Genomic DNA, 124,919 nt, shown 5'->3' with positions numbered 1-124,919 from the left:
GTTGGATCGAAAATCTCTATGGTTTGGCTGTTATATGCCCAAAATATCCAAAAACAGTGGATAAAAATGCAAAGTCGGGAGGCTCGATTTTCACCGTAGACATATGGTCATATGGTCTTGTGGACTTTTTTGCTCAACCCAATCCCAGGAATCAGAAACGCGAAGGGAAAAATAATATGTTCAAATCGCCCCACCCTAATGTATAGTCCGTTGTTGTTGTTTCTTTTGTATTTCAAACCTAATGCCAGTCACAGCAAGTTTTATTAAAGTGGATTTGAGGTTTGTGGATTATAGTATAGATTAGAATTGGGCATTCTAGTTCCTAGTTCATTGTCCTAGTTCAAAAACGGATGAGTAACATCATACAAACTAACGTGTGATATTACGTATACACAGTTTTTTCACACAAACGATGTGGGCCATTGGAACTGCATAGTGAACTAAATCGTTCAATTGACAAAGACGTATAGCAATAAAGACCCGAACAAATGCATTTTCCAAAAACATATGCTAATAGTTCCACATTTTGGTTACAGATGGCTACACAAGTCACTGGAATTGATAACAGCAATGCCAATCGTTTTTGATTCCCATTTCTCGCGGCAGAAAACATTAACGTCGTGTTTTGTGGCTGAAATTTATTTCTTTTCTTTTTTTATTGTTCATTCAATGAAAAAATCAAAAGCGAATGCCGTCAAACTTGAGTTTTAATGTTTTTCTTGTCAATATTCCAATGACTAACAGTTTTCGTTTAACAGAATGTTGCTATGACATCGTAGCAACAGAGGTTAACTCCCTCTACAGTTAATTTTTAACAATTGACTTTTCCTATCTTGTAATATTTGGTCTGTTCCTTTACTTTTGAAAGTGGTAAAACCGGCAAAAGTAGCAAAAGTTGTAAACTGCTCCCATATGAATTGTATGGTCTATGAAGTAAAGGAACGCTTTTCGAGTAAAAAGTGGTAAAACTTGAAGATTCTTGCACGTAAAGGAACAGAGCTATTGACATCTTTGCAATTGAACTATGTACATTGGCACAACTCTAATAGAGATGAATGAAAACATTTTGCTGATTTCACATCTTCTTATCCATAAATAAATAAATTTCTGAAATACGTTTAAATTAGTACAACGGAACTGCTTTGAAAACATTTTGAAAAATCGAGGGAGCCATGTTATCATGTGCCGTTGGACACCTCTAAACGCATTCTAATGAAGAACAGCACAACACAAATGTTGAAATGTCTTGTGATAGCATTGTGGGCGATAGAAGAAGAACCGGAATACTCGTCATAAGTGCCATAACATTTATCAATGCTCCGTTTTTTCGGTTTGATTTTATCACAACGCAACACAACACTGATTGATTTATTTTTGATTAATTATGAATCAATTTCCAATTAGTAATTAATTTTAAATCCGCACTTGAGATTTTGTGTCTGGTAGCATTGCGTTTTTTTGGTTAAAAAATAAGTTAAATTTTGTTATCATATACATATGTATGCCCTACTGGTGGTGTATACGAATGTTTTTTTGGGCCAAGAGTTTGTAACACAGACAGCCAGGTGTGGATCTGCCGAGGTAGAGTTGGGCACTCCGTTCTCGGAAAGGATCAGACGGTTATAGTGCTGGCTGAGAATATTGATATATCTACGGTCAATGATGACGTCCATACTAGAGTGTCACACTTCGCCAGACATAACCATCGTGTCACCTGGTCTGACAAATGACGTCACCTGGCAACCCGTCGGTATCATTAGCAGACCATCAAACTTCATCACCTAAGAGTGACGCACTTTCATTAATCATTGGAAAGTTAATTGGTCGAGTTTCAGAGAGTTAAATAATCACCGCTTCAGAGATCTGCCCATCCCTACAGAAAGGACGATCCGAGACATCATCACTGCTGCAGCCGCTCGACATGTACCTGCTGGTTGAATATCCGAAGTGAGACCAAACTTCCTAGCAGAGGCGATGGGATTAGTAAATGAGTGTAATGAGCTTCGTCGTGCCAACTCCAGTGACCGCAGAGAGTGGACATTGAAAGTTAACAGGTTGGTCGGTGAGCATAGCGGTACAAGTGGTTAAATCATCTGAAGTGTTGCAACATTGGAGCCGGAATAAGTGAATGGTGGGCAACGGTTAAGTAACTCTCTAACCCTGGAAAGAAGGAAGATAGGACCTCAGCCACGCTTGGCGACGTTACGCTGACTTATCTGAAGAGGTGTGCAAGTTATTTCAATCGACAGTTTGTAGAACACCCAGGCAGTGACAGGGCAAAGGGTAGATTACTACGTCGCATTAGTTATCTTCCTGTCAAGGGAGGAACCACTACAATTTACAATCGAGGATGCTGTCAATACCATCAGTAATATCATCCAAATCATTGGGCCCTGATGAAATTTCCATGGTAATGCTGAAACAGCTGAATGAGCCGGGAATCGAGTATCTCCCATATCGTTTCCAAAGTCTGGAAAATGGACAGAGTGGTGCCGCTACTGAAGCCGGGCAAGAATGCCAGCGAAGGTGAATCGTACAGGCCGATTTCGCTTTTGTCGCCCGTTGCAAAGAGTCTTAAGCTTTACTCCTGTCAGCGTCAGAAATATCTATTCAGTTGCCGATCATACACAACACAGGACAGAACTCAACCAGAGCAAGCCGTGTGATAGAACAGTGATGGTGGCGCACTCCACCAAGCACTCCACCCTGTTTGAGGACATCGAGCAGACAATTATATGTGTGGACGCCAGTGGTACGTGTAATTCAGGAACAAGAATTCCAAGTCCCTTAGAATGAAACAGGGCTCCTTAAAGTGGGGTGATATTTCTTACTTCGAGAACGTTGAGGGTAGATATTGGTAAGTTGAGAACTATAGTTGAAAATGAGAAAGGATAAAACACCCACCGGACGGGTCGAGTGCTTATTCAGATTTTATTTGAAAATATTTTACTTAAGAACTACTTAAACTTATCTAACTTAGCCTAATCTTTGACACTGAAATCAATAGAGCACATGGAGGGTTGTTTTATCCCTAATGGGAGATCTGGCTAAAGTTTGGCTCGGTCGTTCTTTATTCTTTTACCAGATATGATTTAGAATACCACTGATTATATGTCGAGGCCATTATCGAGCCATATCAAGGAAATTTGGTCTAAAACCACATTGGTATGACCCGATTATTCCATTGACGATAGGATTTTGCCGTGTACACAACACACCCTCAACATTTCATATGAGATGGGTAGGAGATTTATGATCTTTTTGTTTCCTTTCTTGTCCACGGAACGTAGCAGACTGAGGTTCCAATCGTTGGGTGACAAAAAATTCATTCATTCATAGGAGACAAAAAATGAAATGCTCCACCCAGATCCCCTTCATCTTGTTTGCAGGAGAATGTGCCTTAAGTCTGGTGTTTTACACTCTGGTAAAATTTTCGGACTTCATTCTGACTCTTGAACATCTCGTGTTCCTCACCCCAACGTTTTTCCTCTTCTTTATTCCAAAAACGTCCTTCCCTCTCACTACTCTTCTTTCGATATTTTTGGCGCTTCGTCTGGCTGCTGCCTGCATGGTTGGTATGCCGCGTTCTTCTCTTCAGCGGAGTAGGCTTGTGCTATCTGTTGTATTTACAGCTTTTCGATATCCAGCTTCCGTCCTGTGTTAGAACGCACTCTTGCCGCAAAATTAACATGATTGTGTACCTTTGCTGTGCTACAAAGAAATTACGTTCGCTCTCCGAATCGACTGAACGAATGAATTTTGCCTATCACATGATGTTCGATCTTGTTTCTGGTTTTTCCTTCTGGGGATATCCGTGTGGCTTTGTGTAAGTCGAGGTATTGGTGATGGAAATATCACAAATAGTTCTCGCTGTTCCCAAAGGTTATTGAAAGAGGGTCGAATTAGTTTAACTTCTTAGCTTACAATTCACTTTATTTCAGTTGGATAAATTACAAGAGAATGAGGGACTACAATAATCAGTGTTATCAAAATTATAAACATGTTAATGATTTGCATACAGCATATGACCAGTGATGATCACTTGCAATTAATTTACTACGTTCGTAGTCACTTTACCATGATATACAATAATAAACAAAAAACGTACCAATATTCATGTTGTTATAAATCATTAAGTGTAACAAACAAATCTTACAATTCCGACAATTGGAACCTGATGCTGCTCACTACCAATCCATCAGTCTCATTCCATTGTCGACTGTTATCTCATTAAGGCTGAACTTGCCGACCGAGGGACCAAAGATATTTTGCCTCTTAATTTTAGCATTAAAATCCGTCTAGAACAATTTTAATATCATGGCCTGGGCAGTCGTTATATGCTACGAGGGATGCACGAAAACTATCTGGCCTAGGCAACACAGGGTGTTGAAAGGCGCAATTTGAAATTGTTTTGGATAGTTTGACAGTTTTTAGCCTATACGTACTCAGTAGTGGAATTCTGTAACTAATTTTTTGAGTTACCGACAAAAATCGGTATCATTAAAACGCAAAATTATGAATGAAAAGTATTAATAAAAGTTGACAACACTATTGCTATCGGTACGACTTAGCGACAGCTTTATTTTGGTTGTTAACTTACCGAATAATTTCGTTAGTTACCGAAATTATAAGCATTCTAATTTTACCGACTTTTGTCGATAAGTCAAAAAATGTGTTACAGAATTCCACTACAGGACAGTTTGTCATACGACCTTGTGTTGTGTTGTTTACAGTAACTTGAAAAAATCACTTTGTAAAAAATATGGAATTTACTTGTGAACATTTTCACCCTATAATTCTTTACAGCTTTCGACGTGGATAATCAGGGCAAAAGTGCATCGATAAAATTAAATCTTTGCGCCATCCTTTAGCACCATTAAAAACTTGTTTAATGAATTAAATCGTGGCCGACACTAGCCAAAAAACGAAAGTCGTGAGGGTCGCCCAAAAACGGCTGTTGTGTCAGAAAAAAAGTAAGCCGAGCGTGAACGGATAATGCAAGATCGCCCTGTTATATACCCAGAGATAGAGGCATACTTGGGCGTTTCTTCCCCCATCTAACATTTGATATTGATATGGATTTTTCTCCTTAGATCCAGCAAAATTGGACAATCGCTCAAAAAGAGGTTATTATGGATTGGTGCAAAGAAATTGTAAATAAAAACGATCGTTGTGCTTCAAACGACGTTTATAAGATCGACACAGAGCCCGAAACAAAACAGGAATCGACCGTTTAGGTCTTCGAAAGCGAGCCAAAATCCAACGAAAGTTGTTCATATAAGAAGCACTTCGAAGCAAATGGTCGCCTGTTTCTTCTGCAAAACTTCAGAAATGTTAGACGGTTATTTCATCATGACAATGCGAGCTCTCACCCATCGATTCAAACCAGCGCCAGTTTGACCGGAAAAAACGTGGAATTGACGGGTCGTCCGCCGTACAGCCCTGACTGGGGATCCAAAGACTTTGATTTCAGCATATCAAGATAAAAGGCGTGGTCAACGATATTCGTAGCTAGAAGATGCTGTAAAAGCATAGTGCAAAACCATGTTTTGGAGGTGTCTAAATCGAAGTGGAAAAAGTTATTCAACAATTGGTTAGAGAGCATGAAAAAGCGTATAAATCATGCTGGAGACTACTTAAGAAAACAATAAAACTATTTTTGATGGTAAATATTCACGTTTTCCTTGTTAGGCCAGATAGTTATCGTTCAGCCCTCGTATCTCTAGACCCTCGTATGATATTTTCTTAGTCTTAATCGTTTGTGATTTTTACGTCTGCTCGCTTCCATCGCACTTCTTGCGGGGTGATAATATTTCTGAAAATAGTAATATTCGAATCATTCCGGAATTTTTAATAATCCTAATAATTGAAGGGGAGTTCAGTCTCTCATGGCCTGTTTCAGTTAGAGGATTCATTTGTTCGTTCGAACTACTATTAAATTCCTGTTGTTGCAGAAAATGTTTTGTTTGATTTAAGCAAAAATGAATTAAATAATTTTCAAAAAAAGAACAGAAGTTTGGTTGTAGTTCGAACGAACAAAAGAATCGTTCCAGCTAGCATTTGGAAGATTTTTTTTTCTTTTCAAAAATCACATTGCGGAGTTTTTTTAGAGTTCTTTTGGTGATCAAAAACTGATTAAGTCGCTTGTATGATCAGAAAGGGACTCAAAAGTGACTCCCTGTAATGATTAAAAAGAGTTCAATTTAAAATACAATAACAAATGTGTAGCAATCACAAATAAATCATTAAGGCGTTTAAAATATGACTATTTTTTCGTTATTTATTGTCAAATTTTGATCATATGAAGAATGAAAAATGCTTAATCAAAGCAGAAAAGAGAACAAAACAAAGGCAAAAAAAAAAAAAAAAAACAAACCAAGAAGAATAAAAAAGAGAATTCTTTCAATTCGTTTAATCAATCGTCTAATACTTACTTACTTAGTTGGCCCATTACAGAACATTTGTTCCATAGACCAAACTAAGAAAAGATCTCCATTCCCCTCTGTTTTTCGCTTGACTTTTTGGAATACCGCTCCTTTTCATTTCTTCATCCACTTTTATGCTCCATAGGAGCTTAGGCCTGTCGATTCTGCGTGCGCCACCATGTGGCATGTATTCATACGCCTTTTTAGCGGGTTCATCATCGCTCATTCTCATAATATGGCCTAGCCAACGCAATCGTTGCATCTCGATACGTTTAACTATATTCATGTCTTTGTATAGTTGATATAGCTCGTGGTTCATACGACGTCGATATTCACCGTCAACGCAAATCGGCCCGTAGATCTTTCGAAGAATTTTCCTCTCAAACACACCAAGCACTGCCTTATCTGCTTTCGCAAGTACCCATGCTTCGGAGCCATACATTCGCACGGGTAGTATCAGCGTTTTGTATAGTGTTATTTTTGTTTGACGGGATGTGGCTTTGTTTTTAAATTGCTTACTTAAACCATAGTAGCATCTGTTGGCTAATATAATTCTACTTCTTATTTCACAACTGATGTTGTTTGTTGTGTTTATGGCAGTGCCGAGGTAGACGAAGTCTTTAAATACCTCAAAATTGTAGGTATCAACTTCCACAGTTGGTTCGAGCTCTATGGACGCTTTGACACCATCAATTTGGTCTTTTCGCCGTTTACCGTCAGACCCACTTTCGCAGATTCTGCTTCTACCTTCCTAAAGGTATCAGTTACTTCCTTTACTGATCTATGATGTCTATGTCATCAGCATAGGCAAGTAACATGTGGCTATTGGTGTAAATTGTGCCATTTCTTTTGACATTTGCATCTCGTATTACTTTTCCAGCAAAATGTTGAATAGGTCACACGAGGGGCTGTCTCCTTGCCTTGAAACATCTTTTGGTACAAAATTCTTCGGAGAGGTTCTTTCGTATTTTAACTGAGGATCTTGTATCAGTTAAAGCCATTTTACAAAGCCGAATGAGCTTTGCGGGGATACAAAGGCTGCTTTGTAATCGACAAAAAGGTGGTAGGTGTCGATGTGCATCTCTTGGATCTTCTCCAGGATTTGCCGCGGGGTAAATATCTGGTCAATGGTGGACTTGCCAGGACTAAAGTCACATTGGTATGGTCCAATTATTTCGTTGACCATTGGCTTTAGTCGTTCGCACAATATCCCTGACACGATCTTGTAGGCAATCGGGAGTAGACTTATGCTCCTATAGTTAGAGCATACAGTCTTATCTCCTTTCTTATGGACGGGGCACAGGATACTCAGGTTCCAATCGTCGGGTACTCGTTCTTCCTTCCAGATGGTGCTAACTAGCTGATGAATACACCTTATCAGCGTGTCGCCTTCGGTTTTGAACAGCTCGGCTGGTAAGCCATCGGCTCCTGCTGCCTTATTATCCTTCAGCCGGTTTTTGCTGTCTTTACCTCATCTTGGCTGGGCGGTATACATTCAATACAATCTTCTGGGATTGGGTCTGTGGTATCTTCGTCGTCTTCGCTGGATACCAACAGGTTTGAAAAATGCTCTTCCCATACCCTGAGCACACTATCTGTATCAGTTAACAAATTATCTTGCTGGTCTCTACAGGGGGAGGTGCCTGTACCAAAGCCATCAGTTTGATGCTTCACTCTTTGGTAAAATTTTCGGACTTCATTCTGGCTCCTGTACATCTCGATTTTTTCACACTCCCGCTTTTCCATTTCTCTCTTTTTCTTGCGGAAAAGACGTTTCTCTTCTCTCCTTTTCTCCCGATATCTCTCGCGTGCGCTACGCGTTGCTACGGATTGTAAAGTAGCCCCATACGCCGCATTTTTCTCTTCGGTAGCAGCACCACACTCCTGATCATACCATGGATTCCTTGGTGGAGGTCTCTGGTATTCAAGTATGGATTTTGCGGCTGTTTGCATGGAGTGGGCAATATTTTGCCATTGCGCTGATATATTATCGGGATGAGGAGTGCTTTGATTAAGCAATTGGGCTAGTTGAGTGGAATATGCTGTGGCTATCTTTTGTGATTGCAGCTTACCGATGTTTAACTTTCCGGGTTGTTTCTATTCGTACTCTGTTTGCTACGTTTAACCGGGTGCGTACCTTTGCTGCAACTAGGTAGAGAGCACATCCAACACGCTCGATGAATGTCTTCCATCTATCACAACGTGATCAATTTTATTTCTTGTTTTCTGATCTGGAGCCAGGTGCCCTTATGGATGTCGAGATGTTTAAATCTGGTGCTGCCAACTACCATGTTTTTTGCCGCTGTGAAGTCTATCAGCCTCATGCCATTGTCAGATGTTTCATTGTGGAGACTAGAATAACCATCATATGTTTCTTCTAGGCGCTCATAAAATATATATTTGGTCTGTTCGTCCTTCTCTTCAGTGGGAGCATGAGCGCAAATAAAGCTGATGTTGAAGAATTTTGCTTTTATTCGAATTGTAGCAAGTCTTTCATTCACGGGTGTGAAGCTGGAGACCAAGTGTTTAAACCTCCGACCAACTACAAGTCCGCAACCAAACTCATGCTTTGTGTCATGGCAGCTATAATACAATGCGTCACCTTTAGGTGTTGTTGTGACGCCTTTCCCGTTCCATCGTATTTCTTGTATGGCAGTAATGTCGGCCTTGTACTTTTCAAGTACATCTGTCAATGCGTAAACTGCACCTTCTCTACCCAGCAAAAAGTTTGCATCCGCGGATGCAGTTGAATCACTACAAGTGTACAGTACATTTGCCGTTGGAGTACATCTTTTCCTATGAATTCTCTTATGAATTTTACAAGAGAGCGCGCAGCTAGGATGCACTCCATTTTGCTTCCACAGCACACAGCTAGGATCGATCAAAATCACAACTTTTTATGTAGTCTTTTGGATTGAATTTAAAGGCACTCTTCTACTATGTTTACATTTACGAAATCCACTCGATTTCAACTGTCAATTCCATTGCTCAAACGTCAAATGAAATCCAATCGATTTCAGATGAGTTTTCATTTGACGTATACACAAAGGAATTGACAGATGAAATCGAGTGGATTTCGTAAATGTAAACCAAGCATTCGGATTGTGTTTTTAATCAATCCAAAGATGCAGTAAAAATGCAAGCCATTGCGAAATATCCCAGAATAAATAAAAAGCATTTATTATTTGTGTAAAACAAGAATACAAAGAACTTTATTACATAAACATATATTAAAAAAAGTTTTCTTTAAATTCAATCACAATTGAGTGTACTTCCTCCGTTCTCCATTTAATCCAAGCACAACTGATTTTGCTTCGTCATCCTAAGGGGTTTTATGTTGCCTTCCCATTACTAGTTCAGCACTCGGGATGGACTGCAGCGATCAACCAGCTGTTTTTGTTTCGGGTAGGGATCAACCAACTGTTTTTGTTTTGTAGGGATCTCTAAAGCAACTGCTTATAAAATGTATCGAACGGAGTGCATTTTTCATAACTCTGTTGGACTACATCGAAATATGTTGTGAAATCATAACTCCAATTGAACAACTGGGTATAAAGTGTGCGAACATTCCAGGTACAGATTCGCAGATCATGGTCCTTAAAACGTTTGCGGGGGTCGTCAACTTTAGAGCGATTTGTTTTTCTTTTCTTTTGTTTTTTCATAGACGGCTGCTTTTTCTTGGGGAGGGTTACTAACCCGGCGCCCAAACCCAAGTTTTTAACGTTCCTATGGCTGAACGCGCGGCACATATTACCTTTAATGGGTGTTAAAGGCAGCTCTCCAGGTGACACCACGGGGAGGTCAGTGTCCGCTTGAGATGAGAGAGTGACCAAGATAAATCCTGGACTTTGCCATGTTAAAGCCGTTCAGGACCGTTCCTTGGTATCTCTCATCCCCTACGTCACCCAATTCTCATATACACTTTCAACAAAACTTTGATATAAATATCACGTACAATAGTAGCTCTGTTCCTTTACGTGTAAGAATCTTCAAGTTTTACAACTTTTTACTCGAAAAGCGTTCCTTTACTTCATACACCATACAATTCATATGGGAGCAGTTTACAACTTTTGCTACTTTTGCCGGTTTTAACACTTTCAAAAGTAAAGGAACAGACCAATTATGAATATTGATAAAGACAACACATGTCCAGGTTTTGCCAAGTGAATGAAGAAGTAGTGTACTAAAGGGATAATTAAAAGTCACAACAAAGCAGAAAAGAAAACAATACAAAGGAAAGAAACAAAAAACAAAGAAGAATAGAATAAAGAATTCTTGTAATTTTTTTGTCTGATAAAAAGACTCATAAATGACTCACTAAAGACTCATAAACGATTATAAGCATGGCTCAAAAAAGACTCGAAAAAGAGTCACAAATTAATCAACAAATCACCAATAAATGATGACTCGAAACTAATGCAGAGGAAGACTCATTTGTGATTTGTTTAGAAGAGTCGGCTGAGCTTACGTTTTCTTCCCGACATAGCAGTCATTTATGATCAGAAAATGTCCTCATATTCCAGCTTTTTAATCGTGCAGTCGGATGAAAAAAGTCTCCAATTTGATAAAAAATTTCAAAAAATGCTGCCTGGGGTCTTACTGAAATAGGCCACTGGAGGTCTTATCCATTTAATTTCACTTTTTCCCATAAAAAAGTTTTGAGAAGACAATTTCAAAACTATTCACAATTATCGTTACACCGAGTAGAGTGCTATGAAGGAAAACTGCTTTCGACCCCAGAAGATAAACGAACAAATCAATTATGTTGTTGTCTTTTGCACTTGGCTTGGGATTTCCTACACTATCTGCTTAATGGGTCATTAGTCAATTATTTTTCTATTAAAAATATCAAAAAATTATTTGATAAAAAATGTTCATATTATCAGCCGTGCGGCGACTGCTTGACAAGTTGACCAGCGTTTGATGGATAATTGGTACCATTACAAGAAATCAGTTGGCTTTCAGTAGCTCAACGGAAAGGGTCATATTTTTTGCAAGAAAAAAGGGAAATATTATTTATTTGAAAACGGGGTGTAAGTTCGTAAAAGTTTTAAAGAAAAATCCTGGAGAAAATAATATTTTCTATCAATTCTAGTCTAAATAAGAAAGCATCAAAATGGGGGACATGTTTCGCAGTGAGAAAATGTCCTTGTGCCAGGTTTTCCTGCAACCGGAAGCGGCATATGAGACAATTGCCCAGTTTGGTGAAGAAGGATGTGTACAGTTTCGTGATGTAAGTTGGCAATTGGTTTCCGTATTGGCTCCAGCTGATGTAATTTTTTCTCCCTTCCCTCTTTCCTTTCCTAGATGAACGATGGCCTAACCTCCTATCAACGCAAATATGTTGCCGAAGTTAGACGTTGCGATGAAATGGAACGAAAAATCCGTTTCATTGAAAGTGAAATTAAAAAAGATGACATACCCATACCCGAGCTGGAGCCTGAGGCCATACCACCAGCCCCCAAACCCCGTGAAATGATCGACTTGGAGGGCCAATTGGAAAAGACCGAAAAAGAAATCATTGAATTGGCCCAAAACGATGTCAATTTGAAATCGAACTTTTTGGAATTGACCGAAATGCTGAGAGTATTGGAAAAGACCCAGGGTTTCTTTGAGGAACAACAGGTGGTCAATATGGAATTGAGTAAAAATGCCGAAGATCATCACAATCAGGGTGGTGGTCATTTGGGTTTTGTGGCCGGTGTTGTGAGCCGTGATAGAGAATTTGCCTTTGAGCGCATGTTGTGGCGTGTGGCCCGTGGCAATGTCTATGTAAAGCGTTCCCAACTGGAAGAGTCCCTGAAGGATCCCAAGACGGGTAATGTTATGTACAAAACCGTATTTGTGGTCTTCTTCCAAGGTGAACAGCTGAGATCAAGGGTTAAGAAAATTTGTACCGGCTTCCATGCCTCTATGTATCCCTGTCCCGAAGACCATTCAGAGCGCAATGAAATGATTAAGAGTTTGAGAACACGTTTGGATGATTTGAATGTGGTATTGAAACAAACGGAGGATCAACGTAAATGTGTGCTCACCGCTGTGTGCAATCAACTCTCCAAATGGGCTGTTATGGTGCAAAAAATGAAGGCTGTCTATCATACCATGAATTTGCTCAATCAGGATGTTACCAGCAAGTGTTTGATTGGTGAATGCTGGGTACCGAATCGTGATTTGCCTGCAGTGCAATTTGCTCTTGCCGAAGGTTCCAAGGCTGCTGGCAGCCATGTTCCCTCATTCTTAAATGTTGTGGAAACTAATGACACCCCTCCAACATATTATCGCACCAATAAATTTACTCGAGGTTTCCAGAATTTGATTGATGCCTACGGTGTGGCCACCTATCGTGAAGCCAATCCTGGTCTCTACACCTGCATCACCTTCCCTTTCCTGTTCGCTGTGATGTTTGGTGATATGGGTCACGGTTTTATTCTTTTCCTCTTCGGTTTGTGGATGGTTGTGGATGAAAAGCGTTTGGGTCGTAAACGTGGTGGTGAAATTTGGAACATCTTCTTTGCCGGTCGTTATATTATTTTGTTGATGGGTCTTTTTGCCATATACACCGGTTTCCATTACAATGACATGTTCTCGAAATCGATAAATGTGTTCGGCACCACATGGAAAGTGAGGTATAATCGTACCACCGTCTTGACAAATGCTGCTGGCCTTACCCTAGATCCCCGTTATTCCTCGGATGGAGTTTATGTCATGGGTATGGATCCCATATGGCAATTTGCCGACAATAAAATTATCTTCTTGAATACCTATAAGATGAAGCTGTCCATTATCTTCGGTGTGCTGCATATGGTATTTGGTGTCTGCATGTCAGTGGTTAATTTTGTCTATTTCAAACGTTATGCCAGTATCCTGTTGGAATTCTTGCCACAAATGATCTTCCTGTTGTTGCTGTTCGGTTACATGGTTTTCATGATGTTCTACAAGTGGGTTAAGTATTCGCCCAAATCAGATGTTTTGGCAGATACACCTGGTTGTGCCCCCTCCGTTCTGATTATGTTCATTAACATGGTCCTCTTTAAGTCTTCGGAAGTTTCACCCGGCTGTGATGAGAATATGTTTGCCGGTCAAACTAAATTGGAAATGATATTTGTTATTGTTGCTGTCATTTGTATTCCATGGATGTTGATTGGCAAGCCATTGTATATTAAGTATACACGCAAGCATAAACCTCAGGTAAGTGTTGAAGAAGAGTGTAGTGTAAGCTTTGATAGTGTGTGTTAATGAAATTGAAAGATATCTATGTGGCAATAGTTTGGGATGATAGGTTGATGGTCTTCGGAAAATAGTAATATTCGAATTCAACGGAATCTTTATGGTTCACCTTCGCAGAAAGGATTGTTTTATAACTGATTACCTCGTAATAATTTACGATTATACGAGGGACACTAGAAAAGTTTGCGGTCTAGGCAACACGCAGTGTCGCCAGGCGTAATTTTACATTTTTTTGGAAAGCTTGACTGTTTTTAGCCTAACTTGGCGTTTACACAAGACAGACTGTCTGCAAATACAACTCTGATTTACTAATACATACAAGCATTTGGCTAGTTGCCTCGGCACTGTCTGGTAATTTTCGTAGACTGTAAACATGGACATTTTTGAACAAATGAAAACAAAACTATTTCAAATAACAAAAAAGACAGCAGGACTGGGTTGCAACAAAACAACAACAAAATATGTATACGGAAAACAAAAAGAAATCGTTGATTTTCATTCATAATTATACAACTGTTTTTGCAGTTGTCTGGACGCCTACATCACACAGGCAAGTTTTGGGTTTTTAACAATCAATACATGTACTCAACCGTCATGTGTAAACGTAGGGTAAGCGTACTCAGAACAGTTTGACATACGACCATGTGTTCGATTGTTTACAGTGGCTTGATTGAGACACCTCCAAAACATGGTTTTTGAACGCTTTACAGCATTTTCTGGCAACGAAAATCGTTAACCACTCCTTTTTTTATGTGCTGGAATAAAATGATGTCATCAATTCCACGTTTTGTTAGGTCAAACAGGCGCTGGTTTGAATCGATGTGTGAGAGCCCATATTGCCATGGTGCAGAATGCGTATCTCTTGTGCGTTTTTCTAATTTCACAGGAGACTTCAGGCAAACAAATTGTAGTGTAACACTCAAAATTAACCGTCCTACATTTCCGAAGCCATATAGTCGCCACATGGTTAGTTTTGCAGAAGAAACAGGCGACCTTTTGCTTCGAAGTGCCTTCTTACATGAACAACTTTCGTTGGATTTGGCACGTTTTCGAAGACCCAAACGGCCAATTTCTGCTTTGTTTCGGGTTCCTAAGCAAAGATCCTAGATTCGTCGTCTCTTACGATCTTATAAACGTCGTTTGAAGCACAGCGATCGATTTTATGCACAATTTCTTTGAACTAATCCACAAAAGCCTTTTTTTTTGAGCGATTGTCCAATTTTGCTGGATCTAACGAGAAAAATCCATTTTTGAGGCCAGGTGTTTACGCAATATCAAATGTAAGTTGGCAGAAGAAATGCCCAAGGATGTCTCTATCCCACAGTATATAACATGGCGATCACGTATTATCTGTTCACGCGCGGCATATTTTTTTCTTGCACAACGTCCGATTTTGGGCGACCCTCACGACCTTCGTTTTCTGGCGAGTGCCGGCCACGATTGAATTCATTAAACCAGTTTTTCATAGATCTATAGGATGGTCCTTTATCGACATACAAAGATTTAATTTGATCGATGCACTCTTGCCGTGATAATCCACGTCGAAAATTGTGAAAAATTATAGTACGAAAATGTTCACAAGTAAATTCCATTTTTTTGCAAAGTGATTTTTTCAAGTCACTGTAAACAACCCAACACATGGTCGTATGTCAAACTGTCCTGAGTACGCTTAGGCTAAAAACAGTCAAGCTTTCCAAAAAAAAAATGTTGAATTCGCATTTAAACGAATTCGTCGGTCACATTTATTCTTGAGCTCGAGTCGTCATAAAATTGGGGAAGAGTTCTTTGTTTCTATACAAAGAACTAAGAGAACTTAAGAGTCCAAGTGGCGTTGGACGAAACTAGTCTTCTCTGCCTCTCCCTAAAGTAAATCAATTTTCACTACACCCACTTTAAAAACTTGTTGTTTTTTAAATTTGAAAACAACAAATATGAGATTTAGCTGGTTTTAAAAATAATAAATAGTCGAATCAATTCTTTAAACATCCACGACTATAGTTCTAAATGTCATTTATGTAGTCCAACCTAAAGATTTTTCTTTTCCTCAGAAAATATAAATATTCGTATCTAATAGATTCTTTAAGGTTCTTAATAATACATCCGCATAGACCTCTATGGCAATAGCTTTGGAAAATAGATTGTCTTCTGAAAATAGTAATATTCGAATCAAACGGAATCTTTATGGTTCGTAATCGCCGACAGGATTGTGTTAGAATTAGTTTTTTTTACAAATATTTTGTAACCCCTTGATTATAGCTGTAAGGGTCTTCGGAGAATTTTTTTTTAAATCCATAACTGTTACAGTGTTTTTAAAACTAAAAAGAATGGATCTCAGCGTGAGGTTGTCCTTGTTTTGGCAGGGGTTGTAAACGTCTTGCATAACATTGATCGTCCGCTCTCAGCACTGATTGCTTCCGGCAATGCTGATTGGATAATCAATATTATTTCCAGTGAGTCTTCAAACATTTGAAAGGTTTTGGGTAGTCATTCAGAGTTGTAGAAAGTTCAGCGCAGAACAATTGACTACTGAACCAATGATCAGGCCATGAGTAAAAAAGGAATTAACAGATTTTACGGGTGTTCCGGGTTTCAGGCATAAGCATAAACGCAAGGAGAGCTAGAATACCATGAGAGTTCTTGTGTGCATGCCAGATGTTTGGGATCTGCTTAAACTTTGCAAATAGGAGCACACTCTTCTAAGTGAAGTGAGGTGGTACAAAAACTTCATGTTGTCTATGCAACAGCCTCTTTCCGTAATCTCGGTTTTATCATTAGTGAAGGCTTTCCTGTAGAAAGAAGTACTCGATTTTGTGATATAATCGACAGCTGGAGCTCTTCTTCCATGGCAAGGCGAATATCGCGATCCAGTACATGATGTTGAACTTTGGTGTGGTGTGACCTTTCTATTCGAACATCTACTGCCACAATTGTTGTATCGGCAACAATCATCACAATTGGTTGATAGAGTTGCTGAACGAATACATCCCGCCGATAAATAGCTGTATTCCAGATTACAGGCCCAACATTAGCCAGCACTTGGAAGGTCACAACTGTCTGGTCTTGGCGGACTTTAATGCCCATCATGAGTTGTGGCATCCGGTCCTCGAAAACGACCAGTAGTGCGATTCTCTAACTCATTTTTTGAGTTACCGACAATTATCGGTAAAATTAAAATGCTTATAATTTCGGTAATTACCGATGTTTTTCGGTAAGTTAGCGACGAATACAAAGCAGCCGTAAAGTTCTACCGATAGCAAGAATGTTGTCAACTTTTATTTGAACTTTTCATTCATAATTTTGCGTTTCAATTTTACCGATTTTTGTCGGTAACTCAAAAAATGAGTTAGAGAATCGCACTACAGAGGGGTATTGTGCTGGCTGCGCTGATTGATAGCTCTACCTTTTGCACGGTCAATGAGGACGCCACTACAATTAGCGGAGAGTGTTACAGACAAAACCATCGTGTCAAAAGGTCTGACAAATGACGTCAACTTTCAACCTGTCATTTCTCTTGGGTCAGACCATCTCCCCATAATTGTCTCCATCAGCAGACCACCCGATTTCATCACCTCTGAACGCCGCACTAAATGGCCGAGATTCAGAGAGTTCACTAATAACCGTATCAGATAACTGGCAAACTCTTCTAATGTTCGGGTAGTAGCAAAGACGTTCCGAGATATAATCACTGATGCAGCCGCTCGCAATATACCTGCTGGTCGAATACCCGAATACCAAAAATTAACGTGATGAGATTTGTCATGCCAACACCAGTTGGCACTGGAAGTGAACAAAAGTGGAACGAGTGGTTAAATCATCTGAAGGGTTGCAACATTGGTGCCGAAATAAGTGAATTGTGGGCAACGGTTATGTAACTCTCGAACCCTGGAAAGAAGAAAGATAGGACCTCAGTCACATTTGGCGACGTTACGCTGAATGACCCGAAAATATGCACAATTTATTTCAGTCGACACTTTATCGACCCCGGCAGTGAGAGGACGAAAAGAAGAGTACTCAGTCACATTAGATCTTTTCCTCCCGAGGATGAACCACTACAATTCACAATGGATGATGTTGCGAATGTCATCAGGAACGGCGAAATCATCCAATGCGTTAGGTTCTGATGGAATCTCCATGATAATGCTGAAACACTGAATGTGCTGGGAGTCGAGTATCTCACTAAAGTTCTCTACATGTCGCTAGTCATTCACATCGTTCTCGAAGTGTGGAAAATAGGCAGGGTGGCCAGGCAAGGATGTCATCAAAGGTGACCGATTTCGCTTTTGTCGCCTGTAGCAAAGACTTTTGAGGCTTTACTTCTCCCAGCGTCAGAAATAGTTATCCATTTGCCGATCATCAACATGTTTCCCATAAGCAGTACACCACGACAACAGTGCTGCACGCCATCTCCACACATATTAGTCCAGGACCCAACCAGAGCAAGCCGTGCGATAGAACAGTGATGGTGGCGCTTGACTTATCCAAAACTTTTGATACTGTCAAGCACACCACTCTGTTTGAGGACATCAACTATATGTGTGGACGCCAGTCGCACGTGGGTGATATTTACGAAACTTTTTAACCTCTACACTTCCTGTATTCCACCCCCTCCAGACAGCATTGAGATACTAACGTAAGCGGATGATTGTACAATATAGGCGTCAGGTACGTTCTCTGATGCCGTTTGTGAAAGTCTGTACTCCTATTTGACTGATCTTACCACCTTTTCCACGCGAGGAATATGCAAATATCCGCCACTAAATCTACGGCCACTCTGTGCACCACATGTACTATAGAGTTGAACACTGAGTTGAATGACATGTCGATGTCAAGATTCTAGATGTTACATTTGACAGCATGTTCACTTCGTCCTCCCATGACACAACTATATGTGACAAGCTGAGTTGTAGGAACAAGGTCGTCAAGTCCCTATGTATAACTCGATAGGTTGGTCTGTGTTAAGCTATGCGGTGCCAGTGTGGTCCGCGAATAGAAGTGCAACACGACGGAAAAATATTTAAACCTGTCAGAATGCCGCCCTGAGTATTGTAACAGGGTGCCTCCTCGTGCAGTCTGTGAACCATATACATGAGGGAACAAAGATTCTTCCAGCACAGCAACACAATGGCATGCTTTCGTTGCAGAACTTGCTCGGGTGATACCGTGAGAGCCATCACAATCATCATATGGTGGATAGGACATCACAGAACATTATCCCTAGATCAGCAAGCCTACACTATGCAACACTGAAAATGCAAACAACTTCTAGTATTAATTTTTTGAAAGTACATATTAGACTACAAAAACCCTAGTTGGGTTTTGTCCTGTCAGATCCAGTTCGGATTTTATGGCCTCATCTAAACCGGGCTAAATCTACACTTTTTTTGCATTTATCAGGCCTTTATCTCAGAAACGAATAGGAATTTGGCTCTGCTGTCTTTAGCAATATTGTAGCCATAAACTAGTAGAACTTAACTTTTGAAGAAACCACATAAGAAAAACTCCATCTAGGGCATCAAAATCTATAAAATATAGAAAATTTTACATAATTGCTGAAATTTTGGTCAGTATCGGCTAAACTATTGGGAGTTGAACCAAGTAACCTTTTGCAAAAATCTTCCAAATAAAGTTCTCAACAATTCTTTAGAACATTCTGAAACTCTAAAATGCTTAGTCCCGGGCCACACTACAGTAATTTCACTGAAATTTTGATATGAAATTATGAGTCTCCAGATCGACATCCATAGTTGAGTAAAATGATAAAATTGCTGTAGTGGGGAATTCGATTTAAGAACACCTAATTTCATGAAATTTTTCAATGAAATTCACGCTAGTATGGACCGGGACTTACTTCATGTTGTTTCAGCGGTATTTTGCATCATATCTTTTACAACAAGTATTTTAAACACAGTTCACACCAACAGTTTATTCTCGCATTTCGGATTTCACTACATTATTGACATTTTTATTAAATCGTCGTTGAGAAATGTACTGAAAACAACGGGACAGAGGCATTTTACAACAATGATATGTTCTGAAGAGTTGTGTATTACATTCCAGGGAATATTAACGGTTTTGGAGATACGGTGCGAAATGTATAAAAATTGTGGTGTTTTTGCATATATTTTGAAATTTGAGGCAATAAATGTAGTTTTTCGAGCTCATTATTTCTCTAAATATTGTTTTCTTGTCCTTATCTACAAATTTGCTTCAGAGGTCAGAAGAAGATTCGCATTGGTTTCAGAGATATAGCCCCGAATTTCTTTAAAAACTCAATATTTAACCATGTTTAGATGGGGCCATAAAATCCGAGCTGGATCTGACACAACAAAACCCAACTAGGATTTCTTGGCGTTTGGGTCTGTACTTTCAAAAAATCTTCAGTTCGAATTGTTTGCACAAGATCACCTTAAAAAATCACCTGCAGTCGTAGATGCCATTAACGACTATCGTGTGAATGCTGTCCTCGGAAAACATCCCCATCTAACAAACAAGGGTAGTTTTGGTTCAACTACGCTGGAGATGGTGCAGCCGTCTAAATTCCTATGGGGCAAGAATCGATGACACCGTGCAAAACATCTGTCCAGCATGAGACACAGGCCATCATAACACACTTCACCTTTTCAATTGCCCTGCAAAACCTACTCAACTAACTCCAGTAGTTTTGTGGATAGAACTATTCGAAGCAGCTTCCTTTTGCTCGTCGATGCTGCATTGTCATCCTCCAAAGGACTATCTGCACTATCAGGTATCTCTGAGCCAAGCGTGGTTGATATCGACACCAGCAAGTTTGCCGCTGGAGTACTCAATGCGGTGCCTTTGCTCTCAATTTGCAGTTTGTAGATGTTCTTCTCCTGTCTGCAGAAAGTGATAGTAATATTCGAATCACGTCGGAATCTTTAAGGTTCCTAATGATAATAAGACAGTGCTACAATTGGACACTTAAAAATTACACACGCTATAATAATAATATATTTATAACCTTGTATTACATGAATAAATCCGATTTGTGGGATGTCTTTAGATCTGCTTGTCTCAGAAATCTCGCAGACATTTCAATTTACAAAGTTTGTAATATTAGCTATCTTTTGAAAATATCCCATTTTTTTTTTAAATTCTTAAAAAATATATTAAAATTCTTAAAAAATATTTCTAGCACCCCGATGACTTCAAATCCACCGATACTTTGGAAATGATTGAAGGTGATACCGCTGTTGTTGTTGAAGTAACAGGAATAAGCAATCGCGATGATGGTGGTCATGGTGGACACGATGATGAACCAATGAGTGAAGTTTGGATTCATCAAGCCATTCACACCATTGAATATGTGCTCAGTACAATTTCTCACACTGCCTCCTATTTGCGTTTGTGGGCCTTGTCATTGGCTCATGCTCGTAAGTTAGTAAACAATATTTTTATTAACTTATAAAGAAAAACCCAATTTCTCTTTCCACAGAATTGTCTGAAGTACTTTGGACCATGGTGCTGTCATTGGCCCTACAAATGAATGGCTATACCGCTTCAATTGCCATATTTTTCATTTTTGCCATTTGGGTATTCTTTACCATGGCCATTATGGTTATGATGGAAGGTTTGTCGGCTTTCTTGCATACTCTGCGTTTGCATTGGTAAGTTGGAGAACTTAAATTATAGTCAAGTATGGGTTTTCAATTTCTAATTTATTTCTTTAATTTCAGGGTCGAATTTATGAGCAAATTTTATGAAGGTGCTGGTGTCATTTTCCAACCTTTCAGCTTTAAGGCCATCTTGCAAGGTGAAGAGGAAGACTAATTGCAAAATATTTATGTAAATAAATTCGCAATTTCATAAATTTATATATGTAATTTTGTTTTTCTTTATACAAATTAATCGATGGACAATGTCCTACCAAAAGGGTTCTAAAGAAAATGTTGTAGCTGTAAAAATTCTCTAGAGGATTGACCGTTATGATTTGTTCATAACGGTAAACCCTACGAAATTATCATAAAGGTCAATCATGTAGAGAATTTTCATAGCTACAAAATTTTCTTTAGACTCATTTTGATAGGGTAATTGAGCCAAAACTACTCTGGTTTGTCGTGGAAGCCGACGCTCTTCAGCTTCAGCGATAGATGTGGGATGTGCTCCGATGACTGCATTCACACAATAGTTGCTTATGGTCTTAGCAACTGTGTCCGTGTGAATGGTGTTCAAACCTGTCTGATATGCCTGTTGATCTAGAGGTTCTCTCCTATACTGTTGACCGTCGTCTCTAGAGCATGAATATCCTTCTTGATATGCCTGGGTGTATCATTGGCCAGCAGATGGTGATTGAGATGGGTCTCACGGTAACACCCGATCAAGTACTGCAACGATAGCATTTCATTATGTTGTCGTACTGGAAGAATGTAGATGGTCCACTGTAGATTTGAGGAGGCACCCTGTTGCTGTTCTCAGGGCGGCGTTCTGACAAATTTGAATCTAATCTCACTGCATGTCACATAAATTCGGGGACCAAACTGGCGCCGCATAGCTTACCACAGACCGACCTATCGTTTTATACGTGGTCAACAAGGTTTCTTTATCTGCACCCCAAGTGCTGCCGGCTAGGGACTTGAGGACCTTGTTCCTACATTTCAGTTTATCGGGGCTTGGATTTCTTGTTCCTGAATTTTACATACGACTGGCGACCACACATATAGTTGATTATCCAACGTTTCAGACTTGTCCGGAGGGTTGTCTGCTCGATGTCCTCTAACAGCGTGGAGTGCTTGACAGTATCAAAGGCTTTTGATAAGTCAAGCGCCACCATCACTGTTCTATCACACGGCCGCTCCTGGTTGAGTCCTCGACAAATATGTGTGGAGATGGCGTGCAGCGCTGTTGTCGTGCTGTGCTGCTTACGGAATCCATGCTGATGATCGGCAACTTGATAGCTATTTCTAATGATGGGGAGGACTAAGGCCTCAACGGTCTTCGCTACAGGTGACAAAAGCGAAATCGGCCTGTACGATTCACCTTTACTGGCATCCTTGCCTGGCTTCAGTAGCCCATTTTCCAGACTTCGGGAACAATAAGGGTGGCTAGAGACAGGTTGAGAACTTTAGTGAGATACTCCACTCCCGGCTCATCTAGCTGTTTCAACATTACCATGGAAATTCCGTCAGGGTCCAACGCTTTGGATGTTTTAGCGTTCCTGATGGCATTCGCAACATCATCCATTGTAAACTGTGGTGGTTCATCCTCGGCAGGTAGAGATCTAATGCGACGTAACACTCTTCTCTTCGCCCTGTCACTCTCGGGGTGCTCGACAAACAATCGATTGAAATAACTTGCACACCTCTTCGGGTCAATCAACGTAACGTCGCCAAACGTGACTGAGGTCCTGTCATCCCTCCTTCCGGGGTACGAGAGTGACTTAACCGTTGTCCACAATTTTCTTATACCGGCTCCAATGTTGCAACTCTTCAGATGATTTAACCACTTGTTCCGATTATGCTCACCGACCAACCTTTTAAATTGCAGTGTCGGCGAAGCTCATTTGCGAATGCCGTCGCCTTTGCTGGGGAATTTGCTTTCACTTCGGGTATTCAACCAGTACGTACATATATGGCGAGCAGCTGCAGCAGTGATGCTGTATCGGAACGGTTTTTCTGCTACCCGAACATCAGAAGGATTGGACAGATATCTGAAGCGGTTATAAAGGAACTCTCTGAAACGTGGCTAATTTGCTGTAACACTCTCATTGACCGTGCAAATAGTAAAGCTATCAATAAACTCAGCCAGCACTATCACCATCTGCTCATTTCCGAGAACCGAATGCCACAACTCATGATGAGCATGAGTCCGTCAAGACCAGTCGGTTATGACCTTCCAAAAGCGGCCGAATGTTGTAAAGCTATTTATCGGCGTATATGTATATATGTATGTATACCTTCAGCAACTCTACCCCGGAAGTTCCAAACCTTACTGCTACCCCCGTACATTCCATGTAGGGGTCATAAGAGTCAGGCCCAGAAGAGATAGGACTGGTGCAATAGTATGATCCTTTTTCCGTTTGTTCTAACCATCATCATTGTGATGATTGTTGCCGATACAGCAAAATGAGAGGCGTTGTAGTTTGACTGCAGCAAATGTTCCAAGAGAAAGGTCATCCCACACCCATATTCAGCATAATTTGCTGGAACGCGTTAACATGGAAGATGAGCTCCATAGATCGACTAAATTACCACAAATCGAGTGCTTCTTTGTGCCGGAATTAATGAACAGTTATGATTACTTAAAAACAACCTTTAGCAATGAGATTAAGGAAACAGACGGCTGCAGAGACGACATGACGTTTCTCTTCCGTCACTTCACTGGGAGGTGTGAGTGATTCCTTTTTTAATGTTTAAGGAGATCCCTGCATTGCACGCTCCTTGGAACTCTCGTGCCATACTAGCTCTTCTCGCATTTATTATGATGTCTGAAACGCGGCACTGGTGTCGTAAAATCTGCTCACTCATTTATTACTAATGGACTAATGGGCTGTTCATCGGTTTAGAAGATTTTGAAGAATTATCTGTAGTTCTAAACGACTTCTCAGAAACCCTCAAATGCTTGAAGAGCATTGATGCTCAAAATAAAAAAGAGAGTAAAGTGGTGAAAGAATCACAAGAAAGTTTGTATCAGCATTCAGTGGTTGCTAGACCTGTGACCAGTAAACATGTGGCGGGTGTGTGCGGTTTCGTTCAGTGTCCCCACTAAAATTATGCCTACATCCATGCATATGTTTACTTGTCGGCTGTTCAACGACGACTGTTTGTTATTCTCATATACGTTAACGTATATGGATGATCTTGACTGTTGAAGAGCCGCTGGAAATGAGATGCTGTGAGCGTGCTAGAGAGAGAACAACCTCTCACTGAGATAAGTCCTCTCCACGTGGAAACATGGAAAAGAGAGAAATGGAAAAGCGAGAGTGTAAAAGCATCGAGTTGTACAGGAGCGAGAACGAAGTCAGAAATCAACTAGTTAGCACCGTCTAGCACGAAGAACGTGTGCATGACTATTGGAACCTAAGCATTCTGTGGCCCGCTCACAGGAAAAAATATGCGGCTTTCGACCTGGCATATACACCATTGACCAGATATTGACCTTGCGGAAAATCCTGGAGAAGACGCAAAGGATGCAGATAGATAACTACCAACTTTTTGTCGATCATAAAGCTGCCTTTGACTGCGCCCTACGTCCAAAGGTATTCCAAGTATCCCCGGTATCGGTTTAGTGATATGATTTTAACTGATACACGGTCCACATTAAAAATAGGAATAAACCTTTTCGCTACCAAAAGCGATTTCAGGCAAGGAGACAGACGGGCATGTTCTGGCATTCACCTCTGCACCTCACGTGTATCGAATACGTAAAGCTGTTCTGCAACACACTTTACACCTAGTTGGGGTGTATTCCTCACACTCTAATTTTGATGGCGAGAGCTGAGTGAATCCTTATTTTTTAAAGAAACTAATTGCAAATTCCTACAAAAAACTGCATAGGACTAAAATTTAATGTGTTTTCTACGAGTATTTAAAAAAATATTTAATTTTCTTAACACAATATGATTTAAAAATGTATTTTTTCTTAAAGTACCCAATTCAACAAGTACGTGCTCTTGTAGAAGTTCGTTTCTTTGTTTACGCCTGTTTCGTAAAGAGCAGTACACATTGTCAGTTTTGAATGTCGATATTTCGCAGTTATCGATAACTGTCCAACGGTCAGAAAGAAATAATACAATATACACCAATACTTGCTTATGCTGACGACATTGACACAATTGGCCGATCAGTAAAATAATAACTTATACCTTTAATAGTACTTTTAGACTATGGTGGATTTAGCAAATCCAGTCAATTTAAGTTGTCATTTTCATACAATATATGTCAAATAAATCGAGATAATGCTCTTAAACATGTTATAAGTGTATAGTCTAACAGGCGTTTAAGAAGGTTAAAGAAGAATCTGCTAAACTGCATCTGGCAGTAAACGACGATAAGACTAAGTTGGTGGTATCGACGCGCAAGTTGCTTCTCCTGTAAACTTGTAATTTTGTTAGTTTCATCTTTTGGCACTTATGGTGACGATATGAGGTTGTTAAAAATTCGTCACCCTAGTAAATATACCTTTAAATATTACGATTCAAGTAATTCATTGCAATGTCCAAAATGTTTCAACTAAAGGCTTCGAACATAAGAATCTTGGCATTCTTGCTTAAGTAATTTCAGATAAAAGAATAAAGAGCGACCGAGCCGAATTCGAACTGCGTTAAGTTTTCCTTTTAGCCTTCTACCTTTACAGACTGCGTGACGAAGTTCGTCGTGTCCACTAGTTTTTAAAGAAAATATAAACCTTTTTCCTTGGCCTACTGAAAGAAAACAGCTCATTTTAATGATAACAATTTTCTATCAAATATTGACAACACAATAGCTGACTTGACGTCCCATATAAACATTTATCAGATAATTCCATTTATAATTACCACTTAGGTTATTTTTAATTTGGCCAATTAATAGCAACCTGAGTGGTCATTAACCAGCAGATAGTGTTTAATATTCCAAGTAAAAGTGGAAAATAAAAAAAAAACATTGAAGAAGTCATATGAAACTGATCCAACAAAAGGTAACCTTATCTATACGAGGGAATAGACAACTTTTATTCTTTGCACCCTGCTAGAGACACGTGATAATACAAAGATTCCGTTATATGTATGAGTTCATATATATCGGACCAAAAAAGGCCTTGTTACAAAGTCAATATTTACATTAGGCAATTTTCCTAGCGGCAAATGTCAGTTTGTAGGTGAGAGAGGGTATTGTCTCACCTCTCTCTCCTTCAAGAAAAATGGCCTAATGTAAATTGGGACTAATGCTTAGTTTACATTTACGAAATCCACTCGATTTCAACTGTCAATTCCTTTGTGCATACGTCAAATGAAAACTCATCTGAAATCCATTCGATTTCATTTGACGTTTAAGCAATGGAATTGACAGTTGAAATCGAGTGGATTTCGTAAATGTAAACCAAGTATTACACCAAGGATTTTACCTGGTTGATCGCGGCCAACGTGTCAAAAGATGTAAAATTCTTCTATGTGGCAATGTTTTTGCCAAATCATGAATGAAAATCACTAGTGTTACCACATGACTTCAAAAATTGCACCTAGAAATTACTAGAGTTGCGTCGTTCATGAACGAACCGGCTCAAAGGAACGATTCCGTGAAAAGAACGAACGGATCCGTATCCAGCACATTCTTTTATATCGTTCATTTAGATCCCCGATGGACGAGTCATTGCTGCTTACAAAATTAGCAGCATTGGTTTTGCAGTCAAACTCTAAACAAACGCTGCGTTAGCGGAAGCAGCACAAATTTCCACACAAAACATACAATGATTCAGAGAGCTACTCTCGCTCAGTAACTCACCTCATTCAGTAGCACATCTCGGTCATATCTTTCTTTTGCATCATTCGTTCATCTGGTTCTTTCATATCAAAACCACCACCACTACGTTCAGAAACAAAACCAACCCCATTAGCACACAAACAAGCAAGAAACACAACAGTTGTGTCATTCGTGAACGAACATTTTCAAAAGAACGACGGAGTCATATGCAGCAGAGAACGAAAGACTTCAAAAGAAAATAATACAGTCAAATGTATTGTTGAACGAAAAAGAGCCAACGAACGAAGTAAACGACCCGGATCTTTTTGGTGAACGGAATAAAAAAGATCGATCCGCTCAGTGAACGAGATTGCCCAACACTAGAAATTACCAAACGCGTAGGCGTTGAAATTACGGGCATGAGGCCTGTAATTTCTACGCGTAGTTATGTATGAGTTCATAGATATCTCCCGTGCATGACACAATAATACAGGTACAACGGCAAAAACAGCTGAGTTTCATTATGCATTATTGTAAATAAAGTCACATACCAAAGGTAAACAAGCAATTAACAGTAATGCGTTATTGTGAACAAATTTGACGTTTGGTATGGTAAATGGCACAATTATTGTTACTGATGTAACACCTTCTTATTCCACCATGCTCCCGTGTAATCAAAATGTTATAATTTCAACACATCCGTAACTTTACCGGGTCGAAAACGGCCGTGTTACTTACATCAATGACTTTTCCCTGTTAATCGTTGCCACTGTGTAAAAATTGTAAAACACTTATATGTGGCAATGTTTTTGCAAAATCATGAATGAACATCGCCAATGTTACCACATATTTTCAAAAATTACACGCCTCGGTAAATGGCACGTAGAAATTACCAAACGCGTAGGTAAAGATAGCTGATGGGTAGCTACCTATCCGGTTACCTATGCGTTGAAATTACGGACAAGAGTGGGTAGTATTTGTATGTTTCGAAAATTAAGTTGGCCTCCGTGATCTTCTTTTTGACGCTAATCCCAATGACGAGTCGAACGTTGGACTCAAACAGAATTTCAATGGTAATGCTGAAGCAACTGGATGAACCCGGGGTTGATTATTTAAGAAGTGTCCTCAATCTATCGTTAGCCACCTATATTGTACCAGTAGTGGAATTCTGTAACTCATTTTTCGAGTTACCGACATATATCGGTAATATCAAAATGCTATTAATTTCGGTAATTAACGAAATTTTTCGGTAGCTTCACAACCGAAATAAAGTTGTCGTTAAGTCCTACCGATAGCAATAGTTTTGTCAGCTTTTATTGATACTTTTCATTCATAATTTTGCGTTTTAATTTTACCGATATTTGTCGGTAACTCAAAAAAGAGTTACAGAATTCCACTACAGGGCCTGGAATGTTGCTAAGGTGGTCCCGCTTAGGACACCAGGCAAGGATGCCAGCAGAGGCGAACCGTACTGACCGATCTCCCTCCTGCCTAGGCCTACTCCCCCCTCCCTCCCTCCTGCCTAGACCTACCCCCTCGATTAGTATGATTCCGGGAAAAATGATGATGATAATACGGCTGATAACGTTCAACGGTGTGACAGTGGCAGATCTGAAGAGGTGCACGTGTTGTTTTAAGGCCTAATTTATAGAGCACTGCGAGGTTTATAGGGAGAAGAGTAATATGTTACGCCCTATATGAACCACCTCAGCCGAGTATGCCAGCAGAAACGAATCGTTAGAGAAGTTTCTAGAGGGAATACTCCTCCCCTCGATTAGAAGCAGTTTCCCAGTTGCCCACAACAGCATTACACGCCATATCCATACTTATCAGTAAATAATACCCTCCCCACATACTGGTGTAGGGTATAAAGACTGAAACAGGGCAGAATGTGTAACCGAACAGTCATGGTGGCTCTTGAACTATCGATACCGTCAACCATGTAAAGCTGTTCGAGGACATTAATGCTTCTCTTCCCTTCAGCAGTGCTTGAAACGTTGGATGTGCCAGTCGTTTTGTAAATCAGAAATAAGAAGTCACAGGTCCGTACAGTTCCCCAAGGCGGGGTTCTATATCCGTTTAACCTCAACCTTTTTGAAATTCCAAGTCCTCCTGACGGCATAGAAATCGTAATGTATTCGGATGATTGTTCGATCTTTGCGTCGTGTCCTATCGTTGATAACGTATGTGATAGGTTAAATGCCTACATAGCTGGCTTAGTGCAGTTCTTCCATCTGGGAAATATGAAAATATCCGCCGCTAAATCCATTGACAGCCTGTTCACCACAAAGACAGCTGGAATAAGGCTCTCCCTGAAAATATCGGTCGATCGTGTCTTGATTCCGAACTCAAGGTGTTGGGTGTAAAGTTGGACATCATGTTTAAGTCGTCCGCCGAAACCACAGCAAGGTCCTCAAGTCGTCGGCCGGCAGCACTTTCGGTGCAGACAAAGAACTCTTGCTGCACTTTTACAAAATAGTAGGCCGGTATGTGATAAGATATGCGGCGCCAGCGTGGTATGCAATTATTAGTGCTACGCAGAGGATGAATTTGCAAACCTTGCAACAATCCGGCTTGAGGACTGCAACAGTGTGCCTCCTCATGACACCAGTAAGCCATCATCATGAGGTGGCGAAGACGGTACATCAACACAACAAAATGTTGTCGATGCAATACCTGCTTGGGTTTACTACCGTGAGCATACACCATCCAGGAACGTCAGGAGAGATCATCATGATCAGCACAGTGCGAGGTTCAAAGCTAAAATCAATAACCTCTCGATCACCGAGCCCATCACGCAGACATGATGTCGTACGGCATCTTGTTTAACTCGTCTGCGCAAACCACATCTATTTGCGATAAGAATGCCGTCCGGAGGACTGCAACAGGGTGCTTCTTCATAATACCAGTAGACCGACCCTCTTCATGAGGAAACGAAGATGCATCAGAACAATAAGATGTTGTCCATGCCGTACATGCTTGGGTGTTACCATCGTGAGCATCCCTGCCACAATCTATTAGATAGGCATCTTCCACAAAGGCACGTCAGGAAAGATCTTCATAATATATATAGAGAGAGAGGTCGAAAGGTACAAACGAGAACCTCAACATCTACGCACCTATCGGGAAAGCCTAGATAGCATTCACACTGATGCAGTTGGACAGGCCGTACAAAAGTACAGAGTGAATGCCGTGCTCTGAGACCACCATCCATCCATCGCAGCAGAAGAACGCCAACTGCCAACGCCAACACGTGTGTTTTTGACCACTTTAAATACGGACAATGCAGCCGTCTCTATTCATATTGGGCCCGAAGTTATAGAACGATACCCAACACATCCCCTGCATGTGAATTGGGACCGCACGAAACGCTGCATTTGTTTAGCTGCCCAGCTAACTCCACTCACCTGTCTCCTAATTCTTGATGGACGCCGCCAGTCCAGGTTGCAGAATTTTTCAATCTGGACACAGGGGAATCTTTATATTCAAGGTTTTCAAGGTGTTTGTCAGCAAAGTGCATGCTTCACTTGCCAGATAAAGCTTACTTACTCACTTAGCTGGCCCCTTACAGAACATTTCTTCCATAGACCGAACTAAGAAAAGATCTCCAATTCGCCTTGTCATCTCGTCATCCACTTGTTTGCGCCATATATTCTTTGGCCTGCCAATTCTGCGTGCACCGCCATGTGGCTCGAATTTATACGCCTTTTTAGCGGGTTCATCATCGCTCATTCTTATTATATGGCCTACACGCAGAGAAAAAATATTTTTCGCTTTTGTTGGAACAAAAATATCTGTTTTGGTTCCAAAAATGTATTTGTTTTGTTCAAACATTGTAATCCAAATCCAAAAATACCATCTTTTATTCCAAACATAGAAAACAAAAACAACTTTCGAATTTCCGCAATATTGTAAAAATCGTTAACAATACCGATTGTAGGAACTATCATAATCTAATTTTGTTTACAAAAAGTATTGTCAACCCAGAAAACCAGCCCAGAAATTTTTGATTTGAGTGTATATACTTCTCATATACACTTTTCACATAACTTGGATATAAATGTCGCGTATAATATTGCAATCATTGATGAACACAATACATGATTTGCTGCATTGGCTGACAACAAAGACAAACAAAAAGCCACAATAACCCACCACAACATAAGGAATAATTAAACACCATAACAAACTCCGGTATAACACCAAACCTCAAAGCACAATGAAGATAGAAGAATGAAACAGAACAGAAACAAAAACAAGAGTCTCCTAGTTGGTATACATACACACCAAAACAAAGATAAAGGCATCATGTCATACAAACAAAACTCACCATAATTGTTTTTTCAACACGGCATCGAATAGCGAGAGAAGAGAAAAAAATTGTCGAAGAAAAGAGAGAACTATTGTCCAGTTGACAAAAACTATTTTTGGATTTAACAAAACCCAATTGTTGGAATCACAATACTACATTTGCAATTTAAAAATATCTCTACAATACATATTTTGCTCTTCGAATATTGTTGGATCAATCATATTTTTTTCTCTGCGTGTAGCCAACGCAATCGCTGCATCTCGATACGTTTAACTATATTGATGTCGTTTGTATAGCAGATACAGCTCGTGGGTCATTCGACGTCGATATTCACCGTCAACGCATATCGGTCCGTAGATCTTTCGAAGAATTTTTCTCTCAAACACGCCAAGCACTGCCTTATCTGCTAGCGCAAGTACCCAGGCTTCGGAACCATACATCAGCACGGGTAGTATCAGTGTTTTGTAAAGCGTTATTTTTGTTTGACGAGTTGTGGCTTTGTTTTTGAAGTGCTTACTTAAGCCAACGTAGCATCTGTTGGCCAATGCAATTCTTCTTTTTATTTCACAACTGATGTCGTTTGTTGTGTTTACGACGGTGCCGAGGTATACGAAGTCTTTTACTACCTCAACATTATAGGAACCAACTTCAACAGTTGGTCCGATCTCAATGGACGTATTGCGCGTCGGCACCATCAACTTGGTCTTCTCGCCGTTTACCGCCAGACCCACTTTATCAGATTCTCCTTCGACCTTCATAAAGGTAGCGGTTACTTCTTTTTCTGATCGTCCGATGATGTCTATATCATCAGCATAAGCAAGTAACATGTGGCTATTGGTGTAGATTGTGCCACTTCTTTTGACGTTTGCCCCTCGTATAACCTTTTCTAGCAGGATGTTAAAAAGATCTCACGAAAGGCTGTCTCCTTGCCTGAAACATCTTTTGGTACAAAACTCTTTGGAGATGTTCTTTCCTATTTTAACTGAAGATCTTGTGTCAGTTAGAGACATTTTACAAAGCCGAATGAGCTTTGCGGGGATACCAAATTCAGACATAGCTTGGAATACCTTTGAACGTAGCGGGCTGTCGAAGGCTGCTTTATAATCGACAAAAAGGTGGTAGGTGTCGATCTGCATCTCTTGGGTCTTCTCCAGGATTTGGCGCAGGGTAAATATCTGGTCAATGGTGGACTTGCCAGGTCTAAAGCCGCATTGGTATGGTCCAATTATTTCGTTGACCATGGGCTTTAGTCGTTTACACAATATCCCTGACAGGATAGTGTAGGCAATAGGGAGAAGACTTATGGCCTAACTATAGGGCCATACAGTCTTATCTCCTTTCTTATGAACGGGACACAGGATGCTCAGGTTCCAATCGTCGGGTACGCGTTCTTCCTGCCAGATGGAGCTAACTAGATGATGTATATACCGTATCAGCGTGTCGCCTCCGGTTTTAAACGGCTCGGCTGGTAGGCCATCAGCTCCTGCTGACTTATTATTCTTCAGTCGGTTTATTGCTGTCTTTACCTCATCTTGGTATACATTTAATACCATCTTCTGGGATTGGCTCTGTGGTATCTTCGTCGACTTCGCAACTATTGGATACCAACAGTTTGGAAAAATGCTCTTTCCATATCCTTAGCACACTATCTGTATCAGTTACCAGATTACCTTGCTGGTCTCTACAGGAGGATGCGCCAGTTCCAAAGCCATCAGTTTGATGTTTCACTCTTTGGTAGAATTTTCGGACTTCATTCTGTCTCCTGTACATCTCGATTTGTTCACACTCCCGCTTTTCCATCTCTCTCCTTTTCCTGCGGAAAAGACGTTTCTGCTCTCTCCTTTTCTCCCGATACCTCTCTCGTGCACTACGCGTTGCTGCTGATTGTAAAGTAGCCCTATATGCCGCATTTTTCTCTTCGGTAGCAGCACGACACTCCTGGTCATACCATCAATTCCTTTGTGGAGGTCTCTGGTATTCAAGAACTGATTTTGGGGCTGTTTGCATGGAGTGGGCAATGTTTTGCCATTGTCCTGATATGCTGTCGGGACGAGGAGTGCTTTGATTAAGCAGTTGGGCCAGTTGAGTGGAATATGCTGTGGCTATCTGTTGTGATTGCAGCTTACCGATGTCCAACTTCCGTGTTGTGTCTGTTCGCACAAGGGAGATTTATCTCATATCAATGAGTTCATCCAAATTCATATTAGTTCAATGATAGAAGACCTACTGTTTATCGCCGAGTCCTAAAGACACCGCTTGTGGAGAATTTGTACATGGCTGAAATACTCAGGAAATGTCGCCAACATCACTGAGGGTTATTTAGCCACGGTTGGACATTTGATGTTGCCTGGCCGGGGAATCGAACCCACGAAATTTAGCGTGCAAGGAGGGTGTACATACAATTCCAATACGATAACACCCAGATAACGCACCCAATCGGCACACATCGAGTACAATAGAGGCATATGCAGGGTAGTTTAGTAGTTTACCTTTACAAGAAACTTGTGCAGTGGTCGACACTGAATCATCCAGAAACAAGCGAATGTATATTTTTTCCAATCGAATCTTTTTAATTCGTGTATTACGATCAAGTTTTAACGAATAAAAATGTTCCATCACGCGACATGATAACGCCAAACTATCTCACGTTTTTTTTTTTGTTTTGTTTTCTAGACTTCCCAGCCTAGATAATAACCACTCAGGTTATTCTTAAAATACTCCCCACTCTCAGCTGGAAAAAAATCTATTATCTGATAAAATTTTCATATGATCCCCGATCGTCAGTTGACCACCAATCGATAGATAACTGCAATTGTTTTAAATGCAAGTAATCAGTTGGCATTCAACAGCTCACCACAGAAGATCATTATCAATTTTTATAAAGGCAGAGAGTATCTATCTCCAAACAATACCTTGGAACTAAGGTGAACATCAGACAAATAGCAGCTTTAAAATGGGGGACATGTTTCGTAGTGAGAAAATGTCCTTGTGCCAGATTTTCCTGCAACCGGAGGCGGCATATGAGACAATTGCAGAATTTGGCGAAAATGGTTTTGTAGAGTTCCGTGATGTGAGTGCAAATGTAACGAGTTTATTTTCAAAGAGCATACAATAACAAAGCCTTCTTTAACCGCCTTACAGATGAACGGAAATCAAACCTCGAGTCAACGCAAATTTATCTCCGAAATTAGGCGCTGTGATGAAATGGAACGACAAATTAATTTCATACGAAATGAAATCGAAAAAGATGAAATATCAATACCCAATTTGGAGCCTGAGGCCATGCCACCTACCCCAAAGCCCCGTGATGTGATCACCCTGGAGAGCCAATTGGAGAAAAACGAACATGAAATAAGTGAATTATCAAAAAACTACACAAACCTAAAGACCAATTATTTGGAGCTAACAGAAATGTTAAGGGTATTGGAAAAGACCCAGGGTTTTCTGGAGGAAAGCAACGTTGTCAATATGGAATTAGAGGAAAAAACGGCCGAAGATTATTACTATCAGGCTGGTGGTCGACAATTGGATTTTGTGGCCGGTGTAGTGAGACGTGATAGAGAATTTGCCTTTGAGCGCATGTTGTGGCGTGTGGCCCGCGGCAATGTCTATCTGAAGCGTTGTCAATTGAACGACTCATTCGAAGACCCCAAGACGGGTAATGTTATATATAAAACTGTTTTTGTGGCCTTCTTTCAAGGTGAACAGCTAAGATTGAAGGTAAACAAAATTTGTAACGGCTTCCATGCCTCAATGTATCCCTGTCCCGAGGATTATGCGAGAAGAAATGAAATGATCGAAGACTTAAGGTCCCGTTTAGATGATTTAAAGGTGATATTGCAACAAACAGAAAATCAGCGTAAAAGTGTTCTAACAGCCGTCTGCCCACAGTTAATGCAATGGACGACTATGGTGAAAAAGATGAAGGCCGTTTATCATGTCATGAATTTACTCAATCAGGATGTTACCAGCAAGTGTTTGATTGGTGAATATTGGGTGCCCACATGTGATTTGCCTGCTGTGCAATACGCTCTTACGAAAGCTTCCAAGGCTGCTGGTAGCCATGTTCCCTCATTCCTAAATGTTGTGGAGAAAACTAATGACACTCCACCAACATATTTTCGCACGAATAGATTTACTCGTGGTTTCCAGAATTTAATTGATGCTTACGGTATGGCCAACTATCGTGAGGCCAATCCAGGACTCTATACCTGCATTACCTTCCCTTTCCTGTTTGCTGTAATGTTTGGTGATATGGGTCACGGGTTTATTCTCTTCCTTTTTGGTTTATGGATGGTTGTGGACGAAAAGAGATTGGCCCGTAAACGGAATGGTGGTGAGATTTGGAACATATTCTTTGCCGGTCGTTATATTATCGCCTTTATGGGTCTGTTTGCCATTTACACGGGCTTTATTTATAATGATGTGTTTGGAAAAGCGGTTAATGTATTCGGAAGCGCTTGGAAGATACGTTATAATCTTACCACTGTATGGACAAATCCTTGGGGCCTTACTCTAGATCCACGTTATGCCACAGATGGTGTTTACGTTATGGGCATAGATCCCATTTGGCAATTTGCCGACAATAAAATTATCTTCTTGAACACCTACAAGATGAAGCTGTCCATTATCTTCGGTGTTGTACACATGATATTTGGTGTCTGCATGTCGGTGGTCAATTATGTCCATTTCAAACGTTATGTCAGCATTCTTTTGGAATTTTTGCCACAAATTATTTTCTTATTGGTATTGTTTGGTTACATGGTCTTCATGATGTTTTACAAATGGGTTAAATATTCTGCCAAATCAAATATTTTGTCAGATACACCTGGCTGTGCTCCTTCCGTGCTGATTATGTTCATTGATATGATGTTATTCAAATCATCGGAGGTATTACCTGGCTGTGAGGCGAAAATGTTTGCCGGTCAACGTGAATTGGAAATTATACTGGTTGTTGTAGCCCTTATCTGCATACCGTGGATGTTGGTGGGCATGCCGTTGTATATTAGATTCACACGCCAGTCGAATCCTCAGGTAAGTTGTGAGTAAATTATTCTTATATTATATATTTCTAATAACTAGTAGTAATATTCGAATCAATCCGGAATCTATTATGTTTATAATTATAGAAGAATCGGCCCCAAAAAATCTTTTAAAAATCTTACCCCTTTACATCTATGAAATCCAGGGGATTTTAACTCTCAGTTCCATACGCCAAATAAGAGCAAATCTGCAATTCAGTTGATGATTTCATTTAATGGATGTGACAGTTGAAATCCAATGGCTCGTAATTTATTCGACGCCGACATTCGCCGTCAACGCATATTCTTAAATAAATCTCATTTGGTTTCGCCTCATTTGGTTTCGCAATAACCCATGCTTCGGATACATACATAGAGTGTGATTTTTGTTAAGAGAGTAACTATTGATCGGAATACCTTTGACCTAATGGGGACGAACTGGTTGTATATGTCGATCTGTTTTCCAAAGGTCTTTTCTAGGATTTGGCGTAGAGTGAAGATATGGCCTATTGTATGTAGTTGGTTAGGAGACTTATGCCTTTGTAGTTGGCACAAGTCGTCTTGTCTCATTTCATATGCACGGACATAGCAGACTAAGGTTCCAATTGTTGGTTATGCATTCCCCCAGCCAAGTATTGGTAATCAAATGATTGCCACCCACCATCGGTCTTCAACAGTTTCGGCAGGCAGCCCATCAACTTCTGCTACCTCTTTAGCTGTCAATGCTGTCATGGCCCCATGATAAACTCTCAATGTCGCCTTTTCGGATTGGTTCTGGGGTATCTTTATCGCCGCCCATATTCGAAAAGCTTAAAAAACCAGTAAAAAAGTATCAGTCGGCTTTGCCGCAGCTTTTGTGGATAGAAATACTTTTTTCTAAAAAAAAAAAAAAAAAAAAAAAATTATTTATTTAGGGGGGTTTTCAAAATGTTGGGTGCATACCGACAAAAGTATGGATATGATTAAAGCTCAAAAATTTGTGGGGATATCGATAGATAGGGCTTTTTATCACACTAGCCTACGAAAAACATAATATCGCTGCAAACAGGACCACTAGGAAAACCATCGGAAAACACACAAAAATGTTAAAATTTGTGTGGGTGATACCACAAGGATTGGACAGATATGGCGCAAATTTGAACATAAACTAAGTTTCGACAATATTTAGAGATCGAAAGTTTGGACCAAATCGGTTGCTACGTCTATAAGAAATCGCGCGTACAAATTTAGCGAATATTTTCGAACTTTTGTGGGGGAGAAACCGGAAGGAGTGGACCTATAAGCACTACCTCGAATTTCATCAAATATTCGAAGAAATATTACAATATCCAAAGTGTGGACGAACGCAATATTCGGTTCAAGCCCTCCAGCCACTACATATGGTGTTTACAACTTTAGGAGTGTTTTCTCAAGAAGTATGGACTTACCCCTGAAAAACTTTTACTGCCGTAATTGAGGCAGCGAATGCAAGTTGCTTCAACAAAAATCAAAGTGGTTCGAGAGCAGGTCTTAAAGTGAATGTATCCACAATTTTGTGTGGGAGGTACCGGAAGGAGTGGACAAATATAGTCCACATTCGAACCTGATATATATCTGGTAGCTATTTAAGGATGTGTAAATTATGAATCAAATCGGTCACTCCCATCAAGAGTTGTAGTGCGCACAGTTTTTCCGAAAATTTTTGAAATTTTGTGGGGGAGGTACTGAAGGAGTGGACCGATATGGCTTATCTTCGAACTTAAACTATGTTTGCACAAAATATTACGAAGACCAAATTGTGGACCTAAACGGCAGATCCGTTCGAGAGTTATCTTGCGCTCCAACCGCTACACACGGTGTCATAGGGCTTTTTTGTGCCTTTCAGGCTATTTTCTCAAGAAGTATGGACTTGCCCCTGAAGAAACTTATTCCGTTAAATGGGGGCAGTGAATACAAGTTGCTACAACAAAAATCAAAGCGATTCATTAACAGGTCCTAAACTGAAATTTTCCGAAATTTTGTGTGGGAGGTACCTGAAGGAGTGGACCGATTCAGTCCATATTGGAACCTCATCTGGTAGAAATTTCACGATGTGCAAAGTATGTACCAAATCGGTTACTTCCTTAAATAGTTATCGCGCGCAAAACATTTCCGAACTTTTGTGGGGGAGGTACCGGAAGGATTGGACCGATATACGATCCTCGAACTTAAACTAAGTTTGGTCAACATATTACGAAAGCAAAATTTTGGACCGAATCGGTTGATCCGTTCGATAGCTGTCGTGCGCTCTAGCCAGCCAGACAAACATACGGACGGACATGGCTAAATCAACTCCAAATTGTCTGAAACACATTTCGTCCAAACATACTTGGGGTCTAAACGATGAGGCACATTTTGCCCGTATGAAAGTGTCTATACCCTCGTTAGCATAAATGCTGAGAGTATAAAAAGCTCCTTCCAGATCCTCAGTACGCTATCTATATCATTTACCGGATTACCTTCAACATGTTTGCAGGAGAATGGGCCTGTATCATAACCTTCAGTCTGGTGTGTTTTACACTCTGGTAAAATTTTTGGCTCCTGAACATCTCGAGATTATCACTCTCACGTTTTTCTTGCTTTCTTTTTCCTTCAGAAAATACACTTCTCTCTTGATCTCTTCTCCCGACATTCTTCCATGGCGCTTCTTGTTGTCATTAAATCAGGGGCCTAATTATGTGATTCGATATCGAGTTGTTTCGACCTGAGTACTCAAAGTTGGGATGACAACATTCGTTATCGAGTAAAATTATCGAGTAATTGAGCATAAATTTGCGAGTAATTTCTCGAGGCCAAATTACCTATCGTAAACAAATAAAATGAAAGATTTCCTTATTGTCTTTTTGTTTAAAATGTAAAAATTGTTGTTTGTTGTCGTTTTATAGAAGAAAAACGATGTTAGTAAATAATTGGCAGCATTTTTTAGACAATATAACAAGAGAAATTGGGAAAAGTCCTTTGCAGTCGTTTTGAGAAATTGTGATAAATTTAGAATTAAAATGCATGCAATCATTAACCAAAAATTACTTTTGCAGTCGTTAAAAAATAAGTTGAAAAATAAGCATTTCTGGAAAAAAGAAAAAGAAAATATTTAATATTAATAGCCTTTATTGTATAAGGGAAGTACATTTTAAACATTTCATCCCCCGTTGTTTACCAAAGGAAATATTCTCTCAGAGTGGCTAATGGAAAAATATCCACCAAACTCTCTCTCTCATTTATTTTGAGAGAGGATTATTAAGGTAGATGTATCAGCAATCCGATACAACAATGTCAAAAAGATTTTGCAAGAATTAATAATTTTCTTATTTTCATAGCACAACTTCATTCCGAAATTATTATTGAATGTATTTTTCAACAAATTCCACAAATATTTACATTTTTCATTCATAATTCTGTTTTGTTTTTTGTTCTTGCTTTCAAAAAACACCTTTTTTACATCTACCTTCATAATATTCCCTATAGTACACATAGGTTTTCATAGTTCGATTACCGGTTACTCTCGAAACATTCGATCAACGATTTCGATCGAATCTCGTCATGCCGCTTTTCTATCGTGTCGAAATCTTTTTCACGAGCAAATACTCGATCGAATCGATTCACGTAATTAGGCCCCAGTGTTAATCACCACTGGGTTCGCGAGCCGTGTCTGTGTGAACACACACAATCTAAATTGTGGTGGGTTTCAACGTTACTCTCACCACCGATTATCTTCTTTGTTTTAGCAATGAAATAACGCACACGATGTTTATCTAGAGAGGGATAGATAATCTCGTGTGTATGTGTGTGCCCAACACAAACGAAGCGGTTGCATTTGTTGTTGTTGGTGAACACTGCATTAAATGCATGGTTGCCCTGTATGCCGCATCTCTCTTCAGTAGCCTTATGACACTCCTGATTTTACTAGTTGGTAATTTTTGGTATCCAAGTATAGATTTTGCGACCGTTTCAAGACATTGGGCTTCCTCATTATCGGGATAAGAAGTCCAGTCTTCCAGCATGTGGCTAAAGGCTTCGGCACATAAGCGGCTGTCATTCTTGCTTAAGTCATTTCCGGTGCCTTTAGGTGTTGTTGTGACGCCTTTTCCAATCCATCGTATTTCCTGTATGACAGTAATGTCGGTCTTGTATTTTGGAAGTGCGTAAACTGCATCTTCTCTATAAAGAGTTCGAAAATTCCAGGTTCAGATTCACAGATCATGGTCCTTAAAACGTTTGATGGGGACGTTAAGTTTATATGGGTTTATTTTTTAACGGTAGTCAAAGCCACTTCCCCATGTTACACCTTAGTGCCCATTTGAGGTGAAAGAGAGACCAAGATAAGTTCTGGGCCTTGCCATGTTAAAAATGGCCCGAACCGTTTTGCGTGTGCACTTGAACTTACTCACGTAGTTGACCCACTACAGAACATTTGTAATATTAGCCGAACTAAGAAATGATTTCCATTCCTTTCTATCTGTTGCTTTATTTTTCCAATTTGGAATACCGCATTTTTCCCATTTACTCTTCTATTTGTTTACTCCATCGAAGCCTTGACTTTCTAGTGCTGCGTGATTGCCATGAAACCCATAATTTTACGCCGTTTTAGTTGGTTCATCACCGCTCATTCTTATAACATATCCTAGCCAATGCAATCGTTCTATCTCGATACGTTTAACTATACTGATGTCATTGTATAGCCGGTACAGATCGTGGTTTATATGACGTCGATAGAGTTCCAACAATTTTTCAATATCAGTGTTTAGTAAAATATTATTTTTGTTTAGGTGACGCAGGGGATAAAAGATATTAATCAACAGCCCCGGCCGACTTTAACATGGCTGGGCTTTGCCATTATCTCTTTCATATCAAGTGAACACTAACCTCTCCGTGGTGTCACATAGGGCGTTGTCTTTAGGACCTAACATGTGCCACACGTTAACCCATAACAACGACGACCAAGCCAAGAATACTAAAATATTGGGCGTCACTTCCAACAACCTGTACCTCTTTTGCAAACATGCTGAGGTGGTGGCGGGGAACGTAGGGTATAGAAACAAAATCAGGGTGATTATGAATGTGAACTCGCCGTGAGTTGTGTCTTTTTGCTGTTTCAACATAAAGGAGAAAGTGGGAAAACTCACTTGGTGTTGGTGCTCACATTTGGTCTGATACTAAAATCGCTAGCGGGTACTATCTGGCGGAAAGACAAGGAGACCATCCTAACAACGTAGAAAGTAATAGGTCTTCCCAGAAACATCTACATTAAAAAGCTAAGCTGCTGCCTGTGAAATCCTACTGTGCGTTACTAACAGAGCAACATGCAAATTAGACCATCCCAATAATGAAACTTACACCAGACCGCCATCTGAAAGAAATGTCCCAATCAGATATGAACTCCAAAACATCCTTCAAACCCCTTCGAATGATGACATACAAAATGCCCTGAAGCAGGCTCAACTTGGCTCTAGGAAGCAGCGATACACAATGGAGAAACCGCCAAATGGTTCAAAATACTGCAACGCGTATCACTAACGGGTGCCACTCCAATGTCGCCGGAAAACATATACATTAAAAAGCTAAGCTGCTGCCGGTGAAATCCTACTGTGCGTTACTAACAGGGCAACATGCAATAAAATGTCGCAAATTAGACCATCCCAATAATGAAACTTACACCAGACCGACATCTGAAAAAAATGCCCCAATCAGATATGAACTTCGAAACATCCTTCAAACTCCTTCGAATGATGACATACAAAATGCCCTGAAGCAGGCACATACAAAACTGGTAGGTCATCGTACGCTGGAGACCCCCACCCATAAGCGACGATGAGAAAGTCCTACCTAGAGAGACCAAATCCATAGATATCGTTCTGGCATCTCTAGGCACCTAAAAGCAATCCCGCGGGTTACTGAAAAAAAGTACTATTGTACTGTCCATGTATCAGATACGTGACCAAAATGAGACCAATCACCACACATTACACTACACGTCTTCGCATGTCCTACAAATCCAACAGACCTGATACCGGAGTCACTATTTTCTTTTCTTTATTTTCTCTCTCTCTCTTTTCTATAAATAGACCAATATTAATATGGTCTAATATGGAATATTTTTATACCCTCCACCATATTATGGAGGGTATAATTAAATTTGTCATTCCGTTTGTAACACATCGAAATATTTATCGGAGACCCTATAAAGTCTATACATTCTTGATCAGGGTAAAATCCTAAGTCGATTTATCCATGTCCGTCTATCCGTCCTTCCGTCTGTCTGTTGAAATCAAGATACAGCTCACAATTTTTAAGATAAAGCTTTGTAATTTGGCATAGAAGTTTCTATTACTCCTAGGATGTTAGGTATTGCAAATTGGCTATATCGGTCCACGTTTTGATATAGCCCCCATAGGACGTTACCACACGGTATTTGAAGGTTTTAGCTTCATTATCGCACCGAAGTGCCTGAAATTTGGTACATAGTCTTCTTTGAGGGTATAAAACTTTCCCCCAGAATTTTGTCGGTATCGATCTTCGCCTTCATATAGCCGCCATAGAACGGTACCACCCGATTTTCGGTATTTTGAAGGTTGTGGCCTCAATGTTTCACCGAAATGACTGAAATTTGGTACATAATCTTTTTTGGGGGTATAAAATATCCACCTTTAAATTTGTCGGCATAGGCCCACGCCTTCATGTAGCCCCCATAGAACGGTACGACGATTTTCGGTATTTTGAAGGTTGTGGCCTAAATATTATTCCGAAATAGCTGAAATGTGGTATTTAGACTTCGTTGGGGGTACTCAACTGTCCTCTCTTAATTTTGTCAGCGTAGGTCCACGGCTTCATACAGTCCCCATTGAACGGTACCTCCCGATTTTCGGTATTTTGAAGGTTGTGGCTTCAATATTCCACTAAAATAGCTGCAATTTGGTATTTAGTCTTCGTTGGTGATATAAAACTGTTAACCAGAAATTTGTCTGTAAAGGTCCACGCCTTCATTTTGCCCCTATTTCCGATTAAAATTCGTCAGTATATGTACACGTTTCGATATAGCCCCTCGGAACGGTACCTCCCTATTTTCGTAATACTGAAGGTTGTGACGTCAATATCCCACCAAAATGTCTGAAATTCGTTATTTAGTCTTCCAAGGGGTTATAAAATATTCCGGAAGAGTATTATCAGTATAGGACCATGTCTTCCTTTATCCTAATAGAAGCGTACTTCTTGATTTTCGGTATTTTATAAGTTTTAGATACATTCGCTTACTGAAATATAGGAAATTTGGTATTTACCCCCAGTTTTTGTAACTTATTTTTGTTCGTTCGTCTATTTTAGTAATAATTTAGGCATCCATAGCTCAGCCCACAGATGACATACAGATTTTATTTTTCGTAGATGAGTTCCATATATAGTTAAGAATTCCTCATTTAAAAATCAGCGCTCTACATTTGCGCTAAGGCGAATAAATCGATCTACAAAATTTGACAATTCGTGTAAGAAGAATAAAAATTTTTACAAAAACTGGGGGTTAGTCTTCTTTGAGTCTACAAACTTTCCGGCAGAAATTTGTCGGTAATGATCGACGTTTTGAAATAGCCTCCACAGAACGGTGTTTTACCGAGATTGCTGAAATTTAGTATTAAGGCCTGGCTACATAACTGCTTCTCGCCTGGTTGCCTTGCTTTCCTGCTTCGTTTCTGACATAATACAAATAAAAGAATAAAGAAGGTCGAACAAATTTCGAACTGGGTTGCCCTTTTCTTTTTTATTCTTTTATCAGAAGTAAGCAGGCAAGGCAGTTTATGTACTCAGCCCTTTAAGTCTTCTTCATGCTCGAAAGGAAACTAATTATTCCATTTTACTTCAATTCCGCTCGTGGTGGAGGGTATAACAAGTTCGGCCCGGCCAAACTTAACACTGTTCTTACTTGTTCGAATATTCTCCGGTTTCTAATTATCTTGGTATGGGTTATGTCAAATTCCATTTCTTATTTTAAGCTACCCCTATTGCATATTTTTAAATTATATTTCAAAATAAAATTAAATATGGACTCACCTCTGGCATTTTTATGTGTTTTTCCACAGTCTTTCTCAATGGAGAGCAGGCTTATTCTGCGTTAATTTGCATGCGCACGCTTTCATCCACCTAGGTTGTGAGTGGGAAGATGATATTCAATGTCCTACTAGTGTCTTCAGTCTTAAGAAGGTCGGGGAGGCGTTCCTCTTATATCATTATCATACTAAGCGTATCCGATCCGATACCATATTCCCTTTGTCGAAGTTATCCCAGCAGTCATTTGTTTAATGTTTGACTCGTCGATACAATTTTCTGGCGTTATTTCTATATCTATTTCTACATCCATCCTATTCAATTCTCTTTTCCTTTTTGTGTGAACTTGACTTCCGAAAATAGTAATATTCGAATCAATCCGGAATTTTTTAGGTTTCTTAATCATAGACAGGCCAGTTTTATAGTCAATCATTCTGAAATAGTCATAAAAACATGTACATAAATTAATGAAAAAATATAAATATATAAAACAATGGATTATAAAATATATTTAAAAAATAAAACCATTGAAAAAATCCTCCACATTTTATAGCATTTGGATGACTTTGAATCCCCAAGTACGTTACAAATGAACGAAGCAGATACAGCAGTTATCGTCGATGTAACGCAAACTGGTAACTGTGATACTAATGTTGTTCACGGAGAAGGCGGAGGACATGATAACGAACCAATGAGCGAAATTTGGATTCATCAAGGCATTGAGACCATTGAATATGTGCTGAGTACCATTTCTCACACTGCATCCTATTTACGTTTATGGGCCTTGTCACTGGCCCATGCTCGTAAGTTGTCAATTGTATTTTCTTTTTTTTTTCGCCGGCCAAAAACTAATATAAACTTTTTCCTTTATAGAATTGTCAGATGTACTGTGGACTCGTCTTTTGTCTGGTATGTCCTTGCACATACCAAATTATATGGGCGCCGTATTTATATTTATATTTTTTGCCGTTTGGGCATTCTTTACCATGGCCATTATGATTATGATGGAGGGTTTGTCGGCTTTCTTGCATACCCTGCGTTTGCATTGGTAAGTTTGGAAAATTGAAGATACAATATTTTTTGTTAAATATGTTTGCAATTTCAGGGTCGAATTTATGAGTAAATTCTATAAAGGTGAGGGTGTCAAATTTCAACCATTCAGCTTTAAGGCTATCCTGGAATGTGATGATGAGGATTAATTGTACAAATTCATAATAAATTTCTTAGAAAAATTTAAGAAGTTCAAAGTCTTTTGTTATGAATTCAAAGAAACATTAAATAAAAAAAGAAAAAATATTTAATTAAATTGTTAAATATAAACGTCCTCTAAAGGTAATGCAAATAAATAAAATCATTGAAACTTTTATTACAATTAAAATCGTACAATCGATCTTTAGTGGAATTCTGTAACTGACAAAAATGGGTCAAATTAAAATTCTTATAATTTCGGTAACTAACGAAAATTTTCCGGTAAAGCTGAAAACACATCCAACGTTTCAGTAATACTGGGCGTTATTTCTTATAAAAGAATAAAGAAAAAATCGGTCTATGTTACCCTTGCTCTTTAATTAGAAATGACGCCCAACTTTACTGAAACGTTGGATGTATTTACAGCTTAAGTTTGTTAACCAAAATAAAGTTGTCGCGAATTCCTACCGAAAGAAATAGTCTTGTTAACTTTTATTGAGACTTTTCATTCATAATTTTGCGTTTTGATTTTACCGACTTTTGTCTAACCCAAAAAATAAGTAACTGAACTTATTTTTAACGTGTTATGACATATTTTTATAATAATAAAAATAGATATATATACCTATATACATATTAAAATAGCGATATAAATTTTATTTGTAAAGTATTTAAATTCCTTATTATATACATATATTTTTACATGTCTTAATATATTTAAATGAAACTGATTTTTAGATATATCTACAAATGAATAATTCCCATTAAATATTATATCATTAATTAACTTATATTTAATAATCATTATTTTGTTATATAAATAAATCAATCAGGTAATTAAGCTGTTATTAAGGAATAATTAATTTTAATTTAATTTTTGTTTTCAATATGGCATAGGATATTAATTGTAAAAATACTCCTCAATATTGTTTTAATGAACCACATATGAACACTTGTAGTTAATTTAAGATATACTGAAATATTGAAACCAAAATTAATAACATATTTTTATTATTTTTGTTCCTGTTTTCTTAATTCTATTCTTCTATTATCTTATCTGGTAAATTAGAAACTTTTTTGTTATCTATTTTTTACTTTAAATTAACTGAACACAGTTTTGAATTGTACTTTACGAAATGGTGTGTAGTTGGTATTTGTTTCATATTGTTTTTTTTTTTTTTTAATAAAAAAAATCGTGATAATAAATTAAGACAAAAATTAAGAATTTAATGTTGGCATGCAGAACTTTTTACCGAGTTATACCTTGTTTTGAAAAACCCACTGGATTTAATAGATCCGGTTTTGCCAAATAAGAGTATTGAAATGACAGTCCCATAATTATAACCTCAGCCTTTTAATCCCTCGGTACATAAGAAGTTTCGTCCCGCTTGGCTTTCATGCATTGCTTCATTTCTGACATAATAAAAATGAAAGAATAAAGATGGCCGACCCAATTTCGAACTAGGTTGCCTTTGTCTTCTTTATTCTTTTATCATACTCTCCACCATAATATGGAGGGTATAATTAAATTAAGGGGTCGATTTTCGATAGCAATTATCGTTGAGTGGAGTTGTCAAAATTACGTTATGTATGGCAACCTTCAACTGAAGTTGCGAATCTCAGTTGACGAACCGGCTATTTTTCAGCAACCAGTTATTTTCAGTTGCAGTGAATACTTTCGAAGAAAAAAACAAGTAAAATTGAAAGGAAAAAACATTTTTTAACAATTGTTGATTATTTGCATGATTAATTAATTTTGTGTGTCAAAAATATGGTGAAAATAACAACAAAACAACAGTTTGAAATATTAATTGATAAATTGAGTGCAAATCCAATGTGCACATGGGTTCCATCTATACATCCGACAACACCAGGGAATTTCGTTTTTGAATAAAAATGATTTTTGTTTTGTTTTTTTTCCCTTCTCCGACAATTTCGAAACGATCCAATTTTGGCACAATTTGTCCTCTATCAAGTGGACAACTTCCTTCAATACGTTCGACAATATACCTAGATTGAGCAATGCAATTGTTGTAATCATTGTCATGGGACTTTTGGAAATTCCCCTCCGCAAAAAATCTCAACGCAGCGCACACTTTTAAGAGTGGAGGTATTGCTGTTGATCTGCAACCTTCTTCATTCTTTAACGTTTCCACAATGTAAGATACGGCATACTTTTCAATCGAAAATACGGCCTTAAACCTTAAATAATTTACTGATTATACAGATCTTTCCAACATGAGCTTCAACTTACAGTGCAGAGGGTAATTCCAATGGATTCGACTTTCCCTCAAATTTCTTCTAATAGATGTAATGTCCTGTACATTTTCTTCTTCATCAAAAATAATTCCACTGAACTTATCATTTTAAAATAGATTTTTTTTTTGGCGAATTGTGCCTTCTGGATTAATATATAAGGTCTGTATGATAACCCAAAAGTTTGTACAAATTTGAAAAAACTTTTACAAAATGCTGTTCGATAACAAACTTGTAGGGTAAAAGAGAGCGAATTTGGAGAGAGAATTTTGAAGAGTTTTGTTTACAAGTTTTTGCAAGGAAAATTTTTCTTGTAGGAACTTGCAAGTTTGATCAGCTGATTTAAATTCGAATGTTTTGTGGCGGATTTTTTGGCAAAAACATAAACAAACGTTTGGTTATTAAAATAAATAGAAATAAAAAAGGGAAAAATTATTAAATAAATTATGGAAAACGATAATGTAAATAAAATAACTTATTTTGTAGTTTGTGGTGACTACATTTTTATTATTTCTTTATTTAATCTTTTCCGCCAACATCTTCTTCTTCAAATCACCTGACTTCTTGCATGTTTTTGCAAATTGCTGTTCGATAACAATCTGCAAATTTTTAGCTTCGAGAGAGTAAAATTGGTGGAGAGACGTTACTGAGAACTTGCTGAGTACTTGCATGTACTTTTCACTTGCGAAGTTATCGTACAGACCTATAGTTCACAAGTTTGAAAAAACACTGATCGATAACACGTTTATCGACAACCCAGTTGGGTTGACATCAATAATACAACATTTCATTTCAGTTGTGCTGATAATTGACAACTACTGATAGGATATTTGGTATTGCAAATGGGCTATATCGGTCCAGGATTTGATATAGCCCCCATAGAACGGTACCACCCGATTTTCGGTATTTTGAAGGTTTTAGCCTCATTATCACACCGAAATGGCTGAAATTTGATACTTAGTTTTCGTTGGGGGTATAAAACTTTTCCCCAGCAATTTGTCGGTATAGGTCTACGCCTTCATATAGCTTCCACAGAACGGTACCTCCCGATTTTCGGTCTTTTGAAGGTTGTGGTCACAATAATCCACCGAAATGGTTGAAATTTGGTATTTGGTCTTCATTTGCGGTATTAAACGTTCAATGTGGAATTCGTCGGTATAGGTCCACTCCTTCACATAGCCCCCATAGAACGGTACCTCCCTATTTCTTGTATTTTGAAGGTTTTAGGTTGGTATTTGGTCTTAATTTGCGGTATTAAAGGCTCCATATGAAATCTGTCAGTATAGGTCCACGCCTTCATATAGCCTCCATAGAAGGGTACCACACGATTTTCGGTATTTTCAAGGTTTTAGCCTCATTATCACACCGAAATGGCTGAAATTTGGTAGTTAGTTTTCGTTGGGAGTATAAAACCTTCCACCAGCAATTTGTCGGTATAGGTCCACGTCTTCATATAGTCCCCATAGACGGGTTGTGGCCACAGCAACCCCCGAAATGGCTGAAATTTGGTACTTGGTCTTCATTTGCGGTACTAAACGTTCCATGTGGAATTTGTCGGTATAGGTCCACACCTTAGTATAGCCCCCATAGAACAGTACCTCCCTATTTCCGGTATTTCCATTTCCACCGAAAGATTGAAATTTGTTATTTAGTCTTTCATGGGGTTATAAAATATTCCAGAAGAGAAGAGTCAGTATAGGTCCGTTGGTTCCCATATCTTCCATAGAAGCATACCATTTTCGTTATTTTGAAGGTTTTACCGAAACATCAGAAATTTGGTATTTAGTCTTCTTTGAGTCTAAAAACTTTCCGCCAAAAATTTGCAGGTACAGGTCGACGTTATGATATAGCCCCCATGGAACGGTACCTCCCGAATTTTGGTATTTTGAAGGTTTGCCACATTATTTTACCTAACTTGCTGAAATTTGGTATTTAGTCTTCTTTGTAAACGAAAGGAAACTAATTGTTCCATTTTACTGCAATACAACTCGGTCTGGCCGAACTTAACGCCGTTCTTACTTGTTTTTATTATGTCAGAAATAAAACAGCAGGCAAGGTAAAGGGCTGTGTACATAAGCTGCCTCACTTGCTTGCCTCGATTGCTTCTGAAAATTGGCTCGACCTTCTTTATCTTTATAGGCTTAATATAAAAAATGTGCCTCCTAGTATGTTGTGGTGAAATCAGTTTCAGAAAATTTGGAATGGGCAAAATAGCTCAAACATTACCTGTAGTAATATTTGCTTCAAATTAGGTGAAGTTCAAAAATGGACCTTATCGGCTCAAGCCTTCCGGTGCCTCCTCCACAAAACTTCACAATTTTTCGCTATAAAAGAATATTTTATTCAAGGTAGCGAGACCAGTGGTCGTGGATTGTTGAAGAATATATTTCAAGGACGCCCAACTTTACTGAAACGTTGGATGTATTTACAGCTTAAGTTTGTTAACCAAAATAAAGTTGTCGCGAATTCCTACCGAAAGAAATAGTCTTGTTAACTTTTATTGAGACTTTTCATTCATAATTTTGCGTTTTGATTTTACCGACTTTTGTCTAACCCAAAAAATAAGTAACTGAACTTATTTTTAACGTGTTATGACATATTTTTATAATAATAAAAATAGATATATATACCTATATACATATTAAAATAGCGATATAAATTTTATTTGTAAAGTATTTAAATTCCTTATTATATACATATATTTTTACATGTCTTAATATATTTAAATGAAACTGATTTTTAGATATATCTACAAATGAATAATTCCCATTAAATATTATATCATTAATTAACTTATATTTAATAATCATTATTTTGTTATATAAATAAATCAATCAGGTAATTAAGCTGTTATTAAGGAATAATTAATTTTAATTTAATTTTTGTTTTCAATATGGCATAGGATATTAATTGTAAAAATACTCCTCAATATTGTTTTAATGAACCACATATGAACACTTGTAGTTAATTTAAGATATACTGAAATATTGAAACCAAAATTAATAACATATTTTTATTATTTTTGTTCCTGTTTTCTTAATTCTATTCTTCTATTATCTTATCTGGTAAATTAGAAACTTTTTTGTTATCTATTTTTTACTTTAAATTAACTGAACACAGTTTTGAATTGTACTTTACGAAATGGTGTGTAGTTGGTATTTGTTTCATATTGTTTTTTTTTTTTTTTAATAAAAAAAATCGTGATAATAAATTAAGACAAAAATTAAGAATTTAATGTTGGCATGCAGAACTTTTTACCGAGTTATACCTTGTTTTGAAAAACCCACTGGATTTAATAGATCCGGTTTTGCCAAATAAGAGTATTGAAATGACAGTCCCATAATTATAACCTCAGCCTTTTAATCCCTCGGTACATAAGAAGTTTCGTCCCGCTTGGCTTTCATGCATTGCTTCATTTCTGACATAATAAAAATGAAAGAATAAAGATGGCCGACCCAATTTCGAACTAGGTTGCCTTTGTCTTCTTTATTCTTTTATCATACTCTCCACCATAATATGGAGGGTATAATTAAATTAAGGGGTCGATTTTCGATAGCAATTATCGTTGAGTGGAGTTGTCAAAATTACGTTATGTATGGCAACCTTCAACTGAAGTTGCGAATCTCAGTTGACGAACCGGCTATTTTTCAGCAACCAGTTATTTTCAGTTGCAGTGAATACTTTCGAAGAAAAAAACAAGTAAAATTGAAAGGAAAAAACATTTTTTAACAATTGTTGATTATTTGCATGATTAATTAATTTTGTGTGTCAAAAATATGGTGAAAATAACAACAAAACAACAGTTTGAAATATTAATTGATAAATTGAGTGCAAATCCAATGTGCACATGGGTTCCATCTATACATCCGACAACACCAGGGAATTTCGTTTTTGAATAAAAATGATTTTTGTTTTGTTTTTTTTCCCTTCTCCGACAATTTCGAAACGATCCAATTTTGGCACAATTTGTCCTCTATCAAGTGGACAACTTCCTTCAATACGTTCGACAATATACCTAGATTGAGCAATGCAATTGTTGTAATCATTGTCATGGGACTTTTGGAAATTCCCCTCCGCAAAAAATCTCAACGCAGCGCACACTTTTAAGAGTGGAGGTATTGCTGTTGATCTGCAACCTTCTTCATTCTTTAACGTTTCCACAATGTAAGATACGGCATACTTTTCAATCGAAAATACGGCCTTAAACCTTAAATAATTTACTGATTATACAGATCTTTCCAACATGAGCTTCAACTTACAGTGCAGAGGGTAATTCCAATGGATTCGACTTTCCCTCAAATTTCTTCTAATAGATGTAATGTCCTGTACATTTTCTTCTTCATCAAAAATAATTCCACTGAACTTATCATTTTAAAATAGATTTTTTTTTTGGCGAATTGTGCCTTCTGGATTAATATATAAGGTCTGTATGATAACCCAAAAGTTTGTACAAATTTGAAAAAACTTTTACAAAATGCTGTTCGATAACAAACTTGTAGGGTAAAAGAGAGCGAATTTGGAGAGAGAATTTTGAAGAGTTTTGTTTACAAGTTTTTGCAAGGAAAATTTTTCTTGTAGGAACTTGCAAGTTTGATCAGCTGATTTAAATTCGAATGTTTTGTGGCGGATTTTTTGGCAAAAACATAAACAAACGTTTGGTTATTAAAATAAATAGAAATAAAAAAGGGAAAAATTATTAAATAAATTATGGAAAACGATAATGTAAATAAAATAACTTATTTTGTAGTTTGTGGTGACTACATTTTTATTATTTCTTTATTTAATCTTTTCCGCCAACATCTTCTTCTTCAAATCACCTGACTTCTTGCATGTTTTTGCAAATTGCTGTTCGATAACAATCTGCAAATTTTTAGCTTCGAGAGAGTAAAATTGGTGGAGAGACGTTACTGAGAACTTGCTGAGTACTTGCATGTACTTTTCACTTGCGAAGTTATCGTACAGACCTATAGTTCACAAGTTTGAAAAAACACTGATCGATAACACGTTTATCGACAACCCAGTTGGGTTGACATCAATAATACAACATTTCATTTCAGTTGTGCTGATAATTGACAACTACTGATAGGATATTTGGTATTGCAAATGGGCTATATCGGTCCAGGATTTGATATAGCCCCCATAGAACGGTACCACCCGATTTTCGGTATTTTGAAGGTTTTAGCCTCATTATCACACCGAAATGGCTGAAATTTGATACTTAGTTTTCGTTGGGGGTATAAAACTTTTCCCCAGCAATTTGTCGGTATAGGTCTACGCCTTCATATAGCTTCCACAGAACGGTACCTCCCGATTTTCGGTCTTTTGAAGGTTGTGGTCACAATAATCCACCGAAATGGTTGAAATTTGGTATTTGGTCTTCATTTGCGGTATTAAACGTTCAATGTGGAATTCGTCGGTATAGGTCCACTCCTTCACATAGCCCCCATAGAACGGTACCTCCCTATTTCTTGTATTTTGAAGGTTTTAGGTTGGTATTTGGTCTTAATTTGCGGTATTAAAGGCTCCATATGAAATCTGTCAGTATAGGTCCACGCCTTCATATAGCCTCCATAGAAGGGTACCACACGATTTTCGGTATTTTCAAGGTTTTAGCCTCATTATCACACCGAAATGGCTGAAATTTGGTAGTTAGTTTTCGTTGGGAGTATAAAACCTTCCACCAGCAATTTGTCGGTATAGGTCCACGTCTTCATATAGTCCCCATAGACGGGTTGTGGCCACAGCAACCCCCGAAATGGCTGAAATTTGGTACTTGGTCTTCATTTGCGGTACTAAACGTTCCATGTGGAATTTGTCGGTATAGGTCCACACCTTAGTATAGCCCCCATAGAACAGTACCTCCCTATTTCCGGTATTTCCATTTCCACCGAAAGATTGAAATTTGTTATTTAGTCTTTCATGGGGTTATAAAATATTCCAGAAGAGAAGAGTCAGTATAGGTCCGTTGGTTCCCATATCTTCCATAGAAGCATACCATTTTCGTTATTTTGAAGGTTTTACCGAAACATCAGAAATTTGGTATTTAGTCTTCTTTGAGTCTAAAAACTTTCCGCCAAAAATTTGCAGGTACAGGTCGACGTTATGATATAGCCCCCATGGAACGGTACCTCCCGAATTTTGGTATTTTGAAGGTTTGCCACATTATTTTACCTAACTTGCTGAAATTTGGTATTTAGTCTTCTTTGTAAACGAAAGGAAACTAATTGTTCCATTTTACTGCAATACAACTCGGTCTGGCCGAACTTAACGCCGTTCTTACTTGTTTTTATTATGTCAGAAATAAAACAGCAGGCAAGGTAAAGGGCTGTGTACATAAGCTGCCTCACTTGCTTGCCTCGATTGCTTCTGAAAATTGGCTCGACCTTCTTTATCTTTATAGGCTTAATATAAAAAATGTGCCTCCTAGTATGTTGTGGTGAAATCAGTTTCAGAAAATTTGGAATGGGCAAAATAGCTCAAACATTACCTGTAGTAATATTTGCTTCAAATTAGGTGAAGTTCAAAAATGGACCTTATCGGCTCAAGCCTTCCGGTGCCTCCTCCACAAAACTTCACAATTTTTCGCTATAAAAGAATATTTTATTCAAGGTAGCGAGACCAGTGGTCGTGGATTGTTGAAGAATATATTTCAAGGACCAATAGTTTAATAATGGTGGATTTTTTTTTAAATATCTTTCAAGGACCAATTATTGGCCTAATCGTGGATATTTAAGGAATATTTTTTTTTTCAAGCAGAAATTTGGTTCAAGGACCAACAGATGAATTTTAAAAGATTTTTTAAGGACCAAAATCATGTATGTTGTCACTTTCCGTATACTAATATACGGACCAGCTGATGTCATACATGTGAAAAAGCATATGGTGTCCTAGCAAACCAAATGTCTGATGTCCGACACGTCTGAACAATTTCGGAAGCAAATATCGTTCAGATTTCGTTCCGATTTTTAAACGATTTTTCGGAGCAGAAATAGTTCAGATTTTGTTCCGATTTCGGAACGAATGTCGGAATGAAATTTCCTTTCCGAATTTCCCAAGGATTTTCTTCAGATTTCGTTACGAAATCGGACCGAAATCGATCCGATGCCGCTCCGAAATTATGTCAACCACTTCATACAACTTTCGTTAAGATATCGTTACGATTTCGGATCAGATATCTGACGTATCGTCCGAAATTTGTTCCGATTTCGTCGGTACGATTGGTATTTTTTTTTCTATTCTTTGCACATAGGAATATTTCTCTTAAACATAGACTATGTTCTAATATGGGAACATCGGCCCACTCTTTTTGGTATCTCAATAAATAAACAAAAATAAATTTACGCAAAAGTGAAGTGTAAGACCAGGGCCCTATTCCACGAAACAACTTATCAACTTTTCATTTTGCACTTATCAATATTTTTGACAATGCTCAAAGTTAAGTGTTCCACAGAACCATTATTTTTTGATAAGTGATAAGTTGTTAATTATAAAGTGAGTTTGCTTACTTTTCAAAATAATGTAGCTCTTTTTTTGATTTCTGTTCCACAAACGTTATTTCTGCTAAGTGAAAAGTTGTAACGGCAAAGCGTATTTTGCTAAGATTTTGCAAAAAAATTTGCTCTTTCGTTCCACAGAAAACTCTGCATTTTGATTTTGCAGATCAAATTTTGATAAGTTTGCCTTAAATTTGCGAGGTAAACGTTCTCTTTGCCAATGTACATTGTTAAAGCGAGATTTTGTTCGGAAATACTGAAAACACGGTTATGACAAGAAATTGTAAAGATTTTTCCGAACTTCTACCCTCTGAATCAACCATCCTACTTCGAACTCTCACTATCCGAAATTCCACCCTACGAACAACCCCATTCCGAACTTCCACCCTGCGAACAACCTCACAAATCGATGTTTCTCGATTTTACATTTAGACTAAACTCTATTTAAGAGACTATTTTTATTTATTACTATACCCTCCACCATAATATTTCATTTGTAACTCATCGAAATAATCATTTGCGACCCTATAAGGTATATACATATATTTTTGATCAGCGTAAAATTCTAAGTTGATTTAACCACATCCGTCCGTCTGTTGTAATCACGCTATCTTCCGAACGAGTTGAGATAGGGGGATTAAATGCTGTTCACACGTGTCTTAAATCAAGTTGGAAGTTGAGCTTTGTTATAGCCCCCATGTAGCAGTGCCGTCGATTTCAGCTATTTTAAGGCTTTTAGCTACATTTTCAGAACGAATTAATTTTAATATGCTTCCAAAACTTACCGACATAGGCCCATCTTTTATTATAGCTCCCATATACCGCCCTATTTCAGCTAATTTGTGGTTATTAGCTACATTTCCAGGCCGAATTAGGTATAATTCAGTCAATCAATCTCCACAAAAAATTATGGATATAGGTCTACGTTTTTTTATAGCCTCCATATAGCAGTACCGTCCGATTTCAGCTATTTTAAGGTTTTTAGATATATTTCTAGAATGAATTAGTTATAATTTGACAAGTAACTTCTCTACTTTGTGGAGAAAGAAAACTAATTACTCTATGCCGAACATAACGCTTTTTACTTGTTTGATTTCGCTTAATTTTATTGTATTTTATTATACCCTACACCACTATGTGGTAAGGGGTATTATGTGTTAGTGCATTTGTATGTAACATACAAAAGGAAGCGAGATAGACCCATAGTTCCTTCTAGGGATATACATAGAATCACTTTCTGAGTCGATTTATGCATGTCCGTCCGTCCGTCCGTTCGCAACATACAGGTCGCATTTGTTGACCGATTTCGCTGAAAATTGGGGAATACCATTTTTTTAGCCGTCGGAAGATCAAGTTCGAAGATGGGCTATATCGGTCCAAGTTTTGATATAGCCCCCATATAACGGTACCTCCCGATTTAAGGTATTTTAAGGATCTTAGCCGCATTTGTTGCCCAAACCAGCTGAAATTTTACACTTGAGGTTCGCAATGGCCGCGAAATTGCTCCACTAAGAATTGTCAAGATAGGTCCACGGTTCGGTATAGTCCCCATATAACGATACCTCCCGATTTACGGTATTTTAGGGATCTTAGCCACATTTTTTGCTTGAACTAGCTGAAATTTTACATATGTGGTTCCCAGTGGCCACGAAATTTCGCCACTTAAAATTGTTAAGATAGGTCCATGTTTTGTTGTAGCCCCCATATAACGGTACCTCCCGATTTTAGGTATTTTAACGATTTTCCCCGATTTTCTCCGATTTATATTTTACATATTCACAGTGGTGTAGGGTATCATATAGTCGGCCCCGCCCGACTTTGATCCTTTTCTTACTGGTTTTATTTGTATTTCCCTTCATTTTATTTTAGATTATTTTATTTCACTTAATTTTATTTTACTTTATTTTATTTATTTTTTAACTTTAATTTTATTTAATTTTATTTTATTTCACTTCATTTTATATTGTTTTATTTTTTATTTTATATCATTTAATTTTTTATTTTATTTTACTTCATTTGATTTATTTTGATCTTACATATTTCAATTTATTTCGTTTAATTATTATTTAATCTTTATTACAATTATTTTATTTTATTTTTATTTCATATTAATTTATTTTGTTTTATTTTATTTTATTTAATTTTATTTTACTTTATTTCACTTAATTTTATTTTATTTCACTTTATTTTATTTTGTTTTATTTTAATTTATTTTATTCTATTTTATTTTTTATTTATTTATTTTATTTATTTTACTTCATTTTATTTTATTTGATCTTATTTTACTTTATTTTAATTTAATTTCATTTATTTCGTTTAATTTTATATTATTTTATTTTATTTTATTTTATATTATATTATATTATATTATATTATATTATATTATTTTATTTTATTTTATTTTATTTTATTTTATTTTATTTTATTTTATTTTATTTTATTTTATTTTATTTTATTTTATATTATTTTATTTTAGTTTGTTTCATTCTATTTCAGTTTAATTTAATTTATTTAATTTTATTTTATTTTATTTTATTTTATTGCCTTTTAATAATATCAGTTTCATTTCATTTTTTCGCTCGTCTCAATTTTACATGTCTTATTTATTATTGCCAAGTAAAAAATAATGCAAAGGTGATAAAACGTTCTGTGGAACAAATATCATTCACACTTTGCAAGAGAACTGAGAGACTTACCAATATGGCGGAAAAATTGAGCAAGAGAGCACAACAACTGTGCTAAAAGAACAGTAATAGACAAATTTGCTAAGTGCAAGGGAAATTGAAAAGTAATTTTGTGGAACAAAAAAAGGTTATCACTTTCCAAAATAACTACTTTTTGATAAATGCAAAATGAAAAGCGATAAGTTGTTTCGAGGAATAGGGCCCAGGTCTCGTATCATTTTCAATTTTTTGCAAAAAGTTGTCCTCGCGCCACCTAATACGACGGTACAATTTTTTCGTCTAAGACTATGGCTCCCAAGCTTAAAAAACCTTTCCGGAATAGAGATTAATCCCGAACCATGGATCCGTTCCGTTTGTCAAATCCACATCTTTCACACGTCAACATCGATGGGATGTAATACATCTATGTAGGGAACAAGTGCAAGTCCGAGGCTACTGTAGTCTTAGCCAACTTCGGGGCTACTGCGATAGAAGTAATCGGGTATGTTCTGAGACACATTTCACCTCTCACTTCACGCCTCAACCATTTTGTTCACCCCATTTACGCTGATTTTTCGAGTATTTTATGGATGGACTAGGGCGTATTCTTCTTTTTAAATACCCTAGTAAATCTAATCTAAATGGGATGATCAAAATGTTTGAACGTGAAGTGAGAGGTGAAGTGTACCTCAGAACATACCCGTATATTGCTACGCCAAAACCTCTCCCATATATAGGAGGAGATTGCTACATCTAGCCAAACTTTACCATAAATGAACTGTCTGATAAATAACGTGTCCTGGCAACTTGATGATATTCCTTGGCTCAGATCATCTTACTATCATCGTCTCCATTAACAGGCCACCTGACTTCATAACCTCTGGCCGGCGTATCTTTTTTAAACCATGGAAAAGCAAAGCAAAATTGGCAAAGGTTCAGAGAATTTACCAATGACCGCTTCAGGGAGCTTTCCATTCTCTCAGAACCTCGGATAGCTGAGAATATATTCCAAGATATACAGCCCTATTCTGAACGCATGGGAGTTGGGAATTTTTTCCCATTCCCACATTTTCGTATTCTGAACAACATTTTGTGGGAGTTTTTTTCCCATTTCCCATCTCCCCTCATTCTGAATGAAGTTCGAATTGGGAATTTGTTCCCATGGGAAAAAAGTATACATTCTGTATCTTGAATTGTGGGAGAATTTTGTGTCTTTTTGTGGGAAAAATCTCCCCAGCAAACAGTGTGGGAGTTTGAAAAAAAATTTCAAGAAATTTCATATTTTTATGAAATTTCATATTTTAAGACACCTACACGACAAAATTATTGCAAATATTTATAATCGCCATGTGTTTGCTTAATAAAAGCATACAAAATGTACTGTAAAATATGTCATTAGTAGACTTCGGATTTTGCATATTCTTATATGATACAAAAACCTGCAAGAATCTAACTGTTTTACACCGATAAAAATTTTTCCTTTATGTTATCGAACAAAACAAGAAAAAGTACTAAAAATGAGTAGATTTTTGCAGTTCTGGAACAGACCATATGTATTGAAATACGAGAAAAAGAGTCATGGTTGATTCTGTTAACGCAGCACAGAAAGTAAAAACAAATCAATTTCAAAAGAATTTTTGGCAATAATTATTAAAATATATTGGAAAATAACCATAATATATACAATCTTTACAACTTTTATTCATTTTCGTAATACAACCTTCGGGTTTTTTAAATCAGACGACTAACGTTCTATTGAAAACGTGTTAGTCTCCTCAACGACACGACAACGATCACACAAACGTACATACATATATGCCAAATTATTGCAATGCTATTCCATTTTCCGAAATACCTTTTCTTGAATGGGATCGTTATTTTTGAACGTAGAAGATTGAAATTTTTCAAGCGCACTTGTTTTAGTTTTAGATTCAATGAAAAACGTATTTTATTTATTTATTTTTTTTTTTGAGATACCTCTTCGGAAATTTATGGTGACGATATGTAATAACACGCAAAAATATGTAATAATTGAGAAAAATATCCGAATTTATCTTTTTGATTTTTTTTTTTAATATGCAAAATACGAGTTCTAGCGATCATTAGGGATAAGTAAAACTAGCGATATACTAGTTAAATTTTTAAATTCGTTACAAACTTAAAAATTCCGATTACTTTATACACAAAAATTATTTTTGACTACTAATTAAATAAATGCTTACACCAATTCGCACATTCTGAAGAAAATGTGCTTATTAGAACAACATCACACATCGCTGACTCCATTCACTTAAAAATCCATAAATCAATGCACGGTTGTTCAATTAAGTGAGTTGTGCTTTTGCTAATCTAATTCAAAAACCGCGAATTCAATGCAAATAGGCATTTTGTATTACAAAACAAAATTAAAGCTCCCAAAAGTATGCTATAATAATTTGGTGTAACTAATTTCGAATTTCGAAATTTCAGCTCCCATGGTTTGCTCTTCCCACGTCGTTTAGAATATGGAAAACGTGGGAATGGGAAATTTCGCTCCCATGGGAAACAGTTCCCATGGGAATGTTCAGAATAGGGCTGATAATCACAGCTGCAGCCGCTCGCTACATACTTGCTGGCCGCATATCCGCAAATAGACCAAATTTCCCAGAGGCGATGGTACTAGCAGATGAGCGTGAAGAACTTCGTTGTACGAAAGCTAAAGAGTTAAGGCCTCGACACATAAGAAGCATGGCATTCTTGCTGAAGTCATATCTGATAAAAGACTAAAGACCAAGTTCGACCTAATAAAAAGATTTCAGAATCACATTTGAATTAGGTCGAACTTGATCTTTAGCCATTTACCAGATATGACTTTAGCAAGTATGCCATGTTTCTTATGTGTCGAGGCCTTTAGGCCGAAAACACATTCAAAGTTTGACTAAAATTCTTATCTGATAAAAGAATAATGAAAAATTCGAACTATATTGCCTTTCGTATTTTATTCTTATACCAGAAATGGCGCCCAACTTTACTGAAACGTTGGATGTGTTTTGGGCTTTAAGACCTCGGTACATAAGCAGCATGGTATTATGGCAAAATAATAAAGAACTGTTAAGCCAAATTCGTACTAAGTTGCCCTCTTTTTTTTAAGAAAAAACTTAAGTAAAGGCCTCAATACATAAGAAGCCTTGCCCGCTTGCCTATGATAAAAGAATAAAGAAGACCGACCCAATTTTCGTACTAGGTTGTTATTTTATTTTTTATTCTTTTATCTGAAGCAAGCAGGCAAGTCATCTTATGAACCTAGGCCTTAGGAGGCCTTTAGGGAACTTACACCTGAATTCAACAGGCTAGTAGTAGACGAGCATAAGCGTAAAAAGTGGCTAGACCATCTAAAGCAATGTAACGTCGGTACAGTAAAACAATGGGTAACGGTCAATTCCCTCTTGAATCCGGGAAATAAGAATGATAGAACGTCGATTACTTTGAACGACGTGACAGTGAGTGTGAGTGTTATTTTAACCGGCAATTTATAGAGTACCCCGAGAGTCCTCTAAGACGAGGAGATATGACCACAATTAACTATGAGCGATGTTACAGATGTCATCCGAAACGTAAAATCATCCAAAGCATTGGGCCCACACGAAATCTCAATGGTAATACTTAAGCAACTGGATGAACGCAGGGTTGAGTATTTCACAGATGTTGTCAATTTATCATTAGCCACCCATATTGTACCAGAAGCCTGGAAATTTGCCAGGTAGTGGATAATCTTCAACAAGATATTGTTACTGTTGGGTGTTATCGTCGTGAGCATCCCTGTCACATTCTCTTGGACAGGCTTGTCCAACACAGGCACTTCAGGAGAGATCTTCATAATCTAGAGCCATGGCCCAATAATAGGTCCTCCATCAAGCGAAATCAAAGAAAAGCGAAGATTTTAAATGTCAAAATTCACAAACAGAGGCGAAAAAATTTTTGAGGCGAATTTCTTTTCTGTCAATTCAAGTAGATACATACAAAACATTTTCCGAGAAAAAGTTGTTACCGTAGTTATTTTTGTTTGACGAAACAGAAAATACCAGCTGATCGAACTTGAACTGCTAAAATAAGTTATTGTAATTTTAATTCTCATACAAACACAACAAATCTTGACATTTTACGTGTACAACATTAAGTTTATTTGTTTTCTTTTTTCGAGACACATCTACCTGTTTCTATACAGTTAGACATTTCAATACCTCACAGCGAATTCAAATGACAAATATGAATTTTGACAGCTCAAATCGAAATCATCTGATTTTGCCGGAGGACCTATAATTGGGCCATGTCTAGACTCTAGATTCTAGAGCAAGAAAGCTACCAACGTGAACTCCTACAATTCACAATGCACATTATAAATGCATAATATTGCATACTTTTAGGCTATTTTAATAGAATGATAAAAGTTATATTCGTTCAACACATTTTCTTACAAAATAAATAATAAATGAGAACAAAAGTATGATTGAGATAGCAGTAGTTAATTCTTTTATTTTTTAATACATAACTAATATAAAAGTATCTTAGATTAATTTTTACTAAATTTAAAAGTAAACAAAAAAGTAAAGGCACTACGATAGAACTTTAAGAGAATTGGGAGTAATCACATTCAAATCAAACGTAAAAATATAAATAATTTTTGAAGATGATGACTTTTGTACCGTGTCATGTGAAATGCCACTTCGCAAAGATCAACGATACATCATCCAGTAATTGCAAAATGGCAATCACAAAACTACATACGACTCTGCAAAAATTGAATTATAGCAAACCTGAAGTTGGTTGCAGTTCGTATAGTGGACAGAGAAATGGACAAGAGTTGCAAAATTTAGCAATCACGACCAACTTAACTTTCTTTCCTGTTTGAATCGAGGTCGTGTTAACAAGGTCGTTGTCGGTCGGCGAAAATTAATAAAGTGTGGCGTTGATTTATTGGAAGGGCCATGTGCCGTACTCAAATCGGCCAAAAACATAAAAATCTTGTCCGAGGACAAAGGAGTAAACGCAAATAAATAAACCGAACTGCATAAGAACGACGATAAACTAAATATTTCGTGTTTTTCTGGATGCAAAAATAATATCAAAAAAATATTGGAAAAGCAGATTTTGCAATTTTAAGAAGAATACGAACGGCGAAATTATATTTTATTGCAAAATATGCAAAACCATTGTTCCAGTTTGAATATATTCAGATTCATAAACGCAAATTATCGTAAGTTGCATTTTGTCATAAGTTAGCATCAGCACGCTAAAATAAAAATTACCTTCATATACAGATTTTGATTTGACGACTCTTCAGCGACAAGACATCACACACGCACATTCAACGGAAGCCGCATCACAAAATCGTCCGCAGAACACACCTCTATGATTCACCACAACTATCCAGAAACATCAATGAAAGAGCCCTAACAACATCAGCGTCAAGCCATCAAAACCGTCTGTGGCCATAGCATAAGCCAATTTGCTCTTTTCAAACAGACTCAAACACCACTGCATGTGCCCGCTAGCGAGCCAGCAACATCATCTTTAACGGATTCTCAACAACCATCATTAGTCTACTTCAAGCAAAGCCAAGAGAAAATTGCCCCGAAAGGGCAACAACAACAACACCATATATGTCAGTGCTAGTGTAGACCGACTTAAAATAGCCAAAGAGAGAAAAGAGTGGTTAAGTGTATTTGTTTCCAACGGTGAAATTCGAAAAAAATAGGAAAAAATAACATCATAATCTCCAATACCAAAACTAGAATACACCAAAACAGAAATTTCGGGTGTTTTTATTATTCAATGTTTACAAAAATCAAAACACAAAAAAAAAGAAACATGCTATGAAACATCCAAAAGCCACCAAAATAAGACAGTGTTTTTATAAAGCCAACAGGCCATCATCGTTGCAAACCAAAATAACAATCCGTGCATAGTGAAGCAACATTCATAATCCAACAAACAGCCGAAATAAACAGTGAACATCTTTTATTTTATCCATCACTCGAACCAAAGAAAGTAAAGAAATTAAAGAAATAGAATTGAAAAACAGTGATTAAAGATTGTGAAACACAGTTGAACAACACCAAAGAAAAAGATGAAATCAACGAAAGAAAATAAGCACAAACAGTGATCAAATTCTTTACTACAAAAAAAAAGAAAAAAAAAGAAAGAAACCAAAACAAACCATCAAAGCTAACGAAAATGTGAGAAAGGAGTAGTGATTAGTATCGATTAATCTAGTTGGCAACGCCAAGCAAACCCGAAGAGAAAATAAGAAACGAAAAAGAGAGAGATTTTGTGTTGTTGAAAAAAACTGCTGAAAACAAACAAAAGGAAAAAGTAAAGTATAATATCAAACGAAAGCAGTGAAGTTGTTTTGTTAGTACAAATATGAGCTAAAGCACACAAAATAAAAACAAGAGCACCATTAAACGAAACAAATAATTGAACCGATTTTGTGTACAAGTAACGAACTTTTCAGTAATAAAACGAAAGAGAAAGAAAAGTGTCAGATTAAATGAATAATTATTGATATACTATCGGATTCAAAATACGACAAATCAAAACAAAAAAAAGTTCCAAAGTAAATAGCATTGATATTGTGTTTGTTTCACTTAGATTGTCACATCCCACTATAAGAAAAATTAAGCGAATAAAACGAGGACTACAGAAGAAATTAGTGATTCGATTTTGACGTAAAGCAACATAAGCAAGAAAACAAATATACGTGAATCGGTTGGAAATAAAGATTTTGCACTCTTACGAATTCTATGACAAAGTCACCATAAATAGAGTGTCAATACAAAAGAGAAATAAACCGAGCTTTTGGGAAACAAATCCAAATATCAGCAAAACAAAAAGAAATAAACAGTGTTTTCTTAATACTCCTGATGAGCTAGTGCGGTTATATAAAATAAAAATCGACAAATTTAATAGACGAAGGCAAGACGGAAACAGCGATCGGATTCGCTGACATCGAATTTATACGGAAATACCACAATTAAATGTTTTTGCCAGATTCGTTTTGCATCGTTGTGTTGTTGAACCAATTGCAAGTTAAATCATTGAAGAGCGCAACAAAATACAGTTTTCATCAATTATCAACACTTATCATCGAGAAAGACATCATCTAGAAATCAACTAACTGCGAGAATAACACCTCATGAGATGAGTTCATCGTCACACAACATTCAACAAAGCAGCTGATTTAACATTTGCAAATATTCTGTACCTAAAATTGTCATACCAGCCTCGAGTAAGTACCTTTTTTGCCGAGTGCGACCAAATGGAGACCTGTCGGTCAAAGCGGTCATTTGGAGAGCAGCCTATATGATGTCATGTTTTGTTTACCTGCAATTTTCTTCAATTATATTTATACTTGATTCTACAATTTAAAGTTATAAGCCAATTATAAATTATACACTAGCTTTATTAATTTTTGTGGGTGGTTTTATACCGCAGTCAAATTACTGCGTAACTCTAAATTTTACAAAAAAAATCTACATGGTTACAACGCTTAAAAAGCGATTCAAAATTCTGAAGTTTACCAAAATTCTAAATTGTTTAAATGTAAACGTTGATTAAAATCTTAATTAAACCTATTTGTTTTTAAATAATTCATTCATAAATATTTTCTTTCAATACGAGATTTTAGTTTCGCCTGATGGATATAGTTTATCTATGAATTTATTGACAGGAATACCTTAATATAGCGCTATAATAGGGTCCACATTGATTTTCTTCCCCCTTAAAATATGATGTCGAACTAAGATTTCGTTATGAACGCATAAACGAACTTAAAATGAAGATTTATAGGAATATCGATATAATTACCTATTTATAAGTATATAATCATTTATAAGATAATCTAAGATTGTTTTATAAGAATAAAATGAAAATTGAATTTGAAATTTCTCTTGATGTCTGAAGATAACTTCAATATGGTTGGGTAGGAACAACGGATGGTAGGTATTTGGTGAGTGGTTGAATCAATCGTTTAGGTTTTGGGACAGTCCTAAATCAGGCCAAGGATTGTCATGGAAGGTTATAGGTGAGTAACCGTGGGAGGGTAGCCGGTAGACAAATAACATCTTACGTCACAGTAGGTTTACAACTAGTAAATATTTTCACCATGGATTTGGTACGGATGTTTGATAAAGCGAGTGACGAATGATTGAACTGAAAAGAGAACTTTGATTCATAGCCCCGTTTCTTTTTAATTTCTATTGTTTCTGGGAACACACTGGTTCAACTAAATTATATATTGACCATGATGTTTCTTCTCCTGGCTGCAACGAACACCCCCCAATGCCGACGAGCTCAAGCCGCACACCTATCGACAAGTAGCCAGTGTAGCAGTCAGAAGGAAGGCAGTCTTGTAAAAGTCTGAATCGTGACAGTTAATAAGTAATATATATATAAATATATAATTTTTGGCGCCCAACGTGGGGCGTACGAATCGAAAATATAGCTCGATTTGAGTTAATTTAAAAGCCAATCATGTCATTCATTGACAACGTCTAAACCTGTTTAGCACCCACAGGGGGTTTAAACTGGTTTACGTTTTTGTATCGTCTAAAATTTCTAAACACACTTTTTATGGTAGTGAGGAACTGATAAGGATGTCTGAAGAGGTTGAGATGAAAATAGTATAGGTTAGTGCCCGGCCTGACGTTTTGTTAGCCCAAGACAGGCAGGATTGCCAGTCTTGTAGCAACAAATTTTTTTTTTCGTGATTTGATAGTTCAGTAAGTCTTAGTGGGCTAGATGTTAGACAAGCTAATTGCGACTGAAGCTTATCATTCATAGTTAGTATTTGGTGTGCAGTCCACTGATGACGGTTGATGTCGTCAGATGCAGCGCTGATCAAAGTTTTAACATGGGACAACTTTCAACATTTCTTCAAATCCTCTTGTTTCTCTCCAATTGTTAAGGAGTCAAGAAAGCTACGAAATAAAAACGCCAGTACAATAATCCATTTATAATTTCATATACAATTGAAAACTTTTGATTCACCAACCAAATACCGTACCTACTATAAGCATCTTTAAAGGAAACCCGTGAAGTAAAAGGTAGGATAAATTCGAATCCCCGAATTTATGCACTTTTTCATTTTTTCAAATTTTATTATTTTCATTGTGGTTTTGGATATTTTCATTTACTTAGTAATTATTTAAATTACTTAGTAATTGTTTCCAATATTATTCCATTTTTAGTAGTGTTTGATTACTTTTTCTATTTTTTTCATTACATAGTTTTGATTATCCATTTTTTATTTTTTTTCAATCATAGTTTCGATTATCCATTTTCACTTTTTCATTCAATTTACAGTACATAGTTTTGATTTCCCATCTTCATATTTTTCAATTCATTTTACCTTACATAGTTTCGATTAACCATTTTTTTTAAATTCATTTTTTTATTACATAGTCTCGATTAACCATTCTCCATTTTTTTTTGTAATCCATTTTTCATTACGTAGTTTTGATTAACCATTTTTTTTTTCATTTTTTTCACTATTCGTTTTTCATTACTTAGTGTTGATTACTTTTTCTTATTCATATCATTTATATTTCTTTGTCAAACTAAAGGTAAGATTTTTAAATTTTTAGTAGTTTGAATTTTCTTCTACCGAAGTTGAAAATTTTCCGATTAGGGTCGTCGCCCTTAAGACATTTGCTTTTCTGATTGCATTAAAAAGACGGCAGGAGGAGTTTGATAGGCTCAAACTACCGATTGCTTGTTCTTAAATTTAAATATATAGGCCTGAAATAGCAGCCATATATCTGTTTGTTTTCACGTACACACAGGGTGTACACAGAACCGGACTACTGGTACCCGAAAGACTGGTCTTCATCTCAGCTCGAGGTTGATTTGAAGTACCTTAAGGTTTGTAGGGACGAGTAGCCTGGAGAGCCTTCGGACGGCAGCGCTCAACCTGGAGTTAGAGCATTTACCGTAGGGCTGATTGTTGTCTGGTCGTAGATTTCCCAGTATATCTTTAGAAAGCCGTTCTATGCTTATCTAAGGATATACTGAAGAGGCCTCGAACAACTCTTTGTGGAAATTCTGACTGACAACAACCACTCGCTACGTGTGACAGTTTACTCCATAGGACAGTAGGAGTAGGCGAAGAGAACTGAAGAGCCTATCGAAGTTCTATCTACAGTTTTTTACCAGCCAAGACTTTTCGAATTTTATTCGAACCAATTTTTACCCGGACTTACCAACATCAATATCGATTATTGTCATTTATTCCCATTTTTTGCTATCGACGTGAAGTATTGGAAAAATTGATACTTAGAACCTGCCGAAAGTCGGTCGTATTTTGCCTGATCTACAGATAATGTATCAGACTCGTTCCAAGACAAAATCAAAAATGGAGAATACAAACCAAAACGTATCTACCCCAGTAACTACAACAGCCGTTACAGCTACCACGTTAGCTACGACAACTACAACAGCTAGTCAATCAACACCTTCAGCAACTTCTTCTGCTGATAGAATTGCTTTTACTACTGATGGACTCGTCCTTAACACAACTGCGTCAAGACCAGCCACAATATCGTCTGGTTCAGATTTTCATGGTTTCGAACGAAGCCAACAGTTAACACCAAATGCTTCTATTAATTCACCAGATTTCATGAGTGAAGCAGCAAGAACAGTTATTCAAGATTACAGACAAAATCGTCAGCAAAATGAATCAGTTGCTAACTCACAAAATGAAACCAATATAGCTCGAGAAGGACTTCGTCATATCGAACTATTGAAGTCGATCGAAACTTTAATTCCAGCAATTGTTCAGTCCACGATTACCAGTCTGTCGCAACAGTATGCCAGCGAAAATTTAAGCACAAACGTATGGAATAACCGTCAATATGTTGAACGCAGAACACAACCAAATATGTCATATCCACCTAATTTGCGAAATCAACATAATCAACCAGCAATAACATCGAATAATATGAATTCAACAAATCCTCATCGATCTATGAATAATATGAATGCAGCAAATTTTCCGATTTATAATAGAGTTAATCAACCTTCGAATAACGAAAATCCGACAAATTTTATGAATCGCAATTTACCGAATACGAATTTTCCGCCACCATCGGTTAATCAGGCACGTTATTCTCAGGCTAATCCAGCGTTAAATAATCCAAATTTAGGAATATGTTTTGAGAATCAGTACGATTATAATCCATATGCACCCTCTAGACAAAATAACGATTTATTTCATGAGGTTGAGCAACAGTTTAGAGCAAATAGAACTCAACAAAACGCAGATGTGAGCCAATTTAGAAACATACAGCCTTATCAATCGGAACATTCTGTAGAAAATTTTCGACGTATAGACAAGTGGGGTCTTAAATTCGACGGAACTTCGAAAACACCTAGCGTAGAAGATTTTGTTTTTAGAGTAGAGACTCTTAGAGCAGATTATAATTGTCCTTGGTCCGAAGTGCTTAGGAATTTTCATCACTTTTTGAGTGGTCCAGCTTTAGAGTGGCTTTGGAATTATAGAAGGATGCATAGTTATATTTCAGATTGGGCTAGTGTAAAAGACGCTTTGGTTAAGAATTTTCATAGATTTGAGAGTGACTTTGACATTCAAAGGAAGATTTTAGATAGAAGACAGATGAATAATGAACCTTTTGATGAGTTTTGTAATGCTGTGTTGCATTTGAGAAATCAACAACGTCATCCCATTGGCGAGCAAGATCTAGTTGATATTATGAAGAGTAATTTGAAGCCATCGATGATGCAACTTCTTTTTGCCATCAGACCTTGTAGTTTAGATCATTTTAGAGCAGAAGCTAGAAGAGCTGAAAATATGCTTAACAATCAGCGAACTGTCAATCCAAAGTATATAAATAAACAGATCAATGAACTAAACTTGGTTCAAGAAGAACAGACAGAGTTTTTAGATGTAGACGCTATTACTAAAGAAAGAAAATTAATATGTTGGAATTGCCGAGAAGAGGGTCATACCTTTTTCGACTGCACTTCAGAAAAACTTAGAACTTTTTGTTATAAATGCGGATATGACAACACTGTCTATCCGAAATGTCCTTCTTGTCAGGGAAACAGAAACCCGAACGTTACTCGATCAGGGGTGGAGAATCGTTCGAGGAACCTGACAACCCCAAACCAATAATAAGTATAGCCTCACCATCTAAAGATTCTCAAATTAGTTCAAGCGGTCATAGCTCAGACGATTATTTTAATTCGAATTCGAAGAAAATATCCATTTTGAAAAGGGATGATTCATGTTTACCTAGCAATAAAACTGAAAGCGAAGTTCAATATTCAGATAGAGACCCATGGCATATTCGCATGGAGAAATATAATGAGGTTAGAGCAAGAATTTTTGGAACACCTTCCGATAAGATTGTGAAGACTAGACAAAGATATAGGAAACGCAAAGAAATTAGGAAAGAAATAGCCTCAGCAAGTCTAAGTGAAGAAGCCGATGGTCGCATATATACTTCTATTAAAATTAATGGACATTCTATACAAGGTTTAATCGATAGTGGAGCAACAGTTTCTTGTTTAGGTGAAGGATGTTTAGATTTCGTTGAAAAAGCAAAGCTAGTTATTTTTCCATACAAGTCAGTTATACGTACAGCTGATGGTAAAGCTAATAAAATTATAGGACGTGTTAGGTCAGTCATACATTTCAATGGACGCTCGAAACCAATAGATTTCTATTTGGTTCCGTCATTGAAAATGTCACTTTTCTTGGGAATTGATTTCATCAAAGAATTTAACCTGATTAGATTTGAAGTCAATAGTTTAGCTACGACAGAAGATAGTGCAGAAGACGTTTCCGAGGTTTACCCTCGTATGCATATTTTAAATGATAGACAGAAAGCTATTTTAGAACAAACCAAATCTTTGTTTCCATGTTTTTTAAAGAAAGGTCTAGGAAAGACATCACTTGAAGTTCATAATATAGACACCGGTAACGCTGTACCTGTGAAAGAGAAACACTTTCCGATTTCGCCAGGAGTTCAAAAACTTATGTATGGGGAATTGGATAGGATGCTTTCACTGGGAGTGATCGAACCGAGTGAGAGTCCATGGAACAATAGAGTCACGTTTGTACAGAAAGGGGAAAAAGTTAGAATTTGTTTAGACGCTCGTAAGCTCAACGATCTTACAGTGAAAGACGCCTATCCTCTTCCCCATATAGAAGGTTTATTGAGTCGTTTAGGAGATACTCATTTTATCTCAAGTATAGATCTCAAAGATGCCTTCTGGCAAATTCCTTTGTCAGAAGCATCGAGAGAAAAGACAGCGTTCACAGTACCAGGACGGCCCCTGTACCATTTTACGGTCATGCCTTTTGGGCTGTGCAACGCGGCCCAAAGGTTATGCCGTCTTATGGACAGGGTCGTACCTGCCAGGCTGAGAGAAAAAGTGTTTGTATATCTAGATGATTTACTGATAGTGTCACCAACTTTTGAAGAACACATAGCGTTATTGACTGAAATAGCTAGATGTTTAGAAGACGCCGGACTTACCATAAATGTTAACAAATCTAAATTCTGCTGTAGTGAGCTAAAATACTTAGGATATATAGTTGGAGGAGGTTTACTTAAACCTGACCCCGAAAAGGTTAAAGCCATTGATAAATTCGTTTATCCAGTTAATGTGAAACAAGTTAGGAGTTTCTTAGGGACCACTGGATGGTACCGACGTTTCATTCGGGATTATGCCACCATCACAGCGCCCATCACAGAAACTTTAAAGAAGTCTAAAAAGTTCGAATTTAATGAAGAAGCAAAAACTTCATTCGACAAGTTGAAGGATTGTTTAATAAATAGTCCAGTTTTAGCGCAGCCTGACTTTGATCGTACTTTCTTTATTCAGTGCGATGCATCTGATGTAGGCGTAGGTGCCGTTATTTTTCAAGAAGATAGTGAAGGAGGAGAACATCCTATAGCGTATTTTTCTAAAAAGTTGACAACATCGCAGCGAAATTACACAGTAACAGAGCGCGAATGTTTAGCGGTCGTCTTAGCTATAAAGCGTTTTCGCCCTTACATTGAGTTATCAAATTTTGTAGTGATTACTGATCACTCGAGCCTTAAGTGGCTCATGTCACAAAAAGATTTATCTGGACGTTTAGCTAGATGGAGTTTACAACTCCAGGCATTCACTTTTGAAATAAAACATCGCAAAGGAACACAAAATGTCGTACCTGACATGTTGTCGCGGTATGCCTTAGATGAAATAGACATTGAGAAAGGAATTATGATTGATTTAGAATCCCCAGCTTTTAATTCTGAGGATTATAAGAATCTTCGAGAATCAATTTTAAATGAGAAAGGTATGTTGCCAGATCTTAAAATAGTGGACCAATACGTTTATAAAAGAACTACTCCGTATACGGGGAATGCAGATCAGGAAGTCCATGCCTGGAAGCTATGGGTTCCGACCGAGCTTACCAGAGACCTAATTAGAAATGCGCATCAGCCACCGAAAACTTCACACGGCGGCATTGCAAAGACCATTCGTAGACTCAGAGAGTATTTTTATTGGCCACACATGAATGTTCAGATTCGAGATTTTATAAACACATGCGATACTTGTAAAGAATCTAAGCCATCTAATACAATTTTACGACCTCCAATGGGACGTGAAGCTGATGTAGGCAGACCGTTTCAGCGGTTATATATAGATTTTTTAGGACCTTATACGAGATCAAAGAGAGGAAATAGTTGTATCTTTATTGCGATGGATTATTTCTCAAAATATGTTTTCTTAAAGCCAATGGCTAAAGCAAATGCCAGAAATGTAGTTAACTTTCTAATTCAAGAAATATTTTATAAATTCGGTTGTCCTGAAACAATCATATCGGACAATGGAGTTCAATTTGTGAGCAAAGAATTTGCCGATTTGACAAACACATTCGGTATAAAGCATATTAGAACAGCGAATTATGCGCCTCAAGCTAACGCAGCAGAGCGCGTTAATCAATCGGTTCTTGCCGCAATTAGATCCTATCTGAATGATAATCAACAAGATTGGGACTTACACATTTGTGAAATAGAATGTGCGCTTCGTTCGTCAGTACACTCCGCAATTGGGGCTACACCCTATTTCATTTTATTTGGAACCAACATGATAACTCATGCCTCGGCATATAAACTCGCCAGACAACTTGACCTGCTAGAGGATGCTGAAAATCGGATAGAAAGCAGACATGAATATTTAGAAATCATTCGTGATGGAGTAAGGAAGAACTTGCATCGAGCCTACGAAAAGAATGCGACAAGATACAACACGCGATGTAAAGAAACCAGATTCTTGGTCGGACAAGAAGTCTTCCGGAGGAATTTCCAATTGTCGGATTTCTCAAAACAAGTTTCAGCAAAACTCTGCAAGAAATTCATAAAATGCAGAATAGTCCGTAAGGTCGGAAATAACCTATACGAAGTCGAAAATTTACAAGGAAAGTCTCAGGGAGTATTCCACGCCAAAGATCTGAAGGCATAATACCCGGACCAACTACCTGTATTCATCATTTGGTGATGATAGATTCTCAATGTGGAGATTTATCATATCAGCAAATCGTGTTTGCTGATATGATAAACTTTTCCAAACCGACTTTGGATGTGTGTACCGTGTCATGTGAAATGCCACTTCGCAAAGATCAACGATACATCATCCAGTAATTGCAAAATGGCAATCACAAAACTACATACGACTCTGCAAAAATTGAATTATAGCAAACCTGAAGTTGGTTGCAGTTCGTATAGTGGACAGAGAAATGGACAAGAGTTGCAAAATTTAGCAATCACGACCAACTTAACTTTCTTTCCTGTTTGAATCGAGGTCGTGTTAACAAGGTCGTTGTCGGTCGGCGAAAATTAATAAAGTGTGGCGTTGATTTATTGGAAGGGCCATGTGCCGTACTCAAATCGGCCAAAAACATAAAAATCTTGTCCGAGGACAAAGGAGTAAACGCAAATAAATAAACCGAACTGCATAAGAACGACGATAAACTAAATATTTCGTGTTTTTCTGGATGCAAAAATAATATCAAAAAAATATTGGAAAAGCAGATTTTGCAATTTTAAGAAGAATACGAACGGCGAAATTATATTTTATTGCAAAATATGCAAAACCATTGTTCCAGTTTGAATATATTCAGATTCATAAACGCAAATTATCGTAAGTTGCATTTTGTCATAAGTTAGCATCAGCACGCTAAAATAAAAATTACCTTCATATACAGATTTTGATTTGACGACTCTTCAGCGACAAGACATCACACACGCACATTCAACGGAAGCCGCATCACAAAATCGTCCGCAGAACACACCTCTATGATTCACCACAACTATCCAGAAACATCAATGAAAGAGCCCTAACAACATCAGCGTCAAGCCATCAAAACCGTCTGTGGCCATAGCATAAGCCAATTTGCTCTTTTCAAACAGACTCAAACACCACTGCATGTGCCCGCTAGCGAGCCAGCAACATCATCTTTAACGGATTCTCAACAACCATCATTAGTCTACTTCAAGCAAAGCCAAGAGAAAATTGCCCCGAAAGGGCAACAACAACAACACCATATATGTCAGTGCTAGTGTAGACCGACTTAAAATAGCCAAAGAGAGAAAAGAGTGGTTAAGTGTATTTGTTTCCAACGGTGAAATTCGAAAAAAATAGGAAAAAATAACATCATAATCTCCAATACCAAAACTAGAATACACCAAAACAGAAATTTCGGGTGTTTTTATTATTCAATGTTTACAAAAATCAAAACACAAAAAAAAAGAAACATGCTATGAAACATCCAAAAGCCACCAAAATAAGACAGTGTTTTTATAAAGCCAACAGGCCATCATCGTTGCAAACCAAAATAACAATCCGTGCATAGTGAAGCAACATTCATAATCCAACAAACAGCCGAAATAAACAGTGAACATCTTTTATTTTATCCATCACTCGAACCAAAGAAAGTAAAGAAATTAAAGAAATAGAATTGAAAAACAGTGATTAAAGATTGTGAAACACAGTTGAACAACACCAAAGAAAAAGATGAAATCAACGAAAGAAAATAAGCACCAACAGTGATCAAATTCTTTACTACAAAAAAAAAGAAAAAAAAAGAAAGAAACCAAAACAAACCATCAAAGCTAACGAAAATGTGAGAAAGGAGTAGTGATTAGTATCGATTAATCTAGTTGGCAACGCCAAGCAAACCCGAAGAGAAAATAAGAAACGAAAAAGAGAGAGATTTTGTGTTGTTGAAAAAAACTGCTGAAAACAAACAAAAGGAAAAAGTAAAGTATAATATCAAACGAAAGCAGTGAAGTTGTTTTGTTAGTACAAATATGAGCTAAAGCACACAAAATAAAAACAAGAGCACCATTAAACAAAACAAATAATTGAACCGATTTTGTGTACAAGTAACGAACTTTTCAGTAATAAAACGAAAGAGAAAGAAAAGTGTCAGATTAAATGAATAATTATTGATATACTTATTATGTACCTCCTTCACGGCGATGATTCTTGGCTTGCCAACTAGCTCTTTCGTCTCATATGGTCATGGGAACTCAACCCGCCGAATCAATCCCAGAGGACTAACATGATAGTTGAACGATCCACAATAACATGCCCAATTCGCTCTTCATTTACACGGGGACCTTGATTTTTCCAATCCCACACTGTGCCCTCCCTTCCATGGTCCGAAGGCTCCCCTAATCTTCTATTCGGACCCCAAAAACCACACACCACGCTCCTACACTTACCTCATCCAATCACCTTCCACTCAAATTGACTTAAACAACCATATTTATATACCTTCACAGAACATTACACAAACATATTTTTATTAAAAAAACATTTAATTTTATAGTTATTGAACAAATTCTTAAATCCTATGCCGTTAACAATCTTTCCAAGTTTCCAGTTAGAAATAATACTATCTTTCGCAATATCTTCAATAATGGCTCATTTGGAGTCAATCATAGATCCTAGAAATTTTTTTAGTCCTGCAAATTCGCCTTAATTAATCGGCACACTTTAATTCTTTACCTTCGACTAATGGAGCTCAATTAGACGGAACTACAACCACTATGTTGTCAAACAGAATTTATCTGCAGTCCTAATATCTTTCCTATTTCTTTGATTTACTCAGCCTGTACACTACCTCTATTTTTCCGTGTAGTATTATTCCCTTACAAAAATAAGCAATTTACTTGAACGAAAACTTACACACTATTATGACCTTATTTAATATGGAATACGCTTTCTTTTTATCATCAAATGCTCTTCTTTTATATGTAAATATATTATTTCCTCTTTCAAACAGATTTCTTTTCTAATCGATATTCTTTTTCTCTTTTAGCAGCTGAAATCAACGCTCCAGCTTGTTATAATCTTTTTGCACTCGACCAACAAGGACGGACATACACATTAACGGTAAGACACTTTACCTTATAATCGCCTCTTTCGGTATACTGATTGGTTTGGGTTTTTATTTTTAGCGCACCTTTCAATCAAAAGGAGGGGCTATCACATACGAATGGAGTGGTTCTTTTCTCGCACAATACACTTGGCGGGCCAATAAATATTTTCTCCTTCCTGGCCTTCAGACGAGATCGTAATTTCCTGTCTCCAAACAAAAAAACCATCAACGGTCAAAACATCCAACGTAGCCACAGTCGTGCGCAGACTATGTGTATGGGGATAAAGTTTATGCACTGGCCTTTGTCAAAATCAATAAGAAGGCCAGTGCAACACCAAATCAGCAGTTCCACGGCAGATTCTTTAAATAAAAAGAACAAAACACCACAAACACCACAATCAACAACTGTAACAAAAGCTACACCAGTTTTTATTTACTCACAATAAAACGTTTATTACTTTGAACTAAACAATTTGTTTACTTTGTTATGTTATTGCCACTCTTGGTTATATCTGTTTGGCACTTATTAACACTGACGAGGATTTAGTATGTAACGTCCGCTGCTGCAAAATGACGGTTTGTCTATCTCTCATCGGCTATTTATAAGGGTAGAATATTCCCGCCAAATGCTATTTTTCCCGAGAAAACCATTTTTATTACCAATTTTCCTTTACCTTTTCGTTTCATTTGGAATTTTCATGGCGGTTTTCCATTTTTTTATTGACATCAATTGTCAGCTTATTGTGAATTGTCAGGCTACACTCCACAACACACAAAAAAATAACTGATCTCCAACAAATCGTACGGTTTCTTTCAAAATTTCAGCCCCTTACGCCTTTTATTTGGCAATTTATGGTATTTGGTGAAAATTCCCTATTACGTCATTAATCCCATCAATACATCTATATAATTATTTTTGTATAGGAGGATATTTTTGCTTTCGCTTTTTTTTAAAAAAAACAATAATTATTTTTATATACGCCTACGCTTACGTCGGAATTTACGCTAAGTTCCGCTTGAAGTTAGGTGTCCCTTGTATTCACAAGTAATTGTTCACATGGATAATCGGTACCTGAATTTCAATTAATGCATATTCCACATCACTCGTTGTCAGAATTTTCTGGCCTCTATGAAAAAGCACACGTGCAAAGAAAAGAAATTAACAAGAATTGCTTTTTATCTATGGGGAACACGAACTTTTCTGCGCCGCCAACCAACTATAAAAAAAACGAAATCACAGCTTGTTTGGTCTTCATGAAACGCAGCATGTTTAACAAAAAGAAAGGAATAATACGAATTTTGCAATACCACAACCGCTGCACATATATTGTGACGCCACTAAACTTATTTGTGGACACCCCACACTCCCTCTACTGAATCATTAATCAACGTCATGTCCCCCTTGGACATACAATAAACTGGCATGTAAGTTGAATAATTGGGAGGCACTCCAGCATGGGACTCATTTATGCTCTCATCCTCTTGCCAAGTCCGACCACGAGCCGCCTGAATATGATCATTAGGGGTTGGTAACATCACCAGCTGAGGAGCCCCGCTTGACCATGCAACAAAACTTCGAGGTCTTAGAGGTCACAATGAAGACATCGATGTGCATGGCAGTACGTCTACGTTCCACGTGGGGAACTCCCACACCCTGCCAGTCTCATGCCGGGCACTATGATTGAAGCCTGTAAGTAAAACTGGTTATATTTCAGCGACTACGGCATTAACCTATCGTTTCCCTAGGAACGGCGCCTTTTTGCATCTTGCAACGTGAATTTACCCCCAGTTCTATTTGCGGTATGTGGATGTGTGTCTATGTGGTGTTATGTGCCTCACCGATGTTTTATGTAATCTAAAGGTAGCATGTCATAACCATCCAATGTTTTTATTTGCTCAAAATAGACTGTTCTAATACATGTGAAGTGTGTGTTATTTATTCATTTGGTTCTTAGTGACAGTGTTTATTTTTTCGTGTTCGTCCTTCTTTCCAGAATTATTCCTAACATAATGAATTGAAGGTTATTAATTAATTGTGGTCGTGCATACAACACAAAGAAACAAAACCCGATCTGTCGGTGTTTTTTTTTTTATGACATCTGCCCCTAAATAGTATGCTGTTATGTCTTCCAATCTTCAGTGCTTGCAATCTCAATTTGACCGCTTTCAATTACTAAGACCCAACGGGCTGGAGACCCTAGTTAAGTTACTACTTTACAACTTCCTACAGTTCACTTTGAAACTTTACTATGTACCTGAGTATTTTTGAACATATATATTCAAGGAGAATACTTCAGTGGTCTCAAGCAAGATATCCTTATAATGTGATGCCGAACCTGTCAGAACGGCATGACAGATTAACCACCTCCATATAATCGAAACCATATTATATTTCCCGACATATATTTATAATATATTTCAAATCTACTGAAAGTATTGCCTAGATGAATATTGACACTCTCTCCCGTCAAAGACTACATGCCAAACATCCCCAATCCAACTAATAGGGTACACATACAGGAAAGACTACCTCCGTCTAAAATATTTTGGACATATAATACTTGGTGTACCTACATGATCTCAAGGCAAATTTATATAAGGTATATGTATGAATTACAACAACTACCAAATCTACAAAACTACATGGTTATTATTGAAAATTAATTGTCCAAGAAACTATTGAATAATAGGGTCGTTCCAAAAAAAATTTCCAGGAAAGCATAAATACATTTTGAAAAACCTCTAAAATAGATCAAATTTGAATCAAAATGTAAATATAACGCACTCAGAACACTCGTAGGCATTTTTCATTAGACGATTAGGATGGAAAACATTATTTTATGGTAACACGTTTCGAATTTCATGAGAAGACCCTATTACATTTTGAAAACTAAATTTACAAAAAAAATGAAAACCGCTGATTGTCACTTCTACCTTATATAAACATGCCTTGCGTGGTTTTATTCGTTCCCTGATTTGTTTATGAACATAAATGAATAAGTAAATACGTCATGAATTTGTTCTATCTGCCACCACCGGTTTGTAGTAGCCATACAAGAAACTATTAGTCAGGTTATTAGATAGAGAACAGACTTGTCCCGTTCTACTTAAACCTCTGAGCTCTTGACGGTATGTCTTTCGCCTAGATTATGTTTATATTATAAAGTACCAGAATCTGGCATCTTACAATATGTTTTTATTCCAGAATTTGCCGGGCGAGGACTTGGGTTTTATAGAAACTCAACCTCTTTTCATCTTATAACTGTAGATCAGCATAAAATTATTATTTTTTTTTTCGATTGCTTGAGTGGAGTATTCTACTACTTTTTTTATTAGATGTGAGTTCTCTGTAGTGATCTTCTCCCTCTGTCTTTACATTAATGGGATTCTAATGGCTCACACTCTATACCAAAATCTTCCACTTATAGATAGAAAAGTTAGCTGTCTGTTTTGGTAAGAAACTTTTTACATTCTTCCGCAAACTTTCCACCCTATGTTGTTGGTGTGTGTGTGGGTGTGTGTGTACAACATATTACTCTTCTTTGGTGCGATTCTCTATTTTTTGTCTTTGTTTGTCGTAAAAAAAATACAACTTCCAACATATACATATACGTATTTTGTAGAACACACACTGCTCTTTAACAAGGGGTAATTACCCAGCAAACCAATCGTACCGACATCTTAACGAAATCTTAACGAAAGTTGTATGAAGTGGTTGACAGAATTTCGGAACGAATTGTCGGAGCGACATCGTATCGATTTCGATCCGATTTCGTAACGAAATCTGAAGAAAATCCTTGGGAAATTAGGAAAGGAAATTTCTTTCCGACGTTCGTTCCGAAATCGGAACGACATCGGTACTAAATCTGAACTATTTCCGGTCCGAAAAATCGTTTAGAAATCGGAACGAAATCTGAACGACGTTGCTTCCGAAATTGTTAAGACGTGTCGGACATCCGACATTTGGTTTGCTGGGTAATTATGGGGTATATAGCACATATATGCACAGATATCACAAATGTTATTTACGCAGGTGACTGTCATAAAACCGTTGACTCCCTTTGATATATTATGGTTATTTTTTTTTGTGATCAAATCCATACGGATCCTAAACCTGGGTAACGCCCCATATCTTTGCATACAGAGAAATGTTCTGATTACAATTAAGAATAGCTTACTGCTTTATTTTTTTGATACCGTGTTTGGGTTATGGGGGAATTTAGACGTCCGAATTACGATTAGACACTCAATACGTGACAGTCGTTCTTGGTTTATTTATACGTATGGTATAAGGACTAAGCTAAAGCAGACTGTTCCCTTATTTATTATTATTTTTTTTTGCGATTCCCATTCTCTACCCCAAAAATAGGAAAAAAGGGTGGCAAAAAGGGTGGGACAATTCTTACTTTCGCAAACGAATAAAATATCGAGGATTGCAACTGATTAATATTTCTTGCTAAATACAACGTAAGGATTTTTTTCTAAAACATGTGTTCCTACAGCAACTTCTTTTCTATGTTTTTTTTTTTTTTTTTGCCTATTACTCGAACTGTACACACATAGCTCGTGTATATTGCTTCGGAGTTCCTGGGCACTTCAGAAAGCTTGTAAACCATAGTCATGCGCGTAAAGCTCGGTGTCTTACGGCATGTTAGATACCCCATCTCGCACCAACTTCCCAAAATAAGACAGTATTGCATATTTACTCGACGTCATGTTGATTGTGATATAACTCCTATTCAGACAATAAATCTACCTTTTTAAATCTTTTGCATGGCATGTACCCAGCGGTCGCCCCTGCACATCTTCTATGGCATACATATTATTACCTACCGGTTTAGTTATGCGGCATTTCATAAATTTTCTAGCGAACTTGGCATTGAAATTTTTCCCGAAATCACTGAGTGCGTAATTTCGTCTAAAGACCTCTTGACCGGGGGCGAATTGAATTTGACGGGCCCTCACATTGTACCGTTTAGCGCTTTGCTCATATGCCTTATGCATGTTTTGCTTGATTTTTTCACGTATGAGTTCCAACCTATTTTTTCGATCTAGTTGGGATATTTCATGGTCAGCTAGGGACTTGAGTTTTCGGGCAAGTTTGTAATCTGCCCCATGGGTGTACATGTTGTACCCAAATAAAGAAAAAAATGGAGTCCCCCCAGTGGCTGTATGTACAGAGGTACGTAATGCACACTCTATCTCGGTCAAGTATAAGTCCCAGTCTCTATGATCGGATTCTAGGTATGCTCTAATCGCGGCTAATACTGACTGATTTACCCGTTCCGAAGCATTCGACTGTGGGGAGTACGGGGCTGTCTGAATATGGTTAATACCATAGGTCTCAATCATTTCTTTAAACGATTTGGCTATAAATTGCGCTCCATTGTCACTGTGGATGACTTCAGGGACCCCAAATTTTCTAAATATATCCTCGATCAAAAACTTCACCACATTCGACGCAGTTGCCTCCTTCATTGCCTTTAGGAACGTGAATTTACTAAAATGATCCACGACAATAAAAATAAATGCATTTCCGCTTTTGGATCTGGGGTATTTACCTAAGAAATCGATGTAGAGTTTCTGGAAGGGACGGTCGGTGACAACTTCGTTCCCAATGGTAGGTTGGGTATACTCATTAGCTGGTTTAGTTTCTTTGCATGTCGTGCACTTGGATACGTATTGTCGCACCTGAGATGACATTCTAGGCCAGTAATATTTTTCTTTCAGACGGTTTAGGGTTTTGTGAAAACCTCCATGAGCCGCCGTCGGTGGTTCGTGTGCCTGTTCGATCAAAGTATGTGTTAATGTTTCCGGCACCCATAGTTTCCACTGAAACTCGTGCATTTCATTATACGATGTAGCTAGTGCTTTCTTGAAAATCATATTGTTGACTATTCTCAAATCTGGGAGTCGTTCCTGATTTTTTTCTACATTTTCACGCAGTTCTTGGTATTCCTCGCTGTCGAATTCATTTGTTTCGAAGTCGAAAACCTGATCTACATCCAGTTCATCTGCTGTTGGAAGCCGAGAGAGCATATCAGCGACAATATTGTCCTTTCCTTTTCGATGCTCGATCTCAAAGTTGTAGCTCTGTAGTTGGAGAGACCATCGTGCCAAACGTCCGCTTAGGTCCTTCAGGTTCATTAACCACTGGAGGCTTGCGTGGTCAGTTATCACGGTGAACTCCATTAATTCTACGTAGGGGCGGAACTTCTTAATGGCCATCACGGCAGCGAGGCATTCTTTTTCCGTGACACTGTAGTTCCTTTGGCATGAATTCAGCTTCTGCGAAAAGAAAGCTATTGGGTGTTCTTCGCCGTGGTCGTTCAATTGGAACAATACTGCGCCTATGCCGTATTCAGAAGCGTCACACTGAATGAAAAATCGCCTAGAAAAGTCTGCGTGACGAAGTACTGGCGCTGTTGTAAGCGCTTTTTTCAACATTTCGAACGATTCTATCGCTTTCTGGTCTATATTGAACTTTTTAGTTTTTTTGAGGGTGTCGGTCAGAGGTGCAGATATCGATGCAAAGTCTTTTATGAAACGCCGATACCACCCGGCTGTTCCCAGAAAGCTACGGACTTCTCGCTGATTTTTCGGAATTTTGATTCGCCTGATCGCTTCTATTTTATCCGGATCGGTTCTCAGGACTCCCTCGCCGATGATGAAACCTAGATATTTTAATTGTTTAAAGCAAAATTGCGACTTTTTTAATCCAATAGTAAGGTTGGCCTTCCGTAAGCATTCTGACACCTCACTTAACAACCACATGTGTGTTTCAAAATCACCCGAAATTATCAGTAGGTCGTCCAAATACACGAAGACATTCTCTTTAAGCCTTTGTGGAATGACTTTGTCCATCAGTCGGCACAATCTTTGTGCGGCATTGCACAAGCCGAATGGCATCACGCGGAACTGGTACAATGGACGACCTGGGACTGTAAAAGCGGTGTACGGTTTACTTTCTTCTTCAAGCTCGATCTGCCAGAATGCATACTTTAGATCCACGCTACTAATAAAATAGGTTTCATCGATTCGACTCAGGATACCCTCGATATTTTGTAGCGGATACGCATCTTTGACCGTTAGTTTATTTAATTTGCGCGCATCGAGGCAGAATCTGTTTTTTCCAGGCTTCCTCACGATTGTAGTGCGGTTGCTCCACGGGCTATCGCTTTCCTCAATCACTTTAAGAGCTAGCATGTTATCTATTTCAGCGTAGGTTATGGCCTGTACAGCAGGTGACATCGGATAGTGACGATCTTTCACCGGCTCCGCCCCTTCAATCAACTTTATCGCATGTTTCTCCAAGGTTGTACACCCCAGACCTTTTTCTTCGAAGGTGATGAAGCTCTTTTTAACTTCCTCTAGCCTTTCCGATTGTTCTTTTGTCAAAATGTGCGGATTTAGTTTGGATGTGGACTTATCTTGGATCATGTCTTGCTGAACTTTCTCTGAATCAATTTCAGCCACACCTAATACTTCCGGTGCTAACTCAAATGCACGCCAGAAATCAATCCCCAAATACAATTTTTGTTCCAGTTCTGGGCAAAGAAATAGACTAATCTCTCTTTCAATATCTTTATAACTAACCGCTACATTAATTTTGCCTAGTACTGTGTATGCGATTCCTCCAGCTGTTGTTACTTTGCTCTTCATTGGAATTATGGGAATATCTAATTCTTCAACCAATTTCTGACAGTCTTTTCCAAGCATGCTAACAGACGCTCCTGTATCTAGCAAGCCTTGAATGGGTTTGCCCATAATATTTATTTCTGCAAAAACTCGCGGATCATTTTTCTGTTTGGTGACTGTTTGAATAGATTCAACTAAACACCGTTTTTGTTTTCTCCACTGAAAGGACTTTTCACGCATTTTCATCACTTTCTTAGGTATTGGTTTGACTTCTGAATTAAAAATTCGATCTTTGACCCTTTCATAATTTTGTTGACGTGTTTCTAAAGGCATATAATGTCGCTCTCCGGCATAAAAGGTATCTTTACTAATATTAATCTTATTCCTAACTACATTGTTCTTATTTCTATCGTTACTTAAAATCTTAACGTTTCCAAAATTTATTTGTTTTGATTGACAGGATTGTCCGTCGGACGTGAAATTCCTGCCTTCTCCACGCCCCTTTTCGGGTTTCCCTGGCAATGTGGACATTTAGGGGTAGTGGTATCCGGTTTCCCACACCGATAACAGAAAAGTTTTCTGTATTCAGCAGGGCATTCCATGAAAACATGTCCGGGCTCACGACAGTTCCAACAGGTTACTGGCATTCTTTGCTGTTGTACACGCAAGGCAGATATATTGTCCTCATTTTCTGGTTGGTAATCGCCAGAGACATATTCGGCCTCATTATCATATCTTTCACTAACTTGCCTTATTTGACGTGGGGGTGCTGGCAAAGGCCTTGTATCGCGGCGAGGAAAATTCCGCTCTGCCTCGATACATTCTATACGAAGCTGTTCAACAGTAGAAATCGTCATTTGATAAACATGACGTTTTATGTCTTCCCTGATGTTTCCTTTTATAATTTTAATAATTTCATGTTCATATAGGGGTTGCATAAGTCTAGATCGCAGAAGCCCCATCTCATGAAAATACGCATTCACCGATTCATTGGGTTTTTGTTTACGCTCCAGGAGTTCCCTCAGGATGTCAAATTTGGATTGGGGGCTTTGGTATTGACTTAGCAGAGCTTGTTTTAAACCCTCCCAATCTATATTTACGTATGTTTGCCTATGAAGCCAATACCACTCCCTAGCTTGGCCGGTAACTAAAAATGAGAAGTCTCTCAGTACTTCGTTCCATGGAATGTTGTATTGTTTACGCATTTCTTCAAGGCGGTATATAAAATCATTGACTCGTATGTCTCGAGGATCCCCACTAAAACTGAGTCCTAATTTGTCTACCCTGATCTTGAGAGTTTCATTGAGGAAGTTCATATTGTTGTTAGCCGAGCTACTTTCTGCTGTCGCATTCGCCAAGTTATTTGCTGACCTATTGGAAGCACTATTAGTGGATCTTTCCTTACCGTTTTGGTTCTCTTGATTAGATTTTGGGACTACACTAACCGCTGCTGCTAAATCCTGGACATTTTTAGATAAGTTCTCTATCATTTTACGAACATCTGACATTTCTTTTTGAACTAGACTTTGAACTTTCTCTTCCAAAGATTTTTGAACCGATGCTGCTTCACTTTGGACTAAACTTCTAATACTAGAGTCCAAAATATCATCATTTTCAGCTCCAACTTGTGTTACGGCATTATTATTGTTGCCATTACCATTGTTTTGATCCCGCCTTAAAATGGAATTTGCCATATCAATAAATTGAAAACCGTTCATGCCATTATTATTATTCTCGGCCATATTTGTTCTTCTTTGTTTACTGTGTTCTGGAAAATAAACCGATCTATTGATGTCAAATGTCTCAGGCCTACTTCTTTTAGTTGTTTTTTTCTGATAGCGCGTGTAATAGCTCATGACCCAAACTATATCAAATGGACTAACAAGTCTTATATGTTTCACTGATCTTTTTATGTGCCACGTTATCTCATCAGATTAACCAATTTTGATATTCAGAGACAATCTTAGTAATGTGATTCTTAATATCACTGTTTTCATATATAGATGTACCACCAAAACACTTAAAACATATATAAACACATTTATTTCTACTATTCAACAAGTTAAAACATATATTATAATCGTGGAAGGTATGATTGTATTTTCAGAGGTTCATATAGAGCATTGTGTGGTATATTATTTGTTTTTCGTATGACATTATAAATGACAGTGTTCCCCCATGGGGTCGTGTTAATGAAGATCCAGTCACAATTTATCTTAACAGGTAACAGTAACTATATTCCACATGACTTTCTTTTCAAAGTAATTCAGAAGCTGTTCACGTATAAATGAATCTTGCAAAATGTTCAATTCTGGATACTTCTTGCCAAAAGGTATTTGCATTTTTTTCCATTCTATAGTTTCCTATATCAACTATCGTTTAACGGATCAAAATATAAAAAAAATCGAATAATTACATTACGGTCGTGGTCAATAGTAGGAACTCACGAGTTATAGCTCTTATTCGGTGTACTATGGTGAAATTGATATCTTTGTCGTTCTGGATATAATATTGCACTTCAAAACCGTACTATCAGTTTGGATGCTCTATTACATCCAGGTCAAACCATGACATTTTTTTAATTTCATTTGGTTTATTGTTTTCACATTCTAGTCTTCTATTGGATGTACTTTGGTCTTTCTGTACATATACTAACTTGACTAACAACGCCTTTGCCTAATAGCGTCACTTTGTGCCGCCATTTTGCCCCGCGCCATTAGCCTATTTCTCTTCTTTTTTCGTTTGGGCGCCATATCTATTATGTACCTCCTTCACGGCGATGATTCTTGGCTTGCCAACTAGCTCTTTCGTCTCATATGGTCATGGGAACTCAACCCGCCGAATCAATCCCAGAGGACTAACATGATAGTTGAACGATCCACAATAACATGCCCAATTCGCTCTTCATTTACACGGGGACCTTGATTTTTCCAATCCCACACTGTGCCCTCCCTTCCATGGTCCGAAGGCTCCCCTAATCTTCTATTCGGACCCCAAAAACCACACACCACGCTCCTACACTTACCTCATCCAATCACCTTCCACTCAAATTGACTTAAACAACCATATTTATATACCTTCACAGAACATTACACAAACATATTTTTATTAAAAAAACATTTAATTTTATAGTTATTGAACAAATTCTTAAATCCTATGCCGTTAACAATCTTTCCAAGTTTCCAGTTAGAAATAATACTATCTTTCGCAATATCTTCAATAATGGCTCATTTGGAGTCAATCATAGATCCTAGAAATTTTTTTAGTCCTGCAAATTCGCCTTAATTAATCGGCACACTTTAATTCTTTACCTTCGACTAATGGAGCTCAATTAGACGGAACTACAACCACTATGTTGTCAAACAGAATTTATCTGCAGTCCTAATATCTTTCCTATTTCTTTGATTTACTCAGCCTGTACACTACCTCTATTTTTCCGTGTAGTATTATTCCCTTACAAAAATAAGCAATTTACTTGAACGAAAACTTACACACTATTATGACCTTATTTAATATGGAATACGCTTTCTTTTTATCATCAAATGCTCTTCTTTTATATGTAAATATATTATTTCCTCTTTCAAACAGATTTCTTTTCTAATCGATATTCTTTTTCTCTTTTAGCAGCTGAAATCAACGCTCCAGCTTGTTATAATCTTTTTGCACTCGACCAACAAGGACGGACATACACATTAACGGTAAGACACTTTACCTTATAATCGCCTCTTTCGGTATACTGATTGGTTTGGGTTTTTATTTTTAGCGCACCTTTCAATCAAAAGGAGGGGCTATCACATACGAATGGAGTGGTTCTTTTCTCGCACAATACACTTGGCGGGCCAATAAATATTTTCTCCTTCCTGGCCTTCAGACGAGATCGTAATTTCCTGTCTCCAAACAAAAAAACCATCAACGGTCAAAACATCCAACGTAGCCACAGTCGTGCGCAGACTATGTGTATGGGGATAAAGTTTATGCACTGGCCTTTGTCAAAATCAATAAGAAGGCCAGTGCAACACCAAATCAGCAGTTCCACGGCAGATTCTTTAAATAAAAAGAACAAAACACCACAAACACCACAATCAACAACTGTAACAAAAGCTACACCAGTTTTTATTTACTCACAATAAAACGTTTATTACTTTGAACTAAACAATTTGTTTACTTTGTTATGTTATTGCCACTCTTGGTTATATCTGTTTGGCACTTATTAACACTGACGAGGATTTAGTATGTAACGTCCGCTGCTGCAAAATGACGGTTTGTCTATCTCTCATCGGCTATTTATAAGGGTAGAATATTCCCGCCAAATGCTATTTTTCCCGAGAAAACCATTTTTATTACCAATTTTCCTTTACCTTTTCGTTTCATTTGGAATTTTCATGGCGGTTTTCCATTTTTTTATTGACATCAATTGTCAGCTTATTGTGAATTGTCAGGCTACACTCCACAACACACAAAAAAATAACTGATCTCCAACAAATCGTACGGTTTCTTTCAAAATTTCAGCCCCTTACGCCTTTTATTTGGCAATTTATGGTATTTGGTGAAAATTCCCTATTACGTCATTAATCCCATCAATACATCTATATAATTATTTTTGTATAGGAGGATATTTTTGCTTTCGCTTTTTTTTAAAAAAAACAATAATTATTTTTATATACGCCTACGCTTACGTCGGAATTTACGCTAAGTTCCGCTTGAAGTTAGGTGTCCCTTGTATTCACAAGTAATTGTTCACATGGATAATCGGTACCTGAATTTCAATTAATGCATATTCCACATCACTCGTTGTCAGAATTTTCTGGCCTCTATGAAAAAGCACACGTGCAAAGAAAAGAAATTAACAAGAATTGCTTTTTATCTATGGGGAACACGAACTTTTCTGCGCCGCCAACCAACTATAAAAAAAACGAAATCACAGCTTGTTTGGTCTTCATGAAACGCAGCATGTTTAACAAAAAGAAAGGAATAATACGAATTTTGCAATACCACAACCGCTGCACATATATTGTGACGCCACTAAACTTATTTGTGGACACCCCACACTCCCTCTACTGAATCATTAATCAACGTCATGTCCCCCTTGGACATACAATAAACTGGCATGTAAGTTGAATAATTGGGAGGCACTCCAGCATGGGACTCATTTATGCTCTCATCCTCTTGCCAAGTCCGACCACGAGCCGCCTGAATATGATCATTAGGGGTTGGTAACATCACCAGCTGAGGAGCCCCGCTTGACCATGCAACATACTATCGGATTCAAAATACGACAAATCAAAACAAAAAAAAGTTCCAAAGTAAATAGCATTGATATTGTGTTTGTTTCACTTAGATTGTCACATCCCACTATAAGAAAAATTAAGCGAATAAAACGAGGACTACAGAAGAAATTAGTGATTCGATTTTGACGTAAAGCAACATAAGCAAGAAAACAAATATACGTGAATCGGTTGGAAATAAAGATTTTGCACTCTTACGAATTCTATGACAAAGTCACCATAAATAGAGTGTCAATACAAAAGAGAAATAAACCGAGCTTTTGGGAAACAAATCCAAATATCAGCAAAACAAAAAGAAATAAACAGTGTTTTCTTAATACTCCTGATGAGCTAGTGCGGTTATATAAAATAAAAATCGACAAATTTAATAGACGAAGGCAAGACGGAAACAGCGATCGGATTCGCTGACATCGAATTTATACGGAAATACCACAATTAAATGTTTTTGCCAGATTCGTTTTGCATCGTTGTGTTGTTGAACCAATTGCAAGTTAAATCATTGAAGAGCGCAACAAAATACAGTTTTCATCAATTATCAACACTTATCATCGAGAAAGACATCATCTAGAAATCAACTAACTGCGAGAATAACACCTCATGAGATGAGTTCATCGTCACACAACATTCAACAAAGCAGCTGATTTAACATTTGCAAATATTCTGTACCTAAAATTGTCATACCAGCCTCGAGTAAGTACCTTTTTTGCCGAGTGCGACCAAATGGAGACCTGTCGGTCAAAGCGGTCATTTGGAGAGCAGCCTATATGATGTCATGTTTTGTTTACCTGCAATTTTCTTCAATTATATTTATACTTGATTCTACAATTTAAAGTTATAAGCCAATTATAAATTATACACTAGCTTTATTAATTTTTGTGGGTGGTTTTATACCGCAGTCAAATTACTGCGTAACTCTAAATTTTACAAAAAAAATCTACATGGTTACAACGCTTAAAAAGCGATTCAAAATTCTGAAGTTTACCAAAATTCTAAATTGTTTAAATGTAAACGTTGATTAAAATCTTAATTAAACCTATTTGTTTTTAAATAATTCATTCATAAATATTTTCTTTCAATACGAGATTTTAGTTTCGCCTGATGGATATAGTTTATCTATGAATTTATTGACAGGAATACCTTAATATAGCGCTATAATAGGGTCCACATTGATTTTCTTCCCCCTTAAAATATGATGTCGAACTAAGATTTCGTTATGAACGCATAAACGAACTTAAAATGAAGATTTATAGGAATATCGATATAATTACCTATTTATAAGTATATAATCATTTATAAGATAATCTAAGATTGTTTTATAAGAATAAAATGAAAATTGAATTTGAAATTTCTCTTGATGTCTGAAGATAACTTCAATATGGTTGGGTAGGAACAACGGATGGTAGGTATTTGGTGAGTGGTTGAATCAATCGTTTAGGTTTTGGGACAGTCCTAAATCAGGCCAAGGATTGTCATGGAAGGTTATAGGTGAGTAACCGTGGGAGGGTAGCCGGTAGACAAATAACATCTTACGTCACAGTAGGTTTACAACTAGTAAATATTTTCACCATGGATTTGGTACGGATGTTTGATAAAGCGAGTGACGAATGATTGAACTGAAAAGAGAACTTTGATTCATAGCCCCGTTTCTTTTTAATTTCTATTGTTTCTGGGAACACACTGGTTCAACTAAATTATATATTGACCATGATGTTTCTTCTCCTGGCTGCAACGAACACCCCCCAATGCCGACGAGCTCAAGCCGCACACCTATCGACAAGTAGCCAGTGTAGCAGTCAGAAGGAAGGCAGTCTTGTAAAAGTCTGAATCGTGACACTTTGAATTTTGAAAAGGATTTATAGCATCGTTGTAGAATATAAAACAGAAGCACAATTGGAACAAAGATAAAAATACATCTTCAAAAATGCTGCTAAATATTCGTATACATTTTAATAAATATTCATTTTCGAAAGTTTTATAAAATAACTATCGAGATATATACATTTATTCCTTTAAAATCCTATAAGGCTACAAATTTTCGGGATGAGCACACAATGGGGGTTATTGTGAATAAAATTCCCCCGTGAGTTTTGTTTTTCCGCCGTTGCAACTTAAGGGAGTAAGTGAAAAAACTTACGGGGAATTGCCGTTCATGATAACCCCCAATAATTGTCTTTGGGAGAACCTATGATAGACGGAGCTGGACGAAAGTCAATGCATTCACCCAACCAATGCTCAATGGAGCCACCATTGAAATCTCTATTGAAAAGGCAAGTACCTCGGCATTATTCTGGAGCACCAATTAACGTGGAAAAGGAGAGAGATATATATTCATGCAAGGTCTCCATTGGCAAAAGCTGAGGATTAAGACCACAGATCATCCATTGGATTTTCACGACCATCACACACCCAATTCTACCTTATGGTACTCTGGTATGGTGATACTGCAAAAAACATTGATCTCTGTCTCGCAAAGGGGAAAAGTGATGAAATTGCAACAGAGAAGAGAAGAAAAAGAGACAATTGATCACTTATTCTGAATGCAGAGAAGAAGAGAGTGAGATAATTCACGGAGAATTTACGTTCATAATAAGGTCGATTATATCGCTATCCATTGTTAACAAATAGGAGACTGTGAATCATGGGTGAACATAATATGATCGAATTTCAATCTATCGTTAGCCACCCATATTGTACGAGAAGCCTGGAAAATACAACCTGCCAGCTTTCTCGTTACTGAATCCTGGAAAGGACGCCAGCAGAGGTGGTCGTACAGGCCGATCTCCCTCCTGTCGCCTGTAGCGAAGATTCTAGAGGCACTACTCTCCACATGATTAGAAGCAGTTTCCCAGTTGCCCAACACACAGCATTACACGTCATATCCACACATATCAGTCGAGGACAGGACCAGACCTATCGAATGGCTTTGATGCCGTCAATCATGTAAATCTGTTCGAGGATATAGAGAATACTACCCTCCAGCCGTGTTTGAATCGTTGGATGTGGAATTCAGAAACGGGAAGTCCAAAACCCGTGAAGTGAAACAGGGAGTTCCCCAAGGCGGGGTGATATCTCCGGAACTGTTTAACCTCTACCTTTCTACCACACCCTCCAGACGCCTCCAGACGGCATAGAGATCGTAAGATATGAGGACGATTGTACGATCTTGGCGTCGGGTTGTTCCGTCGATGACATGTGTTTCTAAATGTCCTACATAGCTGACCTAGTGCAGTTGCTCTATCAGGAATATGCAAATATCCGCCGCAAAATCCACTGCCACACTGTTCACCACTAAGACGACTGAAATGTTGTCCTTATTCCGACTACTAACTATCCCTAAATATTAGGTGTAACGTTCGACAGCATGTTTAAGTCGTCGGCCCCAGGGCTATTTGCGACAAGATCAGAAGTAGGAAAAAGCTTCTCAAGGCGCTGGTCTTGGGTTGCTGACAAAGAAACCTTGTTGAGCTCTTATCAATAGACCGGTCTGTGGTAAACTATGCGGCGCCAGTGTGGTATGCAATTGTGACGCCACACAGTGTCACGACTGTGGCCAAAAATGGTCAAAATCAAGTACTTCACAAATTTATGGTTAAAGATTTATACCCCCCAAGGAAGACTAAATGCCAAGTTTCAGCAATTTTGGTGTAATAATGAGGCAAAAAGCTTCAAAATACCGATAATCGGGATATACCATTCTATGGGGGCTATCATAGCGATTATGAATCTTCACGTAGGGAGCTACTCACAAGTGAGTTGCAGTTCACTTTCACCTGCTCGAGCTATTATGATTGAGCAGGGAGGAGCACAAAAAGTGAACAAGGGTTGACAAGTCGGAAAATGGAAAATAATGGCGCGACTTGTGAACCCTTGGAATAATAATTTGTGTTGCCATACCGTCATTTTTTGCACAAATAACTTTGAGATTAATTAATTCTTATTTTTTGTATAAAAAATAAATAAATTTTCAAATTAATAAACATTTCTAGCAAGAAAAATGTCAGTTATTAACAATCCACTGTAAAAGAACATGGATATTGGTAAAAGAAAATACAACATTAAAACAACATGGCAACATCTGTAACAGCTGTTCTTTTGTTTTGGCAGATATGTGAAAATTGTTTATTTACACTGAAGAATTCGTGAAATTTATTGGAAAATCGTAAAAAAGTGAACAAATGTCGTTTAAAAACGTCATTAAATGGCTACAATAAGTAAATGTTTAATGTTGCATTTTGGGTGATAACAGAAATGGCAAATTCTGAGGAATACCAAGGAAATGAAGTGGAAGTTGTGTTTAGCACCATCTCCCATTCTTTCCAAGACTGCGACCCCAAAAGATCCAAATCGTGTACATTACTCTCTCTAGGAATAACAATTGCAGACATGGGTTGCTCCTGATTGGGTCCTTGTATAGTTGTGAGAATGTACCTTTTTGATCTGTCCATACCTGAAAACTCGATTTAGGCCTTCCTTCACTGATACATACCACGGGCAACGTTTTAGTTACAGTACTTGCTCGGGCATTACCGTGAGATAGGGATGGCTCTCACGGTAATGCCCGAGCAAGTACTGTAACTAAAACGTTGGGTGGGTTGGCCCGACACACTAGGTCCATCAAGAATGATCTTCACGTTCTAGAGAGGGAAGCCCAACCATACTGGATAGAATCCCTTGCTCAACAAGCATTTCAAGTAGTTTTGAATAGCTTTCACATAGTCGCAGGTTCTAATGTAAACAAATATAGTGTGAATAAAGTCCACAACAAACCAGAGTAGTTTTTGCTCAACTATACTTGGGATATTGCAGTCGTCTAAATTCTTAGGCAAATATTGATAGCACCATGCACAGCACTCTGCGTCTTTTAATGATGCGATGCCAAACCTAGTCATATAACTCCAGTGGATAGTTACATGCCATTCTTGGAACTGAAGGTAGACCCAATTTTGTACCAAATTCTGAAAGAATTCAGACCGAATTCGTAAAGAACTCTGAAAAAATGTTAGCGGTCAATGTCCTAAGCTTTAAAAAACAAGAACATTCGTTTTATGCAACTATAAACATTATGGTAGAAATTTATAATAATGATATTTCTTTCTTTTTATAAGAATAAAAACAAAAACGCCCATTTGTTTTTAAATTTTTATGTTGACCTCAAGCCAAATTAAAACCAAAGAAAATAGCGTCCAAAGGTCAACAATAACCTCACAACATAAAAAATCTCTTATTATTTTTTGTTACTTTCAACCTAAAATACAATTAATTATCATTACAGATACAAAATATTCGTATTTTTTAAAATAAATGTTCACACTTAAATTTTTTTGTTCAACTCACTTTGATTTCGGTAGTGAGAAATATCAGCAGAAATTTGCCTCTTTTTCTCACTTTTTTTACATTTGTAATAGCTAATTTTTTCACGAACGTGAGTTTTGCTCACCCTCTTGTTGTTTATAATAAGGGAACAGTGAGAACATAACATCACTCACGGCGATATGATGTTTATAATAGGGGAGAAGGCGAGAAAGAGAAAACTCACGGTGAGAGGCCGTTCATAATTGGGCTGTATATCTAAACGTGGACCTACACCCACAATTTTCTGTTGGAATGTTTCATATGGCTGCCGAAGACTAACCACCAAATTTCAGTCATTTCGGTTAGTAATTGTGACTAAAACTTTCAAAATACTGAAAATCGGGAGGTACGGTTCTATGGGGGCTATATAAATACGTGGACCGACCATCCCATTTTTCCAATATTGTTGCACCTACGATAACTGCTTCTATTTTTGGCCACGGTTAACATGAACTCGCGACATAGTGCGCCACGCAGCGTGCAAGACGGTGTCTCCTCATGACACCCGTGGACCATCTTCATTAGGAGACGAAGGTTTTACCGGTGCATCAACACAACAGGATGTTGTCGATGCAGTGCCTGCTTGGGTGTTATCGCTGTGAGTATACCTGTCACGATTTAATGGACAGGCTTCCCGCACCCAGGCAAGTCAGGAGAGATCTTCATGATCTAGGGAGAGGTCCAAAGGTATAAATGAGAACCTCTAAATCAAGAACATATCAGGCAGGCCTGGATATTATTCTCACTGAAATACAGTGAGAATTATGTAGATGGAGACCACCACCATCCATCGTAGCAGAAGAACGCCAGCTGCCAAGGCAAACACGAGTGGTTTTCGACCGGTTAAGATCAGGACAATGCAACCACCTCAATTCGTATTGGGCCCGAATTGATGCTACGATACCCGGCATGTGGATTGGAACCACACTACACCCTCAATTTGTTTAGCTGTCCAGCTAACCCCATTCACCTGTCACCTGATTAAATATGGACGTAACCAATTCAGCTTGCGGAATTTTTGAGTCTGGATGTAAAGGAAACTGATAATTGAAATAATACACGAACGAAAATAATGGGTGATCCAACAAGAGGTACTTTTTATACCCTCAGCATTTATGCTAACGAGGGTATATACACTTTCATACGGGCAAAATGTGCCTCAGCGAAATAATGGTTTTAGACCCCAAGTATGTTTGGACGAAATGTGTTTCAGACAATATGGAGTCGATTGAGCAAAGTCCGTCGGTCTGTCTGGCTGGCTGGAGCGCACGATAACTCTCGAACGGATGAACCAAACTTCGTTTAAGTTCGAAGATGGGCTATATCGGTCCACTCCTTCCGGTACCTCCCACACAAAATTTCGAAAATGTTCGGAAAATGTGTGCGCACGATAACTCTTGAAGGGAGTAACCGATTTAATCCAAAGTTTGCACATCGTGAAATTTCTACCAAACTTAGATGAGGTTCCAATATGGACTCAATCGGTCAACGCCTTCGGGTACCTCCCACACAAAATTTCGGATAAGTTCAGAATAGGACCTGCTCTCGAATCGCTTCGACTTTTGTTGCAACAACTTGTATTCACTGCCCTCCATACGACGGTACAAATTTCATCAGGGGCAAGCCCATACTTCCTGAGAAAATAGCCTGAAAGATGCAAAAAGCCCCTTGACACCGTGTGTAGTGGTTGGAGCGCAAGATTATTCTCGAAGGGATCTGTCGATTCGGTCCAACATTTGGCCTTCGTAATATTTTGTCCAAACATAGTTTAAATTCGAAGATATGCCATATAGGTCTACTCCTTCAGGTACCTGCCTCACAAAAGTTCAAAAATGTTCGGACAAATTGTGCGCACGATAACTCTTGAAGGGAGTGACCGATGTAATCCATACTTTGCACATCCTAATATATCTACCAGATATAGATCAGGTTCGAATATGGACTATATTTGTCTACTTCCTCTGGTACCTCTCACACAAAATTTCGGATAAGTTCATTTTAAGGCCTGCTCTCGAATCACTTTGATTTTTGTTGAAGCGATTTACATTCGCTACCTCCATTACGATGGTAAAAGTTTTTGTTTTTTTTCAGGGGCAAGTCCATATTTCTTGAGAAAACAGCCCGAAAGGTGTAAAAATCCCCTATGTCACTATATGGGGCGGTCGGAAAGCACGATAACTCTCGAACTTTTGAACCGATTTGGTCCAACATTGGATCTTCATCATATTATATCTAAACTTAGTTTCATGGGGCAATACCGGTCCACAACTTCCGGTACCTCTCCCCAATATTTAAAAAAATGCCTCTAAAATGCTATGACGATATCACTTGAATGGGGCAACCAATTTGGTCCAAACTTTGTATCTCCTTATATTTTTTTCAAAATTTAGTTTAACTTCTAAAGTGGCCCATATCGGTCCCTGCTAAGGGTACCTCACCCACAAAAGTTCAACATTTGTGTCATAGTGCAGTTAATTCCTAATCCAGATTTTTGTCGGCAAGTTCAAATGTCCAAAAAGGGCCATCAAATTCTGATGAGGCCTTAAATACATTCGATATGTCCGTAGGTGAAAGTTACACCTCACATTGGCTGAGGGTATATATCCTTTTGTTGACAGATCACGCGTGATGTTATTTTTGTTTAGTACTGTTTGGCATTTTATCATGGAAAAGCTTACGCCTCTACAACGTTTACAAACCGTTCAACTTTATTACAAAAATTCGAGTGTGTTTTGAGCCTAATTTTGTTCAGTGATAAGGCACATTTCTGGCTTTTCTGGCTTTATAGGTATGTAACGAAGCAAAATTGCCACATTTTGGAAGAAGAGCAACTTAAAGAGATTCAAGAGCTGCCACTCCATCCAGAAAAAATAACGGTTTGTGGGTCGGTGGAATCGTCGGACCCTATTTCTTCAAAATGATACCGGTTAGGACTTCCTCGTTAATGGCGACCGTTATTGCAACAATTTGACGTCTGAAATTGAAGCTCGTAATCTCGGCGACATTTGGTTTCAACATAACGGCGCCACTTCCCACACATCGCATCAATTTTGGACCAGTCGATTGGCCACCAAGATCGTCTCACTCCGTTAGACTTTTTCCTGTGGGGTTATGTAAAGTCTAAAGAGTATACGGACAACCCCGCTTCGATTCATGCCTTGGTGGAAAACATCACGTGGGTCATTCGTCAGTTACCAGTCGAAATATTCGAATAATTCAGCGAAAATTGGACTCTACGGACAGACCGTTTTAGACGTAGCCTCGGCCAATATTTGTTCGACATAATCTGCAAAAAATAAATGCCATCGAATGTTCTTTCAAATGATAATAAAAATTCTCCATTTAATTTAATTTTTTTTTAAAGATAAAGATAGTAGGAACCTCTAAATGGATCACCATCTTTGCGTTGCTGCAACAACAACTACACCATCAATCATGTCAAACTCTCTCTCTCTTCTCAACACCTAAACTCTTCAATATATAGGAATTCTTTAATATCTTCCCTCTGTCCACAACATATATATTTCTTAAACTTCTTTTTATCACTTTATTAGGATGAACACAATGAACCACAAGGTCTCCGAGTGAAGACTTACATACCTGATATACTCCGGAAACACATGATGAAATTCTTTTAAATCTTGATATTGTCTTGAACAGCAACATTCAATGATTTGTTTGATCCGACACAACTTCGATTTGGGTAAAAGTAGGTCCTCAATTACTTCATAGACCTTATTGATACTGTTAACTTATTTCAATGGCCCATCTCGATTTCAAAGTCCTCATGATACTTGACATATTGGAATTATTATACCTGCAACGATCATTTCTTTTTACTTTGTTTCTATTATCTCCTTCAATATCTGCAAAGCTGTTACAACAAATTTATCCAACGAAAAATGTATTTCTTTTTATTATTTTGGGAACTATGTATGTTGATATGAAAATCAATAAGATATACGGCCTCGGCTTGCAAGAACTGTCTAATATTGAATATTTTTAAAATTAAAAACTTTAAAGTAAAAAAAATAAATTAATTAAAAGAAAAAAAGAAGTGTAATTTATGGTTATTGTAGGAAAATTATTCATATGTTTGATTTGTTATTTTGTGTGTTTGAAACATTTTTGATTCGGTTGCAATAAAATTTGTTTGTTTGTATGTATAAACGGTTGTTGTATACTTTTTGTTTTGTGTTATGGGAGGTTGGTTGTGTTTAAAACATGATATTGTTTTATCAGTCACAGTTTTTTGTTTTCTTTCGTTTTGAATAAAACTTATTACATAAACTTACTATATATAGTTGATTGTTTAGGCTATATTAAAATTATTTGCTTAACCTAAATTGTTTTGAATAAAAATCACTTATAAATACTTTCATTTTGTACAGTCTTGTCTTGTCTAGATAGGGGCAGGAGAAAAAAGAACAAATCACATGTAGAAATATAATAATTGCACAAATGTTACATTATAGATATTATACAAAACGAATTATATTTTGAAACATGTGTGTGTGGGTTAAACTTTTTGAATAGAGGCTCTACCACTAAACAAATTAAATCATTAATAATAAAGACTAGACAAGACGGACTGGCGTTTTAATGCTAATTATGTAAAGAAGAAGAACAAATTATAGTTTTTAAACATTAAACTTAAATCAGCTATGGTTAAAAAAGGAAAAAAGCATAATATTTGTTAGGAAAGAAAAACATAAAGAGTAGTGTAAAACAGGTTTGAAGCCCAATAGAACAGAGCACAACAGAACACAACTCTATACCACCAAGTTGGTTATTTAAGAAAAGCCTTGTTTTCATAAACTCTAAAAAAGAAATCAAATTCTACTAAACGCATTTCTTCTTATAGGCGGCCGTTGTCACTCTATTTACATCACTGTGCTTCTTTTTGCCAGCAGTGATCCCGTTGTTTACCAACCCTATGAATTTGTTTCAATAATATTCGATTCTTTTATGTCCACTACACTACAATTGTTGGTGTTATTTTTAATTACAAACGGCGTTACAGGATATTTTTGTAATTGTGAAAAACGTTCCATTACACATGATGAGGAAAGGCGTGCCTCGGCATCATGATCCCAGCACTCCTCCATTGTATCACAAATAATACTAATGCCCTGGAAAGACGAAGAAATGCGGTATGTTAGATAGTGTGTGATATAAATGTGATCTTTTTCAATACTTACAGCATGTGATCGCCAGGAGTTCAAAATTTGAGGACGTAATTTTTTCATAACAACATTTTCCTGTACCTCGTCGAGAGTAGGCCTTTGACCCAACTGAAAGAAAATAATACAGAAGGACAAATACAAATAAAGGTGGAAAAAAAGCTGCCATAGTATTTGTAATAAAAGCATTGAAAAATGGGGTTGCCAGCCAAATCGGACTATAGGAAAAGTTTGGAATTAAATAACTGACTTTAAAATGGATAAATAATTCGAATATACAATTTTCGAACGATTTGTGGTATAAATGCTGGTTTCCAAGCTTAGCCTTCGTCCATCCACTAAAATAACATTCTAATATGGCTGAGGATCGGACTTAACCACCCGTGAAAAGTATAGTATAGCATAGTGGTTGAATGTGTGGGACTTCGGTGGATTCCTAATTTTTCAATGTGCCTCTTAGGTCATAACAGCTCAACTCGAAAGAGAATTAATTCAAGTATCACTGTGAAGTGGCCTTTGCCTTATTTAGTTACTTAAGGCCGAAACCTATAGCTCTGCGTGTTGCGTGTGCGTTCAAAAATACAAAAACAAAATACATGTATTTGTTGTTGTTTTCAATTTGAAATACATGTATTTTGTTTTTGTATTTTTGAACGCACACGCAAAACGCAGAGCTATAGGTTTCGCCCTAAGAAAAAAAAATTATATTTTCAGTTTGCGACTTTGTGAAGGCTGTGGACCCATAAAAAATTAACGAACATGTGAAAAGATTTTTGGGAGGATTCATAGAAAATTTTAAATGAAGGTTTTATACGTTTCCTAAGACTTTCCATAAAATCACCGGGTGCGATAGTGGTGAAATGGTTAGCCTCGACAACATAAAAAGTTTTAATGGAGTCAAAAATCCCTTCATCGTTATTTTGACATATGTATGTATGTACATTTCGTGAATATTTTTCAGTCACGTAAATCTTCGCTATCGCTACACGCCATTCGGTCTCGTCCATGTAAAGGTAGGTCCCATATCATTAACCAAAATATAGAATCGGGCTGCACTCATTTATACAAAAGAAGTCTCCCCCTTGTCCTTTATGGGTTGTTTGTGGGAAATCTTTTGTTTTTTCTTTCTGCTGAAGAAGATGAAGACTGGAATATAAAAACTTTCTTCCGGTCTTATATAAAGGCTCCCTCCAACTATTATATAAAGGCACCCTTCTGGCTCGGTAGAAATACCTGAAATACCTACAGTCTATAAATACAACCTTCTATGGGAATATAAATGTTCCCTCCCAGCAGATATATTAGGACTCGCCGTCTATTGTCTCCTTCCAGCTCCATTTGGTCTTCATAAATACTCCCTTTGATCTTCTATAAAATTCCTTTTTGGTCTACTTTAAATATTCCTCTTTTTGTCGTATATGAAGACTACCCTCTTGGCGTTTTTAAGGACTCCCTAAAATCCATTTTTTCATATATAAAGACTCCCTTCTGTTTGTCTATAAAAAATTCCTTCTGGTCGTATATAAAGACTTACTTTTAGTCGTCGATAGAAATCCTTTTAGACTCCCCTTTTGGTCGTCCATAAAGGCTGCCTTCTGTCCGTTTTTAAAGACTCCCTAAAATCCATTTTGCTGGTCTATATAGACTCCCTTCTGGTCGTCTATAAAAAAATCCTTTGGTCATCTATATAGACTCCCTTCTGGGTGATTCAAAGGACACCGTATAATCTATTTTGCAAATCTATAAAGACTCCTTTCTGTTCGTCTATAAAAACTTCTTTGTGGTCGTCTATCAGGACTCCCTTTTGGCCGGCTATGAAAATTCCCTTCTTCAGATCGTCTATAAAGTCTCCCTTGTTCAGGTCGTCTATAAAAACTTCATTCTTCAGCTAGTCTATAAAGACTCCATTCAGCTCGTCTATAAAGATTCCCTTCAACTCGTCTATAAAGACTTCCTTCTTCAGCTAGTCTATAAAAACTGCCTTCAAATCGTCTATAAAGATCGCCTTCAGGTCGTCTATAAAGATTCCCTTCGGTCGTCTATAAGGATTCCTCCTATAAAGACTACATTTTGGTTTTGTATAAAGACTCCATTCAGCTCGTCTGTAAAGACTCTTTTCAGCTCGTCTATAAAGAATCATTTCGGCTCGGCTATAAAGAGTACCTTCGCTCTTCTATAAAGAATCCCTTTGACTCGTCTGTAAAAACTCCCTTCAGCTCGTCTATATAGACTCCCTTCAGCTCGTCTATAAAGACTCGCTTCAGCTTTCTATAAAGAGACCCTACATCTTGTGTGTAATGACTTCTCTTACCTTCAGCTCGGCTATAAAGACTTCCTTTTAGTCATCTAATTCCGAGAGAAGACACCTTTAGGATGACTTCTATCTTCGGAAGACCCTTTTAAGAGGACTTCTATCTTTGGAAGACCCTTTAAGAAGACTTTTATCTTTGGAAGACCCTTTTAGGAGGACTTCTATCTATAGAAGACCCATTTAGAGTCTATAGAACACTTATTTAAAAGGACACCTATTTATGGAAGACCCTTTTAGAAGGAAATCTATCTATAGGAAAGCATTTCAGAGTCTTCTATTTGTAGAAGATCCCTTTAAGAGGCCTTCTATGTATAGAAGACCCCTTAGAAGGTCTTCAATCTATAGAAGACCACCGAGAGAAGACCACTTTAGGAGATCTTCCACCGAGAGAAGACCCCTTTAGGAGGTCTTCTACATACAGAAGACCCCTTTATGAGGTTCATCTTCGTCGTCGTAAAAGAAGTAACATTGCTCCTAGATGGAGCTTCAACAAGGTCGAAATAACATACCTCTGCTTCAAATGGCAGCAAATATTCCCCCACCGGTCCTGTGGCATCACAGCGCGACACCATTTCCCATAACACCAAACCGCAGGCATAAACATCAATACGAAGAAAAGCATCACGATTAAAATTAATGGCACCCTCCAGAACTTCTGGAGCCATATAACGTCTGGTGCCCACTTGGCCGTGGGTGTCGCCACAAGGTTTACCTGCAAACATAGGTATTATTACATATAAATATTCCAATTAATTTTAGTAACAATTTCCACTTACCCGGTTCAAATATCATGGCCAAACCAAAATCAGCTATACACGCTGTTAAATTATTTTTCAACAGAACATTTTTCGATTTAAAATCACGATGTGCAATGGACGGTTTTAAACCTTCGGTCTTACTGGCTGGAATTTCTTCATGTAAATGGGCCAAACCGCATGCCATCGATTCGGCAATGCGACACAGCTGTTGATAGGTTATTGTATGGGATTTCAAGTAATCACACAGCGAACCATTGTGCTGATAGGCTGATATAAGCCAAAATTCATGTTGTATATTTTCCGTGTGTTTTTCATGACCCAAAAATTCCAAAATATTTGGATGTCGCATGCGAGGTAACTGCAACGAAGAAGAAGGAGCATTGACTACTACTTACTTTTTGAAGCTGGAATATGATCTTACCTTATATATCTCCAGTTCTGTATTCCAGGATTCCTTTTCTTGCATTCTAAAGATTTTCACGGCCACATCATGATTGTGCAGTTTAGCTTGCCATACATCACCAAAGCGACCACTGGCTTTCAATTCCAGCAACTGTATGGGTCTATTACTTAACAACGGTGAGGTATTGGTTATTTCAGTTTCATTTGTTGGCACTTCATTGAAATTCTCTTGTTTGTGTCGTCGATACAAGAATAGAAGGATAACCGTTGTTGTTATCAAAATGGCCAAGGCACACGAACAAATAATGATGAGTATTAAATTGGTATCTTCGGATTTTTTCTCCTTGGGAACTGTGAAAGTAGAAATGTGATGTTGTTAGGTTAGGTAATTGATTTTTGCAAATAAAGAATGAGATTACGGAATGGACTTCTCTCTTTGTTGTGTAAATACAGGACACAAATTGTCACAAACTACGTGGCAGACATATTATACCGTTTTCCAACTCAGGTGAATAACATGGTGAGTATCTTCAGCACATAGCTGACGATAACATTGAAGAGTAGTGGATATATATAAAGAATGGATATTTATATACAAACCTAAAACACTCAAACCCCACTAGCAGAAGATATACACAAATAAATAACAAAATAAACAGAAGAACTCCCATAGAAAAAGAGAAAATTAAACAAAAAAAAAATGAAAGTTCCCCCTTTTTATTGCACAGAAGAAGAAACACATGCAAATTGTCAACAAGGATAACAGGACTATGTTGTTGCAGCTATGCAAGGAGGACTCTACTGATGTGGTTTTGAATGAAATTAAGTGATACAGTGGGTATATTAACACAAAAGTTGAACATTTTATAGGATATATATATATATATATTTAAAGCGGGGCATTGAACGCGGATTTTAAAGATTTCTAGAAGCAGCCAAAGAGGAAAATAAGAAATTTTTAAAGACCTTCGGGACCATAATTCTGGATTTTTTAGAGATTAATAAAAGTCTGTAGATTTCCATCGTGAGTTCCCTGAGAATGCGGGTGTTCGGCCAGATGAGAACCTTTATAGACGAGCTGAAGGGAGTCTTTATAGACGAAGAGAGTCTTTCTAGACGAGCTGAAGGGAGTCTTTATAGACGAGCTGAAAGGAGTCTTTATAGACGAGCTGAAGGGAGTCTTTGAAGGCGAGCTGAAGGGAGTCTTTGAAGGCGAGCTGAAGGATGTTTTACAGACGAGCTGAAGGGGGCCTTTGTAGACGATATGAAGGGAGTCTTTATAGACGAGCTGAAGGGTGTCTTTATAGACGAGCTGAAGGGAGTCTTTATAGACGAGCTGAAGGGAGTCTTTATAGACGAACTGAAGGGAGTCTTTATAGACGAGCTGAAGGGAGTCTTTATAGACGAGCTGAAGGAAGTCTTTATAGACGAGCTGAAGGAAGTCTTTATAGACGAGCTGAAGGGTGTCTCTTTATAGACGAGCTGAAGGAAGTCTTTATAGACGAGCTGAAGGAAGTCTTTATAGACGAGCTGAAGGGCGTCTTTATAGACGAGCTGAAGGGAGTCTTTATAGACGAGCTGAAGGGAGTCTTTATAGACGAGCTGAAGGGAGTCTTTATAGACGAGCTGAAGGGAGTCTTTATAGACGAGCTGAAGGGAGTCTTTATAGACGAACTGAAGGGAGTCTTTGAAGGCGAGCTGAAGGGAGTCTTTGAAGGCGAGCTGAAGGGAGTCTTTGAAGGCGAGCTGAAGGGGGCCTTTGTAGACGATATGAAGGGAGTCTTTATAGACGAGCTGAAGGGTGTCTTTATAGACGAGCTGAAGGGAGTCTTTATAGACGAGCTGAAGGGAGTCTTTATAGACGAACTGAAGGGAGTCTTTATAGACGAGCTGAAGGGAGTCTTTATAGACGAGCTGAAGGAAGTCTTTATAGACGAGCTGAAGGAAGTCTTTATAGACGAGCTGAAGGGTGTCTCTTTATAGACGAGCTGAAGGAAGTCTTTATAGACGAGCTGAAGGAAGTCTTTATAGACGAGCTGAAGGGCGTCTTTATAGACGAGCTGAAGGGAGTCTTTATAGACGAGCTGAAGGGAGTCTTTATAGACGAGCTGAAGGGTGTCTTTATAGAGGAACTGAAGGGAGTCTTTATAGACGAGCTGAAGGGAGTCTTTATAGACGAGCTGAAGGGAGTCTTTATAGACGAGCTGTGGGGAGTCTTTATAAACAAGCTGAAGGGAGTCTTTATAGACGAGCTGAACGGAGTATTCATAGACGAACTGATTGTTGTCTTTATAGACGAGCTGAAGGGAGTCTTTATAGACGAGCTGAAGGGAGTCTTTATAGACGAGCTGAACGGAGTATTTATAGACGAACTAATTGTTGTCTTTATAGACGAGCTGAAGGGAGTCTTTATAGACGAGCTGTGGGGAGTCTTTATAGACGCGCTGTGGGGAGTTACAGACGAGCTGTGGGGAGTCTTTATAGACGAGCTGGAGGGAGTCTTTATAGACGAGCTGAAGGGAGTCTTTATAGGCGAGCAGAAGGGAGTCTTTACAGACGAGCTGAAGTTACTCTTTATAGACGAGCTGAAGGGAGTTTTATAGACTAGCTGAGAGGAGTTTTTACAGACGAGCTGAATGGAGTTTTTATAGACGAGCTGAAGGGAGTCTTTATAGACGAGCTGGAAGGGAGTCTTTATAGGCGAGTAGAAGGGAGTTTTTACAGACGAGCTGAAGAGAGTCTTTATAGACTAGCTGAAAGGAGTCTTTATAGACGAGCTGAAGATAGTCTTTAGAGACGAGCTGAAGGGAGTTTTATAGACTAGCTGAGAGGAGTTTTTATAGACGAGCTGAAGGGAGCTTTTATAGATGAGCTGAAGGGAGTTTTTATAGACGAGCTGAAGGGAGTCTTTATAAACGGGCTGAAGGGAGTCTTTATAGACGAGCTGATGGTAGTCTTTATAGACGAGCTGAAGGGAGTCTTTATAGACGAGCCGAAGAGAGTCTTTATAGACGAGCTGAAGGGAGTCTTTGTAGACGAGCTGAAGGGAGTCTTTATAGGCGAGCAGAAGGGAGTCTTTACAGACGAGCTGAAGTTACTCTTTATAGACGAGCTGAAGGGAGTTTTATAGACTAGCTGAGAGGAGTTTTTATAGACGAGCTGAATGTAGTTTTTATAGACGAGCTGAAGGGAGTCTTTATAGACGAGCTGGAGGGAGTCTTTATAGACGAGCTGAAGGGAGTCTTTATAGGCGAGCAGAAGGGAGTCTTTATAGGCGAGCAGAAGGGAGTCTTTACAGACGAGCTGAAGAGAGTCTTTATAGACTAGCTGAAAGGAGTCTTTATAGACGAGCTGAAGATAGTCTTTAGAGACGAGCTGAAGGGAGTTTTTTAGACTAGCTGAGAGGAGTTTTTATAGACGAGCTGAAGGGAGCTTTTATAGATGAGCTGAAGGGAGTTTTTATAGACGAGCTGAAGGGAGTCTTTATAGACGAGCTGAAGAGAGTCTTTATAGACGAGCTGAACGGAGTCTTTATAGACGACCTGAAGGGAGTCTTTATAGACGACCTGAAGGGAGTCTTTATTGACGACCTGAAGGGAGTCTTTATAGAGGTGCTGAGGGGAGTCTTTATAAACGAGCAGAAGGTAGTCTTTATAGGCGAGCTGAAGTGAGTCTTTATAAACGAGCTGAAGGGAGTCTTTATAGACGAGCTGAAGGGAGTCTTTATAGACGAGCTGAAGGGAGTCTTTATAGACGAGCTGAAGGGAGTCTTTATAGACGAGCTGAAGGGAGTCTTTATAGACGAGCTGAAGGGAGTCTTTATAGACGAGCTGAACGGAGTCTTTATAGACGAGCTGAAGGGAGTCTTTATAGACGAGCTGAAGGGAGTCTTTATAGACGAGCTGAAGGGAGTCTTTATAGACGAGCTGAAGGGAGTCTTTATAGACGAGCTGAAGGGAGTCTATATAGACGAGCTGAAGGGAGTCTATATAGACCAGTTGAAGGGAGTCTTTATAGACGAGCTGAAGTAAGTCTTTATAGACGAACTGAAGGGAGTCTTTATAGACGAGCTGAAGGGAGTCTTTATAGACGAGCTGAAGGGAGTCTTTATAGACGAACTGAAGTGTGTCTTTATAGACGAGCTAAAGGGAGTCTTTATAGACGAGCTGAAGGGAGTCTTTATAGACGAGCTGAAGGGAGTCTTTATAGACGAACTGAAGTGTGTCTTTATAGACGAGCTGAAGGGAGTCTTGCTGAAGGGAGTCTTTATGGACGAGCTGAAGGGAGTCTTTATAGACGAGCTGTGGGGAATCTTTATAGACGAGCAGTGGGGAGTCTTTATAGACGAGCTGTGGGGAATCTTTATAGACGAGCTGTGGGGAGTCTTTATAGACGAGCTGTGGGGAGTCTTTATAGACGAGCTGTGGGGCGTCTTTATAGACGATCTGTGGGGAGTCTTTATAGACGAGCTGTGGGGAGTCTTTATAGACGAGCTGAAGGGAGTCTTTATAGACGAGCTGTGGGGAATCTTTATAGACGAGCTGAAGGGAGTCTTTATAGACGAGCTGTGGGGAATCTTTATAGACGAGCTGTGGGGAGTCTTTATAGACGAGCTGAAGGGAGTCTTTATAGACGAGCTGAAGGGAGTCTTTATAGACGAGCTGAAGGGAGTCTTTATAGACGAGCTGAAGGGAGTCTTTATAGACGAGCTGAAGGGAGTCTTTATGGACGAGCTGAAGGGAGTCTTTATGGACGAGCTGAAGGGAGTCTTTATAGACGAGCTGAAGGTAGTCTTTATAGACGAGCTTAAGGGAGTCTCTGTGTACGAGCTGAGAAGAGTCTTTACTGAAGAACTGAAGTGAGTCTTTTTAGACGAGATGAAGGGAGCCTTTATAGACGTTATATGTGGTCAACAAAGTTCCTTCATCTGCAAACCAAGTGCTGCCGGCTAGGGATTTGAGGACCGTGTTCCTTGTCGAATGTGACCCCTAGAATCTTGGGGTAGTTAGTGGTCGGAATTCTGCTACCAGTGACCATGACATTCAAATCAGTGCTCACCTCTGCAGTCCCTGTGGTGAATATAGTGACCATAGATTTAGTGGCGGATATTTACATATTCCTCTCGTGAAAAAAGGTGGTAAGATCAGTCAAATAGGAGTTCAGTCTTTCACAAATGACATCAGGGAAGATACCTGACACCAAGATCGAACAATCATCCTCATACATTACGACAACAATGCTGTCTAGAGGGGTTTGGAATACAGAAGAGGTAGAGGTTAAGTAGTTCCGGACATATCACCCCCACCTTGTTCCTGAATTCCATGTACGATTATAATTGCATGTGCGATTATCCAACGTTTTAAACAGATGTCATCAAACAGCGTTGATTGATGTCCTCGACTAATATGTGTGGAGACGGAACCTATGCTGATGATTGGCAAATGGATAGCTATTTCTGACGCTGGGGAGGAGTGAAGACGCAATGAAAATTGCTACGGGTGACAAAAGCAAAATTGGCCTATACGAGTTGGCTTCCTTCTCTTACTTCAGTAGGGGCGCCACCCTTTCCATTTTCTAGATTTCGGAAACGATATGCGTGACAAGCGCAAGGCTGAAAACTTTGGTGCGATACTCCTGGCTCATCAAGCTGTTTCAGCATTACCATCAAGATTAGATCATGGCCAACGCTTTGTATGATTTAGCTTTCCTGGTGGCATTTGCAACATCATTTATTATAAATTGCGTTGGTTCCTGGGCAGGACTAGATCTAATGCAACGTAGTACTCTGCTCGACAAACTGTCGATTAAAACAACTTGTGCACATCTCGGGATCAGTCAGCGTAATGTCGCCAAACGTGACTGAGCTCCTATCTTCCTTCTTGTAGGGATTTGAGAGTGACTTAACTATATCCCAGAATTCACTTATTCCAGCTCCAATGTTGCAACTCTCCAGATGATTTAGCCACTTGTTCCGCTTATGTTCACCAACCAGTTTGTTAACTTCCAGTGTCAGCTCCCTGTCTCTGGGGTCACTGCGATTGGTTCGACGAAGCTCATAATGCTCACTCAGTCGCTAATCCCATCGCCTCTGCAATAAATTTGGTTTTTTACTATCCCTCTGAACACCGCTGTAATCCACAATTATCTCTTTTTCTCCGACTTCACTTTTCAATACTCTGTTACGATGAAGATAATGGACTACAAGGTATCCTTGAGAAGTAGCTGTCTAGTACGACAACTGCGCGTCCTTTAAACTAACCTATCCTAACTCCTATAGGCCAACGTCGAAATTAAATTGTCTCCCTTTGGCGCCACTGTTCCCCACAATTCATTCATAAACAATGAAGGGAAAAAGGACTAAAAAACGAACGAAAGAAGGCTTAAAAGAGACTCATAAAAACTCAATCTATAAACAAACCATTGAAATTGGGTAAGGACATGGTGGATGCATCCAACAATACATATGTGTATGATGCAGCAATTGCAATGCACACTAAAGCACGTGCCTTTCTGCCTGCAGCAATAAGGACTTTCTCCCACATTATATTTTTGTTTGCGAAACAAACAAAACACGAATGTTGTTGTATCCCCTCACAACAAGGATTATTTATCAAAGAAGGGGGAGAATTGCTGTTGCTTGCTTGCTTTTCTTTGCACTTACCTTGTGTTGTCGCCTCCGTTGTGGTAGGTTCCCATTTAAACTCTGTATTGCACATGGACTCCCTGCAACAACAAAAATAAATATTCTTTTTGTGCGGTTCACTGCTTGTCACACATTTTGTTTGATTGCATTCGGAATTGTGGCTAAAACAACCCTTCATTTTAATGTGTTCTTCACCTGCAAAAGACAACAATAGAAGAAATTATTAAATGAAATTATACTTGATTTGAGATGAGAAGAAGCTAAACAAAGGTGTTTCTTTTTTCTATTACTTACCCGTTCGGTCATCCCTTGACCAGAGGACATAACAACTTGAAGGTTTATCTGATTCTATTTTACAATTTTCCATTCTGGGTGTACAATCACCATTTGTGGTGCAGTTATTCTCATCGTAGTGTTCACATGTCACTTTGCTTTCTGTGGGCAATATTGCAGATGTGGCTGGTGGTGCACAAAGGGTTAGCAAAAATGCTGTACCTGAAAGTAAAATGATGGACAATGGATTATTTTCTTGAAAATTTTCTAAATCATTTATCTTGTGGACCTAAACTCAATTTAAGTGCTTATTTATATGTGACAAAATTGCAAGGAATTGCCCAATATATGAGTCCCCAACGCAGAGAGTTCTACAATACCGAATTTACCTAGAAAACATGCTCTGCATATTTTTTTCCGACCAAAAAATCACGAATCAAAGTGAACATTTAAGAGGATCAAATCAGCATCCACAAGAGACAAACTATTGTTAGTTGCTGTAGATGTTGAACGTTGATGAAATTTAGGGTTTGCTCTTGTCTGAACGAACTGAAAATAAAGTATGTTTCATGAGCTGCTGATGCTGAATTCGTGCAAACCCTCTTGACCCTACACATCTACATCACCCTATTCCTGGAACCCTAATTGTAAAATAAGGTTATAGGCTGTGATCTCCTCCTCTATTGGAGACAAGATGAGAGAGTATATAGTTGCTAAATATAACCATAATTTAATTCTTCTGTCTAATTATAGCTTCGTTCCCGTACTTTTTAATAGTGAATCTCGTAAAAGAGAGAACTGTAAAAAAATTATTCTCACATAAAAGTTTTTTGAAACAGTTCGGGAACGGAAAAATGGAAAATACGTCAAAAAAGTGGATCAAATGTCAAAGTCAGCGTATAAGCCAATAAGACGCCGGCAACCACTTTACTATTTTTTACACGCTCAAATTCTTCGAGTAAAAAGTTTTTAAAGAGAGCGTAATTCAGTGCCATTTTTGTTTAAAGAGAAGTGAACATTTTACAACTTTTTTGTGTACGGGAACGCTTTTTCTGGTAAAATGTGTAAAAGTGGTAAAAATTGTAAAAACTTTTTAGTTCTGGAACAAAGCTTATAGTAGAGGTGACATCACAACTGTACGGATGAAAGAATGGCGTAGCAAGCCTCTGATATTGTACTCGATCTACATGCTGTACGAGGACCCCACCAGACAAGGTCACACTGGAGCTTATGGACGAGCGGTGAAGCATGAACTTGGTAATCCTTGGTTAAGACGCCAATTCTCATCATTACCACTGGAGACAATCCCCCTGCGGCCGGTTCTTTGAAACCACATTGACCCGGAACCACACCACATTAGCTTTCTGTGTTGTATCCAGTGAATCGTCGTCGGCGGTACAGGAAACCAAGCTCAGCAACAATTGCAGCTTGCATCGTTGTGATGGATACAACGTACTGAGGAAGGATCGCACCAGAAGTGGTGGTGGGGAATTAGCTTTCCTATTGCTCCCGTCTTTTCATTACAGACCTATCCCGCTTGAGCCTGACTCCTGTACATGGAATGTACGGAGGGTAGCCGTAAGGTGTGGAACTGTCAAGTTAGAGTTGCTTAAATAGCTGTACTGTTATAGGCCCAAAATTAGGCCGCTTCATAACCGTCTGGGCTTTGGGGGAATTTAATGCTCATCATGAGTTGTGGCATTCGAACCTCGGAAATAGTACTAGTTGGGCAGATTAATAAATCTACGTTTTGAACGGTCAATGACACAGTTCGCCAGACATAACCGTTATGACGTCACCTGGCAACACGTCGCTTTTTTTTGGTCAGTTCAATAATCACTACAGCAGAGGTATCTGGTAGGGTTGGTCAGATACGCTACCTGTTGTTCAGGTAGCAGAGAGGACGTTTCTAGACATCATCAATGCTGCAGCCACTCGATATATACCTGCTGATCGAATACGCGAAGTGAGACCAAATTTCCCAGTAGAGGCAACGAGATTAGCAAATGAGCGTGGTTGGTGAGCATAGGCGGAACAAGTGGCTAGCTAAATCATCTGAAGAGTTACAACAAAGCAGCTGGAATAAGTGATTTGTGGGCAACGATTAAGTCGCTCTCGAACCCTGGAAAGAAGTAAGATAGGACCTAAGTTACGTTTGGGGACGTTACACACCGACTGATCCGAAGAGGTGCGCAAATTATTTTAATCGACAGCTTTTCGAGCACCCCGTAAATGACGGTTCGAAGAGAAGAGTATTACGTCGCATTAGGTCTCTTTCTTCCGAGGAGAAACCACCACAATTTACAATGGACTAATAATGCGAATGCCATCAGGAACGCTAATTCATTCAATGAGTTGGGTCCTAATGTGATCTCCATGGCAATGCTGAAACAGTTGGATGAGCCGAGAGTCGAGTATCCCACCAAAGTTCTCAACCTGGCGCTAACCACCCACATCGTTCCCGATGTGTGGAAAATGTTCCGTAAGCAGCGCAGCACGACAACAGCGCTGCACGCCATCTCCACACATATTAGTCGATCACTCAAACAGATCAAGCCGTGCGATAGCGCTTGAATTCTTAATTATTGGATTGAATGTCAGGCACTCCACGCTGTTTGAGGACATCAAGCAGACAACCCTCCGGCCATGTTTGAAACGACAGTCGTTCCTGGAATTCCTGTTGAGTGGAACAGGGAGTTCCCCTCTCCGGTATTCTCAACAATCCAGATGATCTCAAAGCCATCTGGAGGTATGCGAATGGTTGTACGATCTTGCCGTCAGGTACCCTCCCTGATGTCATTTCTGAAAGGCTAAACTCCTATTTGCTAATCTTATCACTTCTTTCCATGAGAGGAATATGCAAATATTCGCCACTAAATCTACGCCCACTCTGTTCACCACATGGACGACGCAGGTAAGAAGAGTGTTGAATGTCGTGGTCGACGGTACCAGAATTCCGACCACTAACTACCACTAAATTCTAAGAGTCACATTCGACACCATGTTCATGTCGTCCGAGCATGCCACAGTTATCTGCGACAAGCTGAGATGTAGGAACAAGGTCCTCAAATCCTAGGTGGCAGCACTTGGGGTGCAGATAAAGAAATCTTGTTGACCACATATAAGGCCATAGGTCGGTCTGATAAGCCATGTGGCTCCAATTGTTCGCGAATATAAGTGCAACGCAGTGGAAAAATATTCAAACCTGTCAGAAGGCGTCCCTAAGAACTGCATAAGGGTGCCTCGTCATGAGGAGACAAAGATTCTTCCAGTGCAGCAACACAATGACATGCTTTCCTTGCTGATCACCCCCACTCAGGCATGCCAGGAGGGATCTTTTTGCTCTAGAAAGTAAGGTCCAACGTTATATCAGCAGCCAATCTAGCAGGATGCAGTCGCAGATAAACATAAACAAGCGTCGTGTGAATGCGGTCCTCGGAGAACATCCCCCATCTATCGCATCTGAAGAGCGTCATTTGGCACGACAAGCCAGAATAGGTTTGGCTCAACTACGCTTGGGATGGTACAGTCGTCAAAATTCCTATTGGGCAAGAATTGATGGCACCGTGCAAAACATCTGCCCACCATGCGACACAGACCCTCACGTCACAATGCACCTTTCCAACTGTCCTACTAAACCAACTCAACGCTAGAACCCATCGAAGCAGGAGATAGAACCAGAGCCAGATTAAGCAAAAAAATCAATCAATCAATTTCACTTTTTAAGTTAGCTGTGTAGTTGTAGCTGTTGTTGCAGATACTGATGCTAAATCTAAGCGCAGATATGCCTCAAATGTTTTTCTTACATAAAAATGGAATTTATTTTTTCGCATTCCAGAGCATATCTTCTCACCAGCAACTACCAACCAAACATGATAAGGTGGTATATTTTGTTTCAGCTAGAACTAGGGTGGTCAAAGAGCAACAAAAAAAATGCCAAGTAAACAAAAACATTACAATATGTAACAACATACACAAATAAGCCCATTACTAGGCATACTTACCGATAAGGGCCACTGCAATTGGCAAACAAAAATTTTGCAACATTTTGCTGTATTTTTTCACTTCCTATTGTTTCGATGGAGCTATGGTGATAACAGTAATCACAATAGCAACAAAATTAATAATAGTTTATTTTTAATCTCTCGTATTTATATGTCTCTGGGGTTATGGCGGTGGGACATTGGGAAAAAAACGAATATCTTCTTCGAACCAAGCCGGAAAACTTCCCACACAACAAGCAGGACGGTACACGACGTAAAAATATGAATGAATATGTAATATGGTTGCTTATTCGCTTGTTCACACTTGGTCTACTAGGTCGTTGGTGGGAATTATGTTAATATACACAACAAATACGCAACATATAGAAGCTTCGTTGTACACAACAAATAAGGAGAGGAATTGTATTTATAGATTTATAGATCAATATCCGTCGTCATCATCATCGTTCTTCGATGTCATAAAAATAACAAACAATAACTTTTTTATTGTTTTTATTTGGATTCGATTATTTTTCTTCATTCACGCACTATTTTCTTTACTACATCTTTTCAAAGTTACTAAATTTGTTGCTGTTGTTTTGATTTTGTAAATAATTCCTTGTCTGCTGGCATTTCATCGTAGTAAATACTTGTTGTTGTTGTTCAATTTTTCTTTTCTTGTATACACGATTCTTTTAATCATTTGTTTTTCAATATTATTATTAATATTATTAATATTTTATTATTATTAATATTATTTTATTATTATTTTTGGGTTTTTTTTCACTAAAGAAACTTTTTTGTTTGTGTGTCTCTAAATGTCAATTTAATGTGATAGGCGACATTACGGCGCCAACCATTTGCCGCCGTCTAGTCGACAAATTGATACATAAATGTTAACGCACGGCGAGTGTCAAATGCATTCCTGACGTTGTGCGAAGAGCGTTATTTTTTTTTAATATTAAATGTGAAAATTGAAAAGCGGTTTTGACAACTGTCAACGCTAAAACTGATTCAATTCTTTGCTTGTAAAAGAATTGAAGAATTCGTCGCTAACTTACCGAAAAACATCGGTAATTACCGAAATTATAAGCATTTCAATTGTCGGTAACTCAAAAAATAAGTTAGAGAATCGCACTACTGTAGGCCTATTCTGTAACTTTTATCGATTGAAAAGTTGTTAAAATTTCTTTGGTTTTTGTAACAACTACAAAACAAACAAATGAAATTGTTGAAAATAAACAATGAGTAAAGTTGTTAAAAAGTTACAGAATAGGGGGGCTGGTTTGTTCTACCATGGGACTTATCATAGTCAAGCATTAATGGTGGACAAATCCTTTGACAGATTCAGGCCCGTTCTTTAAAGTCAATTTTTGTTATACCGTACTTTAAGAAAAGTAGGGAATAAAGTTCACATTACCAGAGATTTGTTATTACCTCTGCCATTAAAAATAAATGTTACATTTTGTAAAAATACGGCAATATCAAGCAAAAAAGTCTGTGTACATCAAATTTACTCAAATCTGATTGGTTAACTCTTGTGCCAGACACTGAAAATAACACATGAAAATATTTTAGCTTTTAGGGGAGAGCGGAGGTGAATGAGCTCCCTTTCTCCCTTCTTACCCATAAGCTCAAAACATTTTCATGAACATTTTCATAGTCTGGCACAAGACTAATTTAAATTTGCTGTCAAATTTTTCTTGTTTTTGGTGAAGCATACTCTCGGGCGCAGATTAAATATTATGTGTGTTCGTTTACTCAAAATTTGTACGAATTGTTACTGGATGTTGTTCGTTTACTCTACAGTACAATGCAAAATACCTTAGTCGATTACAAGAAGTTACTGGACTTGTACAAATTGTTGAGTAAACGAACACACCTATTAAAAGGAACCCAAAGTCCCAATTTACATTAGGCGAGTTTACTTGCGGCAATTGTCAGTTTGATGGAGAGAGAGGTGAGGCATATGGTAACCCTTTGCCTCTCAGCCCCCTCTCTCACCTACAAACTGACAATTGCCGCAAGTAAACTCGCCTAATGTAAATTGGGACAAAGTTTTAATTTATTTGACACTTATGCTAAGTTTACATTTACGAAATCCACTCGATTTCAACTGTCAAATCCATAGGATAAACGTCAAATGAAATCCAGATGAGATTTCGTAAATGTAAACCAAGCATTATTCTTAAAGCAAACATGTAAGTATAAATACTGGGTTTTTTGTCCAAAAACGACTAACATTTAATTACGGAAAGGATGTAATTAATAATGGGGCTCAGATAGTTAATTCCATATTGACTGTATAACTGAAGGTAGAAACAGAATGAATCAAGTGGTAAAAGAGAAAACTGTCAAATATGCTCAAAATTGCTCTCTCATGAACAGTTTTACCAGAAATTACAAAAAGAAACATAAAAATTCAAATGTCTTCTTTTATTTCACGGTTTTTATTTTGTTTTGTTGGCGTTCGCCTTTTTCTTCTGTTTTTGTTCATTTTTTCTTCATTGTCAAATAATCCTCAAACAAATGTCGAAAAAAACAGTTCTACCATTTTTTACATGAAAAAAATTGTCTGGTAAGGCGGCCATCAGACCATATGTTTTTTCACATGTATGTTGTCATTTTGGGTATACTAATATACAGAACAGCTGATGAGAGAAAGGAATTTTTGCTCTCTCTCCTCTCTCACTCTCTTAAAAATTGCTTCCAGTTTTATCACTTTTTGGGGTTAAGGAACGCTTCGCAGGTTAAAAATTGTAACAAATGGTAAAAATTGTAACCTCAGGTAAGTCCATATTTACATTAAGCCATTTTTCCTTGCGGCAATTGTAAGTTTTATGGAGAGGGGTGAGGCATATGGTAACCCTTTGCCTCTCAACATCCTCTCTCACCGACAAGCTGACAATAAAAATTGCCTAATGTAAATATGGACCTTACCCAATGATTACGCATGACGTTTAAACTATGGATTTGACAGATGAAATCGAGTGGATTTCGTAAATGTAAACATAGCATCAGATGTTTTTCTACCTTAATCGACAAATCAAGTGTCAGAAATCGCCAAAAATTCCCAAGATTCATCATTTTATGTTAAAAGTTATACCCTAGACAGACAGCAGATTTAATTTGCGTTAAAAATGACCTAATTTGAATTAATTTTTCATCCTGACAGACGATAGTTTCTGCATTTATGAGACAGCTGTTTGTGTTGTTTGTTTGTACCCAGAAGACCATTTCATAAAGCTTTACAAAAGTTCGCCAAAATATGCGAAACAAATACACTTTCTACCTTTGATCTTTTCACCACGATGAAGCAAAAATAAATTTAATTTTTTCGCGATATTTTTGAGTCTTTTTAATATTATAAAAATATTGCAAAACTTTAAAAAACATTTGAGGAAGATATAATTTTCGATAGAATTGGTATGGTGGGTAATGCAATTTTTTGTGAAAATAAAAATTTGAAAAAGAGATTTGTTAGAAGGCGTGAAAAACGATTAGCTGCTATTCTACTCGCGAAAGACCACTACTTATTTTGAAGAAACGCTAAAATTGCTGATTTGCTTTCCATTTTTATTTTTTTAAACATGGAAATTTTACAAAAGACAATTGATTTTCAATGCAAATTTGTCTCAGAGCATGAATATTCTCTCTACAGCATTGCCATATTGAAATTGCTAAATTCAGTTTTAATTTCCTTTGATTTTGGGCATTAACAGCGTGTTTTTGTAAAAAGTTTTTGCCCATTCGTTCGTCGATTTCATGAACGAAGACACAATTTGGTTTTCATAGCGGTTGACGTTGGTATTCGTGTGACAAACAAGGGAAAGCTTTTTATTTTCGTAACTTTTTTGGTTTTCGTAACAAAATCAGACGAACGAATACGTCAAAAATAAACGAATGGAAAAGACCCATCGTTTTGAATGAAAATTACATAATTTGAGTAATAAATGGCACAAAACACACGAAAACTGGAAGGAAATGCAATTTAATTTATTTTCATAGAAGCACACATACACATACATTCGTTTCTTCATATTATCACAATTATTTTTGGACAAATATGATTACATTTTTTCTTATTTTTTGTTTTTCATCTGTTTATCGGGGTTGCCATCAAGTAACACATATTACGTGCAGATGCCTATGCAAAATTCACAAAATAAGTAATCATGGAAACCCTGAAATATAGAAGCTTTTATGAAATAGACGAAAGCTTTCAGATAAAAACGAATGGTTCGTAAAATTTTACAAGAACCAAATTTTGAACGTATACGTTTTAGTACGAACGGTTCGTGTGACAGGCAAGCATTTTTACAAAAACACCCTGTAAGGCAGTTCATGCAAATTAACGCTGCCGTCTGTCTAGGGTATTATACTGAATTTAAGTTTTGAGTTTGATTTTTTTTCGTTTGTAACGACCGTATAACTGATATACTTTATGTTCTGAGGTTCTGAATCGATTATGGACATAGACCTAAATTTTGGAACAGCAAGACAATTCAGTGGCGTGTCAATATTCTGACACTGCAGCGCGATAAAAGGCTTAAAAAGGGAAGATACATACAGTTAGCAAGAAATGTATTGCAAAAGCCAAAATTGTAGAAAATTTCATACTAATTGTTCGTTTATGGCAACAAATTATGTAAAAACTAGACGGTTTTTTGTGCAAATCCCTTGCTATAGGTCCTTACAACAATATTCCGTCAAAATATGCAAAGGTTATTTGCGATTTATAACAAATACGGTCAAAAATAAGAATTAACTACTACTTGGGGGCGACAATAAAAGTATTGCAACGGAAAAATCAGTACTATAAAACTATAAAATTTTTGAAAATTTTTGAGGTCATTATGCATTTTTATGACTTTTGCGGCTAATAATACACTAACAGTATTGAATGTAATAAAGTTCAGTGATAAAAAATGCCGTCATGGAGGGTCTTCAGACAGGTAAAAAACGCATGGGATCATATTAACAATAAACAATGACGAATAGGCCACAGGCAAGTAGGCAAAGAATGAATATTTGACTCAATATTTATTGTAGGGTAATGGAACAATGCAAAACAGTCCGATTTTGGCTTTGAGAACATCGAAATACCTCTGAAAGTATAATAGTCATTAGTCTGAAAAATCGATCCCGAAAGCTCAAACAAAGTCAACTACCACCATTCCAAAGACCAGACATGTTAATCTTATTTGTGTAAATTGCCGATATAATATAACAACACAAAACTCTTAAATACATCGGGCCTACATCCTGATATCAACCCTCATAAAATGTCTGGGTCCAATTTAACAAAAAAATCCAAAAACATCCTCCAACGTAGGATCAAGATTTACTAAAAATTGGGGAACCAGTATCCTTAGAGTGGAACATACCGAGCCTTTATTTTTGGTTAAAAAAAGCTCATTAATGCTCCAATGAATGTCCAAAGTGGATAGACAACTCATTAAGGAACACACCTTTGGTAATTCTCGAAGAAACCATCGATTTGGTAATTATTGCAATACTTTTATTGTAACCCCCAAATAGTAGTTAATTCTTATTTTTGACCGTATTTGTTATAAATCGCAAACATCCTTTGCATATTTTGACGGAATATTGTTGTAAGGACCGATAGCAAAAGATTTGCACAAAAAACCGTATAGTTTTTACATAATTTGTTGTCATAAACGAACAATTAATATGAAATTTTCAACAATTTTGGTTTTTGCAATACATTTCTTGCCTAACTGTATGTGTTTCGACGTTTTTCGATATCGCGTGCACTTTGGCTGCTACGGGCAGTAAAAAGTTAGAGTCCTTGATTTCAAAACGGGTTATTTTATCAGGCTCATATCTTCCGAACTGTTTAGAATTTTGATTTACTCTGAAAGACAAAATTGCATTGTGTTATTATTAGGTCTGTACGATAACTCAAAAGTTTGCACAAACTTTTACAAAATGCTGTTCGATAACAAATTGTTCAATAAAAGAGAAATGAGAAGTACTTGCAAGTAGCTGCAAGAAGTTGCGAAGTTATCGAACAGGCCTATTGTTGTGTAATTACATATTTACACAACATGTTAAAAATTAGGGAACATGCTCTCATTTGTGCACGCCACTGTATATACTTTATAGGATCGCAATTGATTATCGCAATGCTTTGCGAACTAAAAAACAAACTTAAAATACCCTCCATACTATATAACTATAGGTTGCACATAGGTTTCAATCAGGAAATTTTTGGCCAAAACCCTATTTTTGAAGTTTCGAAATTTTAATTTTTTTTTGCACAGAATAATAAAAAACACATAAAGTCATCTGAAAATAATTAGTTTTTGTAAATAACGTTAGTATTCGTTGATTGGCGCAGTACCAAAGTTGACACTTTTTTATGTAAAAATAAAACAGACTTTGTGCTGTAAAATATACAATTTTTGTTGTATTGCGTCGCTGCATAAATATACAGAAGTGAGACCAAAGTTATTATGAATCGGGAAGCTGTTAATGAGTACTTTCATAACATTTACAAAAAGAACGATGAAATTTGTAAAATTAGCGTAATAAAATCAATGTTTATATATATATTAAAAATTATATTTTACAAATACTTTTTAAATATTCTTAATCTTTAAAAAAAATGTCCAAGTTTGTCCACCTCCAAATTGATTGCGGAAGATAGCTGGGGGATTGAACTAATAAATTGAGAAATAAATTCTTGCTCAAATTTGCCACAGTTAAAATAAAGTGGATTTTTCTATTTCAAGATGGGAGAATTTTTTGTAAATACCTGTTGTGATTGTACGTAGTATCCAATTGAAATAAAACGGTAATACCCGGATCTATCAACCGATTTTCCTTAAAATTCATATTTAAGGGTTTCAGAGTGTAGAAAACAAGTTTGTATAATTTTTTTGAAAATAGGTCCATTTTTTGTCATTGCCCCCACTTCAAAGTACCGTCCGATTTTAGATATTTTTTGGATTTTAGCGACACTTTATGACCGATTTGGCTGAAATTTGGTATTTTGACCTCTTGGAAGATATGAATCCTTTGTACCAAAAATTAATAACATAGGTCAATGTTTTGGTTTAGACCCCACACAACGGGACCACCCTGTTCAACAAATATTGACAGTTTTTGGTCATTTTGGTCTATAAAACGTAAGAATTGCTGTTTGTACACATTTATTATAAATAATAATTAATTTCAATACTAAATGGACGTTGAAATAGTTTTGGCCAGAAAATTTGGATTTGGGACCATTGTGGGTTGTAATAAAACACCGTATAAACTGTAAAAATGATAAAAATTTACCTATTCATGTACATATTGTCATCCAAATCTGAAAAGTGTGTAAAGTTTTAGTTCGATTGGTCAACTGCAACCGTGTCAAATATGAGTTACCAGATTTGAAGTGCAAGTTTCATGGTAGAACAAGGAAAGGTAGCAGCAATACCCAGCTGACTGAACTGGGCTGTAGTGTTAGTGTCAAATTCCATACGACATTTTATATATTTATTTCTATGTTCGATGTATATTAGGGACATATATTTTTTGAAGAAAAAAATTATTCATCTGAAATAAAAACAATTTCCCATAAAGACTCCTTCATATCATTGACATGTAACCTCCTCCAGGTCCGAACGACATGTCGCACACTAAAACACCACTTATATACGAAGTGGAATATTTATGTATTTATGTCACGTTATAAAATAAAATACAAAAACAAATAATTAACACAATACATATAAACCAGTAAAAAACAACACAACTTACAAATCAACTGTTGATATAGATAAAAAATAAAAAAATAAAAAACAAAAAAATATTCAAAGATTCAAAGATACTGTGCAAAAACTCATGTCCAGTGCGCATTCTTATAAATTAATGTATTAAGTTGTCAATAAATAAGGTTTTGTTGGCCAATTACAAAAAGAATTACAGAATTAAAAGAAAAGAATCAAATAATTAATTAAAGAATAGTAAAAAAATAATCCCATTGCAATAAATCAAAATAATACAAGTGCAAAACGGAAAGAAATAGAAACAAGTCCAAACATCAACGTAGTTTTCGAATATTGCATGGGCAAAAGTGTCACTATATATAAGTGTGTGTGGTTGTGTGTGTGAAAAGTATTAAATTAATCACATGATTTAATTAATAATTAATTTTATTAATTAATATTTAAACGAATCATTTAAATACATTTAAATAGAATCATCATCAACAACGAACGACAAAAAGTTTACATTTTAAAAAGTGAGTAAATATAATATAATAAATATAATACTTTTATCCATGATACAATGATACAAGGTAACCTCACGCTCAGAGCTCACAGAGTTGTATTCGCTCTGCCGTCCCTTCATTGCCAACAACCCACTAAACAATTTTTGCCGAAATCGTACCGAATTCGGACGAAATCTCTGCACAAGTTTCCATTTCTGATGCCGTCTTCGTATGCAAAACATGTCCGTTTTTGTGTGAAGCGGTTCGCAGAATTCGGAACAATTTGTCAAGGGAAATTCGAAAAGAGCATTCGAGTTTCCACAAAAATTAGTTTCGTATTCTGAAGAAATTTCGTAAAAAAATCTGAAGTAAATTTTGCTTTTCGGAACAATCTCGGACAAAACTCTGAAGAAGTATTCGAAAATGTGCAGAAAATGGAATACATTTCGGAGATGTGTTTCGAGATTCTGGAAAGTTTCGGAACTTATTCTAAAAAAATTGCTATATTCTATCCGAAAGTCGGAAACTATTCTGATGTTCCATTAGATGTTCCAAATATATTCGCCCAAAATTCTTAATCTTTACTCGGATTTGATTCGAATTTCTTGCAATTTAAATAATTACAATGTGGATTTATTATATTATTCACCGCTGCTGCCCGAAAAAATTGCAAAATTATAGTCGCAGTCCTTCCTGATAAAGAATGCATTTATTTTATTTTCCTAAAATATAATTAAAAAATATTGATTATTCCATTATGTGTTTGCAAACAATTTGCGATTTAAATCACAAAATAACTTGTTCCGCTACGTCTTTGTCAATTAACAGTTGCTAAATAACTAAAAAAATACAAACCACAGCATGCAAACAAAACAAAAAATCTACCATGTCTTTGTAGTTCTTAAAATAATCTCTCTTGGAATTTACTAGCGAGAAAGAGAAACGAATCAAAATTTCCCATCAGAGAATGTGCAGAATATTGGCAGATTTTCGAAAACAAGCACAAGAAAATGTGCAGAGATTCCTTAAAAAAAATGGCTGATAATAGGTTCAACTTCTGAAGGAAATTTTGAGAAATCGGAATATTTTCCGATCATACATTGGAAAAACTCTTAAAAAAATCTAACATCAGAGCGCTCGGCAACAATTGTTTAGTGGGAAGAGTTTGACAAACTTTGTATGTATATTGGCTTGTTCCTTTACTTTTGAAAATGGTAAAACCGGCAAAAGTAGCAAAAGTTATAAAATGCTCCAATATGAATTGTATTGTGTCTGAAGTAAAGGAACGCTTTTCGAGTAAAAAGTGGTAAAACTTGAAGATTCTTGAACGTAAAGGAACAGAGCTTATGTTAAAACATACATACGTCAGGTTTATTTACATTTCAAATCTGAAAACAATTTAATTTAAAATTTTTAAATTTAAAATTTTCAGACCATTTGCAGTCGATTATGTCTTGTCTGTCCGCCCGTCTGAAAGATAAATCTCGAACTGATCTGCTGATTTGGTCCAAATATCGGTCTTCGTCATATTTTTTTAAATGTTTAATCAATTTCGAGAATGGGGAAATGTTTATTTCTTCCCCTACAAAAGTTGAACGATTTTCGCTAAAATGGACCGGATCAACAGATTTTGTCAAAAATTAATCCTCGCAATGTTTTTTCCAGACATATATTAGGGATGGACTATATCGAGGCAGTTCTTTGAGTACCTCCACACAAAGTTTTCGCTTAAGGGGTGTTCGAGAAACGTTTATAAATTCCGTGTGGTCCTGTTTACAGAGGTATGATGTGTTTCGTGATCAAGTCCATGCTTTCAGACGTACATTTTTGTTCAAGCCTTAAAAAATCCTATTGCGACAAATATAAATGACTGTTGGTCACAATAATTGAAAGAATTAGTGTCAAGCATCCTATTCGATATCGCAGTGATACAGAATTAATGCGAAGTATTGAAATCCACAGCGTCACTGATGCGCATTTGAAACGCAGAATACAAACTAAATAAGCAGCAGGTAGAAAACTGGGGTAGCATTTGCAACGGTGTGCACCTAAAATGGCTGTTTGGCAAGACAACAATTAAAATGACTCCACAAGATCCAGTTTTTACAATCATGACTAAAATAACGTATTTTTCCCTTGGGAAGGTTTTATTTTTTAAAGATATAACAAACATACATAGATGTCGGTTTCTTAAGAAATATGTAAAACTTTAGTTATATATACCAATTCTTAAATTTTATACAGAATAATACATTTTGCTGCATTAAAAATATATTCTAACAAAGTTTAAAAGATTTCAAAAGTTTACATCTTCTTGGGGGTAGCGGGCATATTCTTTATAGATTCAAAGACCTTATGTTTTCATTCAATTAACATTGGATTGAGACGACGAATACGGCC

The 124,919-nt window shown here is 37.6% G+C and overlaps 4 protein-coding genes and 2 long non-coding RNA genes across 7 annotated transcripts; 5 read left to right on the top strand and 1 right to left on the bottom strand.

The window, feature by feature from the left end:
• The first annotated feature begins 11,311 nt into the window (after positions 1-11,311).
• LOC141389111 (V-type proton ATPase 116 kDa subunit a1-like) lies at positions 11,312-21,484 on the top strand. The gene is made up of 6 exons (XM_073960158.1): positions 11,312-11,458; positions 11,521-11,658; positions 11,733-13,613; positions 20,806-21,043; positions 21,106-21,277; positions 21,347-21,484. Exons 2-6 carry the CDS (start codon positions 11,542-11,544, stop codon positions 21,438-21,440), a joined length of 2,502 nt encoding a protein of 833 aa, XP_073816259.1. The 5' UTR covers positions 11,312-11,458; positions 11,521-11,541; the 3' UTR covers positions 21,441-21,484.
• Positions 21,485-34,180: 12,696 nt separating this feature from the next.
• On the top strand, positions 34,181-45,726 carry LOC141389110 (V-type proton ATPase 116 kDa subunit a1-like). Its single transcript, XM_073960157.1, has 5 exons — positions 34,181-34,425; positions 34,497-36,389; positions 44,979-45,228; positions 45,299-45,473; positions 45,531-45,726. The coding sequence occupies exons 1-5, from the start codon at positions 34,309-34,311 to the stop codon at positions 45,622-45,624; spliced, it is 2,529 nt and encodes an 842-aa protein (XP_073816258.1). The 5' UTR covers positions 34,181-34,308; the 3' UTR covers positions 45,625-45,726.
• Positions 45,727-62,689: 16,963 nt separating this feature from the next.
• LOC141389109 (uncharacterized) lies at positions 62,690-64,210 on the top strand. The gene is made up of 2 exons (XR_012408991.1): positions 62,690-63,258; positions 63,323-64,210. It is a non-coding gene; the product is annotated as an uncharacterized lncRNA (long non-coding RNA).
• Positions 64,211-68,252: 4,042 nt separating this feature from the next.
• Positions 68,253-75,036, top strand: LOC141389108 (uncharacterized). Its single transcript, XM_073960156.1, has 2 exons — positions 68,253-74,219; positions 74,284-75,036. Exon 1 carries the CDS (start codon positions 68,383-68,385, stop codon positions 70,192-70,194), a length of 1,812 nt encoding a protein of 603 aa, XP_073816257.1. The 5' UTR covers positions 68,253-68,382; the 3' UTR covers positions 70,195-74,219; positions 74,284-75,036.
• A 1,327-nt stretch (positions 75,037-76,363) lies between these two features.
• LOC141389107 (uncharacterized) lies at positions 76,364-90,732 on the top strand. 2 transcript variants are annotated; one of them, XR_012408990.1, is made up of 3 exons: positions 76,364-76,478; positions 76,544-78,154; positions 78,211-78,389. It is a non-coding gene; the product is annotated as an uncharacterized lncRNA (long non-coding RNA). The 2 variants fall into 2 exon arrangements; XR_012408989.1 differs by lacking the exon at positions 76,364-76,478 and adding an exon at positions 87,727-90,732 and having other exon boundaries at positions 78,014-78,154; positions 78,211-78,325.
• Positions 90,733-98,802: 8,070 nt separating this feature from the next.
• put (activin A receptor type 2 punt) lies at positions 98,803-115,128 on the bottom strand. Its single transcript, XM_073960155.1, has 8 exons — positions 114,314-115,128; positions 110,331-110,531; positions 110,055-110,231; positions 103,413-103,744; positions 103,010-103,349; positions 102,743-102,945; positions 99,941-100,033; positions 98,803-99,871 (listed from the first exon to the last, which is right to left on the bottom strand). The coding sequence occupies exons 1-8, from the start codon at positions 114,354-114,356 to the stop codon at positions 99,674-99,676; spliced, it is 1,587 nt and encodes a 528-aa protein (XP_073816256.1). The 5' UTR covers positions 114,357-115,128; the 3' UTR covers positions 98,803-99,673.
• Positions 115,129-124,919: the final 9,791 nt, after the last annotated feature.

The sequence above is a fragment of the Musca autumnalis genome, unplaced genomic scaffold (assembly GCF_047663935.1).
Source record: "Musca autumnalis isolate F117 unplaced genomic scaffold, ASM4766393v1 scaffold_1, whole genome shotgun sequence".
Lineage (NCBI taxonomy): Eukaryota > Metazoa > Arthropoda > Insecta > Diptera > Muscidae > Musca > Musca autumnalis.
The sequence above is the reverse complement of the archived record's forward strand: the minus strand, read 5'-3'. Positions and strand labels throughout refer to the sequence as shown.

Coding starts and splice junctions, on each gene's coding strand:
- LOC141389111 (XM_073960158.1), top strand. CDS start 11,542: ATGGGGGACATGTTTCGCAGTGAGAAAATGTCCTTGTGCCAGGTTTTC. Junction 11,659..11,732: donor GATGTGTACAGTTTCGTGAT/GTAAGTTGGCAA, acceptor TTCCTTTCCTAG/ATGAACGATGGCCTAACCTC. Junction 21,044..21,105: donor CTTGTCATTGGCTCATGCTC/GTAAGTTAGTAA, acceptor CTCTTTCCACAG/AATTGTCTGAAGTACTTTGG.
- LOC141389110 (XM_073960157.1), top strand. CDS start 34,309: ATGGGGGACATGTTTCGTAGTGAGAAAATGTCCTTGTGCCAGATTTTC. Junction 34,426..34,496: donor GTTTTGTAGAGTTCCGTGAT/GTGAGTGCAAAT, acceptor ACCGCCTTACAG/ATGAACGGAAATCAAACCTC. Junction 45,474..45,530: donor CATACCCTGCGTTTGCATTG/GTAAGTTTGGAA, acceptor TTGCAATTTCAG/GGTCGAATTTATGAGTAAAT.
- LOC141389108 (XM_073960156.1), top strand. CDS start 68,383: ATGTATCAGACTCGTTCCAAGACAAAATCAAAAATGGAGAATACAAAC.
- put (XM_073960155.1), bottom strand. CDS start 114,356: ATGTTGCAAAATTTTTGTTTGCCAATTGCAGTGGCCCTTATCG. Junction 110,532..114,313: donor AATTGCAGTGGCCCTTATCG/GTAAGTATGCCT, acceptor TTTTACTTTCAG/GTACAGCATTTTTGCTAACC. Junction 99,872..99,940: donor ACTCCTGGCGATCACATGCT/GTAAGTATTGAA, acceptor TCGTCTTTCCAG/GGCATTAGTATTATTTGTGA.